This window comes from Pezoporus flaviventris, unplaced genomic scaffold, assembly GCF_033815535.1.
Source record: "Pezoporus flaviventris isolate CSIRO_AGI_PZ_B2104156 unplaced genomic scaffold, CSIRO_AGI_Pfla_v1 ptg000072l, whole genome shotgun sequence".
NCBI lineage: Eukaryota > Metazoa > Chordata > Aves > Psittaciformes > Psittacidae > Pezoporus > Pezoporus flaviventris.
The window spans coordinates 7,303,737-7,447,915 of record NW_026892620.1 but is presented as its reverse complement, the minus strand read 5'-3'; positions in this window follow the sequence as shown (position 1 = coordinate 7,447,915).

The window sequence follows — 144,179 nt, the reverse complement described above, 5'->3', positions numbered from 1 at the left end:
ACTTCTTTGCTTCAAACAAGAAAAAACTAGAGTTCAAAATATTTCCTTTCAGCAGCTACCTCAGCTTGCTACACCTCTGAGTCTGAATCTGAATAAGTGTAAATTTATTTCTGAAGTCTCATGCTCAGTAAGTAGAGGAACAGACTTGTAAGTTCCGTAGGGCTCAATCACATAGATGTTTCTTTTGCATAATTAATGTACATACCCCTCGCTGATTATAGCTCCTTATTGAGATGATTTTAGAGCAATCACCAAGAATTGGGGGAACGGCATTAATTTTGTCTCTGTGTTTCAGCTGGAATTCTGCCCTTCCAGAAGAGATTTCATCTGTGAAACTGCTATAGACAATGTGTTTTCTAGAAGGCTTGTATCTCCTTATTTTCTAGATTTAAAGTTGTCCTACAGAACAGCAAAGAATGGATAGTATTTCAGGGCAGACCAGGATGCAAAAGGATAGTGGGGAGACAGAAGAATCCTTATTTTCTCTATTTTTCTTTTTTTTTTAAATGTATTAAAAGAAATTGAATAAAAAGATAACAGAAATAAATCTCTCCCAAAAATATAAATAATTTTGGAAGCAGGATTCATGTATCTCAGTTGACTATTCAAACCATCAGGTTAAGAAATTTCATCCCCTGATAGACTAATAGTGTAGAGTGTGATGCTGTCTCTTTCTTGGATATAATTTTCTCTTTAAAAAGTGGTCTTTGTACTCTGTTGTGTACACATACAAAATTAAACTAAAAAATACAGGATTCTAGAACAGTTTTGAATCCTGAATAACACTAATCACTATAGAACTGAGAAGTGCTTTCTTCCCCTCTGCTTTAGGTGTTTTAACTGCCCCCTGCGCTCCCTCCCTCTCTGTCCCTGCACCAGAATCTTTACCTTTCTCATGTAAAACTGATATCAGGTTCAAAATAGTGATCTCATCCATAGTGATATGCAGTTTCCACTTTTAACACACAATAAAAGCCTGCGTCATGATTTGTTTGTGCTTCTACTAATTTACATTCCATGCAAATTGCTCTCATGTGCCAAAGTGATAGGAAAGGTTTTTTTTGTGGGTTTTGAGGGTGCACCGGGATAGCAAGCTTTTTTTCAGAAGAAATAATAGACCTTGATCAATTCTCTGATATTTATCATTTTGTTAACAATACTGAGAGGTCATAAAACAATGTGAGTTAAAGAACACTGTGCTCAAATCACACTTCTGAAAAATGTGGCATGACTCTTCTCCATGTAGTTATCATTTATTCACTGTTGGTGGTCAGTCAAATAAAAACTTTTGAGGTTGTCACATTCAGTGATTTTTTCCAAGAAATCTCCTTCCCACACTGAAAGACTAAACCTTTGTTTTAAAAATTAATTAGCAACAAGATTCACCCTAAAAATGTATTTGATTGACTTGAAATTGTAGAGGTTGAAATGTAAAAACAGGAATAATCAAAACAGGGAGACATTAGCAATTTGCTACCAGCAAGAGCACTTTTATCTATAAAATCAGTAAAAGGGGCCTGAAAGCAAAAGAAAGCTGTCAATATTGGAACTGCATATAATCTCACCATTCAATGGCTAGTGTTAACTGTGTAAGTTTGCAAAATGGAAGTACATTTGCAGCCTTGGGCACCAGAGGCTCAGTGAATTCATCCTGACCTGCGTGATGCATTAAAAATCACCCAGCTTGGGTAATTAAAAATTACCAGCTTGGGTAATTAAAAATTACCCACATGTAACTTTTTCCTACGACAGAGACACAAAATGTTGCAACCCAAATCAAGAAGTGGTAAGTAATTTTTTTGCACTTTGTGATATTCATATTTCACGTAATTTGTTCGATAATATTCAGACCATCAATGGAAAACACTGAAGGGAGACATTTGTTTCAGATATCTCTTCATTAAACCATAGTGGTCACTCACATTCATTGCTACTATAGTTTTCTTCATTATTCAACAGCACTTTCAATCCCCATGTGTGTGACTTTCATTATTATGGATCATTTTTCCTTAGGATTTGTGATTTAATTTTAATGCAGGAATCTAAATCAAAATCCTTTGCTATTTAGTGGCTTTCTAGTGTAATAAAAGAAAGTAAGGCTTAGCCCTCTGCTTTTGTGCTCAGGAGCATTTTGCAATGTATTTGAATTATGATAAAATCAATTGGAAAACACCAACAGTAAAAAGTAGGAAAAGAGCTTCCCTATATGAAGCTGGAGAATAATTACTGTTTTTCCCATCACAAAAATGCTGCAAGCAAATACGTTGTTAATTCAGCGTCTATCACCATTTAACCTTGTTTATCTTCTTGTTAATAGAATAACACAGTTAAAAGGCTTTCCCTTTGAATTATCAGTGTCTAAGTTAAAATGGTCGGTGTTTTATGAAAGCTGTGTTCTCTGTTAGTTCCATAAAGACACCTCTGAATTGTTTTCTGGGACTTGCTCAATGTTAGCATCTCTGGGACTGCAGCACCAATGAAAGCTTTCCTTTCATGGGCCCATAACCAAGGCAAGCTAAGATCTAATATGGCATTTTTTTTTTTTCTTTTACACTAGGAGCTACTGTGTTAAAAGTTAGCCTCCTTTCCCAGCTCCAGGAGAGTGAGACACAGGCAGGTGTAGCCCCTTTGATTGCATTGCCACCGTTCTCAAGGCCCTCCAGTCAACGTTTCAGTGCACAAGCATGAAGGAGAACAAGAGAATTTTTCCTTACTCCCCACTTTTAAACAATGGCCTAATCAGCAGCTTCACAAAGCTCTCTTGGCTTGTGCATATTTATTTTTCTCTGTCTGAATACAAAGCTGAATGCATGGGAAATCATGTCACTGAAAGAATCGTCATTTTTACCCAGGTGCAGTTTGCCAGTCCTGACAAGATCTTGAAGCTGAAATTCAAGAAATGTAAGTGATGCTAAAAAGAAAATTAAAAAAAAAAAAAAACAAAAACAACAAAACAACACCTGGCTTCTATACAGGTAATGTTAAGAAAAAAAGATTTTAGCAAGGACTTTTTGTCACAAAAGATCTGTATGGTCTCTGTACTTTGTTACCACCTCTCCCACCCCACCCAAACAAAGAGGGAAGAGATGTGGAAACAAGAAATTCACTCACTGAAAATACTGTAGGAATGGCGTGAAACCTGGAAAGAGTGTTACCTACAATGTGGAAAATACATTTTCTATTTTATTATATTTACCCCAGGTTTTCATGCCATCTTCACACCAGTTCAGCAGAAGACAGTGATTACAGCTGAGCAGATGATTCCCCCTTTCTGAAGGAAGTCCTGCTGCTGGTCCTGTTGCCATTCTAAATGATGATCAGCGCTTTTGCTGCAAAGATTTTCTCAGGATGCAATATGCGTGATGCTCGTTAGGGGCTTTTTTCCCTCTATACACTTAAATGATCCTCTGAGGCTTCTGCACCATATGCTACTCTACACTAGAAACCTGGCAACTCTTGGGAGATAAGTAAGGTTGACTGGATTCAGGAGGAGGCTGATCAGGATCATTCCTGTTCCACAGCAGGGGGACCTTGTTGTTGGATATTGGGGTCTATTCCTCTCACTGTGTCCCTAAGCCCTTGCACTGGTGATGCAGTGTTGGAGGTAACACAATTCTGAAGGGTAATGATAAAAGCCGTTGTTGATGATTTATGCCAGTTTTGTGCAGGAACAAATGACAACATGCAAGCAGATGCTATGAAAAATTATGTTCTGCTGTCTAACAGAAAAGATGCATAGCCAAGCTTTTTGCCAACTAAAGTGCTTCTTTCTGACAGTAGGGTTGAAAACTAGCTTTGGTAATCTTTGCTTTCTGCTCTCCCCGACAGTATGTTACTGCTCTCCATTCCTGAGGTCTGTTACCTCTCCACTGTCATGAGTGTGTTTCTGAAATAGATTGAGCTACAGGTTTTCCCACTGTGCCCTCCCTGAAGACTTTATTTACTCTCAGTCCTCCAATTAGTCAAGGTGCAGAGCTACACTGGTACCGCTCTCTGGATTTCAGAATCCAGTTTTTGTCCCTTCTTTGACCCCTAAAGCCCTCTGTTACTTCTGTCTCTAATTCTGGACTTACTCCCTTCCATCCACACCTTTCTGCATGATAGCGTGCTGGTTTTTAGTACTGATCACACTGAGAGCCCATTACTAAGCATTGCTTGGAACATGCAGCTGTAGCTAAGGAAGTGTGAGGGCTGTAGCTGTGCTGTTAACTTTCTTCCATGCAGGTATGTGAAGGGACTTCAGCAGAATTTCTAGAGGTCTCCAGGCTTAGTGAGCTGCTCTATACCTGCCTTTGTTAATGATAAGCAGCAATATATGGCTATGGACTGTATATGCTTTAACAACATGAAGTTTCAAAATAGTAAAGGGGTAAAGAAAGTTACAGTCTTTTGCAAAGGTGAAAATAAAATGGAAATGTCCTACAGTACTGCCATATTCATGCAGTCTGCAAATAAGGAGTGGTCAGGCCTCCACTTTGTTTTTATGATATCTTGCTTGAGTGCTAAGGTCCTACAGAGGATTCTGGTGGGGCTTTTAAATGAGTCTTTCGTGCGGTGGCTGGCATGAGACATTTTGCCCATCAGCCAGATGGTTCTTTTCTCTGACACATGATTTTTCCCATTCCCTTCTTCATTTTCAGCTTGGCTACACAAACAGTATTTTTGCCTTGTATAAATTGCCTGAAAAGTTCTCCCCCCCACCCTCCTCAATATTTCAGGCTGGAAACAAACTAATGAATTAAAATCAGGACATATATCTGACAACTAATTTGGTAATTGGAACGACAGAGGAGAGATTTTAAAAGTCTCATACAAAGCAGATTTATGCAGAGATTAAAAAATAATATATCTTTGGTATGTAAGATCAACTAGGCAAACAGTAGAATTCATATTCAGCTAACCGATAAATACAGTGCAAATATAGACATAATATTGGGTTATTATAATCTCTTTAGCTAAAATTTATTAACACTTTCTAAGTCTCATAATTTCTACTTAACAGGTATTTTATTTTACCCTGAGGGAAATATCTGCAGAAGTGAATTTTTCAAGTTGATTATTTTTTTCACCAAAAACCTGGTTGGTTGGTTGGTTATTTTTTTTTTTTGCTTTTAACTGGGGAATTTCAAATTGGAATTAATAGGGTAAGGCCTTCAGAAGGAACTTTTTAGAGGCCTTATTTTTGGGTATTCAGTCAGGAAACCAACCATGGGATGTGAGCTTCATCTTCAAGCAAAAAAATAATGCAATATGGAAAATTTCATGGCTCCCACTGATGGATCCCATGAGAAGAACAAAGACATTTTATTAAAACTATAAATAAAATTATAAATCTCATTTACAGCTTAAATTTTTTGTTTTTTATTTCTATTTCAGACGGAAGCAGATGCTTTTTAAGGAAAAAAATGTTGAGATCTAAGTTTCTATCAGATAATAAAGTCAATAGAAAATTATTTTTACTTAATTCCTGGTTTGTATTGATTCCTATCTTGCACTAGAGCTTCCATTTTATTTTCACCCTTTTAGGTCACTTCTGGAGCAAGTTCAAGATGAAAATGCATATTGCTAATCCCCAAGTTCTCAATCTTGTTAAGAAACGTAGTCCTGCTAACTCATGAGAATTTGGATTCTCTTTTCACATAATATTATTCCTTCTTGTCTTTTTAATTTATAACGCCTTGGAAATGGTGTCAAAGTTGATGTATTTATGGATGCTGATTGGTGGTAGGTGTTAGATCAGTAAATGCGTTTTCCGGGTTATGTCTACCACAGCACACTGTTCAAGACACCAACTCAGTGATACAGTTCTTGGTTCCATGTATAAGAAGCATCCAGAACAATAATAATTCATATATAGGATCTGTCATTTCTAGGAATGATTGCTCTTATCTAGATTTTTATGAAGTCCAGTAGTTACAAGGCTGATTTCCCTTTGAAAATAAATAAACTTTCAGAATTCATGTGAAGGGTTCAGAAATAGGGCACACAATATCCTCATACAATATCTATTTCTTTAAATTAAAAAAAAAAGAGACCTCTTTTCTTGTTTTCATTTTCTCAAGCCTTTGTCAGTGCTTTCAGAATGCATCAGCTCTGTAAGACAACACCCTGTCCTCATTTCTACACATTGTTTGTGTACCAGGCTCAGAACTGCCATTTCATATCACAGTACATTGATTTTTAATGTTCTTTTAATTTAGGCTAAAGATGCAGAAATCTTAGCTCACTTAGGCTGCATGGTGACCTGCATTTGAACTTCTTACCAGCTGCTCTTAGGTCTCTGACAACAATTCTGTTTTTTTTTTAAAGCACAATTAGAAAAAAAACAAATCATTAAGTTACACTATAGGCTGTTTTTAATTATGTTTTAACATTATTTTTGTTCAGTCAGTAACAAATATGTGCTTTCAAAATGATTGTAAGGGACACAGGATTTAAACAAATGCAATAATCTCACTTACTTCTGTCTCATTCACTCCTTAGATCTATTGCTGTTATATGATTTACTAAGACATAGCAGCTGGTATGCCCTTTTTGAGCTAGCTTTGCAAGATTATGTTCTGCCACCTTGACCGAGCATAAATATTGAGAAGCTGCACAGCCCATGTTCATCATGGGATCTGGTGCATGAAATTAATGCTGGAAAGTAGGATAACACAGTGACAGTGACATGGATGTGTTGGTCTGGGTAATTCTGGAGTTCTGTCAGAGGGAAAAAGTTCAGTAAAACAGCATTGTCCTACTGAGCAGTGCAAAAGAAAATAATGTATTCTCATATAAACTGTTAGGAGTAGAGTAGAATAGCAAGAGTAGGGTATTACCATATCTAGAAGTGATTGATACATTCTGAAATAGGACGCTTTCAAAGCTTCTGCAGTCCTCTTTACAGCCTGATGTTACAGTTTATAATTAATTCAGTTAGGAAAAGAATAGAAGTGCTCCTGAAAATGTTGGAGCAGCAAAACTGGGAGCTGGTCCTGCAATATCAATAAATGAAGTTCCTGTTGACTTTGCTATATATTTTAAGCAAGCATAAACTGCAGAAATAACTTTTTTTTTTTTTAATAGCAAGTATGACTAAAAATGAGGGTATTTTTAGTATACTTTTATTATTCTTGCAGAGCCAATTTTAGCTTAGCCTTTTCTTTCTGAGGCAAGATGAAAAACTGCAAAACCTGTTGTATTCTTGGTTTCATTCCCTACAGCATGCTGGCTTACTACTTGCACAAGACTGCCTTGAGCAGTATTCTGTAAACTAAATGATGATTATGCATATATGAGCACTGGGCCAATAAAGCATAGAATTTGCTACTCATTTATAACTGCTGTGTGGCATCTCTTTCTGTTAAGGCGGAGAAGGCTTCTTTTTATGTTAATACAATGAAGAATATACAAGTCAACTTGAAAACCTCTGTGTAGGAATATGCACACAGAGTTTAAATTAATCGTATCTCCTCTGGTGGATGCAAGCAAAAAGGGATTATTTGGCTGTTTCGGTCCTGTAAAACTTCAGGTAGAAATTTATTCCCAAATTGGAATTTGGCTGTTTGATCAAACTAGACATTGTAGCTCCTAATAAAATAATAATTTGGTCTGCAGTAAATGTCATTCTGAAGTACTGTTCAGAGTGCAGGCTTCTAAAGGGCAAAATCGACTCAATTTTTAAAAAGAAAATTTACAAAAATATCCACCTATAACAGATGCTCTAGCATATGGCTGGGTTTTAAGTGAGTGCATAGTTGAACACAGAAAATAAATAAGGGCATGACAAGACCCCCCCTTCTTTTTTTTGCCCCATAAACACTAATCACATGGTCACCAGATGGCATATACAGAACTTTGAATGCAATACAATATTTATAGCCACGAATTTGCGGCCTTAAAGTCTGAATATTAAAATGCTTATTTCATATGGCTGGAAAGAAGTACTTTCATGTTGTTTATTTTTGTTGTTATTACTACTTAGAGCACAGAAAAGAATTGGTTTTTGCAACTGAAGTGGGCAACTGTGCCTTGAAATTACCTCAACAATATTTAGGCCTTGGTGAAAGCTGGCTGTGAAATCCTTAGTCTGGATATCTGTACTGCCCTGCGTTGAAAAGCACGCTGACTTTTTGTCAGAAAGCTGAGGAAGGGCATACAGCTCTCTGCTGTGCTGCGGGATCTGCTAACTATTGCAAAGGTGGCTTTAACTCCGGACCCCACAGTCACCACGTCCCTCTCAGACATGTGTGACCACACCACAAAGACCACACCACCCCTCCAGTGCCAAGGAGGTGGCTGGATCCTATGGCGTCTTCGCCCAAAGTCTTGTTTTTCCCCCCAGTTACGGGAGCGATAGGCGTGCGGTACTTTGCGGCAGTACCTTGTATGCTCCTGCTATCCCAGGCCACAAGAGGGAGAAAAAGATAACGAAGCCATGGTATGTATGACTCCGTGCCCCCAAAGCTTCCTAACTCTGCTCTTCCAGTTTCCTGGGTTACAGTAAATAATCATTAAGCTTTGCAAAGCTGAACATCAGAATTTTGCAATTGAAAGGTAAATGAAAATGACACTAGAGCAAATTTTGCCTTTATGCTGTACCATGCGCTAATAAGGGTTGGATATTTGTAGAGGAAATAATATCAAGTGCCCATAGCTTTTTTGAGTTTTTATTAATTTAAATTTAAATTAATTTATTAATTAATTTAAAGATAAATATTCACCTTCATTTGTGGATGTTCTATATCTCAAGAAAATGAGAAGATAATTCATACTGTGACTATTTTAAGGAAATTAATTTGTATTACAGCACAAAATTCTGAGATGAACTTGTATTAAAAAAATATCATCATGAATATATAGATTTAAGAAAGCAAAATGTTGAAATATATAGTGTTTTTATGTCAGCCCTGTTTGCATTAAAATAGCTACCCTTATATAGGTGTATTATCATTTTTTAGAGTCTTTGTATAACTTTTCATGAGTTTACATGACACCCAGAGACTTTAGTCAATTTACTGTTTAACAACAATGCTGAAGCAAGTATGTGAAAAGGATGGGTAAAACAAAAAGGATGGGCTACAAAATACCCTTTCCGTTTGTTCCTTTTGCTTTATTATTTGAATGCTATACTGTTCACATAGTTTGAAGACCACCAAGGGACTGTGACAATTCATAATGTTGCAACATTGAAAATAATGTGTTTGATTTATTTTGAATGTGAATACAGTAGTGATTTTGTTTGCCAGAAGCCATGGGGAACAAAATTTGATATTATACCTTAGCAGCCTCCATTTAATGTAATAGGAAACGTAATTAGATCATAAACAGATACATGATTTAAAAATGCACTCTTTTATGCTTAATGAAGTGATATTAAAATGTTCTGCTGCTATAAACAGAATATGTGCATTTCTAGGAAAACTGTAGAGCTTATCTCATTAAAAAACAAAACAAAAAAAAAAACAAGAAAGAAAAAGGATTAAGAGGAGAGACGGACAATAGAAATTAGCAGAAGTATGCATTTTTTTTCACACTAAATTTCATCCTGTTTCCAAATTGATTTTTTAATTTTAATTAATTCATTCTCTCCAATTTCTTGTTTTGGAGCACAAAGAATAAACAGAAAAAAAAAAAAAGAAAAAAGGAAGAGAAAATAAATGGGTGGAACAGCTTAATGATTTCAAAGGTTGTGCCTAATTTTGTGCAAGTACTCATAAAAGACCAATTAAATTACATATGTAGAACTTTGTAACAGGAAGCCAAATCAGTTTAGCATTTAGTTGGGAATGACAGCATGTTCTCCAGCTATCCTTTTATTTCCTTTTATTTCCTTTTAGTTCTGCTTTGTTTTATCTTTGAAAAATTAATTTTAAGTTACACAGCCTGTTTATGCATTCCTACTGAAGACTAAATATATATTTTCATTTTAAAACTGTAGGTTGTTTTCATCTCTCACAGTGCCAGTTCCTTACTTTTCTTGTCATGTCTGCAGTGCAGATTGCTGAAAAGTAAGCCAGTCGACCTCAAGAAAATGAGATGAAAATAGCCTTGCTTTAATACAACCAGAGCAGTAATTTCATTTAAATTTACATGGACTTTGGTATTTTTTTCAAGTACATATTTATTATTTGTTCACTAGATGGAGACATCTTTTGTAGATCTAGGAATTAAAGCTTTCAATCTCAAAAATTATGTTCGAAAATTAGCAATAAAGAAATAGTCTTATTCCTTTCAGTTTACCCATTTAGAATCCGTAGTTCATTGTGCAGTTCACAGTTTTGCTATACTCTTTATTTCAGCTTTCTTATTTAGCATGTTAGCAAGTTTGTTCATGGTTAGATTTACTTAGGAACTATATGGAGCATCTGTACAGAATGTGTTTTTTCTGTTGTTTTGTTTTGTCTTGTTTTACTGCAGTGGGTTAGAAAATATGCTGGAAACTCTAAACCAGTCCTAAGCTACAACAAACAGTAAGAATCACTGCTTGCCGAATGACAGATGCTTTACTGTTATGACAGAAGTAGTTGTGTGGGCCACCTGGAAGACTAGAGACCACCACTTACTTGAAAGCCACTGTCATAAAATACTCTTTGATTTCCCATCTGCTTTTATGAAACGTCCCAAAATTAATTATCTTAATGAAAGTGCAGGATGGTGCGATACAGTGTGGTTAAATGTGAAACTTTTTCTGCTTTTGAGCTCAGTGAAGGAATAAACCACAGCTGTTTTTGTCTATCCATGTGATAACAGCTATGTCTTATTTCCCTCTGCAGTCCGGAATAGAATATTAAACTCATGATATGGCTACCTAGTATTATGGGTTGTTTGGTTTGGTTCGGTTTGGTTTGGTTTGGTTTTGGGGTGGTGTTGTTTTAGGGGTATTGGGTTGTTTTTTTAATTTTTTTTTCCCTTTTTCATCAACTAATCTATCTTGTTAAAAATAATTCCTATAATTGTAAAACTTAACAGGAAGTTTTTTTTTTTCTTAGTATTTTACGTTCTAGTCACTTTTGCAGGTAGAAATGCTTCTAATCTGTATCCTTCTTGACACCTCTTTAAGGAATAGATGGAGGGTTGTGTTCTTAAGGATGTCAGAACTAAGCCTGAAGCTGTCACTACTGCTGAATGCCATTCAGTGTAATTTTAAAACAGCAAGTGTGATGAGGTGAAACTATGTGGATGAATCTGTGTGAAAGAAGACAATAAAATATTGTCATTGCCAGCAAAAAAGGAACAAAAATCATTTTAGCTTATGGTTTCTCCAAAACAAGAAACAAGCATAAGTTATTCACAGCTACATCCTGGATTCCTGTGAAAATGGAAAGCCTTCTGTGGGATAAAAAACACCTGCTATAACATACATACAAACAGGCACAAGTACACACATTTAAAGCTATTTTGCTACAAACTTCCATCATTCAAACAAACCTGATTTAAAGACTATTCTTGGTTAAGATAGTGACATTTGTTAGCAGAGTTATGGTTACGGTATAAACTATATGAAGTGATATTTTAGTCCTGCCATAGAGACTGACCCTCAGTTTAAAACACAAGGAAAAAACCCACAGTGTTTTCCTTTTCCATTTTTGAATGAAAAGTTTCACATAAGACTAAGGCATCATTCCCTATATGTGAAAACAGCTTTTCTAGTTCAGAAAGAAACAGTCACCTGTGAGACCACTGTGGCCAAAAGTGCAACAGGGGTTATGAAGAGCATGAACTTATTAAGGGAGCAATAGCCTTGGTCTTCCTTTATTCTGTGGTCTTGGCATATTTGGTAAGCTTTGCAGTCCCATGACATGTAACATAGACACATATGCATATCTAATTAGATAGTTATTTAAAGCTGTCTTTGGGCTTGTCTTTGTAACCCCAAAGTACACAGGCGGTATTTCCTTCCCAGCTCACTTTGGTGACTCTCACCTAAAGGGCTTTTTTGTAGTGAGTCAACAGCCCTCGAACATCCACCTGAATGATGCGTATCCAGAAGGAATATTGATAAGATGGGCATAAACACCTGATGTAGAAATCAGACTGATCATTTTTCATTTCTTAAGTCATCTGCAAATATTAAAGGTCATTAAAATGAAATTAAAATAAGTTTGTCTTTATGTATTGTTCCTTTATGTCCCAGTATTGCAAAGAGCTTCTTGCAGGCAAGAGAATTCGCTTATCTGGTTTCCTGACTTCTTGTAAGACTATAGATTCCAACAATGTGAAAATGTCAATATGCAGGTGCCACTTTTGCCTTGGAAATTATTATTTTTTTTCTTTCAGTCAAAGAAATTATTTGCTTTCTTTAACAGAAGTCCCAGACTGAGATTTTTTGCTCATGAGTGAAATTGTGATGTTACGCTACTTACTTTGGTGAAACTTCTCCTTCACAAAGAAAATTACATATGAAAAAATCCTCAAGACAGGAGGGTAGTTTCTTTCTGATGAGCATTATGGGTGTAGTCAGAGGATACTGTACAGATCACTTTTTACCCTACAGTTTTTCAGTGAAAAAGGCAAATATAGTGACGGAAATAATTCACAACTTTTTGCTTTCAGCCAATTAGTTACTCAAGGAAGACAGTGGGGAAAGTGAAATCTTTTGTTACAGCATATTTAAGGGAACCTTTTATGATTTGAAATCACTTTTGTCCTTACAGGGGATTTTTTCATACCTCAGTTCAATGCCCATAATTTAAGGGAAACAGCTCATTCTGAATTAAACTTGTCAATTTGAAATTAAACAAATTTATTTCTTGAAACTGTCAAAATGATAAAAATAATGAAACAATATTTTCCAGCAAAACAAACCTTGCATTGTTCTAAGAAACTCCGTCAAAAAGGAAAACAGAAGCATTTTTCCAGCTTTGCTCTACAGCTTCAAATATTGCAGAAATGAGCTTATGCTAGCAGTCTGAACTCCTTGTACTTCACTGTGGTTTAGGGCTCTGAAATTTCCATAGTGTATGAATGACAGTATTAACTGACTTTCAAGTGACTTCCAAGAAAATATCATCCCGTATCGTACTATCTCTCCTGCGCTTTGACTAAGTGATCCATTGGATTACATTCTGTGCAGCATTTCTCAGTTGCTCACTTATAAGATTACAGGAACTACAAAATTGTCCTGGGTTCAGCAGTAGCAGTCATGTTTCTCCTCCTTGGTAGCTGGTGCAGTGCAGTGTTTTGACTTTTGGCTCGGGAACAGAGCTGATAGAGATGTTTTGGTTTGGCCAAGGACTTTGTGAGCCTCATGCTCTGCCAGGGAGGAGGGGAAGCCAGGAGGAAGCAGAAACAGGACACCTGACCCAAACTGACCAAAGAGCTATTCCATACCACAGCACGTCATGCCCAGGATGTAACTGGGAGTTAGCCGGAAGGGCTGAGAGACTGCAGGGTTGGAGGAGGTATCGGTCGGAGCTTGGTTGGGCTTGGGGGGCGAGTTATCGGTCGGCTGGTGCTGAGGTGTTGTATTCTCTTCCCTTGTTATTTCCTTTATCATTATTATCATTGGTGGTAGCAGTAGTGATTTGTGTTATACCTTAGTTACTAAACTGTTCTTATCTCAACCCGTAGGAGTTGCATTCTTTTCGATTCTCCTCTCCGTCCCTCCGAGAGCAGGGGGAGGGAAAGAAAGGGGGGAAAGTAAGCGAACGAGTTACCTGACTGGGTTTAAAACCACAACAAAAATTCACCTTAATTAAGTATTTAAAAATAAATGACAATCTTTTTTTTATATATAATTAAGAAAAAAAGAAGTATTTGATAGGTTTGTTGACAAAAGGTTCAGAAGAGACTATTCTAACCACACAGTTTGACTTCCGGTATAACTTAAATCATAGGATTTCCCCAGATTAATATGTAACTGATTTTGCATTTATATTTCAGCACAGTGACTCTTAGCCGTATTTATCTACTTCTTCCCTCTCCTGTCCCCACCTCTCTGACACTACCCTGTCCTCTGCTACTTCCTTCCCACTCCTCTGGGCACTGATGTTATCTTCCCGGCCCTTTTTTCTCTTACCCATGCTGTTGAGAGCATGAAGCAGCACAGTGATAACCTAGAAAAAATTGGCACTGTTGTAAAAAGCCATAATCCAGGTAAGATGAGAAAGCACCAGTGAGGCAGCAATTCACAATGAAGGCAGCAAAAATGGTACTTTAGCACCTCATTACTGTTGTCTCTTGAAAGCCTTGCTCCTGCTCACCTTAGCTCCCTGTGCCCATGGGTCTCTGAGCACAGCATGGAGGGGCAGCTATTACTGCCCATCTGCGATTGCAGGAGTTTGTGTAATACAATTTTGCCCATCTGAGATTATAGGAGTTTGTGTAATACACTTTTACCCATTTGAAAACTGAGTCTTCCAGAAAAAAAAAGTCTTGGATTAATATTTCCAGAACGTGCACTACACCTTATAGGACATTTTCTGTGGAAAGAAATTGTTCTTTCTGATGTTTAGAAACTAATGATGTTTTAGTGCTGCTGGCTTGAAAAGAACCAACAGATGTCATGTTCATCAAGGATCCACATAATAACGCTGGTTTGAAGTAGCTGAATATTTAAGAAGATTTGGTTAACCGAAAAACTTGTGGCTAAAATATTAATGGCAGTTTAATGAATTACTTGTTTCTTTCAGCCCTGATAATCTGTGATATTTATAATATTATATAGTCTAATAAACATTTTGATTCCATACCCTATATAGGCAAACGTATGACTGAAAAATCTCTAAATATAGTGTGTGTGTAATACAAAAGTGAATAAAAATGTTGAAAGGCAGAGTAAAATATAGAAACAAAAAAATATGGCTGAAATGATTTTAAAAAATCTGAAAGTTGCAGTATACTACCTAGTGTGTGCATTTAAATATGGAAAGTAAAAAAAAAAAGAGAACATGCAGAATGTAGGGTGGTGGCAGTCAGCCTGTGGAATGCAACAGGATTGTGTGATTACATGAGTTTGGCTGCAGAGAGCAAAACTAGACTAATTAGCTTGAAAGAAGCACTATAGCAGTATTATTTCTATTGTTCAAGCTGAATTACAGACCAGTCCCAGGGAATTACAGACCAGTCAGTCTCACCTCTGTGCCTGGCAAAATCTTGGAGCAGATTCTCCTGGATGGCATGCTAAGGCACATGAAAATCAACAAGGTGCTTGGTGACAGCCAGCATGGCTTCACTAAGGGGAAATCCTGCCTGACCAATTTGGCGGCCTTCTCTGATGGGGCTACAGAACTGATGGACAGGGGTAGAGCAGCTGATGTCATCTACCTGGACTTGTGTAAAGCGTTCGACACTGACCCACACAACATCCTTGTCTCTAAATTGGAGAGACATCAATTTGATGGATGGACCACTCGGTGGATAAAGAACTGGCTGGATGGCCTCAAGCAAAGAGTTGCGGTCAATGGCTCAATGTCCACCTGGAGACAAGTAACGAGTGGCATCCCTCAGGGATCGGTATTGGGACCGGTCTTGTTCAACATCTTTGTCGCTGACATGGACAGTGGGATTGAGTGTGCCCTCAGCAAGTTTGCTGATGACACCAAGCTGTGTGGTTTGGTTGATATCCTGCAGGTATCCAGAGGGATACCTGCCATCCAGAGGGACCTCGACATGCTTGTGAGGTGGGCTGATGCCAACCTCATGAAGTTTAACCATGCCAAGTGCAAGGTCCTACACCTGTGTCGGAGCAATCCCAGGCACAGCTACAGGTTGGGCAGAGAAGAGATTCAGAGCAGCCCTGCAGAGAAGGACTTGGGGGTGTTGGTCAACGAGAAAATGAACATAAGCTGGCAGTGTGTGCTTGCAGCCCAGAAAGCCAACCGTATCCTGGGTTGCATCAAAAGGAGCGTGACCAGCAGGTCGAAGGAGGTGATCCTGCCTCTCTACTCTGCTCTTGTGAGACCTCACCTGGAGTATTTTGTGCAGTTCTGGTGTCCTCAACATAAAAAAGGACATGGAACTGTTGGAACAAGTCCAGAGAAGGGCCACGAGGATGATCAGGGGACTGGAGCACCTCCCGTATAAAGACAGGCTGAGGAAGATGGGGCTGTTTAGCCTGGAGAAGAGAAGGCTGCGTGGAGACCTCATAGCTGCCTTCCAGTATCTGAAGGGGGCCTATGGGGATGCTGGAGAAGGACTCTTCATTAGAGACTGCAGTGACAGGACAAGGCATAAGGGGTTAAAACTTAAACAGGGGAAGTTTAGATTGGATATAAGAAGTAAATTCTTTCCTGTTAGGGTGGTGAGGCACTGGAATAGGTTGCCCAGGGAGGTTGTGAATGCTCCATCCCTGGCAGTGTTCAAGACCAGGTTGGACGAGGCCTTGGATGATATGATTTAGCGTAAGGTGTCCCTGCTCACTGCAGGGGGGATTGGAACTAGATGGTCTTAAGGTCCTTTCCAGCCCTAACTATTCCATGATTGCTGTAGTTAGAAAGTCAAACAACCAATTAAACAAATACAGAACTATTGCAGATAAGAAAGGCAACATTGGTTGTTTACATCCAATTATTACTCCAGGACTGCCAAGACCTCCATTAAAGGTGAAAGGCCCAGGTCAGTCAAAACACAATGTCAAATGAGGCTTTATATCATGATTTATTTTTTAATTTATTTTTAATTTCTTATTATTTCCAAGAAAATGTGGAACTAATGGTTAACCAGCCTTAATCCTTTTTACCAAATTACCAAAGGCTTTTAAACTCATTGCCTGATTAAAAAAGAAGAAAAATAAAAAAGAAAGGCAGAGAATCATTTAAGCCAGTGAAGTTTCAAGAAGGTAAGCAGCTGGGAAAAAGAAGGAACATGTTAAAAAAAGCCTGGAATACTATATAATTAGACTCTGAAGATTCCATAAAAGAGAGATTCCTTAAAAACACCTCAATTCAAAGTAAAGTTGGATTTCAAATCTGCAAACCAGTTACGCATAAGATATAGATCCATAACACTCCATGATCTCCCCAATTTCAGTAGTTACAGACCGCACAGAACAGATTTTTTTAGGGTTGGTAACTATACAGGATTGACATTTTCTTACCCACTGTCAACTGCCAATAAGAATTTGAAGAAGTGTCATAGAATTTCTTTTTACATATTTACCCAGCTATGAATGAAAAACAGATTATATAGTCAATACATATAATGAAAGGGATAAAGCTCACTGCTGCATTTACTTAAAGTCAGCTTTCCTTTTACTCAAATATTCTTATCCCAAGGAAAGTAAGGAAATATTCTTAGATGCTAGATGTTAGATGCTACTTATAATTTGTACATAGGTTTTTATGAAGCTAGTATAGAACGAGAGAGAATATACACTGAAATATTTTCTATGTAGGATATATCAGTTTGATTCACCAAAAAACTTTGCCTGTTAGTCTAAACAAGAAACACTCCAATTTTTTGTATGGCAAGGAATTTTACTTATCTGAATGGCAGGCACTCAAACTTATGCTGAATGGTGTGCACACCTGTACTTCCTCCCATTAGTAAATGTTGACATTTTTAATGGTTGTGTCCTGTCATTTCTGCGCAATAAGGAGCACTGCAGTGTCTCTTCCCCAGCATTAACAGCCCTCAGCAACTTCTTTTTACTTCCCAGGTGTTGAGCTGGTCTCTGTGTTCTTCCCACAAGCTGAAGGGAAAGCCAGAAACTGGGCCATATAAATTCTCCATTGTTTAGCATATCATCACCCATGATGGTGTAATCCTATATGCTAATTATATATAGTAAAATCTATTTAAAATCTGTTTACCAAATATCTTTAGATAATTTCAAATAGTGTTTATGATAATACTGCATACCTTTTGTTGTCAGGAAGCCCATAAGCATTACCTGTGTAATTTCCTTGCCTTCCTGACTGTAATGTTTAACAACTTTCTTTTGTTGTTCCTTTATTTTTTACAGAGCTGGCAGAGCATAGAAATACTTCAGATTAATCAAAGAAACTTAATGTATCTCTATGGCTTAAAAGAATGTTTAAGGCTCCAGCAGTTTCCTTCTTAGGTTTAGGAAATGAATCCTTGTATTTCTTTAAGAGTTAGATGAATTTCTTCAGCTTCTGGCTTGGTTTTGCATAGAGTTTTGTTTTTTTCTCTTTTCCATGTGAAAACTAGCCCTTAGGACATTTGTATCTTTCTCACAGTTTCTGAAGTACACAGTATACACAGTACATTTTGTTTTAAAAGTCTGACTTTAAGGTTACTCTCGTAAATATAGATTTAACTTGACATTCTTGATTGAATAAAAGGAGCTTAAAAGGCAATTGGTTTCAGTAATTCTATTTCTGGAAGAGATATAGAAAACTGTAATGACAATTTGAGTTACATATGTTCAATGAAGCTATGGTAGAATTATTTATTGTACAGCTGAGAAAGCTTTAGAAATGCACAAAGCAGGTAGCGTGTTTTCATCTTTACAAAGCTATTTTAATCCAATCAGCACTATCCACAAAATAGATTCTTTATAAATTTCAACTCTTAAAATCAAAATAATGCCCATTGTTGATACACACTTCCACAAGCTTTCCAAATTGAATCCTTTTATAGTTCTTAAACTATAATTAACTCTTTGTAGATATTCATGAGTATTTGAGGAAATAAATTCATACCATTCTTGGGACTCATCAAATTTTTTTTTTCTCTTTCACCGTCTTGGGTTCAAAATATGTTTTGGACTCATATGTCACATAATGTGCACTTCAGAATACATAGTACTCTTGTTTTCTACAGTTGCTATTTCTGAAGTAATTTATTCTGTAAGAATAAAGGGAATCAACCCAGTCAGTAGCCTGATCTAAAATTTTTTAAAACAGTAAAAACGTTTCTTCAGGCAGCTGTTAAACACACCAGAGGAACTGGAATGCTTTTGTCTCTTAAAGGTTAATTTAACTATAGGTGCTTCCTGTCTCCATTTAATTTCAACTGGACTATGCAGTTTTTATATGAAAAATAGAGGCAAATTATTTGAGCAAATTTCAGCAGTTGAGTGAGTAAGCCTTTCCAAAAAAAAAAACATTCTTGAGAATAAAATATTGTTATATAACACTAATGTTTAGAAATAAATAGCATCTTGTTGATGGTGCACGAAGATAAAGCATGCTATTGCATTCATTCCCATAATTGTAAGGGACAGTGAGGATACTGTCACTGAGAATAAGGACCAGTGATCCAAGCTGTTGTGCTATCCAGCTTCCTTCTGTGTTCAAGTGATTATTGAACTGTATATTAAACTATTTCTACATGAATATGCTATGTAAACTCAAATACTTCATATTTTTATTACATCTCATTCAAGTGATCTTTTGCACTTTGGTTTGAATTTGATAAGCCATGACTAGCAGGAAGATTTTTCACTACATTTAAAGACATTTTCCCCCTCTTAACATGATAAAGAAAAAGATATTTTCTCTTTGCCCTCTCCAAGTTGCTCTGGAAGCAGATGTTAATATTTTATATACAATTTTTCTTAACCCGTAATTGGCAATAAAGACAGAATAATATAATGTTTCAAGATTCTTCAGTATTAAATAATTAAACCAGCAGCAGGCCCTGAGCATGGGACAATGGCAAACTTTCAGATGAATTAATTTTATGGAAGACCAGCTGAGTAATTGGACTCCAATTACAGGCTGTTTAGCTCCCTCATCACCTTCACATATAATTAAATTCAATTGGTTGATACAGCTTCTATTTTTATGAGGGCACTTACAAGCTTTTTGAACCCCACTGTGACTTTGGATCTAGGCCAATCAATTATTACTCATTTCTCTTTCAAATGGAAATTCCTAGATTAGTCATATCTTCTATAATGCATTTCTCACAATTAAAAGATCTGTCTGTAGTACATTGCAGCTGAGACGCAAATAAAAAGAAATGTTATGGATATTTTTGTTCTACAAACAATATATAGGATGCAATTGTACGTTTGTCATGGGTATTGATGAATGGAGGCCACATACTTTTATGACCTGTCTTGAGAGACATGATTCTACATACAGTGGGTTTGATTCACTGTATCATTTTATTTTCAAATGCCAAGCTTGGTCATGTTACAAATGGTTACTGAAATTGCTCTTTAGACCTAAAATTGCCTTTATTGTCATGTAAAAAGTGAGTTGTTGAGTATAGCTAGCTGAGAATCCGTTAGTTACCTAGTTTTCCTTCTTTAATTTATTTTTAAATTAAATTAATCCATACTTACTAATTAGAAAACCCCAAGTAACTGCTTACTTAGACAAAAATTTAACAGCCCCTGACTTCTGAACAGGTCCATAGGTTGCTAAGTAGTTTGACTAAAAGAAAGGAAATATAGCTTTATTTTGAGAATACTAGGACAGTTACAATTTTAAAGCATTTGGCTCTGTATTAATGACGTATTTTCAAGTGCAAACAGAAAATTAATTAATAAGTAGGCTTTACAACACTTCACCCGTAACTAGCCTATAAGGATATTAAACAAACAAGTAGAATTGATATAGCACTTTTAACTGTTCTCAGTATATTGGTTCCAGTGTATTTATTTCCATACAGAGCAATATATTATCAGTCATAAAACAGGCAACAGAGAAACAATAGTGACATCAGTGATCTTTTCCAGCTCTACTGAGTGATCAATAAAGAAAGAGGCAGTATCACATATGAAATCTTACTTTTCTTTAGAATTTTTTAGTTATGGAAATATCAAACCTTCCTCCTTGCTCCTTACATTCTTGTATTTGATCAAGTATGTGAAAAATGACATTAAGACATACTAAATTATGCAAAGTTTTAATGCAAGTGTATTGCTACTGATTGATTGACTATCAAAACAGAGCTGTAATGATTAATGGTATTGTAATAAATACCAGAAAAGTATTCCCTTTTGAAACACCGGCATTATACAAATTCTGAATTGCATACATAAGAATGTGGCTACTTCAGTATTCACTGATAAACTTTGATATTTCCCTGATCAATCTGTAACTGAAAAAAATCCATACCCTAAACAAAAGCCTCACCTTGGCATCTGTTTAGGCATATGATATATAGGCAAAAAAATACAATAAAAAGATTTATGATGAAAATGCTTCCTACTATTTACAGAATAAGTGTGATGGCCATATTAGATGTTATCAAAGTATATTATTATTACTAGTCAGATTTATTATTTTAGAGTAAAACAAAGTTGATATATTAAAATCATGTCAAGTCCAGGTTTGGGTTTTCTTTGTTGGTTGTTTGGTTGTTTTTTTTCCTGAATATCTCAGCAACACCTTCAAAGCAAAAATAGGGAAATCATGGGTCAAATCTGTATTTTGAATAAGGATTTTTGAGTAAGGATTAAATTACTACCACTATTACTGTTGTAAGTAATGATAGGAAATGTTTTTTTTTCAAATATATGTCCTGGTTTAGTTCATAGATGCTTCCATTCAAATTAAACAGGCTCTGATGATATGGCTAGTTTCTCTCAGTCTAACATGTCTACCATCCTTTAGTCAACAACAGCTGGTCCTCTTGGTGTCGCCACATGTTTATTAATACTTTATTAGGAAGACAGAATATTTAGGCGATATACCTAATAAGGTAGTACAGAACCACTGCACTTCCAGGGGAGAGAAGAAAATTAGTAGTGCCATCACAGACCTAATATCAACCCACTTGAGGTGCAGTGGGGAAAGAAAACCCTCCAGGAATCCTTTTTTTTTGAAAAGGATAGATGCTTTAAATCACAGTGTTCATTAGACTTATTCGTCATGTCATCATTTTGTATCATGAAGCCTCTAGTGCCACATGTGTTTTGAAGTCTCTTTTTTCCTTCCTAGATAGGTTAACTGAGATCAGAATGCACAGTTGGCATTTCTTGTAGAGACATAGTCAGAACTCATTTAGTTTAGAAGGTAAACTGCACAGAGAGAATGCAAAGGAAGACCTCATTCAAGGTATAATTTTACAAGATTTGATATTTGTAAGTGAACAGCAACCTTTTCATCAATTACTTTGTGAATAATGACAAGAATAAAGGAGAGAGTAAGTTGGTTTTCTAGTATTACACATATTCATGAAATGTAAACAGGCGTTACAGGTTTAATGAAAATATCAGTACCCTAAAAAAAAAAAAAATAAAGATAGGAGAATTTCACATTATTTTTAGAGGTTAGTTTTCTGTCCTTTTGAAAAATGAAGCTCAAAATATTCATTATCATTTCTGGCACATATTGATCAAACAATGACTTTGTTATTTGCCCTCCTGCCAACCAGGATTTCTGTGTGTGTGTGTGTGTAAGTCCCTTCTTTTTTTCCCTTCTTGCATTGGCTCATTATTGAAGGCATATACTGCAGTTTAGGAAACTCCTTCAAATAAAGAAAAAAAAAAAAAAAGAATAAACAGAAAGGTAAATTCCTTGCCTCTACATCTGATTTCTCTGGTGGTCAATAAGTAGGTACTTTGTTATGTTAAGAGTGACCTTAAATATCGAGTCCCCTTCTGCACAGTTTTGAACAAAGGTAAATGAAGAAAACTATAAAGGATAAGAAAAGAAAATCAAAAAGTGACTGAAACATGTACAATCTGTGTATTCAGAAAAAAAGTAGTTTTACATTATTTAAATAAAATGCACCGAGTATGAAAAAAAATTACCTTTTGTATCTCGGAATAGAATAGTTTTTAAATCTAATCCCTGCAATACAATGGGTTGGCAATGCAGCATGTTTTTTCTGTGGCTTCTAAGACACTTTAACTTCTAATCGTTGATATCATCAGTGCTCCCCTCCAAAAACATTCCTTATATACAGTACAACAAAGAACAGTGTGTGCCCATGGCCTGAGCTTAACAAAGTGCATTGAGAAAGACGGCTTCCTGGGCAGAAAAGCACATCAATAACACAGTGGGAAGTGGCACCAACAGAAGGTAAACATGGGTCGGTCAGAGAAAGCTTAGTAGGTGGTGGGGCACAGCTCCTCAAATACAATGAAGGGAATGACATCAGAGAGATTCATCTTTCTCTGTGCTTGAATTCTGAGTTATTAACTAAGGCATAACATCATATGGGACAACAAAGGCACAGAATCAGCCAGTTTTTGGCTGCATCACAGATGGCACTTAAATGGCGATTTCACTGCTGCTGAGAGAGTGACTTTAGCAATTGTATTATATGAAGCATTCAGCTCAAGGTTAAAAAAAAAAAAAAAAAAAAGAGGAAGAGAATAAAAAAAGTGATGCATAAATGTTCTGGTTAAGTAAATATTATTCAGACATGTAAGCCACTAGGCTTACCCAGTTCTCTGTCATTATTTATTAGGTATATGTGAATGGTGTATAAGAGTTTCAAATTCCCAAGCATAATTTTTCTGTCAAGGGCTGGCAAAAAAATAATAAAAAATATCTGTTCCATATATGTAGCTGCTATATTTTATAGCTGAGCAGGAAGTAATGAGTTTTGCATCTTAGCTAGATTTAGCAAGAGATGAGTTTTCATTACAAAACAGGCTTTTCTTTTCCATGCTGCATTAAAGTGTATTTATCTCTAGCCCCTTTTTATCTCTAAACTTTTTCTGAAGAGGGAAATTTTTAAAGAATTTGGACAAATTTAAATGCCACTCATATCAAACAAGAAGATGAATTTTACATTTTTTTTTTATAATGGAGAGTGTTTATTTTTAGAACAATTCACAGATTTGTAACTTTTTTATTTTGATTACTGGTTTATATTTTATCGCAATCATTAATTTTGCTCATAGAATTTAGATGAGATTTCTGTACATGAAACATTCTCTACTTTTAAAAGCTAAAACTTATAGTGGTTTTGTAAATACCATGGATTCTTTACTGCAGTGGTCTCTAAACTTTTTTGATTATGCAAACCTGCCAGTAGAAAAGTTTTGAGTATACATCCCCAATATATGTACTTCTATGGATTTATGTATATACATATTCTACTGTATTAGTATGTTATGTACATTATAAAACATACATAAAAATAGTATTTAAAAAAGAATGAGACAAAGACAAAAAAACCCTACTTCTAAATGATTTTTAATATATACTTTATTTAATAATGGTAAAAAATTTTTACCTGCACCCCAATGAATTGCCCTGCACACTCCATTGGGTGCACACACACTACTTCAGAGACCACTGCCTTATTGAACATCTTTAAAATCTAAAGCTTACTGTTGAAGGAATATCTTAGAACAAAATATGTAAAAGCTTCATCAATTTTACCCACACTTAAGCATTTTTAAAACTTAAACAGGGGAAGTTTACATTAGATATACAGAAGAATTTCTTTACTGCAAGGGTGGTGAGGCACTAGAATGGGTTGGCCAGGGAGGTTGTGATTTCTCCATCCTTGGCGGTGTTCAAGGCCAGGCTGGACAGAGTCTTGGGTGGCATGGTTTAGTGGGAGGTGTCCCTGCCCATGGCAGGGGGGTTAGAATTAGATGACCTTAAGGTCCTTTCAAATCCTAACTATTCTATGATTCTATGATTTTTCCTATTTTTGAAATAATAGATTAGTGAAACTTTCTGCAGAACCTACTTGCTTTCCCAATGAAACCTTCATCCAGGTTAGATATCCATATCTGCAAAAGGTTATGATTTTATAAGAACGGAAGAATAATATGGGAGAAATGGGAAAGTACATGGAAAGTGTATGTTACTTAATTCTCAGCTTTGTTATAGTTCCAATAAAGTAGTAAGAAGAGAAGTTAGAGTAGATTTCCAGATCTGGATTGTAAATCTAAAATTAGGCCACCTGCATAAGAAATTGTAACTATTAGCAGTCACCCTTTTGCTCAGACAAACAATTCTGCCAAATGTATTCACTTACCAGAGTAAACTATTTTGATTATTCAAAAAAAGTCCAGGAAATTAACAAATTTACTTTATATGGATTTTCATATGATCACAACTCAGGCCTGGGACTAGAGACCAGGGGTGTATAACAAAGCAGAAATATGGGTAGAAATCTGCTTCTAATGATTTTCATGGAGGCAGTTACCACTGTAGCCTTTGACAAGTGAAAAAAGTCCATTATTCTGTGTGTTTGATAAAGACTTTCATTTATGAGGTTATCATAAAAAAATGAGGATACAATCCTGTTTGTATCTATACTTATTTTGTGTCTCTATTAACTGTGTGTGACTAATATGTGAACAAATGAAACAAATTACTCCATATAGAGAGGGTGCAATGAGGAACCTCTGCAAAGCTCCTGGTTGAATACATGGGCTTCTGAGAACCGAGACTTCTGTGGTTCACATCCATTAAGGTGTATATTGTTATGCTCTGGGAAGATATTATTACACAGATTATTCTTTTTTTTCATATTAAAACCACTTAAAAAGAAAAAGAAAAAAAGAAGGCAAGAACAAAAATTGTTGGATGAGAGAAAGCGTTTAAACAGCTAATAGGAGTGGCTGAATTAGGGAACCTATGTTGTTTATATAGTCAATGGGAATTTCCTAGAGTGGTTTGGAACACCTAAAGGTTACAAATCGATGTCTGGAGTCTCCATCAAATAAAGAGCCTAATTAAGACACCTACTCTGATATTGTTATCTCACACTACTCTGTTTCTCTTTTAGGTTAACCGTGATGAGTAGCTTTATAAAACCATTGATTTCTCATTTCTGAATGGCAGGTTGCCTTGAATATTTCATGATTCATGGATGTTGAGAAAAGCCAGCCAAGGGTGAGGAGGATCTGGGAGTAAAAATAATGTTTGAGGAAGGTTACTACAGCTAAAATGGTAATTAAAATGGTGTTTAAACCACGACAAATGGTAACAACTTTCCTGCACATATCTTGTTCTTGGTTTATTCTCTGAGAGCTTTATCAAAGTTCCCCTGTTGGTCCTTATATTTCCATGCCATCACATCCAGAAGATAATTCAAAACTGTTTTGCATTAGAAGGATTTTTTATATATACACATATAGCAATTGGTTCCATTTGTGAAAAAGATATATTTTGCCACATCTTAGTAGTAATGAATTCTAAAAAATGTAAAAAAAAAAAAAAAGAGGAAAACTTTATCTAACTCAGCCTCAGTAGTACGATACAGGATGGCTATTCAAACATACCAATATCTGTAATTTTTACTTGAAAAGTCTATGGCAACAACATGTAGGATACAGTGATTTAGCAAAGGCATGAAATGGAGACATGAAACTATCATCTTTATGCGGTTCTGCATAAACTGCAATAAGTCAGCAACAATAGGTCAAAGCTACAGCATATTCCTTTTGTCTATGCAAAGCTATACTTCTGTTGCTGTCACCTTAAACCGGTCTTCTCCACCTATGTATTTATTTTATTCCTATGTTGCATCTACTCATTATCATCGTTTGAGTTCTGCAGAATGGAGACAGCTTTTTTTTTTGCTACACATCTGGAAGCAACCCTGAGGACTGAATATGGCCACTGATAGTTCTTGTGATATAAGCAAAAAAGAATCAAAACCATGACATGTTTTCTCAAGACTAAGCTATAAGTTTCTATAGCCATAACCTGCACATATAGGTAGGGATGTTTTATAATCTAATGATTTTATAAGAATCAGAAATGACTGGGAAACACAGCTGCCATCTCTGGTTTCCATGCAGAAACACTGACACTATTAACAGCATGATTACCTTTCTGTCTTCTCAGGGAAGAACATCATATCAGTAGTATGTAAGGAAAATACAATGGGAAATACAACAACAAAGTTTCTTTTCTTTGTGATTGGGAATGCATCAAACTCTGAGAACTCTGTGAGTTTAGGACAATATAATGGCCTTCCTCCCAGGCCTGCACCAGGAACAGTGCACTTCTTGCACTTTTTGTTGACTTAGGAAGTCCTGCTGTATTGCAGTTTTAGCACTCTCTAGGACACAGTGTCTCTATGACAATAACCAAGAAGAAAGGGATGCCCATGTTAAGTCCTTTTTGCCCCACTTTTTCACATTCTGCAAAGCAGTAGGTCTGCTACCTGTTGCAGATTTGTAAAGGTTTCTGTTTGTAGTGGCTTTTTTGCTTGTCTTGATGGTCACTTAAAGATCACATCTGGGTAACACTGATATGAAAAACTACCTCCAAAATGGTTTCATTTTTCAGTATGATTTCTGCAAGTGTCTAATTAGAACAGTACATAGATACCTAGGGCTTTTATATTGTACCACAGCATGCATTTCACATTAAAGGGGTGATAACTGAAGTCCTTATTTTCCTTGGCAATTCACTTAAGAACTTAAAATTCAACAGTCACTGTGTGATTTAATGTTAAGTGTAATGAATACAGAGGGGGTGATGTTTTTAGCCCATTCTGTAATAAGCTGCCTTACCAGGTATGTGTTAAGAATAGACTAGACCAGTGAACACCAACATGCAGACAGTTAAAGTGAAGCTGAGCTGAACCCTGCTTGTCAAGGGAGCCATACAAGGTTCATACCAAAGCATAGAAAAATCACATTGGTTCCATAAAGTGCTATTAAATAAAATATCTTATTTCTATTAGGTGAAAGATATGGCTTTATGGAGGAACTAGCAGCTTGGTCCAAAAATAGGGCTGACTAAGGAAAAAGATGTTCATAGGGAGCAGAAATGAAGGAAAGCATAAGAAAGTGGTGCAGATAAGAGTAAGCTACTTGGAGAAAATTGTGAGGGTTTCATTTTTAATATCTTTTTTTCCTCTTTTCTTTTTCTCTCTTTCTTTCCCACCCCATCCTGAAAACTTACTTATAATGAGATTGCTCAGAAAAATTCTTAAAAAAATATGTTTACCTAGGAGTTTTGAAATTTTTATTTATTTAAAAAAGGCATTTTAAACCAGCAAATACCCTTTTTTAGTTTCCTCTGAGCTCTTGCTTTGCTACAAAGCTTTCCTCTTAATTTATGGGAAAAGGTAACAAAGCCTGCTAATTATTGAGAATAATTGAACCTAAATCTGACTGCAAATAGTTGTATAAGACAGTACTCAACTACAGTACTCAACGAAGAGGTGATCAAATGAAGAGGTGACAAAACTGGAGACGCAGCTACTTCCACATGAAATAATAAGGAAAAATAATGCTAACGATATATGCACAATAGGAGGCTCTGAGTTAGTTTTAATTACAGATCCAAAATGAGCTCTGCAAGTCATTGCAGATCTTTGATAATGTCAGCAGTGGGCAGAAAAAAAAAAAAAATTGTAGAAGTTATTTAGAAGAATGGCAAGCTTGATCAGCTATTTTAAGAAAGACAAAACAAATTAGGAGTTTGCTCAGGCAAGAAGAACTGAAGAAAGGAAGCAATGCATTAATGGCTGTTTAAAAAAAATTATACGAATCTTTTTTTATCAGATGCAGAACTGAGTTCTAGAAATGATTGCCACAAATGATGCAGGGGACATTAAGTATAGGTAGATAGAGGCACAGTAAGATGGAGTAGATAGGTCTACTTATCTGTCCATTAAAATAGTGTGATCCATACAAGATATCCAGTAAATTATTTTAATCTGCTGCATGTCAGAGGCTGAAAGATCCTGCCAAGGGAGGGATCATCCTATTGCTTTTTCTTTCTCTCTTTCAGTTTTCTGTTTGGTTGGTTGGTGGCATTTTTTGTTTTGCAATTCTTTTCTTAAGTATCTGTTACTGACCACTGACATCAGAGATAGGATGAGTGGCTAGGTGAACCCTTGCTCTTATCCAGCATGTCTGTTCTTATTGAGATCTTTGTACATTTAATTTTGGATTTCTAGACATTTACAAAGCTCACAAATTATTGCTGGTTTACCATTTTGTAAATCTAATATTGTACAAAATGTTGCAGATCCTGTTGGGGGAGAAGTAGTTTCTGCAGACCAGTGTATTTTAATATTACACTTTGTGGACTTATCATAGCTCATCCTAGTTAGTCTCTGGAATCTGAAACATGGTTTGACTCTAATATGTACTGTTAGCATTTAAAATTTAGTGTTTGGGAAACGTCGAAACTACTTTTGTCTTTTAGTGCACAACACACTTGCTTCTGAGCCTTAGCATCCCAGAAATATCACTCTCTTCAACAGTGGTTCTTTAAAATTTCAAAGAATGCAATTGTCAAAATGCTAATGCACTAATATTGTAGCTTTTCAGGAAGTGCTTTCTTTTTAAAGTGATATTTCTGGACCTCCTACAGTATTTTATTGCAGTAGATTGCATGGTAAGACTGTGAAAAGAGGAGGAGAAATACCCATTAGAGAGATAATATTTCACTAACGAAAAAAATACAACAATATCTTTTCCCCAAAAAAATTACCACAGGTGCATTTTCTGTAAAAGAATATACACTTTCAAATTAAAAACATACTATTTTCTTAAATCCATAAAATTATACTTGTTAGTCTTGGCATTTATAATCTAAAAGAAAATATGCTTCTCAGAAATACTGTAGAATAGCTAGTTGTTCTGGAAAAAGTAAAACATCAAGGGAACTTTTAACTTAATATATATTGGCACTTCATGACATTTTAGTCAGTACTACTTATTCAAGGAGGTAAGGAGATTTTTAAAAGACCATTTAACAAAAATCAGTCTGGTGGTGGATTTATAAACACAATACATTATAACTGTCTGACAGAAAGATAGAAATAATATCCCACTTGCCATCAAAGCTGCTCCAAGAAACAGAAAAGGAACAATTCTGTCTGGGCATGGCCAGTTTAAATTTGACAAATTCTCAGAGCTCATCAGGTTGCCAAATGACATTGAGAAAGAACAGATATTTGTGCTCTGTACCCCTCCTTTCTTTTCTTAGTTCCTTAACATATTGGACCTTTTCCATCAGTCAATTACACCACCAAACACTGTTGTTGTTGGCAATGCTCTCAAAGGGAAGGGTTAAACAATTTGAGTTCAGAAGCACGTTGCACTGTAAAAATCATGCATCCATGAAGTACTGTGTCTTTCAATATTTAGGGTCCTCAAAGACCACTGGTGATTGAGCTCAAACATTTCATTCTTTAATGAGTGTATACGTAGTCAGAGCTAACTGGGTAGACATCTATTGCAGCATCAATTTGTATTTCTTTACTCAAGGGAAATAAAAATAATTCTTTGGGATCTAAAAGCTCAAATAACTACATCTGGGCTCTGTCTTCTCTTTAGAGGCTAAGTTTATCTAACATGTTATTTTTTTACTTTCTGTACTTTTCCCCATGAACTTTGATTGCCATGGAGATGGCAAAACTATCAGCTGGAATAAAAACCTAGCATTAACATTTTACCAGGTATTGAATTACTAGTTAGTAAATAAAAATGCATTTTTATTTCATCAAAACAGTGGTATTTAGAGAAAGGCCCAATGTTCATGTAACGTTTATTTCTTAATTTCCTTTTTCCTGGAAGATGATTTATTTTATCAGTTCATTTTAACTTGTTTTGTAGGAATCCTCTTCTTACTGCTTTCACAGAAATAGGAAAAAAAAAAAAAATCCTTGAAAACACATTTGGAGTTTAGACAAATATTGTAAAAGATTTAGCTAGAGCTGGGTTTGTTTTTTTTTTTTTTAGATTTTAGAAAACTATAAATAACAGCTCCATGTACTAGTATTAGAAATATCAGGTATTAAGAGTTACATTTCCACAGACATCTTCACAGAGCTGATTTTGTGACTTCTGTTAATCATGTATTTTACAACAGTAATTTCCATAACTCTTATTCAGAATCACCCTCAAAGTTTTGGTTCATGATTTTTAATCGTGAGGAATGAAAGACATGAAAGAACTTAAGTCAGAGTTGAAACCTGGGAGAAGCTGTATGTTTGGAGCAGACTTTCAAGAGACAGTCTCCTCTGGTTATGCCTAGAATTCCTCTTCTAGCAGTGGATTGATTATGCCCTGCTGAATAAAAAGTGTCTCTCTTTACTGTCAGGTCCATGAGAAGCAGCAACAGCATTTCAAAACTAGGGGGAAAAGAAATAAAAAAAAAAGGAGAAAAAAGAAAGAAGAGCCTATGCCAACCTTAACATCCAATATTTTCGTTACTTTTTCTTTCATCATGCATTTCAAAATTAGGTTATTTAAATTTATTTTCAGGATTTTTTAAAAGGAATAAATGCTAAGGGGTAATGGCAATAGCTGCCAACAATTGAAAATCCAGGTTATAAAATGCTGTAGTGTCTAGAATGGTAACGCCAAGTGAATCACATTTCCATTTTGCCCTGATAATATAAGAAACTAATCTGTGTCCTAAAAGAATCTTTGCAAACTATGAACAAGACAAATAAGAAAATAGAGGAAGGATGTAGAGATGGTCACTGAAATTACTTCTATGTTGAGTAGTAAAAATTTTGTAGGTAATGTCATCCTTTGAGAAATTGAAGTATTGCTTTTTATTTATCTGTATTGGGTTGGGGATATTTTGCTTTTGTCTGCTTGGTTGGTTTGGGTTTTGTTTGTTTGTTTCCCTTACAAAACACCTTTCTGAACTGTTCTTCCATTGATTTTAAGAACCTCTGTTTTCTGGATGGTTAGTCTGAGATGATTCAGCATCTCTCTTCAGAAACTTGATGTGGCAGCTTCTAAAATTTTCTCATGTATGATAGAGGATAAAGAAGATAAATGGGGAGAGGTTTGGTAAGACAACATTGGCACAAGTTTTTCACCATAACTTGCAGATTACTGCTAACTTTTGCCTTAAATAACTGAGAAGGGCAAAGGTTTGAAATGTGGCACTTTTTTTATTTCTTATCAGATCAGCTCATATAATTATAAAAAAATACAGTACTTCTTGGCCACATAATCCCTTGTTCAGGGAATCAGACAAATATAATAGGCAATGGAACAAAAAAGATAATGGAATTTCAACCACTAATGGATAGTCAGAGACCATATTTTGTACTTGGCTGCAGAATGTTATTACAATAAATCAGGATCAATGTCCAATGGGATGTGATCTCCATTTAAAATCATTTTTCTGATGTTATGCTTGTGTTATTACACTGAGCATGCTACCTTTCTAAGCAATGCTGGTCTGAAGACCCATAGTTGCATATGCTGAAAAACAGTACAAAGGCTAGATGGTAATCAATGTTACAGAGCAGTTAGATTTGTGGAGATGGATTTCTTTCTTTAATTTTCCCAGCAATTTGATTCTGCTCCTCTAGGTTTTAGTAATTTTTATTCTAGTTTTGCCGCTTACTTACTAAAGGGCTGTTTCCTCAGGTCAGCTTTAAGACATAGATGAAAATATTGAGTCAAATTCATTTCTGAGGAAGCTCCATTAATTTCAAGAGATAAATTGCAAGTGAGGTTTTCTTAGGAAGATTTGTTTAACATCAATGAACAAAACTGAAATATTTCCATACTGAAAGGTGCTGTTACCTTTGAAAAATTATCCTGAATGCAAGGAAGAATCATTATATATTTGGAAGAAGAAACACTTATGAAAGTAAGACATGTAAAAATAACATATGCACACATCCTTTCCAAAGCCCCTATATTCTTCAATTTTTACTTACATTAAGTGGCATCCCACTTTAGTATTAGTCTTGTAGGTGATACCAACGTTACTCACAAACCAGGATAAGAGCATGTCCCATGAGCGCTGGACCATAAGCTTCTCTTCTACTTTGCTCTTCTTTACTTTCTGTCTGTTTTAGCCTGTGCCATATGGGAGAGAGCATGGTCAGGCACTGTCCACCACAGTCTGTGTGGGCAAGACCAATCCACTCTGAAAGTAGAAAAGAGTCTGACTTCAGGACCATTAGTCCATTTTATATAGCAAATGGACTTAGTCCATTTTATATAGCAAAACATGACTTTTGTGACCACTGATAAACAAGCTGGTGAAAAGCCTGTTAATTATTGGCTAGGGGCAGTTTACTGCTGTCATGATGTTAAATAAGCCTAAATTTATAATGAATTAAGTTGGAATTTTACTCTGGATGAGACTGGCTGCAGGAATGTCCACAAAAATTTCCCCTCTGTAATCAGACAGACTGTCCCATAGCACTTCTTACAAACAGCAGTGGTGAAAGAAGATGGCCTCCAGGACTCAGCACATAAATAAATTTTCATACTGCATTTGTGAAATTTGAAACATAAACAGAAAATCTAAAGATGATTTTAGCATGTCTTCTTAATTTGATAAAACTCATTCATTTCAGCAAACATATTCATTGAGTGCTACCTACTGCTTTTGACATTTGTTATTGTATTGTATTTTGGATATGCAGCATTTTTTATCACAATGTTCTATTACATTGTTCCCTTGTGTGCCTGTTTACTTATATTTTGCATGATTTTCCCATTCTTTTTCCTCTCTTTTGCTGGAGACAATTTTTTTTTTTTAATTTTTAATTTTTATTTTTCATAGAAAAGTTTGGGTTGGAATGGACCTTTAGAGATCTTCTAGCTCCAACCACCTGCTGTGGATACCCCAATTTGTTTTAACTATTATATTTAAGATAGGATGCCAGAACTAGGGAACTGAAACACAGAATAAAATAAAATACAAGAAATTTGCTCTTCTGTATATTTTTTTCTACAATCTTGCTAAAACAGATATGGGCTGTCATGCTTCCACACTAGATTCTTATAATAAAACCCATGTATATGAAACTTTCAGATGAACTGGTTACAGAAAAATGAACTTTTTCATCACTTCAGCAGACTCAGACAAAAGAACATTTTATTATTATAATTCTCATTCTTATTTTTCAATGCTGGAAATAGCTGTAATAATTTGAAACATATTTAAATAGGGTATTTGATTGCTGTGAAATTCTGCTATAAGAAAACAACATACCCAAAATAATTAGAAAAAAAAGAAATATTCTATCATGTTCAGTGATGGAGGTCATGAAAACTCATTTAGATTTTCCAGTTTGCCTTCTTTTTGCATTCTCTTACAGAATTTTGATCAGCTAATAGCAAAGTTTAAACTCACAGTTATTTATTTGGCTTTCCAAGAGCGATTGCCCTTTGTTTAAAAGGGAATCTTAACTGAGGATAAAATATATACCTACAATATGTTCTCAGTCTGTTCACCCATAACAGCATGTGTGTTCTGGAGAAATGTAAATTGCAGAACTTTTGTTTCAGTGAAATAATTACTATTTTTACAGAGAATGGTAAATATAAAGCTCTGTACTAATGATACTAGTTATTGCTATCATTATTTGCTTCCAAAGCACTCTGAATTGTCTGATCATATGGTCTGAATTGTCTGATCATATGGTAACAGTGCTTATGTACTAGAAAGAAACTTATACTATGTGTTCAGATTAAGAAGCAAAAATTCCTTTTGCCTCCCTATTGACTATCCTTATATTCAAACATGCAATAGTGGATATTTGCTCTTTATTTATGTGCTGGTTAAAGGGTAAAGATGGGCAGGAACATGGGTGGAATTAAGATTCTATTTCTTGGCTGATATAACTGAGATGGTTTTGATCAGTAAATCACTGTCTTCACTTAAAAAGAAATTAGAAAAATGTCTCAGAAAAGTACCTTCCTCTTTAATTTGATCTATCACTTAGGTTGTTCATGAACTTTTCCTAAGGAAGCTTGTTTTGCTGTTTCGAAAAAAGAATGTGAGCTTTGGTGAATGCACTTTATCTTTTTCTCTTATCTTCTGTACAACTTCATAGTTATTTTGATAATCTAATAATTTGTCCAAATTGGTTATCTAGTTGGGAGTGGAACTGCACATAACTAATGTTCGTCAGCATTATATTTCTACTATACTACTCTTTCTCTCAGATCTGGTCAATGAGGTGTAAAGCTTTATTAAAAATAACTGGTTGTCACTGTATACCAAAACACCTTCCCTGTCTCTGCTTTGTTGTGCTGTTCCCTCTAATTTTGTGACACTGATCTCAGAGGTGCATGGTCTTTTTCATAGAAATGTAGGATCACAGGTAGGAAAAGACTCTTAATATCACTGAGTCTAAATGTAAACCTAACACTGCCAAGTGCACCACTAAGAGATTTCCCTCATTTTCATATATTTTGTCTCATTGCCTTTCCATGAGGAAACTTCTAGGACTGTTGTCATTGACTTGTGCAATACTGTCATGTATGCAAAACAATGAACTCAAAGCTTCCACTAAAGTTGTAGTTCTATGGAATAAAATCTAGCAATAGCAATACTTCAATAATAAAATATGTTTAATCTTCAGCATTATCTATGAATTCATACTTTAAATTCCTCTCTGGAGAAAGCCTCGTAATAGTTTTATAATGGTACCACTGGCAACCTCTCTCTCTCCTTTTAATAATAATGATGGCTAAAGTTAGGTATAAGAACTGCTGTAGAGATTCTGTAGAATGTAATCAGATTTGACAAAAAACTCTATTGTTTTACTGTAGAAAATGAAACTTCAGAAATGATGGTTTCAGCATGATCGTGACATAGAGCTTTATACCTCTATCTCACCCTAAATAAAAATCTGTCAAATATTTTCCTATGTCTGGGCGAGTCTCAGACACAGATGAGAACAAGCTGGCTAAGTCTCATGCAGCTCAGACTTAAATGATTACTGTGGGATGTGGAGAGCTACAGGAGGCTTTGGATGAGGTTATAGCATCTTCTTTGCTTTGAGTGTATGTGCCTGGTTTTTGTTCATAAAGTTTTCAACATAGGGATCTGATTAGATTTGCAGTTGCTTCTAGATGATCAAACAGTACAATAGTACTAAGCCTTCTTGCTCCACCTGCATCTGGTTAAGAGCTTGTGTGATTTCCTTTCTGAGCAGAGTCCTCCTCTGGTGGCTTATGATTTTATTATATTCATGGTGGAGTTGAACAAAAAATAAGGCACCTTGAACGGATGCTGAGGATATAAGTGACAGAATACAGCTGCACATTTGATAGAATGGAAGAATTTATAGTTAGCAGAATGATGTTTGCATGTAGGGATGCATACTGATGGCCATTTGGCTTCTTTGTGGAATTCCGAGGTCCACTTTGACTCAGAAAATATCCAGGTAACGTGGTAATGATCCATATGGGAGATATTCTCTCACAGTTCAGTGTGCAACCAAGATGAAAGACAGAAGTACAGTCTGGAATACAAGGATATTTGTCCCTAGATTTCCTCTAAATAATCTGAATTTGTTCTTTTCAGTTTTGCAATAATAAGGTTTTCAATATATATTAATAATCTAAAGCACTTGTACTGATTTCAGCTGGGATTTTTTTTTTTCCTAGGAGCTTCTATGGGGCCATGTTTTGGGTTTGTGACAGAAGCTGCTGATAACACAGGGATGTTTTAGCTGTTGCTGAGCAATACTTACACAATGCCAAGGCCTTTTCTGCCTTTCACCCCACTCCATCAGCAAGCAGGCTGGGGGGTGCACAAGGAGCTGGCAGGGGACACAACTGGCACAGCTGACTCCAACTGACCAAAAGGATATTTCATGCCATACGATGTCATGCTCAGCAATAAAAGCTACAGGGAAGGGGGGGGGGGGGGGGAAGTGTGTTTGAAATTCTGGCATTTATTTTCCCAAGTAAACCATCACATGTGAGGGAGCCCTGCTGTCCTTGCGATGACTGAACACCTGCTTGACCATGGGAAGTGGTGAATGAATTCCTTCTTTTGCTTTGCTTGTGCACACAGCTTTTGCTTTACCTGTTAAACTGTCTTTATCTCAACCCATAGGTTTTCTCACTTTACCCTTCCAATTCTCTTCCCATCTCCCACCTTGTGGGAGTCAGCGAGTGGCTGTGAAGGGCTGGGCTGTCACCTGGCCTTAAATCGTGTTAGTGCTCTATGTATGAGAGTAAATATGTCACCTTTTTTTGTTTCTAAAGTATATTTTGTAATGTTTTAGTAACTTATACACAACCAAAAAAATACTGATAGTAAATGTAGCAGAATACAATAAAGTAGCTTTTTTGTAATTTCTTTTTTGTAATTTCATTTGTTTTTATCTCTGAGTAAAAACATGATAATGTCTTTTTCTAGTTACCTCTATATATGTTTAAGACTGGAATATGATACATTTCTTGTTGATACATATGCTGATGTCATCAAATACCTATCTGATATTAGCAGATGAACCTACATTTGAGTGAGGGGATAGAAGGGGGTAAAAGAGGACAAGGGGATAAAAGGGCAGAGGTAGGTCCATCAAATGGTCCAAAACGCTGTCAAATTTACCCATATCTTCCCCCACTATTGTGAATTTTACATTGTATAATTGCAGGCTTAAGAAAATAGACTATCCTTAATGGAGAGTTGACTGAATTCAAAAATGTTCCTCAGGAGACCTCCCTAAACACTTGCATACAGAATAGTGCTTCTTTTGTGCTAATTCTCTATACTAACTTTGACTTTATTTCTCATGTTGCCCAGTCTTAGAAAAGTAATGTGCACTTTTGTGTAGTCTGAAGTCCAGTGACTCTGGCATGCCACAGTGGATTGTGATTTTGAATCACCTTTGGCTAAGGGTCAGATAAAATAAGAACCTGAGGTTTTCCGCACTATCATTTTAATCATTTGATCACTGTATTATAGCTAAACTGTGAATCTATCTAATCCTTTGTCTATTTCTAAAAGATAAAGCCTCTTCAAACTACAGGCTTGGAGCATACCAGTACCTGCAGCTTGCTGTGCACCCATCAAATTAGGTTCTTCTTGGAAATTACATTATCCCAAATGCTTGCTCTATGTCAGCCTTCCTTATATCGGAGCCAAGTATGGATCTTCTATGCTCAATCTAATTCAGCAAGGAAACTGCAGACACATAGAGAGATTTCAAGCACCTGGAAATGTTCAAAGTGAGGGCCACCTGTGCCTTATCTATCAGTCTTCTTTTGAATATGGCCTTAGATGATTTGTATTTACTTTTTTTTTTCATAATTTCAATACAGTTTTAAGTGCATCACATTTTGAGTTCTTGACTTCAGTTCTGTATTCGTCTCACTAACAGGCATGATGTTAAGATTGTCCTGAGATGATATAATTTCTTTTTTTTTAAACAGATTATTTAAGACTCTTCAGAGCTTTATTTTTTATTTTAATTGACAATTTCATACAGTAAGCTAAATCAAACTTTTCTGCTTAATAGAGCATAAAATTTGTGTCATTCTGCCATTCTCCCACTGGTTATCAGATACGCAGCCAATAAGTGAGTTTGATTATGCTACCTTAGCACTGAAAATTAGTAGTTGGTATAAAAAAAATAATCATTGAAGGGTTTTGAGAGTACTGTGTTTGGTAACAAACTACTTCCAAGAAGTTTTAAATAAATAGGCAGCAATATAATGATGCGGTCTTTATAGGAAGTACCAGAACCTTGCCATTCAAACCAGCAATTAATGCAGTAGGTTTTTCTGTTTGTTTGGTTTTATTTTGTTTTTGCTTGGTTATTGTTTCCTGGAAGTAACAGACACCTGAGAGCCGGCTGCTGAACTATTTGATTGAAAGAATAGCAATCATCATGTGTCAGGTTCCTTGTTTTGCAGCAAGAAATATGGAGGTTTGTGTATTGCTACTTACACGGAGGGTTTTCTTTGCATTGGATAGAAGATGGCTTTGTGTTCATAATTTCTTGGCAAGATTATCATGTGGGTGGTCTCAGGTGAGTCCAAAACAGGCAGCCTTCAAACAGTGCTTTAGTATTCTGACCTTCTCATTGGGAAAATTCCGTTTATAAGCCCTATAAGAAATTGCTTTCCACAACTGATATATTGGGGAAAGAAAAAAACTTGTTTCGAATGCTAGTCAATTAGTAAGACTAGAATTACTCAGGTCATCTCAATAGTCCTAAACTTCATCCATGTATGCTATACTGAAATATTTAGGGTTATTTACAGAAAATATTTTCTAATTACCTTCATCTGTCTGGCATAGCTATAGAGCAGAAATTTCAGCAATCTCCTTAATGCCTTCCACAGTGAATTGATACCAGTTCAAAAACATCACATCCTTTATATCTTGTTAACATAGGCAACTTTGATTCTTAAACTCATGGAATAGCTATGCTTTCACATGAAAAAGGCCAGTCTCAAATTATTTTAGGGAACATAAGTTTCAAATGTAGTAAAACAACATTACCGACACACTTGAGCTACTCAGATGTGTAACCAGCTGCCTAGCTACAGAGACATTATGGATTCTTCTACACTAAATCACAGTACCAAGCTCAGAATCTAGTTCTTGATAATAGCTGGTGGATTTGTGACCTCCCTGGAATGGATGGAGCTGTAAACTATTGAATAGATAAATTATGCATAACTGAAGTTTCCTCATCTGTGACAGATTCAGTAATGATCTGGACATATTTTTCAGGTAATTCAAGTGAAAACTTTGCCCATTCTTCTTATTCCATAAGTCTTGCTTTTTGGATTTCTGTGCTAGAAAAAGTATGTAGGGTCTGCTTTTAAAAAACAATTATATTAGATCATGAGATTAAAATCCCTTCAGAAATTTCTCTAGGACAATTCTTCTTTTCAAAGTTTACAATATTTGCTATGTTAACATAGGATCTTATTTATAGCTTCACAGATAATTTATGAAAGACATATGAAGCCTTTTATCTGGGGCTGGAACATTTTCTGCCACTGTGAAAATAGTTATTTGCATTGCGAAGTTTGGAATTAGGAGTCAAGCAGAACAGAATCATAGAATAACAGTTTGGAAGGGACCTCAAGGATCATGTCTTCCAACCCTTCTTGGCAAAAGCACAGGCTTTTCAGTTTTCGTTGTTTTTTTTGAGTTGTTTTCATATGGTATTTCTCTTGAAATTATCAAAACTTCAAAATTGTTTGCCAGGTCATTTTGTAGAATACTGTAGTCTGATTTAAAGAAAAACAAACAACAAAACCAACCAAATAAAAAAAAACAAACCAAGCAACACCTTCCCCCAACCCATCTTCCCAGCCCCAAACATTATATCAACGATTGAAGGGATTTCATTTCTTTAGGCAACCTAGAAGGTGTTCTCAGTTGCCAGATGTAAATTCATGCCTGCGTGCATTCTAATTCTGTAAAGGGGCAAGTGCTTGAAGTGCAAAGATTTCTTCCCCACTCCAAGGGAAAGGAAAGCCAGGGAAAGGATCTGGACAGATGTAAGCAGAATCTTGGCTGTCATGGCATCCTTATTCAATGGTCCTAATCCTTGCAGTTAAGTTTGACAAGAGCACATTATAATATTTGTTTTAAAATTGACTGTTTCCTGTTACTGACCTTGCTGTTATGTGTGGTACACACTGTAAGAACAAAACATAGCTAAAATTTTGTTTAACTTTAAATGCCTGTTGATAATAAAGCCTGTCACACAGGGACTCTTTTATAGGCAGGCAATATGAACAGGAACTTTTAGAGTATAATCCCAAGATGTTTTCCCTCCCTTGCCTATGTGTAGAGACTAGCTTAGTTGGTGATGATTATAATACAGTCAAAGAAACCTTACCTACTCAATAATTTAAAACTCTTATTTTAAAATGTATTTTTTCTGCATATCTGTCTATTCCAATCAAATTCAATGTTCAGTATATTTTATGTATATTTTAAATGATTTTAAGAATACATTTTTATTTGGGCCTTTCAAAAAGAAAAAAAGTAAATTTATCATGAAAAATGGATACTTACTTTTAGAGAATGCTAAAGTACTGTAAATACTAAAGTAATATCGTCTGCTACTCTCTGTATTCAGGTAATGCCTAGGAAACCAAATAATGAATTGTGACCCTTCTCTGCTATGAGGTGTGAAGTAGAGACTTAAGTATTTACCTGTCCCAGTTTCGACTACAGTCTAATTAAAGAATGTGGGATGCAAACAGAGAACTGCAAAGAAGTCATAAGGCAAACGTTGTCGAGCAATATAGGCTGCGGTTTAGTGCACCGCTTGCTTAAGGATTTTGGTTTCTTTTATGCATCATGGCCAATAACATGGCCAATAATATTTAGGAAGAGTTGTTGGATTACAAGACAGCTCTAGGGAGCTTTTAAAGGAGATCCTCCCAGTCATGAAAGGCAGTATGAGAGTAAGCCTGAAATTGCTTGCTGCAAATTGTAAAAAGAGTGATGAAGGTAGGCAGGCTGGGGCTCATAGAAAACAGAAGTGTAGGTACATAACGTGAGGATTGGCCATTAGGGTACCTGTTAATAAAGACAAATAGTATCTATTTGATGAGATAGAAAAATCAGTGCAAGAACATAAAGGGAGAAGAAGTGAGCTAGGAAAATATTCTTTACAGTAGCATGCTGAATAGATTGAAGTGAGGCAAAATCATTTCTCAAGTCTGAAAAGTAAGACATTCCAATAAGCAAGGTATGAGATGATGGGGATCTAGGGAGAGATTTAACTGCATAGTCAGAGAGAAGTATGGTATCTTATAGCTATTATGCAGAATGAATCAACAAAAATTGCATGGAGTTGGGCTATGAGGCTCTGCAGAGCAGGCTGAGTCAAAGATGACACCTAGATTGTGGTCCTTGCCTGATAAGCTCTTTAAATTAAATTTGTGCTTAATCATAACTTTTAGAGTAGTGGCGTAAGAATATTTCAGTAGAATACAAAAAGAAGTAAAAAGGGCAAATAGCCTGCAGGCGTGGAGGGAGTGAGAGAAAATCTCCTGATATATCTGCCCTACATAACAGGTATAGAATCAGTTTTCATCATCTGTGACAATGGAGTTCTGGGAAAATCTACGTAAAGGAACAACACAAACAGTAATGCAACTTTACAGTCTCAGCTCATCAGTAGAGGGCAGATAGGAGATCTTTGCTCTCTGTCACGTTCACTTACAGGAACTTTTATTAACTTGGTGCTGACTGTATACCTATCTATCCCAAGCTGGGAAGCAACTTAAAACACCATTTCACCTGGTTTAATAAGTCTCCTAGATCCTGAAAAATGCAGTATCATACAGAAACTTTTGTACTTGCTTTTTGTACTGACATTTTAGAAAAGCCTATCTATAATATGGTCTATAAAGGTTACTTTACTGGAAAGCTGATAAAAGTCTGTCATCTGTGAGGGTACAACATTTCCCTGGACAAAAATTAATAGTTATTTTTAAATATGAGCAAACTACCTTCTCTTTCTTTTTTTTTTTTCCCTTTCCAATTCTTTTCCTTAATAGCTTCATTTCTTGCTTTTTCTTAACTGTGAAAGTTCATTTTTTGTGTTATCTATAAGTCTTATTCTTCATGAATTTGGGTTATCCCACTAACATGTAGCTTTGCATTTGAATGCATGATTCCTCTTTCTCAGTGTGCAGAAATTAAAAAGGAATTTTATTTTTTTTTATATATAAATCTAGCAATGTCTACACCTACTTTTCAATTTGGGCTACTGTAAAATCCTTTTATCCCTTGATATTACATTAAATAACTTCAAGTAAATTCAGAGATAAAATGGCTGAGTAGTACTTCCATAGACATTTTATTTATTTATTTGTAGAACATTTCTAGGGAGAAAATACCTAGCAATAATTCTGAAAGGATAGGTCCTTAGTATGAACCAGGTAAAGTTCCTTAGTCAAAAAGGGATTTTGAGTCAATAAGATAATTCTTGTCAGTAGATACCAACCAGTGGGCTAATAACTTTGACTTTATATGGCCTTTCTGCAAAAAAAAAAAATCCCAAACCAGCAGATATCCAGATATGTACTTCTTGATTTGTTCTGTAACATTTTTTTTAATTTTATTTTTTTATAGCAAATTATTTATCTGGTGCCATAGTCAGGGTTTTGGGCATTTAGAACATGGGACTCAGTCTGGGAGGCCAGGTCTACTGGAGGCTGGTGGAGCTGGTGTAGTAGAGCTGCTTTGGTTAGAGGCTTGCCAGACTGGTCAAGAAAACTTTAAACTAGATGTGTTGGGGGAGGGGGGCATCATTCCATCCCAACACACCCAGTCAGTTGCCAGCACCTATAATAAATGCTCGGAGCAATATAGAGATATTCCAGCCACTCCAGCCAATGAGCCGGCTTCATTTGGAGCTCAGCTCAGATGCCTCTATACAAACACCTGTAGCATGGGGAACAAACAAGAGGAATTAGAGATGTCTGCAGGTCTACGGGGGTATGATATAATAGGCATCACAGAAACATGGTGGGATGACTGCTACGACTGGAGTGTTGGAATGGAAGGTTACAGACTCTTTAGAAAAGACAGGCCCAGCAGACAGGGAGGGGAGTTGCTATTTATGTTAGGGATAGGCTGGAGAGTATGGAACTCTGTCTGGGGACAGGTGATCAGTCCACAGAGAGTTTGTGGGTCAGGGTTAAAGGGAGAACAGCAATGGGGAACATTACTGTAGGGATATCTTACAGACCATCTGATCAGGAGGACTCTGTGGATGAAGCAATCTATGGACAGATAGGAACAGCCTCATGCTCGCAGGCCCTTGTTCTCATGGGTGACTTCAACCACCCTGATATCTGTTGGAGGGATGGTACGACCTGGCACAAGCAATCCAGGAGGTTCCTCGATTGTGTGGAAGACTTCATCCTGCAAGTAATAGAGGAGTTAACAAGGAGAGGTGCCATGCTTGACCTTGTGCGCACCAACAGGGAAGGGCTGATGGGAAACGTGACACTCCAAGGCAGCCTTGGTTTCAACAATCATGAGATGGTCAAATTCGAGATCCTCAGGACAGTGAGAAGAGCGTGCAGCAAGGTCTCTGCTTGGGACTTCAAGAGAGCAGACTATGGCGTCTTCAGGAGCCTGCTTAGTAAGGTTCCATGGGAAATAGCCCTAGAGGGCAGGGGCGGGCCAAGACTGCTGGTCGATATGCAAGGATCACCTACTATGAGCTCAGGAGTGTTGCATCCTGACCAGAAGGAAGTGCGGCAGGAGGGCCGGGAGATCTCCATGGATGGATAAGGAGCTGCTGAGGAAACTTGGAGGGAAAAAAGAGACTTATAAAAGGTGGAAGCAAGGACAGGTGGCCTGGGAAGAATACAGTGATGCTGTCCGGGAAGCTAGGGACGAGGTTAGGAAAGTTAAAGCCCAGTTAGAATTAAACTTGTCTAGGGATGTGAAAGATAATAGGAAGGGATTCTATAGGTACGTAGCAAATAAAAGACAGACTAGGGACAACGTGGGTCTGGAGACCTGTAACGAGTGGTGTTCCTCAGGGATCCCTGTTGGGACCAGTCTTGTTCAACATTTCATTGGTGACATGGACAGTGGGATTGAGTGCTCCTTCAGCAATTTTGCTGATAACACCAAGCTGTGTGGTTTGGTTCATATGCTGGAGGGAAGGAATGCCATCCAGAGGGACCTTGACATGCTTGTGAGGTGGGCTGATGCCAACCTTATGAAGTTTAATCATTCTAAGTGCAGGTCGGAGCAGCCCCAGGCACAGCTACAGGTTGGGCAGAGATTCAGAGCACCTTGCGGAGAAGGACTTGGGGATGTTGGTTGATGAGAAAATGAACATGAGCAGGCAGTGTGCTCTCACAGCCCAGAAAGCCAACTGTATCCTGTGCTGCATCAAAAGGAGCGTGACCAGCAGGTCGAAGGAGGTGATCCTGCCGCTCTACTCTGCTCTTGTGAGACCTCACTTGGAGTATTGTGTGCAATTCTGGTGTCCTCAACATAAAAAGGACATGGAACTGTTGGAACAAGTCCAGAGGAGGGCCACGAGAATGATCAGGGGACTGGAGCACCTCCTGTATAAAGACAGGCTGAGAATGTTGGGGCTGTTCAGCCTGGAGAAGAGAAGACTGCGTAGAGACCTCATAGTAGCTTTCCAGTATCTGAAGGGGGCCTCTAAGCATGCTGGGACTGTAGTGATAGGACAAGAGGTAACAAGGGAAGCTTGGATATAAGGAGGAAGTTCTTTACTGTAAGGGTAGTGAGGCACTGGAACAGATTGCCCAGAGAAGATGTGAGTGCTTCATCCCTGGCGGTGTTCAAGGCCAGTTTCGATAAAGCCTTGGGTGACATGGTTTAGTGTGAAGTATCCCTTCCCATGGCAGGGGGGTTGGAACTAGATGATCTTAAGGTCCTTTTCAACCCTAACTATTCTATGATTCTATGATTCTTTGATTCTCCTTCTTTCTTTGTGGTAGAAACCAGCCTAAGAAAGCTCACATGTGAAAAAGTTTTCTATTAAGTCAGCCAAAACATAGAAAAATATTCATTAAAAATACAAATCTTTTCAGATATATTAGGACTAGTGTGCATTGGTTTCTATTATCGCTGCTTATTTAAAATATTCTCACAATGCTGCTTGTACTCACTCCTGAAAATAATGAACTGTTACTGGCATTTTACATGTTGGCCCTCCCATGAGGGCTTTTAGCAAACTCTACCTTTTGAGCAGCTTGTATAGCTTTAATGGAGATTGAGGCAGCGTAGAGAGGAAACCTACAGAAAAAGGTTAGAAAAAAAGGCTGTGATTAACTAGCTTGACATTCATCACCACTTCGTACAAGGTGGGAAAAAAATGCTTCCTGTGAAATAGCTGCAGCATTTAGAACAGTTTACATTTTTTGTAAGCTACAGTTCAGTATTTATCTATCTTCGAGCTTTATTTCTATCTACTATTTTTATAATTGATGGCAAATATAATTCATAAAGTTTGACTAATATTTTAAATAAGCAATTAGATTTTTTTTAAACTTCCTTGAGAGCATTTTCTTCAGCTTTTTGCATCCTGTTTATCACTAATCCAAGTCTATATTCACTCAGAATAAATTTTACAAGGGATAACTTCGTTTTTGCATATTTTGGATAGAAAAAAAATGAGTTACTGATAAATGCTAAGCTAGTTGTTGTGGTATAGGCTAATGAGAAGGGTGTGTTTTAAGTCATGTAGTTTAAATAGACCTAACCTCAGTCTGTAGGGAGGAACTGCAGTTTATTATTGTGAATCTAAATTTGTAATTTTAATTGGCCATACTTTACACCCAGCCGTTGAAGAAACTCTGAACAAAATTAAGTCTTTCACTAGTTTTCAAGAGGAAAATTTAGGGACACTAAATTTTTCCATTGCTGAGAGTATTCATTAACCACTACTCCCTACATCATAGAGGATGGTACCTTCTCATTTTACCTGATAACTCTTGAGACAAAAATATTAACAGAAGGTAGAGCTAAAACTGTTCTTTCTTTTATCTTAAGTGTGTTCCTGTAATTTATTTCTTCCTGTTCTCCTTTCTGTCTGTCCAATGAATTTTTACATATTCATTACTCATGCTTATACAACCCACAAAAATCTAAGATGATCTTCATAGGACATATGAGCATTCTATAAATTACACTATCCCTCTTAAAGACCTCTTTCCTGTCAGTTGAAGCATTATCTTTTCCCTTATTCTTGCTAAGCAAAGAAATTATTTCTTCTTCAGAAACCTGAAAATACATATTGTTTGTATGGTAGTGACTCCAGAAAGCAGCTAAACATCACACAGCTGGTTGTTTGCTCCTCCTTCTCTAGCAATTCAAGGTAGAAAGCAGGAAGACTAAAAGTGAGAAAGTTTTTGCTTTTCAAGTTAAGATGAAAACAGTTTTAAAAGTGGAGGAAAGAGGGAAAAACAAACAAACAAAAAACAATCACCACCTTCCAAAAGCAGACCAATGCCCATTTAGTAATGTCTGAGTAATGCCTACCTCCCCACAGTTTTTATCGCTGAGCATGATATTATGTTGCTTGGAATATCCTTTTGGTCACTCTGAGTCAACTGACAAGGTTGTGCTCCATCTCAGCTTCTTTCACATCTTCAGCCTGCTCACTGGTGGGGAGCAGAGTGGAGAAACAAAAAATAACCAATATGCAAAAGCAAAGCAAACAATCTTGAGGTTGTACAAGCAGTGCTCAGCAATAGCCAAATCAAATGTAAATACTTTGCCCTCTTTCACCTTTGGGAGATAATGTAAAGCAAGTACTAGGAAGATGGGTCATGTGTGTCATGATACATGGCAGTGTATTAAAATTTTCAGTTTTTCTGTCTATCAGGAAAGGATAATCTTTAGGTGTTATAAAATAATCATAAAAACATCATCCTGAAGAACTGGATCTCAGTGCTTCTCTAATGCCATTCCACCTATCATTTCTGTTCAGCTGAAAGCATTTCCTGCAGTAAAATAAACTGCAATACGGTGAACACTGACATTTGCTAACAGTATTAAGTAGTCAAACAAAGGTTGAGACTATAACAGACCCAAAAGAAGAGTACCCACAGATTAGAAGAGCAAGAATACCAAGAGCTGTTAATTGTTCATGCAGCCTACTAATCCTGTATTAAAAAATAAAAGTGAAAATTGGTTTATTATGTTTTTCTTTTGAAGATAGCAGCTCTGGGCAAAAAAAAAAAAAAAAGCAGAAGAAGAGTGTCAGAAGTAGCTTGGGTATTGTAAGACAAAGAGAAGAATACAAGGCTGAGACGTAGGGAACAGCAACAAGAACGACTGCTCGGTTTTAAGAAGTCCTTAATATGTTACAGTTTTAAAACTTAAACCATGCACAAACTAAAAATATTAAATTGTAAAGCAAACCAAATTCTCAATATATGTGGAAAAAAAAAAATCATTCCTTTTTGTCCTGATTTTACCAGTAGCAGTCATTTTTCTTCTTAGTAGCTGGTGCAGTGCTGTGGTTTTGACTTTCAGCCTGGGAACAACGTTGATAACACCGATGTTTTTAGTTGCTGCTCAGTAATGTTTACTCTGACCAAGGACTTTCTGAGTCTCATGCTCTGCCAGGGAGGAGGGGAAGCCAGGAGGAAGCAGAGACAGGACACCTGACCCAAGCTAGCCAAAGAGGTATTCCATACCACAGCACGTCATGCTCACTATATAAACTGGGGGCACTTACCCAGAAGGGCTAGATTGCTGCTCAGTCGTGGGGGGGGGAGGGGAGTGGGTATCGGTCAACAGGTGGTGAGCGATTCCTTTGTTATTTTCCTTATCATTATTATTATTGGTGGTAGCAGTAGTGGTTTGTGTTATACCTGAGTTAATGGGCCGTCCTTATCTGAGCCCATGGGAGTTACATTCTTTCAATTCTCCTCCCCATCCTTTCACAGCTAGGGAAGGAAGAATGGGCGGGGAGTGAGCGAGCAGCTGCATGGTTCTGAGTTACTGGCTGAGCTTAAACAATGGCACTTTTAAATTAAAAGATTGGAGATAATTTTCCTGATCTATTCAGAATCCTTATTTTTTGGTCTGTTACCAAAATATGAATAGAGGATTTAGTTGAGCTGTGTAATAAACTTGGTATCAGCTATTAATATACATATGCTCTTTTAGGTCTCAGGTTTGTTTCGTATTCAGAAATTTCAGCATTCCTTGGCACCAATTTAAAGCTAAAAATATGGCTTCTGTATGCCACTTTATAGGTAAACTTTATTTTTTTCAGCAACTAATAGATGCTAACTCTATTAGGAATATGTTGCCAAAAAAATTGTGTGTGTCCATAGGTAAGTACAGTGGAAACAAAACACATTTGTGGGAATTGAATACTTTCTTTGAAATGTCAATTTTACTTTTTTTTTTTTTTAATGTAAAAGCATGTGTAAAATACTTGTGTGTCAAGCACCTAAAATGAATAAATGGATGCATCCAAAAGGAAGGTTCTACAGATACAAGTATCTGTTGTAGGGAGACAAAGAAAAAAATGTTATGGTGTGTTTTAAGTTTACATTCTTCTGGTCTCTCAAACTCAGCTCTCAATTTTCTCTATTATGATATTATACACTCGGGTGAAACTCTATTCAAGGTGGGATACTCTTAAGTTTTATCTTTTTATAGAAGTATTTCATGTGGTTTCCAGATTTCTGCACAAGTAGAAATAAATGTGTACACAAAAACATTTCCCCTATTACTTTGTTTACAACATGTTTAGCTGTCAACAGTCTGAAAAAACTAACAAATGGAAAAATTTTAATCTGAACTGAAGCTCTACTGCTGTAGAGATAATTGTCTGAAAATACTCCGTGGTGTAGAAGACTAGGCTAGACTATGCTGAACTATAGGTATCATAAGGAAGAGCATGTGAAAGAAAGTACACAAAAGAAGCTAGAGATAAAGCTAGAAGAAGCAAGGGAGGTGTGACAATATGTCTATGTGATGGAAAAGTTGGAAAAGAAAACCAATAACTGGAAAGACAAAAGACCAGTTGGTCCAGAGCTTGCAGTCCCAAGCTCCCTCCAACACCAGTGAAGAGAGGATTGTCATTGCCTGAGTTAGGCAGGCCCCTTACTGAACCTACTGCTGCCTAATGTGAGACTGCAGCTACTTCTCTCTGTTGCCTGTTGGGAGATGAAGAGCAATGCATACCTTGGAGTATAGAAAAGTGATGCATAGCCTGTTATACATAGCCACTGAATGGTATGGAATTCAATTTGTCTCTCAGCTTCAGTGGTCCTGGTCACATAGGAGACACACTAATATGGCATGAGTCTCATAACTTGTGTAGGAAAAAATGGATATTAATTTTGCCATACATTATTTCCAAATATACCACCTTCATTATTCAGATAATAAATATTCACAGAAGAAGTTGGAAAAAACCCTTTTTATATTGTATGACTCTTTGGAAGACTTTTACATCAGATATGTTCATCTAAGGTTTTTCTGGAATGTACTCTGAATGTAGATCTTAGGGGGTAATTATTTAGTTAAGAATACTACTGATCTTTTGCAGTGGAAGATGGAAGTGTATTTCTAATTTAATAATTTCAAGTACTTTGAAAAGCAGTACTTGAAGAAGAGGAGACTGAGGGGTGACCTTATAAGTGTCTATAAATATATAAAGGGGGAGTGTCACGAGGATGGAGCCAGGCTCTACTCAGTGGCAAACAATGATAGGACAAGGGGTAATGGGTACAAACTGGAACACAAGAGGTTCCACTTAAACTTGAGAAGAAACTTCTTCTCAGTGAGGGTGATGGAACACTGGAACAGGCTGCCCAGGGAGGTTGTGGAGTCTCCTTCCCTGGAGACATTCAAAACCCGCCTGGACGCATTCCTGTGTAACATTATCTAGGTGTTCCTGCTCTGGCAGGGGGATTGGACTAGATGATCTTTCGAGGTCCCTTCCAATCTCTAGCATACTGTGATACTGTGATACTGTGATACATTACCCTGACTGACTGTTCCATGATTACAACTTTCTGATCAGTTAAACTTAGTAGTCAATTACATTTCATCAGAAGGCACTAGTACGGTATGTTCTTTTCGTCTTTTGTCTTTAATCTTTTGTCTTTTATTTTTCATCTATTCTAGAAAAAAGGAAGTAATTGTCTAGTTGTTACAGTATCCCAGTTAGGATTGGATTGGGATCCTGGTTTTCTCTTACAATAATTCATAATTAAGCCTTCAGGATTCAGTGCATTACTTACTGGACTTCATAAGGAATTCACTTGCATATACCCTAACACAGTCTTATTTCTTTGTGAAAATAGATGGAATATTTAAAGCAAAGCACAGTTCCCTCTTACAGCCATGTTTCTGTACGTCTCCTTCACCTCATGGCCTGGTCATTCCTTATTGAAAACAAAAACAGTACTTCATCGATGACAAACATTTTTATGTAATTACTGGTGCTCAATACTTCACTGCTTAATTTGTAATGTTCCCTAAAATGTGCACTTACATAAGCAGTACCTACGTATAATTATTAGCAGTATTTCCACTCTCAAATTCTGCTAAGGTATTCAGAAGACAGTTCATACAATTAAAAGGAGTACAAATTGCTGTAGAAGGATTGTTGTATCAAATTTGCACCTTATTTATGCATTCAACTGTAGAACTGTGATAGAAGATTTGTCATCACTTTGCAACTTGTCCCTCATGCACAACATCATGATCATAAGCTTTCTGTGATTTCAATTTCCAGTGAAAATCCTATCATTTCTGCCACATAAACAAGTCTTTAATGTGTAGAAGGTCTTTCCCTCCCCCTACCACTGTGATTATAAGTTCATATGTTGTAAATGCTGATTTGGTCTAATATTTTCCATTGTTAGATACCTGTGCATTTCAGAAAATGAGTGGAAGTCATTTGGGTTAAGTAAACCACATCCTTTTGTCTGCTGTTTTGCTTCTGTTCTCACAGCTAAGGAGCAGTAACGCACGTCATAATGGAGTGAGGAGACCCTGAAGAGCCATGCCATTAAACAGTGCATTAAGCAAAGCCTCTTCAGACAGTACATTCTGAGGAGAGGTCTGCTCCATACAAACAAAACTCTTGAGATGCACTTTGTTGTGTTCTCACTATTCAGAAAAAGCACTATTACGCTGTATCTGTGACTATGTGCCCAATATTTCAATTTGTTCCATTTCATTGGTTTTACAGGGAACAATAAAAGAGGCCTCTTGTTCCTGGCCATCCAGCATGAGAATAGATCACGCTGGATCTCTATCATCAAACATTTAAAAGCCTTGCAAAATATTTCATGTATTCATACCTTTTAGAAGTCATAGACAAACAACCTTCATGAAACCAACTTTTTTTTTTTTATTACAATAGTACTGATCATTTATTACAAACCAAAATGAAAGGTTTTAGAAATTAATGCTCTTAAACTTACATATAAAGCAGCAGAACAAAATCTCTGTGATATTTCCTAGAAGTTGTTTGTGTTGAAAGTGTGAACAGCTGCTTTCTGACTAACATGAGAAAAACAGAAAACGAGTCCCTTAACCCCTTTTCAAAGAAAGCTCCATTTATAATATGGAAAAGCTCTATGCTGTAGTGTTAGCACTCTCGCTACTTGCAGCTGCAATTGGAAAAGCAAATTATTCTAATGAAAGTGATAAAAAAACATACAAAATAAGGTTTTATTTTATAATTCCAGTAATTTTCAGATTTCTTTCTTATCATTGGGGTAACAATCACCAGCTATGTAGCAGCCACTTCAGAGAGAGATGCCAAGGGAAAACTCAGGTGATGAGGTCTGGTTTTGGTACCCAAAATGTCTTCAGTGCAGTGTGGTGTGGGGGTATACAAACGTGCATTTGCATCCCGGTGTCATGGGGCAATACTTACCTGATGAGTCAGTGCTGACTTGCTTCCTTTCACAGCTGGAGGCTGAGATTTCTCAACAGCTTTCCTGCTGGACACATACATGGTACATTCCCGGCATTGTGAGACGCCGGAACTGCTTAAGAGCCACTTGCTGCTCAAAAGACATTTGTTGACCATCTTGCTTCAATGATAATCTATATTTAGCTTCAGATGTAATGTGTCCTGTCAGGATGAAGGCTCTCAGTTTTGTTTTTGTTTTCTAGACTTTTCTGCCTTTTAGTGAGAAAAGAAAGTATGTCTTTAAGGATAAGTATTCCCTTAAAAAAAAAAAAAAAAAGAAAAAAGGAAGAAAACAGTTCTGTGCCTTCTTCTTCTAAGTATTCTCTCTCTAAAACTGTTATGCATTAGAAGAGGTTGCCTTGGCTGTGTGGGTTTATTTTATTCAGTCATTAGTAATATTGTCAGTGCTTTTAAATTATGGTACATGCATATCAAATACATTCTCTAGTTTCATGTAATTATTTTGTAACTATTATACTGTTACAGAACACATAATTATTTTTGGCTCTCAATGAAAGCACAGGCTGGGCATCTTCACTGAGGTCTGCTAAAAGCGGCAGCTAAGTTAAAGGCCTGAACTTGTTGTAATTATTGCATTGAATCAATTTTTTTTGTAAACGTGTGGGGTTATTAACTGTAGAAGAAGCCTTGGGTAACTGGCTGAGACTTAGAGATTTTCACTGTGATTTATAAGGCCCAAAGTTACATCAGTAGAATAGATATGTATTCTCTTCCCATGCAGCAGAATCATTACTTGTTGCTGACTTTGGAAACACAAGGACATTATATACATGTGAAATACTGTTGACAGTAATACTCTTACCCAGAGTTCATATGGAACTGAGCTAAAATCCTGGTTCCTTTTTTTACTGTGACTTTTCCGAAACTATTGGCCAGACATCCCACCATCTCAATTCTCCCTCTGCCCCACAGAAAACCCCAACTAAATAAAAGCCCATAACATGAAAAGAAAGCAACTGAGTGAATTTTGTGTTACAACAATAATGTTGACAGAATAAATAAAACCAGTTTTTTGAGTATGTTAAAAATGAACTTTGATTTCCTCATCAGAAGATCATACCCTAAGGCATCTCCATTTTCAGTGATTATGGTATAGAAACAAATTGAACCAGCCTAAGCTTTCAAGTGAGTAAGCTTTCAAGTCAAGTAAGTGACTTTTTGTGCAACTGGAAAGACTAATCCCAAAGATAAGCAAGAACTTGAGAATAGTTGCTTGAAAAAAATAGGGTTTATTTTTACTTACAAAGAAATGTGTTTCAGAGTTTTTTTATGTATGTCTACACCTATCTATATGCATAATTTGGTTGATTACATATAAAGATAACTATGCTGGTTTAAAAATATGCTTTTAAAGTCATAGTGCCACTGGTTTTATACCACAAGTTAACTTTAACCTTTACATGACAAAGGCATGTGGTACCCCAAAACAAGATCATTATCACCACTTTCACTGTAAAGAGTATTTTACATAATAATCAACCCATAACAAGCAAAGGCCATCTTGTAACTTCATTATGCTAAACACACAGTGGGTGCCCAGACACTCATTGCTACCATGAGAATAGATTTTTTTTCCATTTTAAAAGCACAGATAAATTCTCCACTCCTTAAAAATAAAATAAAGAATAAAATAAAATAAAATAAAATAAAATAAAATAATAAAATAAAATCTTTTGACATTGTAGAGCTGTAAATAGTTAAAAGTTTTCTACCATTTTCTTTGCTGTAACAATTAGTTGTCAGTTCCAGGTACATAAAAAAAAAAGTAATTATATATACGTATTATCTGGTTTCACAAAATAATTTTATATGTATAACTACAGTAGTTATGTCTGGAATATTTCATGGATACATCTAGTAGGCCAAAAAAAGACTCAGCTTGTTGACAGTTCTGAAGGATTGTTCTGTTCTGGGAAAAAAAAACAACAGTTAGATAACCACATTATGCCCTATTTGTTATTTTGCACTGCTTCACTAAAAGGACTTTTAATTAATTCTGAGGAAAAAAAAAAAGAAAAAAAGACTTTTATACTGAATTATGTGACACACATACCATGGTTACCATTTGCTCTTCTGACTCAGAGAATGTAGTACAGCTAACTCCAGAGACATACAAAGATAGTCTCTTCTTCCTGACACAGACCAGAAATGCTTCAAGCAGGGCTTGAGGTACAGCTGGAAATATTCAAGGTGAATTGGCAGCTTTTTAATCATTCTGTGAATGCCTGAAGCAGGTCACCTTCCTTTCCTGAGCTGTGAAGTGCTTAAGGCAAGGTGACACTTCTGGATTCAAAGAGGGCATGGCAGCATAGATGAAAATCTGAGTACCCAGTTTAGATTTACTCAGAGAATGCTATCGTCTTTAACAGGTGAAAAAAAATAAGACCAGCATGTAAACAGAACCCAACAGCAAAAGAACAGATATGGTTGTAAAAGGAAAAGCCAGTGTTTCTCATGGAAGGAAGTAGTGTGCTGTTTTTTAGTTAAGGTCTAATCAAAACCTCTGGAAGGCAAGGATTTAGCACAGGCAATGAGAGATTATGATATCTCTATAATGTGCTGCGTATACAGTACATAAATCCTTGAGAAATACATGAGGAATGATTCACCTAAAGGCTTTGAACTGCATCTGTATCTAACTCCTTAATAAAAGCAAGCCCGTCAGCTTGTTGGTCTGTCTGTCCTGTTCTTCTCATTATGTTACCTGGCCTGTAAACTAAATTTCTGAAGTCCTGAACAGTGATGTGTAAAGATGTGTATCTAATCTAAGGGATATCAGGTACAGACCAGATTCACCAGGATGTTTTTTCTGCTTTGTGTCAGGATGGCAGCAGAAAGCAGCTGCAAAGCCAAGCAGCGCAGAGAACTTACAGCTGCTTTGTGGTGCCAGAGATGCAAAGCAGCTACAGTTTACTGATGAATCTGTTGTGTAATCTCCAAATGCAATTTGTTATCATAAATATAATGTATTCAATTAATCTTTGGAATAATTACATGGCCTCAAGAAAAAAAATATAGAAATAGGGTTGTTGTTTCTGTTATGACCATTTAACACACAAATATTCTATGGAGAATATTAAATAATAAAAAATGCTATATAGAAAAGTCAGTCTTCTAGCCAATTTAGAGCTGCACTACGGTTCATAGGTGAAATAAGACTAATTTTCATTTAAATGAAGTTTTATGGACATAATTTCTGACAGAATAAAGTTAAAAAGGGAAAGGTGGGGGGCGAAGTCATAACTATTATTCTAGCAGATAGAAATATATTAAATTTTAAAAGTTTTTCTTTATAATTGTAATTTTTGTGTTATAATTAGCATCAAACCCCCCAAAAAAACCCATGATTTACAGAGGAAAAAAAAATACAAGAAATATTTTTAAAGCTCATGAAATGGCATTTCTACTGAAATACATTTTTATTTACAAATCATAGATGCACATTAATGCTGTCTTTCCTCCTCCTTACATTTTAAGTAATAATTTGCATTTACATTTTTGAAACACGAATTTTTCTGTCACTTCCGGAATTTCTTATAAGTATACATTCTCATAAATTAGAAGGTAGTACCTCATGACTAGGTTCAGATTTCGCAGTTATGTGTGACATCAAAAAGTCATTAGTTCAGAAGAAGGTACTGGTTTTGATATCTTATTTCTCATTACACATTGAAACCATTTTATTACTTACATATAAATATTTTTGTTTATAATTCTGAGATAACTTAGTTAACAAAGTTTCCATTATAACTTAAAATTCTTAGAAAAACCTTTAAAGACAGAAAAAGTAGATATATCTTTATGGTATGAAACTGTGTTCAAGAGTATCTAGTAAACCATTCTAGTCCTCATTTGCGTTAACTTTTCCCAACTTAAAGACTGTATGCTTTTAGCTGTTATGCTAAAAAATGCATTTTTAGTGCAAATGATTTACTGGTCAATTTTTCAATCTCAGTGCAATAACACGTGATATAGATATATACAACCAAAAAAAAAAAAACCCCACAAAACAACAAAAATCCAAAACACAGCTTTTTAAAGAGTTAAAACATTTTTTTTCATCTCATTCCATTCATGTCCAGTCTTAGGTGTGATAACACAATAAAGAGAATTACAAATTTTAACATTGTCTTAAAGGAAAAAAATGTTGTTTTCTTGACTGAGTTGTCAAAATAACCACACTTTAACAAAGCTTTGACACAAGGATACATGGAACAATTCCAGGAGAGAATACAGGAGTGTGTTTCTCTGCAAAAGCTGACCTTAGGTATTCTTCATCTCAGCTTGCTATGTCTATTAGTCTGAACAAAGAGGTTATGCTGAACCACAAGCCACTGGGAGTCACTGAAATGCTTAATTTCTTTGCAACCTGTGAAGCCAGGCTATATATTCATGGAAACTACTGTATAGGCCCAAATCTCATCCATGTACGGAGTCAGGATGGGGATATGACATACCTGAAGATCCAAATGATGCAAAGTGCTTCTAGATCCCACAGTACAGATTCGGAAATGATCCTTACCTCAATTTATACACACCAGCTTCAAACCTGACGGTCAAGCTTAAACAGTGATGTAGAGGTATCACCACAGATCTTCATATCTCTTTCTTTTAACTCAGTATACTCCAGTTCTTGAGATAATTAAGATAACAGAGAATTACTGAAATTTGGATTTTTCTGTACACTACAGCCTCTGGCTAGTGAGGCACCAGGATCTGGTCCAGGCATACCTACATAAGCTGGAAATAAAGCAGATGTTCCAGTTATTTTCTCCTCACCCTCCTTATGTGCTCCAGAAGAGAAGAGGTGTGGCTCTGCTGCATAATTTTACAACTACAAATAAAATAGGGAGGCATTTTAGCAGTTTGTTTGACTTTCACTCTAATTTTAGTCTTCCTTTTACAGTGAGTGGTTGTTTTTCTAATCTATGTTCTTGATTTTGCATAAGTTTATAATCTGCTTATCAGTTGAAAGAAAGCTGTGCAGCAGTTTTTGGTGGAAATCTGCCAGCTGAAGCAACAGAATTCCTTCATTTTTTCCTCTTACTAACATGAAAGCCACCTCTAACATTTCTTGAGAAAAGAGTGTTCCAGTTGATATAATTCTAGATTACACTCAACATGTTTCCATCTGCCAACAGAAAAATATAATGAAAATATAACGAATCTTGCTATTTTACAAATATTTTCAAGAAAAGAAGAAATTAAAAAAAAACAAACCAAAAAGCATCACAGAAGCTGAATGATGTTAACAAAGCAGAGACGTTATATTTTAAAACTCAAACAAATATTCCAGAACATCTGGGTAAATTCATGAACATCTGATCTGCAGTGAAGTCTGTGCTTCTGTTGCTGTATCGAAAATACCTCAGCTACCTACTTTGAAGTGAGCTGTAGTTCCTCCTTCCGTGTGAGAAGGATTTAGTTTAGTGAGAATGATACTTCCAAATAAGTCATGCAAGATATACAGAAAACTAAACCCCACTTCTCCAGAGTAAGCACTGTGATGATCAAAGCAGTATACCTTATAGTAATTTTTTAACTCCATTCTCCCTAGCTAAGCATATGAATATTTGAAGGATTGAATCTGTAAGATTTGCCTCCAGGTATTTTTTTTTATTGCAAGATATAAAATAGCTGAGTGCAAAACAACACACACCTTTATTGATGATAAACATGTGCAAGTTAATTGGTTTTGTACAGCTGGTACATACATTGAAAGTGGTTAGCTTGATAGAAGATTTTGTGTGTTCATTGTCTTAATTGTGCTGGAGTTTCTGTAAGAACATGGTAATACTAGTGGTTAAGCAACATTAAAAAAATGAAATGAAAAAAGACAACTATTTTATAAAGATATTAAAAATGCAGACACATTCGTAGCTTAATTTTGTTAAATACAGCTGGACTATAAAAAAATATTCCACATTAGCATCCAGCTGTCAGTGATAAAAATGCCTGAATAATCATTCCCTGGACTCAGTTTCATAATGTTAAAATAATTAATACAGAAGAACTTCAAAACAAATACAACTTTGTTACACTTATTAACAGGAGGCCATTATGTGTATTCTCAGGAGTTTTATTTGAATAATATTAGTGTATCTGTATTAATGATGGCTTTCACTGAGATAAAAAATTCTCTCTCTCTGTAAGCACTTATGAAGAAAGGACTCAGATGCTATTTTAAAATGTGCTTTAAATTAGCTAAAGATCTCAGAGAATTAAGCCCCACTCAAATGACAGTCTGTCTAGTGCTCTGTCTCCAGAAGTTCACAATGTATCCTTATGATTTCTTCAAGTTTTTATGTTACCTTCTTTATGTGGTTGAATATTTTACTGTACTCCTGACAAGTTTTAAGAAATATTCTCTCTGACATTTACATAGGGAAAATGTGGATGACGGACTTTGTGAAAAATTTAGATAACTGTTTAATACAACCTTGAATATTTCTTGTAGGTTTAGTTAGTAACACAATTAAAGCTTGGAGATGGACAAGATGAAAAAAAACAATATTTAACTACATTGAAAAATAATATTATGTATTAGAATTACTGACAATACATCTTAAGGTAAGTATTGCCGATAATGAAAACCAACTTTTGCATGAATAAATCCGGCATCTCTATATGGTTGACAAACATCTCTAAAGCAGTATTCTGTGTTATGTATGTCAATCTATTTTGAGATTAATAAGTGGTTTTAAATTTATTGTAACAGTAAATATTTTTAAATCTTTAAAAGCAAAGCCCTCACTGTTCCTAATTATCTGGCATAATAACTGCCAATGACAATGAGTTTTATTATGAAGGGCTAAACAGGTGTCATTTATTATTAATGTGAATAAGTGGAAATTACTTTAGTACTGCTAGAAACTTATTATGCTCAGTTTTATAGTGGGAGTCAAATGTTTATGTAAGTCATTAAGGCTGCTATAGTTATGTTGTAACCTGCTTCCTGCATCCAACTTGAATTTCTATTTTTCAACCATAACATTAAACTTTCTTTCCTACAAATGAGCTTTTTCTGCCATTAGTGCACCAATGCTACCTTACCTGTCACATAGAAGTGGTGCAATTTGATTGTCAATGAGGTATTTCATATGGCCTGAGGCTAAAACATCAAACTACTGCAGAAACAAGTCTGTCTAAGAGAAGATTCCTGAAAAAGACAAAACATATATTTGTTTGCATTTGTTAGATCACTGACTGTTAAATAAACAGTGATCGTGAATAACAGAGCCAGTACATTTCCACAACAATAGGTTGAAATATTGAGTTCAGAAAGATTTTTTTCACCTGTTTGTATGGGGTTTCTTTTAATGAATGGAAGAACACTCATAGGATGCATTTTCAGTAGAGCTAAATGTAGCTGCCTGATTCTTTTTTTGATTCAAGGGACACCCTCAAGGTTAGTAGTATGAAATGCTGGTAACCTGTGTTTTCAAAGTTCATGCAGTGAGCAATACAACAGAAGCCTTAAAAACATGATATCTAGGGCACTGAAGTTGTTACAGCATGATGAGTTGCATGAGGGTGGTTTTTTTTATAATAGCCTTCAATGGAGTTGTAGACTGGAGCATAATAGCTTTGTGCTGGAAGGAGGCATAAAATAGAACGGTTCTCTGAAAGAGTATTGTATTTGCCATGTCAGCTAATATGTCACCATTAGCTTGCTTTATTGATGGTAAGGATAGATTTTTTTTTTCCTTGCGGTTTAAGTGTTTGAAAAATTGAGATTGCCAGGTAATCCACCAGGTCAGCATGGAACAAAAGGCATATGCTATAGCCAATGTCTTTATAATCTCAAACTGCTAAATACAAATTTAATCTTTTTTATTTTATTTGTCAAGGCAGATGATTTTAGTGAAAAATGTACTCAATTACCAATGTAGGTAGGCAGGTGGGATCACGTGGAAACAAAATTCCTGTGAAGCTGGTAGCTCTAAATGGAGATGCAGGAACACAATGCTGTCTTGTTTCCAGTTGACCACTGTACCTAAAATGCGAGATTAACAGAGTCAGGCTCTTGGCTCAGGACTTTCAAGTCTATGGTTTTGTGCTAATGGGAACTTTGTTATCTTCCTCTTTTCAATAGCTTTCTGTATCTTTGTAACTGAAAATGCAGTCTTTGTTCAAGTCACCGTGGATATATGCCTGAATGGTGACGCCATTTCCATTTCTACTTCCTGTGGTAGCCTGGAACATTTCAGCTGGGACATAGGGATTTGTCTGAGTGGTTGAATCCTTTCACTAGAGAAAAGCATCCCCTTCAGGGCTACACCTGCAGCAGTCCAGTCTATCTGAACAAGCAGCCTTCACGAGGAAAACCTCAGATCTTGTGGAAGCAGATGCATGTTTTTAACCATGTTGCAGACCAGCTGCCTCTTCCTATTTTTCCTTCAGCCGCCCTCTTGCAGTGCCTGACAGGTTGCTGAGTGAGAAGGTAAGAAAGCAGACCAGAGTGGACCAAGGCACGGCTGCTGTGCCCACCCACAACAGATACCCTATGGGTGCTGCAGGTGACAAATGCGGAAGTGGCAACTGCAGCTGTCCCCCTCCCTTCTCACCCTGCTGCCAGTCACATCAGATGGTTAAATACATACCTTCAAATCTTCCTCTTTTTCCTCTCTCTTCAAAACTGATTCCATGGGTGAAGTTTGGCACCTACTTTCAAGCAAAAACATTTCCTGTGGTAATACCTAAGTTTATGGTACATGGTCCAGAATAAGCCGCTATTTTTCATTTCATTGGCAGGACAAAATTGAAAGCAGTTTAGCCCTGGGTCCACAAAGGAATGTAAATACCTAATACCTACTTAATTTGCTTGAAGTTAGGTACTTAAGTGCCTTTTGGGGTCTGCGTCTTAGTATTTGCTTTCTTCTGAGTATGTGTGATTTTCTATAATTGCATTACAGGGAAAATGGTGTTTCAAGATCTTTAGACATCAGAATGAGACATTTCATGGCTGGCTTTGAATGCTGATATACTATACTAGTGCAGGGAGTCTTATTCATATGATTAAGAATTCAGAGGTTTATCTCATATCTCTGGAGTCTGAATATACACAATATAATCACAGATACAGTAAACTAAATAAAAACCTTAACTGCCAGTTTACTGGTGAGACTTTACCATAAAATTGATTAATGCTTGCATTTGATGTGAAGTTTTGGTTCTTACTATTAAATTGGTTGTGGATGGTTTGAAGTTCTGATTAGCTCAACGAAAAACTATTTCCATAGAAATGTTAGTCTTGCCTTAGAAGTCTGAAAAGGCAAACATTTATATGCTGTGATATGTGAGTTTAATAACTAAACAGATCACCAGTGAACTGCTGAGATTAGTTAAACAGGATCAGATGAATGTTACCAGAGCAGCATCTTTTTATTCAATTGAGTCTTCACATTTTTGAGACAATCAATTAATTTTAGATTGTTTAGGTATTTCACAAGACACTGATTTTTACCATTAAATAACAACTGTTTCAGTTTTTGACTGATTCTGCTGAATTACATGACTGCAGAAGAGTCTGATGTCTTGAGCATCAATGACAATAAGGTAAATAAATCAATAATACAAGATATATTTTAGAATAGATACAGTGTGATACCAGTTTTATGAAACTAGTCCTCCTCTGGTTTCTCTAATTGAAGATTTCATACACCTCTCAAAAGAAGAGTGGGAGATAAACAACATAGATCTTTTTTTCAGGTCATCCTCCTCTCTGTCTTGTGACTCCTATCTGCACACTGGTCAGAATGAAAGATTTATTGATTCTGATACAGTTTTCTTTGTTCACAGGTTTTGCAATTTTAGAGATTACTAAGGCTCAACAAAACTTGGTGTAAACTCTTATTTTTAGCTATAACAATCATAGAATTCAGATATTTCTGCTTAAATCTGAACTTACGATTTTTGTTTCCGAGTTGTTACTTTGGAGAGATATCTAATGTAGGTTTTAGAATAAGCACACAGAAAATTAAAATTAGGCAAGGACTGTCCCTGTGATTGAAGATGTGGAATACACAAAAAAAAGACTGAAACTCTAATGGTAGATCAACCAAGAGATGGAAAGTTTGCTATGGCTGTGGTATATGGTAGCATATGAATTCAATATTCTGTTGACCCGTTTGAATTAAACCTTTATGTTTTTTCTTTTTTGTTTTACTTGCAATTACAATAGGCTGAATGTGATACTCCAGTTATCCTTTTCCAATCTTTTGATCCATTTACATATGTGGAAAACACCTGCTTTCTATAGAAGGAAAAAAAAACCACACCAACACGGTTTGTTTTTTTTTTTGTATTTTTTTAATTGATATTTGGGGATTGCTTTAGTTTTAGTTTATTTTTAGTCCAGGATACTGTCATGGCCATTAAGAGCAGATAAGGAATTTCAGACCACAAAATTTTCTCTCCCAGGTGATCTGGGCAATGAGGTACTGGAAATAATATTTGCCTTTTAGATGGGTGATAAATAAGTATGCAATTAACTCCATTCCAGTTTAATTTCAGGTGACTTTGGGAAAAAAGCCAGTAATTGGATTTACATGCATTCCGGTGTGTATTTGGCCCCAAACCAGACATCTACATTAGTAAAATACAGCAACTTCACAAGAGGCACTTTTCTGCTTTTATCAGTTGAAGACAGATACTGAAAAGATGCAACCTTTTCTTTTTTTTTGACTCCATTGATTGGGCTACTTTAAGTTCTTCATATCCTAATTATTTATTTGATAGATCTGATGAATGGAGGAATATGCTGATCTTCATGAAGTCAATTTGGAAAATGGTTAAGTATGATACTTCATAAGCAGCCATGGTTTAATCTGCTTAGTTATGCTGAGGAGTATGGTGGGAAGTCAAAACTGAGTCGAGAAGACCTATATGAGTTTTCTGGGCCTCCGCTGGGAAAAGGCAGATTCTTGTCATATGTGTAAATACCAAGCATCATCAAAGAGTTGGAATGGTGCTGGAAAGCCCTCATGAGATACAGAAGCCATGACTAAGTTTGAGGTGGCTAGCCAGGGCTTGGGGTAGACAAGTAACTGGCCCAAACTGAGTTGTGGTAGGAAAGGGAAGCACTCAGACCATGTCAACAATATGAGAGTATGGATTGTGGATGAAACAACATTATGTCAAAGCAGACAGCAGTCACAGTCGCTTTGGTTTTCCAGGAAGGCTTGCACTGATACTGCTCAGGAACAGTCTTCTCCATTTTTTATCAGTCATATCCACTCAAAAAAAGGACTTGATTGCTCTTTTTTCTTAGATTCAGCAGTGTGTAGCATTAGGACATAGCGGTTAGTGTTTTTTGTAAGATTTATTTATTTATTGTGGTTTAGCACCCCCCCCGAACCCCCCCTCCGCCCACCTTTTTTTTTTTTTTTCTTCCTCTTTTCAATGATTGGTAAAATTACATTTGGGCAAAACAGCAATTTCACAGCATGGGTATGGTGTTCAGGGTATGTTTTGCCTGCTGTAGTTCATGGTGTGATGGTATATGAGGGTGCCCACCAATCTTACTCTATAAAAAACCTGATGATACACATTTGCCATTAACTTTCAAAGGACCAGATAGAGGAGTACATCAGTGTCCCTGACATTACTTGTGTTTTCCTCCTCAAAAGAAAAGCACATGAAGCATATAAATGCCATTTCTGGACACAATACATTAAATAATGTGATTTTCATCTCTTTCTCATTTTCAAAAAGTGATTGAGGAAGCTTAAACAGCTGACCCTGAATTTTACCATTTAATTTAATTTTGACTTTTCAGGGAAGAATAAAGACATTCTTTATTATCGTTATTATTTCTTAACAAATGCACATGGTAATGTTTTTTAAAATGAATATGATGTTCTCAAGCAAAACTTACTATTTTAGAAAAATTGTAATGTTCTAAAAGATTCATCAGTATTTTCATATTACCTATTGGGGAAAGTATTTAAGGGTGAAATGTTCCTGTCTAGGCAATAAAGGGACTTGGGTATATTTCCTTACTGATATAATTATAGGAAGAAGGATTTTAGAATACAGTAGATTTATGCTGTAGATGGAGGATGCAGTGTAGCAATATGGCAGTTACAACAGTAAACTTGTTTAAGCCAGTTCCTTGCACAGCTGTTTCTGGGTTGGTAAAGCCAAATTTGATTTTAAGGCTCAGTTCAAGCTAAAGAGTTATGTTTTTTTCTGTCAGGTTAAGACTTGCTTGATTTAGAGAAAGAATGTGGAAGAATCTCTGTAGGCAGATTCTTGGCAAGGATCTCAGACAGATACCTTATAGGAAGGAAATAAGAGCCTGTATAAATACTTCCTGGCTGCACAGGATTAAGAGTACAATTAATCATATGTGTGTATATATATATATGTATATATATGTAGATATGTATATATATTTGTTAATTTAATAACAAGAAAAAAGGACAAAAACACTATTTCTTTTTTCAGAGATAAAAACTGTAAAATTCAGTTTAAAACCTGAGATATTACAAGCTGGGATCTTTACTTCAGTGTTTCATGATGCCAGAAGTGCTCTTACATAATGAAGTTATTCATTCATGAAGCACTACGTTACCTTTTCAGGGGAGGATTGACTCAGATGAGTGTGGTAGAGCCTGAAATGCATTCTAACCAGGATCTTCAACCCATAGGGACAAGAAGTAGTACATGGGATCACTGAGCTGACAACAGTTGCTCTCATAGCATGTTTTTTTTTTTTGTTTCAGCTTTTCCCAAAGCAATTTTTTCATAAAAGCATCTCATTTACTGACCAGAATGACCTGACAGGTGGTACATTCAGGTGGTCTTTTTAGAAGAAACAAGAAAGTAGATTAATTTTCATTATCTTATGATAATTTTGGGGAGGATATATCAGAGTAATGTTTGGTCTAGTTTAGAAGACACTGTAGTTTTTTAATCTCTCTTGAATCAGATTAAAATAAAAGCAAACAAATGTGAGCAATTTCTCTTTAAGCCTGTTCCAAGATTTTACCATTGCAATGATTCACTTCTAGCACTAAACAAGACATAGAAACGCTTTGATGTCTCAATTTATTTTTAATTAAAGTTCAATTATCTACCATTCATTTGTTAAGATGAAAGTACATATGTAGTTTTTTTAGGATGTTCATATGCAAAGGTTTGAAGAGAGTGTGTGCCCACATGTAAATAAACAGAAAACACTCAGAAAGCTGGAAAGCAAGCAGAAAAACAGGTGGTGGTGACCAGTTTGAGGATGCAGACAGAACACAAAAAATGAGCATGTAAGAAAAACAAAAATGACCAGCAAATAGTCAACTCTTTAAGGAGAGCACAAGCAATGTAATTCTGATGCTATGTTGCTGTAGACAAGTGTAAAATGCCCTCCAGAAAGAGAGGACGAATATTTTTGAACTAACAGAAGAAAAGATTTTTTTGGCTGCTATCTTTGAAATAAAGAATTTGAAAGCAGTACATGAAAGCACAAGAAAAGGCTAAGAATTTAACAAAAATATGTCCATTCTTAGTGCTATTTCCTCTATTTTTTTTATCTTACTTCCTTATTTTTCCAGTCTTATGGAGGAAAATCTACTAGATTTGACTAAGGTCTACATATCCAGGGGATGAAACCGTAAAACTTTATTTAAGTAAACATATTTTTAATATAAAAATAAATTACTGGGACCTTATAGCCTGGCAAACATAACTTCATGACTTTGTAAACTAAGGCAGTAAATAACAAAAGAGAGGAAACAACAATATGCATGTTAAACTAAAGAGTAAGCAGCAAGAAAATATAGAGCATAGGTATTTTTGTATTCTGTTTGTTTTGTTGATTTTTTTTTTTTTTGCTATAGTATAAATACAAGCATGTTCAATAATAGTTTATGGATATAGCATGTCGACTGGGGGAATGTGGAATGGATATTGCAGTGTATTTATGGCCTGTTTTAAATTTTTAAAATAAAGTGAGTTAATTGTCCTGAAGATTGTATCACAGACAAAACAGTTAACAAGTAACAGTCAAAAGGAAAAAAAAAAAACAAAATAAGTGACTGATAGCAACTATGTCTGCTAGAAACTGCATTCTGATTAGCTAAGACAGAAAGCAAAAATGCTAGTACATCGACTGTTAATTGCAGAAAAAATTGCAGAGCCAAAGTCTGCAGTTAAAGTACTTCTAGTAATGATAGGGGAATTTTAACAAACAAGACAGGAAAATTCCTAAGCTAAAACATGGACAGTTTAGCCATCCATGTCTAGAAATATTTATTCAAAGTGAAACAGAAGTAGAGTAAGGATATGGGCCTATGTGGCCCAGACCAGGATCATGAGCCTTCCTGAATAATCCAGGCATTCTTGCGAGCATGACAGCAGGCTAGAGCTGATCAGTCCTGCTTCTTAATCCAGCAGTAAGTTAGGGCAGAGCACCGCACAACAAAACTAAAGCACTACCTGCTCCAGAGGAGGCCTTCTGATGCAAATTTTTGGTTCTTTACTGTGTACTGTAACACAGACTAGATGGACCTTGAGAGAGGGTGGTATGGCTAGCAAAGCCAAGTAGAGTCTGGATCAGGAAACAGCTGCACTCTACAAAGACATCCTCTGCATAAACAGCCAGGAAGGAAAAGAACTGCATTAGCAGGCAGTGCTGCTATAGTAAGGAATGCATTTACTGACCATGGAAAACTCACTCTGGAGCCTGGGAGGACATTTCTAGTACTGAAGGACTTTGAATCCTGAAACAGCTTCCAGACAGAGTTGGAGAAGCAAGAATCGCAACTAACATTTTCAGGAAAATTTCTTATTGTGAAAAGACAAAGTCTTTTCTGTCCTCTAAGTGTCTATATCATTTTTTCCTAAAAAATCTTGAGTAAAATCTTGACTGAAATACCTTCTTGTCATTTCATTTCCTTTGCTTCTATTCCTACTCCTAAAATCCCAGTCTTTACCACTGCCTGTTTCCATAATGCTTTCTTCACGATCTTGTACAAAGCAGTTTCAGGAACTGCTTTACACAAGGAAAAATTTACATTGGGAGTCAGATTTAGACCCCAGTAAAGAAGAATTAACATTGTGTATAGAAAAAGAAAGTAGAAGGCAAACTTCTATTCAGTATCAGGGCACAAATTACTGAATGCCTAAATACTCAGTAATGTGATTTTGAGAACAAATAGGATTGTTGACACAAGTGGGCTAGAGAATGAAACTAATTAAAGAGGAAACTCAGAGATTTGGAAATTTCAGCTATCACATTTGCCACTAATCTTTGGCAAAAGTTCAGATTAAATCAAATTATGCCATTCCATTCAAAAGAAGTTTATTTACTTTCCAAACCATAGTTAGAAACTGTTTTCCTGTTGATACTATCATCCACCTAGTGTGTACGCAAAAGCATTGTGCTGTTTGACTTCAGAAATTTTGGTCAGTGAAGTAAAGCTATGACACTTGTCTAAACAAAGCAACTGTCAGCTCATATCAAAAGCTCCCTCTAAATAAAGAGCTGCAGTGCTCTAAATTTGTTTTTCTTTAATGAACCCAAGCCTTTCCACTGTCATTATTCATTCCTTCTAAAAACACTAGAAAATGCAATACATTACTCAGCTGTGACCTAGCATGTCCTAAGGTGCATATTTTATTGATATAAATAAATGAGATTCTAGTCTGCCTAAATGCTGGTGTTTTGATTTTATAGAAATACTGTTTACTTTAAAAGTTGTCATTAATGCAATGATTATTTTCCCTGGAGGCTTTGATGATAATCTGGACATCCACTACTAGCAGCCTGCTTAGTATCAGTAGATTCACAGGGCAGTTAAAGTATTGGATTCTGGAACTTAAGGAGGAAAAAGTTAAAGTATTAGCTATTTTCTGTGGTTTACTCCAGTATATTCTTTTCCTTCCATTGGAAGAAGGAGGTTCGAAAGTGCACTAGTTTCATGCTTGCATAAATGCAAAACTCGATAAAATTACAGTGTTAAATGTATTACTGTCCATTATTACTGAGTACGAAATTAAAATGAACCAGACACAGGGACTTTGCTATTATTACAAACTAAAACCAAATAAGAATGTACATTTTACAGTGCTCAGAGCTAGAAGAAATGATGTAGATACTTTCCTGTGCTTTTGGCATAAGCTGTCCCTCTAGTTTTCTTCCTGGATATCAGTCTTGGAAACCAATACACATGTAAATTCTATTTCGTGTATTTCTGCCTCTAAGTGGCATCCACTTTTATTTTATCAACAGGAATTCATTTTAAAAAGGTCACTGACTTAATGAAATAGTTTTCTATGTTTATGCCCATACCTTTTTTGGAAAATAGATTTACCTTAACTAGGTACTCATCAGCACAAATTAAGTAGAAATATTAAATGCCGTATCATTACATGACAAAAAGAAATTAAAAATGCGCTGTTACTGCTCTGGGGAAAAAAAGGTAATGTTCTGAATCAGTGAGGAGGTAAACCCAAAAATATGGCTTGGACATCCAAGGAACCTAAGTAAATCCTAGTGATTGATCATCCCTGCAGTTGTTGGAAGCCAAACAGAGTAGACTTTATAAAAGTTCCATTACTCTTTAAAATAAATTCGTCACATGCATTTTAAAGATAAAAATGCTGGGGTATTTGAGTTAAATAAAAATGTCAATACCAGAATCAGTTTTCCCCGCAGTTAAAGCCATTTTTTTTTTGAAAGAATTGCTGGTAACACTGGTCTTCTAGCAAAGGCAGATAATAGGAGATAAAAGAGGGTTTGTTTCTGAACTTGTTATTCATTCAGAACAGGAAATTAGTTATTATAAGCCTACAGTCCATGATTGTTTCACTGGGTTTTTTTTATGTTTTTTATATAGGAAATAAACGCATAGAGCATTCAGAGTACCTGCTATTAAGGAAGAAAATGAAATAAAATAGTAAAAAAGGTATTGGCCACACTAGAGTTTCTTCCACAAAGAAACTCATTTAGTATAGAAGCATTATAGAAGAGAATATAACCCTGATGGTTAAGATCACACCCAGCCTGGAACCATGTCCATACAGCTTTTGAATATCTCTATAGATAGAAGCTCCACAACATCCCTGGGCAACCTGTGCCAGTGCTTAATCAATCATGGAAGTGTTATCTGATGTTCAGGAGAAAGCTCCTGTGTTTCCATTTGTGCTCATTGCCTTTTGTCCTGTTATTGGGCACCACTGAAAAAGGATCATTGCATCTGCCTTTCACTTATTTATGTACATTAAAAAGATCCCCTTAAGTCTTCTCTTCTCTAGACTAGACAGTCCCTACTCTCTGCATCACCCTCCTAGGGACTGACTTGAGGCTGATTGGTCTGTAATTCCCTAGGCCTATAATTCTTCTTGCCTCTCTTAAAAATGTTAGTTGCTTTCCTCCAGTCTTTGGGCACTTTTCCCCACTGTCATGATATTCTAAGATTATTAAGAATGGCCTTGCAATGACATCTGCCAATTCCCTCACCACTTATGGAAGCATCCCATCAGGGCCCATGGATTTACGTATGTCCACTTTGCTTAAATATTCCCTGATCTTATCATCTTCCACCAACAGTACATCTTCCTTACTCAAGCCTTTCTCTCTGCCCTCTGGCACTTGTGATTCCTGAAGGCCAGTCTTGCTAGTAAAGACTGAGGCAAAGAAGGCATTCAGTGCTTCAGCCTGTTCCATATCCTGTGTAACCACATTCCCTATTTCGTTGAGCAGCGGGCCTATATTTTCCTCAGTCTTCCTTTTGTTGCCTATATCCTTACAGAAGCCCTTCTTATTGTTTTTGATATCCCTCGCCATATACAATTGTGTTTGGGCTTAAGTTTCCCTGAGTTTGTCTCTGGATGCTTAGGTAATGTCTCTATATTCCTCCCAGGTTACTTATCCTTACTTCCACCTTTTATGTGCTTTCTTTTTTGTGTTCGAGTTTGGCTAGGAGATAATTGTTCATCTATGCATGCCTCCTGGCTTCTAGTCCATCCCCTGGCAGAGCCCTGTGCACTCACACTGATCACTTACAAAAAGGGCAAGTACCCCTTATTGTCTTCCCACCTTGTCTTGTGTCCCTCCATTGCAGCACCCCAGTCAGTGTAAGCAATCCCACCTCAACTCCATGTTCCTGACAAGGAGCCTTGCAATTGCGTGGTTCTCTAACTCTTTGTGTTTATTCCCAAAACTGTGTGTGTTAGTGTATAGGCACTTTAGAAGGTCACCCCAAACATTCCATTATTGTTCTCTATTATACATTCACTGACACAGCCACTAGGAAGGAATACATGGCTTGAGGCTGGCTTATGCCCATTGCTCTCTCCAAACTTGATTAGTTATTTAGTTTTCATACTCTATGAACTGAACCACATATTCACATCCTCCTCCCCCATGCTGGCCTGGGTACCTCAGACATTCATGCTCTTTTAATGAACTCAGGGAGAAACATTAATATTACTAGCTGATCCGCTGAACTGACATAACTGTTTATCTAAATCAAAAGCTAACCTCCTATTCCCTTTGTGTTGAGATGAAGTCAGCTTCTTTGCAACAGCTGTGGTCAGTCACACCTGGAATTATTCTCTCAGCTTCATGGAAACGTTCAGCTTTGCCCATCTGCACTAAGCCTTCTTCCATTTTAGGGGTTTCTTGGTCAGTCACACAAGAATGAAACATTTTATATGCATTTTTAATAAAAAAGAAATCTTTCTTACACTGCAGGTTTAAAAATTGCCAGAATGCATACTTAAAAAAAAAAAAAAAAGTGTCGGAAATTGCTAATACAGGCTCTGACACTTTGAAACTTTATACTTTCAGAATAGAAGCTGCTTCTCCTCTTTGAAAATTCTTTATTTCACTAGTATAATTAAAGTACTGAGAATTAGTTACCAATGTAGCAGAACAAGACAACAGACCCTTCTGCTGGCTTGTATTAAAATGTGAAATCATTGCTATTGCACAGCCGTTGCTGAGAAATAAAACACATCTAATCTGCAGGTGATACAAAATGCTTTCAACAAATTTAGTACTGTGAAGTTTATGGTGCAAGTTAGATATGTAGCTCAAGTGAGAGAAATGAATGAAAATATGTACAGATTAGATGTATGCTGTTTATTTAATTGAGCCATCATCACAAGAAAACGCACAGAATAAACAAACTTAATTGAGAAAGCAATTCCTATGCATGTAGGGTCTCATCACAGAAGTAAGTAGAGACATAACTAAGCAGGAGACATGGCATTCTGTGACATTCAAACTGCACAAATTTGCTAAAGCTCCTTAGATGATTTTAATTATTTTGACCCTAGATCAAGAAAGAGAACTAGATAATTAGTCTTGTGTTCATTTGCAGCTTGAGTAGTCTACTGAATAAAGCTGCTGTAGAGCTGTGCATCACCATAAGGCTGGGATTGCTAACTGTTATAGTGGTCGGTATTAAGAGAGAAGCTAAACTTGACAAAGTAAGCATAATATGACCTCTTGAGATAATTAAGCAAGTAGATGTAAGTGTATCATATAGTTGAAGTCATGATCTTTTTCTTCCATATTATTTTTACACCTGACTTCAGAATAATTACCTTCAATTCACTCTGGTATGGAAGCAGAATCCAGTCTAAATTGATTTGGGTTTAGAAAAATTATCATCCTGCAGGACACTGTTAGCTTTAACTTTCTTTTGCTAGAAATATTGTCATGTTTGTCAACCCATTTTGCACAGTTAAATTTCAGTTTTCACTTGGTCATACAGCTAAGACTTTGGAACAAACAATTGACATTAAGTCTCACTTTTGGTTTTGAGTCTACCAGCTCAAACAGAGTTTGTTTTTTAACTCATGCCATCTATAACAATTGGTTTTGGAAGGTCTAAAAGGCAACTGAAACACATGAAGTTTGGATGCCAAAGCTGTTGAAGGACTGTAAAAGCTGTGGTTGATTAATCAGTCTGTTCTTGCAACAGGCTTAAAATTCAACTGGAGTTTTCGTATTAGAATGTTGTAAACAACATAAATTGATACAACGTTTTTAATCCTTCCTTAGGAATTGCCAAAACTATTTTGTATTTCTGACTAAATTCCAACTTCAATTACCTCTTCTTTACAATACGTTTCTGAGTCCAGGGCAAAATTTAAGCCATTTCCAGGTCACAAGAGGCCAAAGCTGATTGATAGTTAAAGATCAGAAAAAAAATTATTATAATGGCAAAATAAATCCATATTTACTTAGGCATAGCAAACTTCATCTAGTATGAAAAGGAAACAAATTATTATGCTACAGAAATATTTTTTTTTTCTGCTTAGCTAGCTCTGTGTCAGTTCATTACCTGTAAAATATATGTTCTAATGCTAGAAAGATGCCTACGTGGGACTAAACTTTGTGCACCTGCATAACTAACATCACCGGGACACGTCTTTTTAGAGTAAAATATGCACAAAAATATTCTAGGTTTCAGTTTAGTTAAAGATGTGAGAAAGTAATACTCTCCTGTGTGTAATGAAATGGGAGAATTTTGAATAATAAGTTAGTTGATGAAAAATTGAATAGCTAGGTGAAGATTGATTGGATGATTTAATTTTTCAAAAATTCAATTAAAAAAAATAAAATTCTGTTAACTTCCACAGACTAATGTAGACATATGTTTCCTCACAGAGTTATATTACATATGTACAAATTATAAAAAGGAATTTCAGAAATATATTTTTTAATATAAATATTCTTCTTGCTGCCTTTCATATGAGAGTCATGTTTGATTCTCAACTTGTGAGCATGTATGCATTGGTAAAGCAGGGTTGATTAGTACCATCTTAGTGGCTTTAAGGAATTTTGCCAGACTTCTAGTTGCTTGTCCAGGACAGCACTTGTTTCCCCAAGGTTTTACATCATATATCACAGTCTGAGGCAGGTATCTCAGATAATCAGGAGTCTCAGATGGCACTAACTGCCTCTGTTTAGGCCCTTGAAATCTCACCTGACAAATCTCAACAGATGAAACATTAGTTGCAGGTATGTGAGTTCAGGGTTGTTCTTTGGTTGGTTGGTTTGTTGGGGTGTTTTTTTGTTTTGTTTTGTTTTGCTTTGTTTTTAATTTCTTAACAGGAGTTCTCCTATGTTGTTACATTCCATTTTTTTCTATATGTCTATTGAGATAATAGTTCATATTTTTATATGTGCTGTAAGAGTTATTTCACATAGGCTGTTATTATTTACTGAGTCTCAACCGTGTGTTTTGCACAGTTTCTGCCCAGAGGAGTCTAGAGTCTAGCTAGGCTCAAACAAAACAATTTGGAGATCAAAGTAAAAGACCTAATTGAGGTAGAAGCCTGGGGCTCTAGAAGAATTTGCCTGCATCAGTAATGCTAATGTCGAGGGGCTTGTTTGAAAACAAGGCAGAAAAAGGTTTATAAAGAGGTAGATGGAAGTTTACTTAACAACAACAAAACAAAATAAAACAAAAAAAAGAAAGGGGGGGGGGTATGAACGTACCTTAAACTGTGCCAGCCTTACTGATTATTTCACATTTGCAACAAGCACATTGATTCCTGAAAGTCTTCCATCAGTTGTAGTGTTTAACTGCATGCTTGTTGAATTTTTAACCATTACATAAACTTTATAGAAACTTTGACCACCTGTAGGTAAAGGTGTGATAATGATTAATGTAGTGCTCAGATCATGGCCCCTCTACTGCTTATGATATTCTTGCTATCATTGTGTGGACTGCACATCTGGTTTCAGTAGCTACAGGTTGGCTTTGGCTCTTCAAGGCAACAATTCATCATCTTTGTTTAAAAAAAAGTTCATTAATTCTTGACATGGACTTCTGGGTTTTCTACCCTACCAAAAATGAGTAATAATAATCAAAACAGAAACTAAAAGCAAAATATTTTGGATATGGAATATTGCCCAAAAGAGGAAGTAACAGGTTGTGTTAAAGAAAAAAAAAACACACCCTAGCAATATCAACAATTTAAAAGTTGTTTTTTGTTTTTTTTTTTAAGAACAGAAGTATACCTGAAAAATAACAGTATTTCACAATACAGAGAACTCAAGCATGCTCTTGGATAGCTGCACACTGTCTTAGTGGTACATCATTCCTATTTGATATATTCCTAGTTCCTGTGTATACGAATAGGATGTAACAGAACTTTAATATAAACATTGTCTAAATTGTCCATGTGGAATATTTGAGGGGCAGGGACAATTTTACAGGGAAAATACAGGATTTAAAAAGTTACACATATTGTTTCCCACGGCATAAAAGATTCCTGTAGCAAAGATGAATCACAGTTGCATGATTTGCCTTTCCTGTGACTTAAAAGAAAAAAAAAAATTCAATGCAGAACCTGTTTGAGTAATACAGTAGCAAACAACGTAAAAAATAGGGCTTTTCTGACTAGAAATTGCAGTAAATGAAATAAGTGATGTCTTTAGATGTATCTTTTCTTGCTGTTGTTATAACATCATGCAGATTAGATTAAACCACAGTTAATAAAATCAAACAGAATATGTGAAACAATGGAGTACATGGAAGTGAGCATTATTAGCTCTACTTCTATGTATCAATTTTGGACCAGGCATGTCAAAGCTATTTAAGAAGCAGAAAAATGTAAAAAAAAAATAATTTTACATACTGCAGTTTGAGTTTCAGTGCAGGGAAGTAATTTGCCTGAGATCAGTTTTTAATCCAATAGACAAATGGCAAGTGAAACTCATGTCTCTCAATACTGCCTGTAAAATCATCCTGTGCCAACTAGTGCTTTCTAAGGGCTGATCTGTTGTCTGATCCCTTTTTGGGAAAAGATCATGCCAGATAACTTTGTATAATTAACCAATGTAAATCTATTTCAAAGTAGCTGCACAAGATGCTTTGTATTTTGCCACTGCTGTTTAATGAGTACATTCTCTGAAAGCACTTACAGGAGAATAGCTTAAACAAGCAAACAAACAAGCTGACTTCCACAGGAAATTGAACTGGTGGAACCCTAGTCAATTTTTTAAAAATAATTTTACAAAAGCCCTGTTACAGGTTAAACATGTCCTCAGACAAATTCAAGATACAGAAATTAAATGGTACTGTGCATGAGAGAGGTCATAACACAATATTTTTCAAGGTTTTAAATCAAGAAACCCATCCCTAAAACATACTGAAGTATAGCTATACTGGCCTGCAGTTTTATAGTTACTATCTGAAGCACCTGCATGCCAGAATAGTAAGTTTATTTGTACAGAGTCTTGCATATCACTGTGGGTGTATTAATTCTTTCTGCTGGGAAACCAGTGCTGCTAAGTGGTAACCCAATAGTTTACTCCTTGTAAACCCCAAGTTTACTCCTTGTCAATTTATAAATTTGTTTAACAGTAGTTCCAAGATGTTCACACATTATGCAAAAAATTAATTCTGGATCCAACTAAAAGAAAAACTGTTGTTTAAAGGTAGTGGATTTATACAAAAATATTATTGGCAACATGCCTACAAATAATTTGGATAAAATTCTCCTTTTAGTTATTGCATTGCAATTCTGATTCTATTACATCAGCACAATTGACATATCAGAATTGACTGTTAGACTCAGTCTCACACCTTGTTAAAATCTGTTTACACCCTTTAATGTATTACCATGAAATTGCCACTAGAAGTCTAAGGCCTTGTAATTTATAAACCGAAATGTTAGAAAAGAGAAGCTTAAAAGTCAAAGCAACTAAAAAAAGGCAGTATGAATATTTAAATGGAAAAGAGAAGTACTTGTAATTTAATTGCACTTCCCTCTAAAAGATCAGTATGTACCTGACCAACGTAGATTCCATTATATTCATGCTGTCGGTAAGGAGGTCAAAGTGAGTCTGCATCTGATGAAGACTAAGTGAATGTAATGGTGGTTAATTATTCACCTTTTCAGAACCTCTCAGCAGAATTTTGTGGTATTTTCGTTTTGTCTAATGCACGAGGTATAAAGTGCAGATGTGTTTACATTTCCTTTGAAGTGCTGCTTTATGCAGCAAAGAGGGATATTTTTTGCCTTTTTACACACTGCTTACTTACATTTACGATAACCAATCCACCCATGCTCTCAACCCTTGCTCTTCCCTCAGTTGTCACATGGCACAGTTGTTCAGTGGTCCAGAAAATCCACTGCTATGTGTTATACAAAAGAAATGTTAATGGGGACAACCAAAGGTTTTAAAGTAACCATATGCCTGTTTGGAAAATGGAATTATTTCAGAAGAATGGGAAATTCAAAATTCTGCAGTTGGCTTCTCTGCACTATGAGACCATGAAAAAGCTGCACAAGAGCAGTGCTGGAGCCTTCTATTTTACTTGTAGTGAACAGAGCATATGACCTTTGTTTTTAAGAAAATGTCATTTCTGTGATGTGCTGCTAGCTACTATCACACATCTCCAAGGTGACTTTTAATGCAGTCTCTCACAAAGCCAGGTTACTCTCTGAAAAGAGCAGTTACTTACAATATGCTTAATGATTGGGGAAGTAATTTGCCTGCTGACAGGGGGCTACACACCACTGTGTTTAATCTACAGCCATAAACTGAGGAATCTTCAAGAAAGAAAACTCATGGCATGTGTGAATCTGGTTAGCAGAAACACTTTTCTCTCTTACATTTGCACTCAAGATGAAAAGTGAAATGTGAGCTAATAAAACCTAGTGGTAGCTCAGCTGGAAAGTCTGAGGGCTGATTTAGGTCAGGAATCAGGATTCATCACCCCAGAGTTTGCAGTTCATCAGGGTTTGAACTTTTGATTCAGATACAGGTTTAGCCATGTTTTTGTGTTGCTTTGATAAACGTGTAATAGCTGAAAAGACTAAGTAATGGATGTGGGTTTATTTTTTGTTGTCTATTCTTGTGATTGTATATAGCACTTTAGAAATAAAAGATACACCTGAAGTGTATGCATTCCACTTAGACATAATATTGAAAAAAAAATCCACTATAAAATAATATCATGCTGTACGGGTAAGCTCTCATATTTTTTTATTGATAATTTCTTCTAGATGCAGAGCATTAGGGCTTTTGTATGTATGTTGTAATATTATGAATCATTTTCACAGTAGTATACGAATATAAGCCACATTCTGGGTGGTCTGAGGCAGATTATTAAGAAAAGGGTGTTTCGGTGAAGCAAGTAAATAGAAGTGTAGACTTAGTCAGTATGTGAAGCCTCAAATGTCTTCTCATTTTCACTGGAATTCCTAACCATTTCCTCCACCGCACCCTTCTATTTTTCCCTCCAACACCTGACTGCTTTTTGAGATTATCGAGGGACAATATGGGTGCATGAAGTTGTGGGTATGCTAATAACAGCTCATTGACTTATTATGAAAGAGTCAGGGGGGTGAGGAGAAAAGTAAGGACTACTTGACTCATTTCTTGTGGGCTTTGTCATTAGTAGACAAGCAAAAGAGAGCAGAAGGGGTTTGTTTTTTTTTAAGAGCTAAACATGCCAATTTTACTATTAGTCATATATACAATGTTTATATGCCTTAATTCCTGGTAACAGTGCCTTCCAATCACTAGGAGGAACTGACTGCTTAGGACTCCCTTTTGACCTCAGTGGACAACAAAATACACAGTTAAGCTAATATGATTCAAATTCATCACAGAGATACCAAAGACAAAGAGATCCCCGAAAACTATGGCAGCATTGAAAGATTCTCCAAGTAGTATAGCTTCTTCTATGAATTAAGAAATAAGAACAACTGCCAGTTAGCAAAACAGTGTGAGATTCATGGCATGTATTGGTAAAACAAGCTATAAAGCTGCTGTATCTTTACTGTAAACCATAGAAAGCTGCTAGCCTATAGCCTAGCCTATAGCCTAGCTGCTACCCTATAGCCTAAAGAAAGCTGCTTTTAGGTTACTCTTAAAAGGTTTTTTAGGTACCTAGTTAGCAGTGAAATACAGAATCATAGAATCGTTAGGGTTGGAAAGGACCTTAAGATCATCTAGTTCCAACACCCCTGCAGTGGGCAGGGACACCTTATGCTAAATCATATCATCCAAGGCCTTGTCCAACCTGGCCTTGAACACTGCCAGGGATGGAGCATTCACAACCTCCCTGGGCAACCTATTCCAGTGCCTCACCACCCTAACAGGAAGGAATTTCCTCCTTATATCCAACCTAAACTTCCCCTGTTTAAGTTTTAACCCATTACCCCTTGTTCCTGTCACTACAGTCTCTAATGAAGAGTCCCTCTCCAGCATCCCTATAGGCCCCCTTCAGATACTGGAAGGCTGCTATGAGGTCTCCATGCAACCTTCTCTTCTCCAGGCTGAACAGCCCCAACTTTCTCAGCCTGTCTTCATAAAGGAGGTGCTCCAGTCCCCTGATCATCCTCGTGGCCCTTCTCTGGACTTGTTCCAACAGTTCCATGTCCTTTTTATGTTGAGGACACCAGAATTGCACACAATATTCCAGGTGAGGTCTCACAAGAGCAGAGTAGTGGGGCAGGATCACCTCCTTCGACCTGCTGGTCACGCTCCTTTTGATGCAGCCCAGTTGGCTTTCTGGGCTGCAAACGCACACTGAAGCCGGCTCATGTTCATTTTCTCATCAGCCAACACCCCCAAGTCCTTCTCCACAGGGCTGCTCTGAATCTCTTCTCTGCCCAACCTGTAACTGTGCCTGGGATTGCTCCTACGCTGGTGTAGGACCTTGCACTTATCATGGTTAAACCTCATGAGGTTGGCATCAGCCCACCTCACAAGCGTGTAGAGGTCCCTCTGGATGGCATTCCTTCCCTCCAGGGTATCAACCGAACCACACAGCTTGGTGTCATCGGCAAACTTGCTGAGGGCACACTCAATCCCACTGACCATGTCAGCAATGAAGATGTTGAACAAGACCGGTCCCAACACCGATCCCTGAGGGACACCACTCGTTACTGGTCTCCAGACGGACATTGAGACATTGACCACAACTCTTTGTGTGTGGCCATCCAGCCAGTTCTTTATCCACCATAAAGAGAAAAAAATATTACTTTCTTTAATACACTAACCATTTTGTACTGGTATCTTTTTCTTCAGGAAAAGATAGGAAGAGTATTTTTTTCCCCTCAGTCATATAATCTGAAATTTTATATTATGTTTTCTGAGGTTATTAGGTATATTTATGGATAACGCATGTAAGTACTCAGACTTTCTCTCAGTTCCTTCACTTGGATTTTTGTCTGCTGTCTATCAAGCTGTCTCAGTGTTTCATCTTGATAACTCTCACCCTGCAGAATAAAATAATAATAATAAAAAAAAACCAAAAATCAAAATCAACCAAATAACAAAACCCAAGTCTTTTACATATGCAATTAAAGATAAGAGATTTAAAAACTTGAAAAATATTTTAAAGAAGTAGTCTTCTTTAGTTGGGTAATAGTAATGGATGTTTTTTCAATTCTTAATGGCTCTGCGTTAAGGTATAACTTACTTTAGTGGAAAAAGGAAAAGAACTGTGGAAAAGGAGTTTAGCTTAGATGAATTACCCCAGTTTTAATAGTAAACTAGGTAGTTTGGGTATATGTATCAAATTAGCCATGAAAACAAAAAGCTCCATTTAGACTAATGTTCTTTGCTTCTTGGTAACCCTGTAGAACACATGATTTTGAGATACGGAACCATTTTACAGTTCTGTGTTTGCACAGAAAACCAGGAGTTTGGCTCAAGATTGGTGTTAAGACAGTGCAAATCAGAAGTCCTGCAGTTATTACTGTATCATGTATTTACTCTGAACACTGAAATTATTTCATGCTGTTAGCTCAGAACTTCTAAGAAGGCAAACAAAGTTGAATTTTGCTGTCTGTGGAAAATGGGAGATTGAGTGCTAGAAAGAAAGAGTTCTGGGAAAATGATGCTGTATGGATAGAGGGAAACTGCTGCTTGGTAGCCTGACCCCAAAAATGTATCAGTAGCTTAAACTGTTTTCTTTGATAATACAGGACTTTGCAGACCTCTGATACAAGGGGTGAGAGTGGGGTGGGGGAGGGAAGTACCACGGTTGTCTTGGTGTCTTTAAGCATCTGCTTTTTCAATAACTTCCCACTGTGCCTGCTGTCATGTCAGACCCGATTGATCATCCAGGTGCCTGTGGATAATAGAGAAATGTATTAGAAAAATCTTCAGTTTCTCTGGCTTCCTCTGAAGGTAGCCTTCTAAGAGTTTACGTAAACTGTAAAAATGCTTATTGCTTCCTCAAGAATCAGCCTAAATGTCTGACGCCTTTCATAGCACAGGTTGAAATCTGCACCAGTAGTTTCTTAGATCTGCTAAAAGCTGGGTTTGTGCAAAATTTTTCACACAACAGTTTTAAAGAATCTTTCTAAAACAGTCTGTGAGTTTTCTGTATTTGATTTTCTTTTGAGTGCAATCGAAATCTATAATTTTCAATGTTCACTCTGAAAATTTGCTTGCAGCACATAGACTAAGAACAGAAAGATACCTTGTGGCTTGTACATCCAAACAAAACTTCCACAGTTTGAATACTTGAAATGAATGGTGAGTAACAAGACAGGAGTTTCAGGAAGAAGGGCTTTCTTAATCTATTTTTTTTGGTGATGCAATGGCAATAAAAACTTGCTTTCCAAGATGAAGAAAAACAGATTTACTGGCATGGAGACATTATGTAATAATGTCTTGTGATAACTAACTACTGATAGATGTAAGCAAATTATTAAAGACTGTGACAGAGCCTTGGGGAAACAGTAGGCTCAATGGTTCAACTCTTACATTAGTAGAGGAAAGGTGGCTTCATACCTAGTAGAACACGCATGCAACCAAGGTACAAGTACTTCTTAACTGATGCAATCTTAAATCACAGACATTTTTTAGTTTGTCAAGCAAAAACAGTAAATTCCCCCTCATCTGTACTTACCACAAGCATCTCTGGTTCTGTGCATTGAAGACAATCTTGATGAGTCTGTATCTGTTTCATGAAAATATTTGTGCAGGGATTTTATTTGGAGAGAGGCTTCAGGATGTAGCTTTCTACAAAATGTAGAAAGATGTCATTCCAGCCCAGAGTCTTTTTTTTTTTTTTTTGGTCAGATCAGATTAGACTAAATAAGACAATTACTACATTTTACCTTTTCTAGTGTCCTGGGTTCAGCAGTAGCAGTCATATTTCTTCTTCTTGGTAGCTGGTGCAGTAATGTGTTTTGACTTTCGGCCTGGGAACAGAACTGATAGAGATGTTTTGGTTTGGCCAAGGACTTTGTGAGGCTCATGCTCTGCCAGGGAGGAGGGGAAGTCGGGAGGAAGCAGAAACAGGACACCTGACCCAAACTGACCAAAGAGGTATTCCATACTACAGCACGTCATGCCCAGGATGTAACGGAGAGTTAGCCGGAAGGGCTGGGAGACTGCAGGGTTGGAGGAGGTATCGGTCGGTGCTTGGTCAGGCTGAGGGGGGGCAAGTTATCAGTCGGCTGGTGCTGAGGTGTTGTACTCTCTTCCCTTGTTATTTCCTTTATCATTATTATCATTGGTGGTAGCAGTAGTGATTTGTGTTATACCTTAGTTACTAAACTGTTCTTATCTCAACCCGTGGGAGTTGCATTCTTTTCAATTCTCCTCTCCGTCCCTCCGGGAGTAGGGGGAGGGCAAGAAAGGGGGGGGAAGTGGGTGAACGAGTTACCTGACTGGGTTTAAACCACGACAGTTCTTTTGGCACCCAACGTGGGGCACGAAGGGTTGAGATAACGACAGATTTGACTGGATTAATAGTCACTCGTCACAATGCTGATTTATTGGCTCTCAGAGTTGTTCTTGTTGATCTCACAGCTTCAGAATGTTGTAACTTACTTAGAGCCGGTATTTGCTGTGTTAGTGTTTATCAAGTGTGGGGCTTGGGCTAAGGTTCTTGTCTCACTGAGCTTTATGGCAATGGCTTGTAATACGGGCGGGCCCCAGCAGCAGGGCGGGACGGACGTGGCCGTGGACTTGTACCTGGCCGTCCGGCTGCTCTTCACCGGCCTGGCCCTCGCCCTACTCTCCATCTTCGTGAGGCTGCGGGGAGCTGAGGGGGAGCGGCCCCGGGAGCCGGCGGCAGCCGAACCGGCCCGGGAGAGCGGCCCCGGGGACCGAGCGGCGGCGGGAGCGGGGCCGGAGGCCGCGAGGGGACGGCTGCCGGTGGAGGAGATCGGGGCGGTCGAGGAGCAGAAGGAAGCGGCTGCCGAGCAGCGGGAGAAGGCGGCGGAGGAGCCGAGCCCCGCGGAGGAGCCCAGCTCCGCGACGGCCGAGAGCATGCCCCGGAAGCCGCCTGCCGAGCCCCAGGAGGATGCAGGAGACCAGGCAGCATTTCCCAGCAAGGCAGAGGAGGAAGAGCTGGACTCAGGAACAGAGAAGCTGGCGGTGGGAGAGCCGGCAAGCACAGCAGCTACACCAGCCCCAGTGACAAGTACAGCAGCATCGTTTGAGAGTTCTGAAGGTTTTGAATGGCCTTTGGGTATCCTTGGGACCTGCCTGCTGACTGTGATGGGGATCGGCATGTTGGCACACACACAGACTGTGTTCTACCCACAACCATTTTGTCTGATCTCAGAAGTTAAGCAGAGTCAGGTTTGGGTCTTGTCTGGGGTTAGACAACAATATAGGAAGACCAAGAGATTTTCCCCAAGGCTGGACAGTCATGAGTGGCAGGGCGTGTGGGACAGTATGGGCAAGTATCTAGTCCACTGGGCCCCTCCAGTGCTTTGGAAGCATTGGAGATGGAAGGCAGCTGTGTGGAGTCCCCAGCAACAAGCTGCAGAAACTGCTGAAGGGGACAGTGAATTATTTTGAGCCTGGTGGGCCCATGGCACTTCAGGCCATCAGAGCAGAGATGCAACATACAGATGGACTCATGATCGAGGGGTGGATTTCGCAATGGACACTATTGCCCAGGTTATTCACGAGTGTGAACACTGCACACAGTCTCTCCTGCTCTGAAAGACTGTTACAAGAGATGGAGCCTGACATCATGGACCAGATGGACTCAGCAGCTTTATAGCTACTGGTCCATGCACTAAGATAAGAGTGATGGTATATTGTAAATGTGGGATCTGGGCATGACGTGAATGGTATGGAATAAGGGGTGGATAATGTCCTGGGTTCAGCAGTAGCAGTCATGTTTCCCCTCCTTGGGAGCTGGTGCAGTGCAGTGTTTTGACTTTTGGCCTGGGAACAGAACTGATAGAGATGTTTTGGTTTGGCCAAGGACTTTGTGAGGCTCTTGCTCTGCCAGGGAGGAGGGGAAGCCGGGAGGAAGCAGAGACAGGACACCTGACCCAAACTGACCAAAGAGGTATTCCATAACACAGCACGTCATGCCCAGGATGTAACGGGGAGTTAGTCGGAAGGGCTGGGAGACTGCAGGGTTGGAGGAGGTATGGGTCGGTGCTTGGTTGGGCTGAGGGGGGGGGCAAGTTATCGGTCGGCTGGTGCTGAGGTGTTGTACTCTCTTCCTTTGTTATTTCCTTTATCATTATTATCATCGGTGGTAGCAGTAGTGATTTGTGTTATACCTTAGTTACTAAACTGTTCTTATCTCAACCCGTGGGAGTTGCATTCTTTTCGATTCTCCTCTCCGTCCCTCCGGGAGTAGGGGGAGGGCAAGAAAGGGGGGGGAAGTGGATGAACGAGTTACCTGACTGGGTTTAATCCACAACATCTAGGTATATAGGAACTCATGCTAAAATTGCTGCCCAATGTAATGAATTTTCTTAGGCAAAAATTAAAACAAATTAAAGATCTTTGTTGTTAAACTTAATGTTTATCTTTAATGTTGCTTGACAGAAAGAGTGTGCCATAGTGTCCATTAGCAAGATTTTTCAGGAAAGCTCAAAGGAACTACTTTTAGAATGTTTCCTTATTCCTCTTTTATTTATTTTGTCAGTTTATTTTCTAAAGGTTTCCCAGCTTTATGCATTAAGGCTTAATTTCTGTGGCTTGCAGGAAGAAAATTTCTTAAACTTATGTTAGAATTTACCATTTTACCAAGCTTGCATAAACTATAACATTGCTAGTTATGTTTTATTTTGATACAGTTTTGCAGTGCATTACCAATAAAAACAATAACAAGCATTAAAAAAATTCTAATTTAAAATAATATGATAATGTAATTTTTATTCCAATTTAACAAATAAGATCTCTATAATTTTTTCTGAAGGATATCAATATATCAACACAGTTCAATTCAGTAAAGTCAAGTTTAATTTCTCTACCCTTCAAATTTCTGAATGAATTTCTGAAGAACTAAATTATTTCACGTCAATACTGTATTTTCAAAAAGTATAGCTCCTGCGTCTGCTAAAAAAAGAAAAAGTCTAAATCCCACAAGGCTCCTAAATACTCTATTTTAGGGTCTTGTCCCTCCATTTAAACATCTAAGTGAATGATCTTTCCAACATATCTTGCATGAGAATGTCTTGCTATTATTTTCAAAATTAGTCTACTATTTATTGCCTATTATGCAAAATCCGTGAAGAAAAGGTCTGTCATGAGATATTACTCCTTTTTAACTACCCTATCTCCTCTTTTCTGTGAACCTGTTTGTATGTGATATTAACCATCTAGGTACCTCTGGGGCTACAAAGGTACATATTTCATTGCTGTAAATGCCTGTTAATAACACGCTTGGTTGGTGACCTTTCAATTATCATGGAGATAAATAAAATGTCTGAAAATTTTTTTGTGGAGTTCTTTCATTATATGATCTGTACACCCACAATTGTATCTTTAGTGCATATTTTTAGCATTGGTAGGCGCATCGTAACTGCTGATAGTAATGTTTTACTGCCGAGTGACTTAACTTTATGAAAATAAACCAAAGGCAAGCCTCAGCTTTACATAAAGCAGACTAATGGTTTTGAAGAGGAAGATATTCTAGCAGAAGAATTTTAATAAGTCATTGTAAATCCTTTGGAGTTCTGTAGGAAGTTGCAGTGAATTAGCTGGCACTTAGTTTATGCTTCATGATTTGCATCATGAAAGATGAAAATGTGGGAAACATTGACACATTTTGTCTTTCCTTGACTCATTTTTCATCCAACTTATTCATAGTTCTGGATACATTAGGGAGGCACACTTCACCATGCCACTTGGACAAGGTACAGCTGCATGATAAGCTTTTCTTTCCTTTTGTTTATAAGGAAGTTTATATACACAGAAAGAAACATTCATCCACTTGGGAAGTTCCTTCAAAGACTAGGGCCTTGTGCCTTACCAAGGCCTCAAATCTTGTAGTAGAATATTTCCAGCACAAGTTTGCCCTCCCATGATTTTGTGTAGTTTTTAATATAAATCTCACTGTTGTATTTTTAAGAAGCGTATAAGATGGTAAAGGTTGCAATTTAAGTTTACTATTACTAGTTTCTATATTCCAGAAAGATAGACCCAGACTTAGCCTATAAAAATGTGCTTAAAAATAAGTGTGGGGTTAATTTTACTAAAGGTAATGGGAAGATTGACATACTTGGGTAAGAAATACCATGCAGTTTACAAATGTAAAAGAGCAAATATATGCATAGTTACCCCATATGTCAGCTTTGTGTATAAGATGGCTTATGAAGGGAGTTCCTGTCTCCACTCATACCAGATCTATGACTTGACTTCCTTTCAATTCCCTGACAAAATTCTTTGTCAAGGTGCACTGTAAACAGTAACAAATTTCTGGTTTTAAAATTTACGTTTAACAATCTAAAATACTGTTTCAGTGATAGAATAATTTTAAACTTGCATAATTTTTATAAGAATTTTTCAGGGTGGCTCCTCAAAGAGCTTTAGCACCACAAGAGGTAAGGTCAGGGGCATTCATTTGCATTGCAGAGGCAGGAACAAATGGCTGGGTTGTGCAGATAGAAGTGTGTTCAGCTGGCTTTGCCACCAAAACAAACATAATATACTACTCGCAGAAGAAGAGAGAGTGAATTTAACATTAAGTCCAGGTTATCAGCTGAGGTTAGAGCTGACATTCATCTCTCTTTCTGAGTTTTTATTCTAGATTTATCTACAGCAAGTGAATTTACCTGCTGTGAGTTGTTCTCAGTGCCAATGAAAAAAAAGGAAATGCAAAGACTACTATTACTTATTAATCTAATCAAATACAGCTTCTCATGTCCACATCCATGGTGGGTATTTTTTAAAATATGCAAATTTCATGTTTTCTTTCATCCCTTTTTCTTGTTGGCTGCATCCTTATAGCCCATCACTCTGAATACTGAAGTGAAGTGAACAATGTCCTCTATTTATCTTATTACATCACTGTAGGACGTAGTCAATCATACCACATAGGAAAAAGAAGTAAGGCAACTTCATAAAGTTACTGTGTGACCACACAACTTCAAATATTTGCAACATCAACATTACTTAGTGCTTTCTGTGCCCTAAACCTTGAACTAAAATGCACTACTAATGAAAACAACGTGTGATGCGGCTGAAGTAGGAGTTGAAACTCTCTGCCCATATTTTCAAATTCAGTTGTGGGGGGAGTGTACAAAGTTGGAAGATGGCTGCTCACATAAAAAAGGCAAAAAGTTTTTTAAGATGAAAATGAAATCAATGAAGGTGGTTTGTAATTGTATGACTACAATGACAGATTGAATTTTTTTTACATTTCCACATAGTTATTTAATAATGGTTAAAAACATGTTAAGCATTGATTATTTATCTTTATTCTACCCCTTGTTAAGGGTGCCTTTAAGAGAAGCTGTACAAATACAAGGTCACTTTTCTATGGAAGGGGAATATAGAAAAAAGATTAACCTAAGCCTAATATGTGTGGTTTGCATATTAGTAAAAAGCATTTTCAGACATATGAATTGATCAGATATTAATAGCTTTGACAGAGATGTATTTTCTTCATTATATATAAAAGACTTGAGAAATTACATTCTGGAACCTGAAACAGCACTTACCTACTTTGAATTTTGAGTTATGTATGGTTTAGATAAGCTAAGGATAAGGCTTATGGTTTCACCATCATTTGTAGAGGAAGTGAGTTGAACTTCAGTGTTTTGAAAACTGTAGCACATTTTAAAGATATTTCAAGAGCCACAACTCTGTTTTCTGAGCTTATAATATAGCTTAAACCACTAATTTCTCTGCTCTTACAGTGAAAGTTCAGAAAGCAACTAAACAATGGAAGATGTTATGAAGTATGGTCATGTATTGCACAAATAAAACAATATGTGACTGGAGGAAAATGATTAGGAAGAAAAGAAGCCATAGACCAGCTGCAGTGGCTGATGTGTTGATATGCATACTAAATGAGGGGCAACATATGGCACAGGTTGTGCTGCTTTTATGATCTGCAGAAGTACTCTATTCCCTAGTTCGTGTTTCTTTTTTTTTCAAAAGAAACTTCAAAACCCAAAGCTTAATGAACTGCCTTACCTTTTCAACATAAAAGAAATTTGTTGAACGGGAGTTTAAGTAAAACTGAAAAGCTGTAACAGTTGTTTATTGTTATAATAACTTGCTCAATTCTTCTAACGTAATGTGTCGTATGAATTGTGGTTAAATAACCATAGCTTATTTTGAAACATAAATTAATTATCTATTACAAGCATGTTATTGCTTATCTCTTTCAAAGTCTCATTAGTATGCAAATGACTCTAATTAGGTCACTGTCAGACAATATTTGTGTAGAGTCACTTTCCAAGGTTTAATTTGATGGTTTTGGTCCCTAAATATTTATAAACAGTGCTCCTAAAGTCAGCTTTACTTAATAGGGATCATTCTGAAAATCTTATTAGTTCAGTGGAATCAATCTTAAATGACAAAGAGGAAAAAAGTATGATATTCGTTTTCTTTTTTTTTTTTCCCAGAAGATGGTATCTTCCAATTTCCACATACAGTATTAACAGATTAGAGAAACAGTATTATATTTTTAATAGGAATTATAGTTTAAATGTCTTGCCATATAAAACTGGATATGTTGCCTTTGATCTCTCATTTTTAATATATGCCTTGATAAAGAAGTGAAAAGAGGAAATAGAAAACTTTATACATCATGAAGAAAGTCTGACACAGTGAAAAATAGGTACTGCAGACAAGAATTGTCATGTACTGTTGTCAATATGTATTTATTTGTTGTGTTAACGTATATAACCCTTAGGGCATGGCACCTTGATAAATTTAAAATCTTGTACAAAAATGTCAGAAAACAAAAAATATTTATGAATCAGATTAAAAATAAACCAACACCCTGACAATAGAATTTTGAAATGTAAAACTGTGTGATAAAACCTTTTAGAAATGCAAAGCCGGCATTTTTCCTGTCCTTTTGAGGAGTGGGATGAAGGCAAAGGAGAGGGAAATATAGACTTCACTTGATTTACAGGACCATTTTCTGGGCATACCCTGATTTAGAATAAAGAGGAAACTATTTTAGAAAAACATCAAGTAAATGATTATTTTTCACCATCTGTAGAATTTCAATCTAATGCTCTGCATGCTTGCATTATAAGTATTTTTCAAACTGATCAAACTGATATATCAATATCAGAATGTTTATTTAAAAAGAAGAAAACAAATAAACAATAACCATAAATTCACTGCTATTATGTGAAGCCTACTTAAAGGTCTTAGTTCAGATTCATTCTCCAACTATTTTTTGATTCAATATCATATGGGGAAAAAAAACTTTTTTCCTACCCATTGTACAGGCAGTCTCTTCCATCCTTACACAGCTCATGATAGGTTTCGGAGCACAGATAGAGTATTTGTATTCAGATAGTACAGTATGCAACTTCTCTTAATATTTTTAGATAATTTGAAGAAGTTTGTTTAAAATGACCTTTGAAGGTAAGTGTCATGGTAAAACAAAGCATGCAAAATACTATTTGAATGTGAATATTTTTTTGCACGGAAAGTTGCAAACCCTTTAAGTTATATGAAAGACCTTCATCATAATATTTTCTATTTTATCCATCATGGTATTTGCTGTTGAGATAAGAGTTATGAAAACACAAGATAGTTCCATTTGTGTCATAAATTGCATGATAATGTCTTGTCCCTCAATAATTTTTTTATTCCTTTTTATGTATAGATAGAAAAATAAAAACTTCAGGACCTCCTGGTGAGCAATTGGGTGGTTTCATTAACACCAGGCAAACAAATGGCATTTTTCACCTTCCTTGCACATCATAATCCACACCAGATCAGTGGTCATACCTAACACCCTATGTAACTTGGCCTGGTAGAAAGAAGTTGAAGACAAACTGGTTGGCAAAGGCCAGGGGCTGACCAAACCCAACAGTAAGGGTTAAAGTGAGAGATAGGCTGCCTTTATTAACATCAGGGAAACACATATGAACAATTAGCCATCTTATTAGATGACAAGTCAAATGTCACCTAACATATCAGGTAAAAAAGTATGTTAGCTCTGAGGTGTTACATAAAATGGTAGAAAGTCTTGGAAACTATTATTTACTGTTTTACTCTTAGGTTTGCTGCTGATTATTAATCACAGTGACAACATGCTGCATAGCTTATTCACAGTCACGTAACTGAGAAGGCTCATATCTCTCTCAATAAGTAATGTTTGGGTGTTTCCCTAGGGATGGATCTTTCTCTTTGAAAATAAAATCAATATTTAGACAGCTAAGTGACAATTTAGCAGCACTACATTAGTTCCTTATTCTTAAAAGAATTTTCGACACTGTGAATGAACAGTCTGACATTGAACTTGGGAGTCCAAAGGGAAAAGCTTAAAGGATTAACACAGAAAGAAATTTAATCTTAAAACTCTTCTTGAAATCTTCCATCAAGTCCCAAAAGAGAGTTTGAAAGACAGAGGCAAAGAAACCATGAAGGAGACGTGGACAATGGAATAATTAACTTCACTGTTGTGTTGTGTTTTTTTTAACTAGACTGTAACATGTTTTGGTTCTTATGCCAAGAAAGTGATTACTTTTTAGTACCTCATGTGTCCATGAATTCTAGGATTCAGCAGCCCCCAATACTCTAACATTTAGAAACATCTACATGATACTTCTGTAAAATCCATCACCAGGATTTTCCCATAAAGTTAAAAGGAAAATTGCAAAAAAACAAAAACAAAAACAAAAGCCCTGCAGCTTTTGTTTGGTCCATCTGTTAGACTACTTTACATTTCTCTATACTGAAAAGATTCTACAACCATGTTTTTTCTAGATCCAGCGTTTCTAAATGTTAAAGGTACACACACACTGAATAGGTTACCTGTTACTTCCTTATTAACACCATATTTGAGAGGACCTTCTAATTATTCATACCATTCATTCAATATTTTATGCTTTTGTGACATTTTACCTTATGTGAAATCTTCCTTAGGTTATGTGGTTTGAATTCAGATTTTACTTTCCATGTTCTCTTTGCTTTCTAAATTATCCCGGTTTTCCTGGCGACTCAGGTTAGAAGCCCTCCAGTATTTTTATTTTCTTTAAGCTAAAAATAAGGAACTTTGCAGAAAATTTCTATGATTGAATCTTCAAAGGTGTAAGCTTCATACAAGTTCATACAGTAACTTAATTCAAGATAGAATAGATTTATCCTACCTTTTTTTTTTTGACTTTTTTTTTTTCCCCCATGATCACATCTGTTTTAGACTGTGTTCCAGTCTAAACGGTCCAAGCATTATTGTGGGAGAGAACAGTAATCTATCTATCCAGCTTTTTTAGGTCAAAAATGGGATTTGGAAAGATTATTAATCATTATTATAAACACAAGCAATTAAGTTGGGGAGACTTTAACGTTCCACAACACTCCATTTTTGCTTTGGCATGAAACTATGAAATATTTCTGTCTCATCTGAATGAAATGAGTCTATAACCAGAAATCTCATGTCATACTTGCAGGAGTGATTGCAGAAATAAATTTGCCTGAATTGCCTTCCTTTCTTCCAGTTTCCCTTTCCTTCTTTTCTACTTTCTTTCTTGAGATGCTTACATAGTACACACTGTTTTTGCTTCAGGACTTATGAAAAAGCCTTAGGAATGAAATACTTCCCAGCTTTTTCTAAACAGAATTTTAATATGGCATTCTCACAGTCCAGTGCTTACTGAATAGTACCTTTACAAAATAAATAGTTTTGATATTGACTTTGAAATGTTCAGGATCCACACACATGTGCCTTCTTGGAAATTTTGATGATACTTGACATCGTAATATTGCTCCTCTTAGAAATCACAATATTGTGGATTTAACTGAATTAACCCTAACTGTATGTTAGTTATATGTATTACCAGTTAATTATTAAAGGTTTTCTTTCAGAAAAAATATTTACCATATGAGAATTCTCTAAAAAGTCATAAGTCACCTTAAATTTTTTTTTTTTTTCAAATAATTTCAGCATTTAGTGCAAATGCAGTTAATCGAGGCAACTGGATGAAAAAAGTTCAAAAGGCATAAAGGACAGTTTGTTTAGTTGAGAAATCCTCTATAATTTTTGTTTCTAATCATATTAGGATAGTATTTCTTAATATATAGATTTGTAATATGTAGTAATTATTGCTGTAGGTTAGTATATTTCCAAATTCTTATTTAGTTTAAAATAATAAATATTTGTTCGATATGTCTAATGTAAAAGACTACTATGAAGCTATAGATTGGTTTCTGTCTTTGAAACAAGGATTCTTATTCCTCTGAAATTTACTTACAAAGACTTTTTTATCCTTGTAGCTAATTGACTCATCTGTTCAGACTTCCTTACTAGTTCTTTCAAAAATAACTAACACTCCTCACTTTCTCTAAAAACTGTTTTTCTATATACTTGCCTGACTACTTTGTAGTAGTTAATGAACTCACCATAAGATATCAATATACTTTTGAACTGGTCCACTGTTCACATGTGTTACACAGATCCCATGTGTCAATATCAATAACTTGCTGCCTGCCCATTAGGTGTGTAGCTCAGAGTTGTTACACAACAAAAGACAGGTGTAGATACATCTTATATAAACAATAGGATAATAGACAAGCAAAAATACACCATTTCACTTTCAAAAAAGATTTTTATTGGCGCAAATTGAATTACCACAGACAAGTTCTTAGTTGTGGAGAAAAATACATGGCCTGGTAGGTGCAAACATTCCTGTGCACATGAAAAACAGACCTGAAAATTGATTACAAATGGAAAAAAAAGCAGCAGCAGTGTTTTATATATTAGCCATGAAAATATTTTGGTTTTATTTTTTGTAAGCATTTTTATTGTGTTTTTAATAATTTTATATTTAAATTCATATTTAAAGAAAACATATTCCTTTCTAAGATTCTTAATATATGTAGAGTACAAGAGTGTGATGTGGCATACAAGTCCACAGTATAGGCTACCAATTTTAGAACATAAGATGTACTTAGATTTTAGTTAGCTGTTGAGAGACTGCTTGCTTGCATCCAATTGTTAGTGAAGAACAGTAGAAGCCACAGAAAGCTTTCAAGTAACAAGTGAGAAGATATAACAGCGTCAAACTGTGCCAGGGGAGGTTTAGAATGTATATTAGGAGAGACTTCTTCACCAAAAGTGTGATCAGGTATTGGAACAGGGCACTCAGGGAAGTGGTGGAATCATCTTCTCTGGAAGTGTTCAAAAACCATGCAGATGAGGCCCTTAGTGACATGGTTTAGTGGTAGACTTTGTATTCGTGGGGTCACGGTTGGACTTGATGATCTTAAAGGCTTTTTCCAGCGTAGCTGATTCTATAATTCAGCAGGAGACAGTGTCCTTGTAACTAAGATCTCTTCATAACAGCTAAGCTTGAAGCATTTTCATTAGCTTGCTCAGACTACTTGACTAAGCTGTTACAAAACCATGTCTTTCCTCCAGTATTCATCATTGTCACTGCTCTTTTCACCAGAAGAAAAGTTGGCTTGGCTTTGCACTTGGCTTTGCTTGGACTGCTCCACATTTTCTTTCCTTGCCTGCTTATCTTGGATTCTTAAATGCTTCCTGAAAAAGCTGTTTTGGTGATGCTATGTCAGAGAAGAGGAAAAATCCCTTTTCGTAGTACCTATTTTATCTGGTAAGAGAGGGTAAACACTTCACATCCATACACAAAGCAAAAAAAAAAACAAAGCAAGATACAATGCTGATATTGCTACAGTGTGTTTCATGCAATAGAGAACAGGATTAAAAAAAAAAAAAAAGAAAAAAGTGAATACTTTATATCACACATACTACACAAGCCTTTTACCTGGAACTGCTTTATATTTGTGTGTGATACTAAATGCCTTACCTGCTTTGAGCTTCATGGAAGAGGATTTAAAGAGAACCATAAAAATCTGTAAAAATTATAGTTATCTTTCCAGTACATAAAAATGTCATACCTTTAAAGTTCATTATCTTTAGTCCTCTAGGGCTATAAATAAGAACTCACTCCTATTTGGAATATGTTTTTCCTGCTATAGTCATACAGCACGCTGTAGCTGAGAAAATTTAAAATGCCCTCTTGAAGATACTGTACCTATACTTTTATAGGACTTCTGAAAAAATTAAGTACCCCAAACAAACAACAGTAAAATAGTTTACATGCACTTTTAAAGCCTAAATAAATTATGGGTTGCAGTGATCTGTTTCTGTGCAAAGTGTCATAAAACTCCACCATTAGGATTTTGTTGTCTTTTTACAGCTATTTTTCATTCTTGCAACAATACATGAGCGCGCACAGAGCAGTGTACAAGTACTACTGTCTGGACAGGAAAATTTAAGATCAGATCCAGATTTTGTGGAAGTTAAGAAATGCTATTCTGGAAAAAAAACAACAAAAGAAACCCCCAAAAAGCAATCAAACAAAAAAAAACCACCAAACTCCCCCAAAAGAAACAAAATAACCAAACAACCAAAACCCAACAAAACAAGACAAAGCTAAACATTAGGTAAAATAAACTCAGGATTAGATCTATTTCTCAGAGGGATAAAATTTCAGTGATAATTCATGAACACATCCAAATCAAGTGTGCATGATAGGTATATCTAAGTTATTGATTGCTTCTTCAATAACAGTAAAATGACTCAATGGCTTAATAGATAATTTCCATCACCAATTTTTATACTATGAAAAATCAGTTAAGTAACGGAATAATTTTTCATCATGAAATAATCTTTAAGTTACTTTATTCAGTGCTGTCTTGGAGAAATAGTCTTTGTGGTCTGTTAGAACGGTTGATGGCGTGCAGTAGAATAACACATATCTTGTGTCTTACAAAAAATTATTAATTTAATACAAAAATATTAAATATCAGAACTCATGTGCTTGAGTCTTTTTTCTGTTCACCTCCTGCCTTCTGTAGTTGCCTTGATATTTTTAAACGTTTTGTATCGAAGACAGGCTTTCCTACTATTTGCTGTGTTTTATTCAGCTGGCTTTTGAAAGGTGGCCCTCCCACTGAACATGGAAACTGTACCATCTGTCTGAGAAAAGGCAAAGACTTTAGATCTCTAAGAGGAACCACTGAAGCTCTAAAACCAATCAAACCCAAAGAACTAACACAAATAAAAATAGCATTGCAGAGTTAAGCATTAATCATGAACTATGCAGTTATAAAATCAGTGATAATTGATGAAAGGAAAACAAAACAGCATTAAATTCAATAACCCAGAATAATCCATGACCAATAACAAATTCTGAAAATTTTAATTTATACTATTTTCTGTAAAGATTTATTATGACATGGTTTTAAAAATCTTGCATTACGGCTAACAATTTTAAGTTTTTATTTTAAATGAACTCAACAGGAGGAGAACAATTGTAATGAAATTGCATTTTGGCAGAGATTTGTTAGTGAAGAAAGATTAAATATTTTGTATAAATAACTCTGATTTTAACAAATACATACACTAAGGAGTATGGGTTTGAGTTAGGAAAATAGTAGAGGTTGGCATTCTTAATGTTATTCTTCATAAAATTTCTAGGCAGACTTTATATATAAAGCTTCATGTGTACAGCTACAGATATTTGACATGTTATTTAGTGTGTGAATATAGGCACACTAAAAATCATAAAATCAAAGAATGGTTAGGGCTGTAAAGGACCTTAAGATGATCTAGTTCCAACCCAGTTTTTAATGGAAAATCCTGTTTTTACTGTCACAAAGTTCTTTAGGAGTTTCGTGGACGACATTAAAGCGGAAAAGAGTTGTATTATGTCAATAGGAACCACTCTTCAAAAACTATCTGCAAATAACTGGGTATGGTTAGCACTTCCTTCATCATTACTCTTCACAAATACTGTCCATAGGCTCTACTTTGACTCCTGAATTTGTTTAGAAATGCTTTGTTTTACTAGCTTTACTAGACTATGTAGGGTTATACTTTAGCTGTGTAAATCTACAAAATGCTTTTCTCACCCCACAACTTCTGTAAAGGGAGTACTATTTACAGAAGCTGCGTACAGAAGTTCAGAGTTGTTACGTCTCACCCTTTGAGAAGTATTTATATTTTATGAATGCAAATAGATACAGAGTTTTGTGGGAGTTTTGAAGAAGAGTTATGAAAGTCTGAGAAACAAAAGCTTAAGTGAATCAGCTGTTATTTGTTTTCAAAATATGACTGTACACATTTACCCCAAATTTTACAGACATAGACTATAAACTACTAACTCAATGTATAATCATCATAAATCTTTCCACTTGAATGTGTCTTTCACCACAGCTAATACAGTTAGCTAAAGTGGTCGTACTTCCTTCCTGAAACAGAGTAGTCAGATCTGAACCAGTTTTAAACAAATTTGACCTTGAAAAATATAAATCTCATTTATTCTAGGGAGTGAATGAAGTACCTTTAGTTTAAGTTAGTTGACAGATCCGTATTGGTTATCTTTAGAGACAAAAATCCTGGCTATGCTGGAGTAAATGTAAAATTCAATGACTTCAGTGGAATAAGGATTTTGTCGATAATGTTGCAAGAAACTGGGTTAGTGACAGCCACGTCTCTGGCGTACTTGTGTGGATTTGCAAGTGTGTTTGATTTCAGTTGCCCTTGTAGAGCCATAAATAATCTTCATCTACTCAGTTAACATTCTTTTGATAAATGTTGTCTACAGCAATAATTATAAAAAAGCCTCTTCAACATGGAGAATAGTGCTCAAAGTATACACAGACAGCTAATTGGACACCTCTTTTTTATTTCCTTTTTATTTTTCCCCCTTTTTTTTTTTTCCATTTTTTTTGGTTGGTTGGGTTGGGTTTTTTGGTTTTGTGCAGAAAATAACAGGGAGATATGATTCAGTTCAACTCGTCAAGCTACAGCTTTTAATGATGGGCAGATTGTCCTGGGGTTTCTTTCGTGTGTGGTGTAACAGCAAAATATACTTTAGCAGTAATTTCTAACTGAGAACAAGATTCTGCTGTGTCTGACATCCAACCAGACATGAAGGGAGCTAAGTACAGTGGCTGCCCTGGAAAGAATCCAGCAGCCACCCCACATGAGAGCAGTATATAACAGATGGGACTAGGATGACTGATTTAATTAGAATATTTTAATGGAAGAATGGAGAAACATTGCACAGCTCTATCAGTTAGTGAAAAACTCCATTAAATTCCCTAAATTAATTGTTCTGTAGGGAGAATATGTCAAATAAAGCATATCTCACTGTAATCTCTCTTTCTTTCCTCCCTTTCTCCCTTCCCCCCTCCCCCTCCCTCCACTCCCCCTCCCCCTTTTTTTTTTTCTCTCTTGGGAAATTCCAAATTATCATCATGATAAAGAATCTGTTGCATTCCATTTTTTAAACACCTAAAACTCTAAAAAAGAAGCATTTAGATATACTATTTAACTATATCTAGTAATTCAAAAGCTGAATAACTTAAAGTATTTGAATTAATCTGATACCTTCAGTTCCAAAGATTTCTTATTGTAGATATATCTTTCCTAATTATAAATTCAGAAAAAAAAAGAAAGCCAAAACAAATAAAAACATACGCCAGTGACAAATTATTTGTTATATTTTATATAACCTTTGTCTAAAAGAGGATTAATTGTGTGGCTGTGTTTGTTCAGCTTTTTTTTTTTTTTGAAATTAGAAGAATTGTATGTGAAAGCCTTTAAATGCTCCCAGTAATATCTTCTCATATTATCACAGGATGGAAAATTTTGTAAACTGTCTTTCCTGTTCATAATAGAATCTGTATTAAATAATTTTTGCCATATAATAATTTCATGTTTAGGTTAGAAAAAATGTTATATTTTAGGAACTATAGCAAGCCTACTAATGATAATGAAAGAATAACATACCAAAACTCTTAGCAATAGAGTGCTTAATAGTAATTCAGTTGTTGGAATAATGAAATCTAATATCAATTAAGCATGAAAGAATCTCCCATTCAGTAACTGTTCAAGTGCCAGAAAGAAGAACAAATAGTCTAGCTAACAACACAAGAAAAGAATCTCAGTATTATATTGTAGGACCTTCCATTACGTCAAATTATAAAGGGCTGGAAACTTATTGAAAGAATATTTAAAGAAGACAAAGAGAATACTTAATCATCATCATCATTGTCAGAAGTGAGGGCAGAGTTTTTTGTTGACAGTGGTTCATCTATACAGGTCAGATTTTTATCTTTCATCTTGCAAAATGAGAGTGTTACATTACTTGAATGTGAAATGTAACCAATGAAAATTAAAAAAAAAAATATGGATGGCATCGTTCTTTCTGCATGTGGTACTGAGACATTTTCATTTTCATGGTGACTTCACTGACACAACTGTCTTCAATTCTTTTATTTTTTCTGTTGGATATTTATACAGAAATTTGATTTCATAGTTTTGCAGATTTTTAGTCTACATTATTCACAAAAACACATACAGTCACTCCCCATTTGGGTATAGCTCATAACTGATGTTGAATTTGCTGGTTTCTACAGAATATTTGGAAGGATGCTTATTAAAAAAAAAAAGGAAAAGACCTACATTTCTTCCTATATATGTGTTCTGTCAATTGGACCGCCTACAATTTTCTTTGTTGAACGATTCAATGTGACATATATTACTATACCTTCCCTTATTCATAGTCACTAAATATTTCAGCAGCAGCCTAGATCAGAATCCTAAAGAGCTTAAAACTTGCACCTCTGCAATGTCATCCTGACATTGAGAGTGCCCCAATAAAGAAATTAATATAACATGAAGAATATAATTATGGTACAATTAATACCTCAGTCAGAGCAGTTCATTTTAAAATTTACAGCTTTTAATGAAAAATGAAGTCAAAGTGTTCCTTAAATTCTCAAAGTTTTAGAAAGGAATTAACTTTACCTTAGTTATATATTAGTAACACCGTGTTCTGTATTTTACTGTGCATACTCAAACACAGCAGTAACATCTCTGATCTTGTTTCAGTTAGGTTGCTTGTTAAAATTGCTAAAATCACTGAACACAGGTCCTTTACTGCTTTGGGGTATATTGTTGGCTTTGGGAGAGAGAATTTCCTCTTCATACAACTATTACTTTAGGGTGATATTGGTTGATCAACAAGTTAACTTCTTGTTTGGAATTAATTTTCAATTAACACTTCAAATTCATCTTTTAATGTAGTGTGTAGGAATATTTAAAAGCTAAAAAATGCAGACTAAACAATGAAAGATGTGTATTTCATCACAGATTTAAAACTACATCCATCATGTGATTATGAAAATATCCATGAAGTCTTCTACAAACATTGACCATCTGTGGTCTAGCTGATGTTCCTTCTCTAATCTTCCATCGCTTTAAAAATCTTACAGTCTGAAGATTTGATGGGAGAGAAAAAGGGCTTGTTTTATGTTTGGTTTGGAGGTTTTTAATGTTTATAAAGAATATATACTCAGCACTGATTAGGGCACACCTTAAATAATGTGTTCAGTTCTGGGACCCTCTCTACAAGAGAGATATTGAGATGCTGGGGCACGTCCGGAAAAGGGCAAAGAAGCTGGTGAAGGGTCTGGAGAGGAAGGGCTGAGGGAGCTGGGGTTGTTTAGTCTTGAGAAGAGAAGGCTCAAGGGAGACCTCATCACTCTCTACAACTACCTTAAAGGGCGTTGTAGGGAGGTGGGGATGGGTCCCTTCTCCTAGGTAACAAGTGATAGGACAAGAGGAAATGGCCTCCAGCTGCACCAAGAGAGATTTAGAATGGATATTAGGAAAAAATTCTTCACTGAAATGGTGATCACATCTTGGAATATGCTGCCAAGGGAAGTGGCGGTATCATCATCTCTGGAAGTGTTCAAACAAAGTGTAGATGAGGCCCTTAGTGACACGGTTTATTGGTAGACTTAGCAGTCATGGGGTAATGTGTGGACTTGATGATCTCAAAGACTTTTCCAACCTAGTTGATTCTATGAATCTATGTTTATAAATTTTGGATGTCTAAAAATGAAAATTAATTGCAAATTTATGATAAAACTAAAATTTTGCTACAATGTGCATATAATTTTACTAATTGCTCTGTTATCAATGACAATGCGTCAGTCAGGCTCATTGACAATCACAGACAATGACAATCTCGGTCAGACTATGGTATTTATGAACTTTTTTGTCTTTGTGTATTGAAATAGATTTGCATTAGAATGTTTTTTAAATGCTTGAATTCATGTATTTGTAATGCATAATAATTTTTTTTTAGTAGTCAGCATTATTGCAAAGGTAGTTGAAGTGTGACAATTGTAGGTATTAAACAATATGAATTTTATGAAACAAATGCAGAGATTGTAGTTTTCTTTCAACTCCTAATTGTCTTTTTTTTGTGATTTTTCAGTTGTTATTCTGATTGAGATTAGGAAGAAATCTAAAATATATAATTAATATTTTGCTCAAATTGTACAAAGACACCTGGGTTCATTGTTGTTTGTTTTTTTTTTAAGTAAAATAAGTTGTATTTAATATATAGGACTATCTTTACATTGAATATATAAGTGAACCTACACTAAGTATTTAAAATATCTTTTTTTGTTTACAATAATTAGTCACTGGTGAACAGGTACCAGTAACTTACAATAATTAGTCACTGGTAACCAATGAATGGAACAACATTCACTAAAGTTTTATATTTGACATTAACATAAAATCACAGGATCATTCAGGTGATAAGGAATCTTGGGATGTCTTCACTCCAACCTTGAGCATAAACAGGATCAGGTCTGAGACCAAACCGGGTTGCTCAGAGATCTTTTGAGACATATAATGAGAAACTAGAGATAAAGAGTGACCAACATTTATGGAGAAATCTGTTCCACTGCCTTACTTTCCTCATGTTGACAAAACTTTTCCTCACATTGTCTGAATCTCTCTTGCTTCAGCTTATGTTCATTGTCTTTTGTGTAGTCTCCCTTGACCAGCTTCATACTTCACTGTGGAAAGCATAGCTCTGGTCTATTTGTTCTAAGGCTTTTAGGTGCCCCCGAATCCATTTTTGCCCCAGGTTGAACCAGTCCCTCTCCCCCAGTTTCTCAAGGCACAATTGCTCCAGTTCTCACTCTTTGTGATGTCTGCTGAAATTAGTGTTTATCAATGTTCTTGCAACATTTTAAGACATGATTTTAACAAGCAGAGTAGAAGGAGATAATCAGTCCTTTGATCTCCTGCTAATACAATCCCAGATGCTGTTGGTGTCCTTTGCTACTAGGGCATGTTTCTGGCTCATGTTCAGTTTGCTGCCAACCAAAATTTCCAACTCATTTTCCACATAACTGCACTCCAGTCAGTGTATTCCCTATCCCCTGCTGGTATTGCTGAAAGGGGTTTTTGCTTCCCGAGTGCAGGTCTTTGTTGAGTTTCATAAGGTTCCTGTTGGTCCATTCCTTCAGTCTGCTTAAGTGCCACTGGATGATAGCCCTGTCCTCAAGCATATTGATTTATATCCCCAGTTTAGTGTCATTCACAAATTTGATAGGTGTACTCTGTTCAGCTCCTTCAAGTCATTGATAAGGATAATGTATTGTACAGGTTCTAACATAGACCTTTGTTGTATGCTACTTGTGAATGGCCTCTAAGTACAAGGAAATTGATTAACTATGGTCACCTGACTCTATCCATGCAAACATGCTTCCTATGTAGTTTTCCACTCATCCAGAAAGCAATGTCCCAACTTAGCTACAAGAATATTGTGGGATACAGTGTCAGAGTCCTTTCCCCATCCTTCTCCCCCACCCCCACCCCCACCCCCCGCTTTTCTTACACTGGACCCAGTTTCCTGATACATCTGTTTTTCTGAGTATCAAGATGCACTTGTCCTTAGGTACCCACAAACTTTGCTAAGCAACTTTGCTCTTCAGAGCTGATTATCATGTTCCCAGATGTGATAATTTTCTTGTTTATGAATATATGAATAGGAAATCCAACTGTGTTTGAACTCTAGTCCAAGCAGTATCAACCATTTAACCTTGGCAAGCTCCAGTTACTTCTCAAATTGCTGGCAACCCTTCCTGTTTTTCTTCCAATAGCTGTCAGAAAGTTTAACTTTCCTTATGAGAATTAAGGTCTGTGATCCCTAAAGACTTCTTTCTGTTGTTTAAAGAAGACTTCATCTGCTTTCTTATCCTATTCAGGTGGTCTGCAACACACTCCCATCATGATGTCACTCTTATTGGTCTCTCTGGTTGTGTTCTACAAGCTCTAAACCACCTTGTCATCTATTATAGAAGAACTCCATACATTCGGTCTGCTTCTTAACATAGAGGGCAAAGTCTTCATTATCTTCACTGCCTGCTTTTCCTAAAAAGCTTGTATCTACTCATGAAAGCACTCCAACTGTATGAGCTGTCCTCTCAACATCTCACTTATTCCAATGATGTCACAGGTCTGACACTACTCGTGGACCTCTGTTTCACCCTGCTTATTTCCCAGGTTATGTGCATTTGAACATGTACATTTGACATGCTCCCCCTTGAATTCCTGTTTATTGTTCCAGAGGTCTACCTTGTTCCCCTCACCCTAAACCCATAAAATCCAAACCTCTCTGTAAATGCCTACTAGCAGTGGGATAGTTTTTGACCTGAGGATCTTTCTGTTCTTCCTCAGACCTTTGACTTTACCACAGGGATAGAGAATATAATCTCTGTCCTGGTTTTGGTGGAATAAAGTTAATTTTCTCCTTAGTAACTGGTACAGTGCTACATTTTGGATTTAGTATGATAATAATGTTGATAACACACCAATGTTTCAGTTGTTGCTAAGTAGTGCTTACCCTAATCAAGGACTTTTCAGTTTCTCATGCTGCTCTGCCGGTAAGGAGGTGCATAAGAAGACAGGAGGGAGCACCACCAGGACAACTGACCTGAATTAACCAAAGGGATATTCCATACCACAGAGCATCATGGCCAGTATGTAAACTGGGGGGAGTTAGCCAGAAGGGGCCTTGCTGCTTGAGGATGAACTAGGTATCTATCAACAGGTGCTGAGCAATTGTACTGTACATCACTTGTTTATTCCTTCGTCTCTCTTTCACATTGTTGTTATTATTCTTTTTACCATTATCATGCCTATTATTATTGCTGCGAAATAACTATCACCTTGCATCATTATATTTTACCTTTATTTCAATTATTAAAATGCTCTTAACCCACTATATTTAACATTTTTTCTGATTTTTCTCTCCATCCCACTGGTGAGTTGTGGGGCAGTGAGCGAGCAGCTGAATTATACTTAGTTACTGGCTGGACTTAAGCTATGGCATCTTCCCTTACCACTTCTCATTGTCTGGTTATTTCTGTCAGCTTTGAATGTGTGACCATGATAGGTCGTCCACATGGAGACTAATTTGAATTGGTAATCTACCCATTCAAACAGGTATGTCACTTAATGGAATACATACTTAGGAATGGCAATGTTGGCACAATCTTCCAGATTGTAAATGAGTTCTGGGATTGTAAGGCTATGAGTATGGCTTGTGATTCAGCAAGAGGTTCGGAAAGACCTTTAAGTTTATTAAGTCCAATTGCTACCCCAGGACTGCCAAATTCACCTCTAAAACATGTCATAATTTTATGTTAGTTTAACACTTTTCCTTCATTTTGACTAATATAGGTTAGCTGAAATTGAAGGTAGGCATGATTAGTACTGATTTAAGAGTTTCTATGTAATATGCAGAGGGTTGCAGTTTCACTGTGTTTATAAATATACAAAAAAACAAACAAAACTAAGAACATGATAAAGCAGAAGGTGTCAAAATACATAAAATTTGCTTCCAGGAGTTGTTAGGGTAGTACTGTAAAACTCAGAAAAAAATCCTCTGGCTATCCTATTAACAAAGATAAGATTTACTAAGGGAAAAAAAGACAACTGTTAATGAAAAGCTTGATTAACACATTTCAAGTGATCCTATCCAACATATAAATGGTAATGTCTCATGTGAAACAGCATATTTAGCTGGATTAAAGTTTTAAATAAGAGATACAGATTCAGCAAAAGCTATGCATGTAACGCTACCTTGGTGTAAGAGCTCTTGTTAAACTTGCAGGTAACTCTCATAACGCGTGATATTCTATTATTTTGCATCACATGACATATTCATCTTCCCATGAAGACATATGATAGAGGTAAGGTTTAGGTGTTCATTAAAGTAATAATAATACAGGCAATTTATTATTCACCATATTTAAAATTTTGTAACAAGTGCAACAATTGCATGCAGATCTACTTAACTATACTATGCTGAGTAGCAATAAAGATAATTAAACAAAAGCAGAAACAAAGAAAGAACCTTAAATGTCTGACTCTAATTTTCAGTGTACCCCTTACTACTCTACATATCATCCCAGTAACTAGATGGCAGTCTTAATTTTAATATTTGCCAGTTGAAGGGCTCATAATTTTATTCTTGGCTTCTATGCAACACAGAAAAATAAATCAGTCAAGACCAGTTCCAGAAGTATGGAAATTGCTGAATGCCATATCAGCAAATACTTTCTTCTGTTCTTTTTTTGAGATTGATTGTTCATTTAAACACACTATTTCTTCATTTTCAGTGAAACACACAGACAGTGAATTCACTGTCAGGATATGCCCAAGTGTGTTTAATCTGAGGCACTGGAAAAAGTTGAAGTCCATAGTATTCTGTAAAAACCTTCTTCCTCTTCTATTAATCAAAAGACAAATAACTTTACCAGCAATATGTGGCAAGAGGAAATGCACACTTTAAACAATACCTCTCTTGCTATCTTTCTTTATTGTCTTGCTAATATACTCTTTAAATTTACCACACAAACCTTCTACTACTGATCACTCCATACAGTGTATGTCTCTATATGTCTAATGAAAAGAAAAACATAGCACCCTATTTTTTTTTTACTCCAACTGTATCACAAATTCAATTTAATGTCATGTTTTATGTATTCAAATGAAAAATATCTCATAATTCAAATTATGAACACTTTAATGCTGGGCCCCGATTTCCATGTCTCCTCAAAATAAATGAGAAATGTTTACCTTTTTTGCAACAAGGTCAGACAATTCAAAAAGGAAAATCTATACAGTGACCTAATTTGCAGTTTAAACTTTTCAAGGGTCATAATGTTTAGTGTAGTCATGACTGCAGAAATCTAGAGAATAAAAAGTTTATTGTGTCTGTGTAGACTGTGAAATGCTTGCATACTTATGAGCAGGGAATGCTGAATTATTATAACTAATTGATTCATCTGGTGATTTATAATTTAACCTTTGCTCTCATTTTGAATTATGCATAAGCTCATGACAATTATTCTTTTAATTGTTTATTTCTGCCTTTTCTAATTTTTAACAGTTAGCTGCATTTGCCTATCCCTGATTATGAAGTGGAAAAATAGGGTATTTTTTGTTTAGATAGGAAAAGTTTAACAATGCTTTTTAGTCTTATTTTCCCTAGTTTAGAAGGTTTGGTTTGTTCCGGTTTGTTTGTTTGTTTTTTTGAAATAATGGTTTTACATTGTCAGTGCTGTTCAATGACAATGGAATTATTAAATGACAGTGACAATCTTGGTTTCATATAATACAGGGCTTTTAAAATTCCTAACAAGAAACAGCTTCCTTCATTATTTAGTATTTTAAATCTCCAAAATGACTTTGTACAATTAATGCAGAAGATACTGCCTTTAGGGGATAAAATGAAACATTCCTGACCACCCTGTGGCTTATAATATTTCTCTCATTTACTCTGTGATATCCTGTATTGCTAACTTCTGAAGTCTTTTTTTTCTTGGTCCACAAAGTTAATAACATCTAACAAGAACAGTCACAAAGTAGAATTTCTTTAAAAATCAGAAATATTTTTGTGCTGGTTTTAAGAACTACTTTAAATTTGAATACTTCTGTATCTCACCACAATATAATACAAAAATATAAGTGCTTGAAAAGTGTGAATTTATGGTTTTATGGAGGCTTTTTTAATTATACATCTCATGTAACACCCCTACTCAGCAGCATGCTTAAGTCTGGGTTTACAACTAAATATTTAGTAAATCTCACTCAAATCAATCCTAAATTTGTTTTAGTTTTTCACTAATTATACCTTAGACATCAAAGCAAGTATGTCAGTTTGACAAGTGCTGTTTGATATTATGAGCTGCTAAAATTCCTATAAAACACTTCATTTAAAAATAAGTGTTTTCTTAATGAATAAAATTAGGTCCCTCAGCTTTCTCACCTAAATGATCAGGTAAGGGATGTGAATAGTGAAATGACAATGTTTGGCACTGTTACAAACTAACAAAGATGGTTCAATAGAGCAAGACTAATCACGATAAAGTTTCACTGTACTAAGTGACCAGGCAAAAATTCTAGAAGAAATTTAAGGCTGATAAAAACAAAACAATCTACATAATGGAACACACTGATATTTTATACAGAATGAGGGCATTTAAACTTATTATTGCTGCTCAGAAAATAAACCTTAGTAACACTGTGAACACAAGGATGAAAATAACATATTAGAATTTACCAGGGGAGCAGTAGAAAACAAACCAGTAAATTCATAATGCCAATGAATGAATCCACAATAACCTATATCCTAATTACTGCATAAAGTTTGATCCCTTCATCTTTAATACTTTACTGTGGAACTAGAAAATATGTGTTAGAGGACTGCCAGAGTGTTCAGAAGTATATCTTCCTTACAAGGGGAGGCTCAAAAGAGAATTATTAAGTTCAGAAATTTGGGAAACATCAACAGTGATATCGCTGGCTTTATTGTCTTTTCTTAAACATCTTCTTTTGCTTTATTGCTAAGTTCTTTACAACTCAGTACAAGTCTAATTTCAATTAAAAAAAAAACAACAACAAAAAAAACACCTCCAGTGTACATCTAATAATGTTACAAGCAGCTGACAGCTGTCTGAAAGAAAGAATTGAAACTCATCATATGTGTTTAGCTCAATTCCACAGGAGTTAAGCTGGAGATCCTTTCTACAGTGGAATTATTAGCGTACTTCTCCTTTTATGCACAAGAATAATTCAGGGCAGGCTGTTTTGAATCAGAGTAAATCTGGTTCATAAACTGAACAAGGAAGTCAGTTAATAGAAAAAAATACCAGTACCACAAGAGGATGGAAAATTTCAGTGATTGACTGACAGCTCCTATAAAGCATTTTTTTGAGTTTTCAGACATTTTTTTATTCCCTGATTTTAGGTAAAATACCCAAATATGCCAAAGCTGCCAGTCATAGATTTAAATGTGGGATATTACAATAAAACATTTTTAATAGATTAAAATGTGCACAAAAATTCTATATAGGTATGAAATCTAACTACTAGCATGTTCTCTGTTGAGAACTCTGTTGCTTAAATAGCTACTATTACTTGTTCAATCTCACAAATTAAGGAAATTAATCAGGTACAAGCCTTATTTTATGGTCCTATGCATTGTTGTCACCGTTATAGAGTCATAGAATAGTTAGGGTTGGAAAGGACCTTAAGATCACCCAGTTCCAACACCCCTGCCATGGACAGGGACACCTCACACTAAACCATGTTACTCAAGGCTCTGTCCAACCTGGCCTAGAGCACCACCAGGGATGGAGCATTCACAACCTCCCTGGGCAACCCATTCCAGTGCCTCACCGCCCTAACAGGAAAGAATTTCCTCCTTATATCCAACCTAAACTTCCCCTGTTTAAGTTTTAACCCATTACCCCTTGTTCCTGTCACTACAGTCTCTAATGAAGAGTCCCTCTCCAGCATCCCTATAAGCCCCCCTTCAGATACTGGAAGGCTGCTATGAGGTCTCCACGCAGCCTTCTCTTCTCCAGGCTGAACAGCCTCAACTTCCTAAGCCTATCTTCATACGGGAGGTGCTCCAGTCCCCTGATCATCCTCGTGAGCCTCCTCTGGACTTGTTCCAACAGTTCCATGTCCTTTTTATGTTGAGGACACCAGAACTGCACACAATACTCCAGGTGAGGTCTCACAAGAGCAGAGCAGAGGGGCAGGATCACCTCCTTCGACATGCTGGTCACGCTCCTTTTGATGCAGCCCAGGATACAGTTGGCTTTCTGGGCTGCAAGCGCACACTGCCAGCTCATGTTCATTTTCTCAACGACCAACACCCCCAAGTCCTTCTCCACAGGGCTGCTCTGAATCTCTTCTCTGCCCAACCTGTAGCTGTGCCTGGGATTGCTCCGACCCAGGTGTAGGACCTTGAACTTGTCATGGTTAAACTTCATGAGATTGGCATCAGCCCACCTCACAAGCGTGTCAAGGTCCCTCTGGATGGCATTCCTTCCCTCCAGCGTATCAACTGAACCACACAGCCTGGTGTCATCGGCAAACTTGCTGAGGGCACACTCCATCCCACTGTCCATGTCACTGATAAAGATGTCAAACAAGACCGGTCCCAACACCAGTCCCTGAGGGAACTGGTGTATTGTTATCTTATCTACTGTTAGCTTTTTAGAGTTATAGAATCATCTGAATATATCACAAGACAAATGTTATGTAGTCTCAATTTCCTCTTCAAAAAGAGAATGAAAGCAAACAGAAAACTTAACATGTGGAAGTACACACTACCCATTGGAAAAAGAGCTCACAGACCATTTAAACAGAAGTTTTCGTAAGACACTCTTCTCTGTAGTTAAACAGTTTAATGGATTTTGGCAACTTAACAAAAAATCCATTTCTTTCTAACAGCCGTTATTTGGAGGTTTTAATCTTTTTAACTACATGATGTAGCTCTCACTCTTCTCACATAGAGGGCAGCTTGTACCTCTCTGTAGCATATCCATATGCCATATGAATCATCTTTTCCCCAGACAGACAAAAAGTGACTAATGTCCAAAACATTATAATAATATTTGTATCTGTAGTTGAGGAGGGCCAGCACATATTAATTTGTCATTTGGTGCATATTTGTCAACCAGATTGCACACTGTTGTCATGCTTAGACTGTTAAAAGCCTTTATGAAATCTAGTGCTGCAGAAAGCAGATTTCCTTCATTATTTTTGTTCTACAAAATACATATTTTTATAAAAAGTTTGTTATATATACTATAGCATGAATGTTTCTAAAGGACAGCAGGTTTTGAAAGAATAATAAAAAATCCAGCACTGTGTGAGCAAGAAGTATTTTGTTTTCTTTTGTTTCATTGCAGCTCTAGCACATTCTTAATGAAATTGTATCACTTGTAGGAATGGGAAAAAGCAGCTGGTAGTTACCATGACAGTAATAATTTTAAAATAACAATAAATTAATTAATAAATATTTTCATGTTTCTTTGCAATGGACTCCATCTAGAAAAAAAAGGAGAAAACATGCATATTGGATTGTCTTCATCTTTGTGACAATTCTTACTTGTTGAGAACGAATTTTACCCATTCATAGAATAAATGTTTGTGCCTATGGTGAAAAAAGGAATATAAATATCAAAGAGCCTAGTATGCTAGAGCTAGATGAAAGATGTCCTTACTGCATTTATTACACTTGGTTTTACGTACTATTAAGGTACCTCCTCTTGAAAGTATATTTAGTGAATGCATACAAATTTTTGAAAGGTGAACAAAAATGTTATATATATATATATATGTATCAGATTATTGAATATGAATTTCTATTTCCAGCACACTGTAATCCTTCATTGTACTTCTCGTAAAATAGTTCCATTTAAACTACAGTTTTAATAAATATTAAGAAAGGTTTATTTACAAATCAGACAAGGTCTTTTCTGTCATTTCCTGTTGCTCTTTATTAATATAAGTGTTAAAGCATTGACAGAAACATATTTTAGTGTAGAAAAAAAATGAAGCTATCAGTGTTCTCATTTTCCCAAATATTTTCAGTGAAGGTTCTAGTGGAATGAATTGTGGTTTTTTTTCTATTTAAATTAACAGTGTGTATTGAATACAAATCCCTGATTCAATCAGTGGTGGTCAATGAATCACAGACCATCACATTCTTGTGCATGCTTTTGTTCATTATGTATACAGTCAGTATTACAGGTAGCTGCAATTCTATTATTTTTCTCCCTACAAATAAGAAAATCCCTATAATTTTTTAATTATAAGAAATAATATAAGAATATAAGAATAATAAGAATATAAGAATATAAGAATAATAATAAGGAAAGAAAGAAAGGAAGGAAGGAAGGAAGGAAGGAAGGAAGGAAGGAAGGAAGGAAGGAAGGAAGGAAGGAAGGAAGGAAGGAAGGAAGGAAGGAGAGAGGAGAGGAGAGGAGAGGAGAGGAGAGGAGAGGAGAGGAGAGGAGAGGAGAGGAGAGGAGAGGAGAGGAGAGGAGAGGAGGAAAAGGGAAGGGAAGGGAAGGGAAGGGAAGGGAAGGGAAGGGAAGGGAAGGGAAGGGAAGGGAAGGGAAGGGAAGGGAAGGGAAGGGAAGGGAAGGGAAGGGAAGGGAAGGGAAGGGAAGGGAAGGGAAGGGAAGGGAGGGGAGGGGAGGGGAGGGGAGAGGAGAGGAGAGGAGAGGAGAGGAGAGGAGAGGAGAGGAGAGGAGAGGAGAGGAGAGGAGAAAAGAGGAGAAAAGAGAGAAAAGAGAAAGAGAAAAAGAGAAGAGAGAAGAAAAGAAAGAAAGAAAGAAACATATGGCTTATATTTCTTTAATTCTTTTTACCTGTATGGCAGAAATATTTTTTTAAATATCAGGCAGTTATTTTGGGATTACAGTAGCATGAGTATTCAAATATTGCTTGAGAAACTGTCATCTTAGATTACTCCTTTTCCTGCCTTCAGGTTTTTCAGATGTGGGTCTGAGTAATGAGATTGTGACTACATTCTAGCATCTGACATAAAATGTACACTGTAGCTAGAAACCTCTAACTTTAGGCTGATGTGTAGTTTTTTTGATTTTCTTTTTAGTATAGCCGAAATATTCTTCATGGAAACAGCTAGGTAGTGCATCATACGCTGCAAAATAGTGAAGATTTCATTTTTGTCTGATCTGGGACACAAGACCCGAAGATCTCAATCAGTACCCAGAAATATCTGATGAACTTCTGTTAAAAAAAAAGAAAAAAGACTCTTTAAACATAAACCAACACCTTATGAAATATGTGTAAAGATTAATAATAGAATTCAAAATTAAAATAGCAGTTTTCATGTTCATGGCATAAGAAAAAGCATTCACAATGTGAAGTTGGATAAGCACCGGAACAGTTTAAGCCAGAGAGGTTATGGAGTCTTCATCCTTGGAGATAATAAAAGCTCATTTGGTTATGGCCCTAAGCAACATGTTTGAGTTTAAGCAGAGGGAGTTGGACTAGATGGTCTTTAGAGATGCCTTCCAACCTCAACCATTCTGTTATTCTGTGCAGTAAAAATAAAATACAAACACCATAAAGAACAACAATAATAAAAAGATTCAATAGCTAGCAATATAAATTTGAAGCTTTACAATTCAAGGCTTATTTTTTAGTAATAATGATACTAAGTACAGGAAAAGAAAATGTCTATCTGTTTGTCCTGGGTTTAGCTGTTAACAGTTATCTTGCTCCAAAGTAGCTGGTGCAGTGCCGTGTTTTGGCTTTAGTCTGGAAACAACGTTGATAACACATCAATGTTTTCAGTTGTTGCTAAGTGCTTACTCTGATCAGGGACTTTTCAGTCTCCCAGTCTCTGCCAGTGAGGAGGGGCACAAGAAGCTAGGAGGAAGCAGAGACAGGACACCTGAACCAAACTAGCCAAAGAGGTATTCCATAGCACAGCACCTCACGGCCAGTATATAAACTGGGGGCAGTTACCCAGAAGGCCCAGATGGCTGCTCAGGTCGGGCTGGGTATCAGTAGACTGGTGGAGACCAGCTGAATTCTCTCACCCTTGTTATTTCCCTTATCATTATTACTATTGGTGGTATCAGTAGTGGTTTTGTGTTATACCTTAGTTACTGGACTGTTCTTATCTCAACCTCTGGGAGCTACACTCTTTTGTCTTTCCTCTCCATCCCTCCGGGAGCAAAGAGGGGGAGCAAAGGACGATGTGAGCTAGCAGCTGCGTGGTTCTGAGTTACCGTCTGGGCTTAAACCTCGACACTGGTAGAACTATGAAATCTCAAGAAGTATATAGACCTACCAACATGTAAACAAAATAATCTTGACTGTACTGCACAGAAGAAATAGGAAAATTTAGCAACTGCTTATATTCTGTACAAATAAATTTTATTTTGTTTAATTTTTTTCTTTCATCATTTTGTATTTCATTTTTTTTTATATCAGTTCATCTGCCTTGCGATTCTTTTGCTTTCATCTTTAGTGAATAAGGATGATAGTAACATCTATTACACTTTTTTTAATGACCTAGTTTATATAATCATTCTTATAAGCATGACTCAAAATCAGTGTTGGTGATAACTTGGGCTTTTGGGAGATAAGTTGGATGGGAAGATGTATGGACTATTGAGAATACTGTGGAATACCATAATACTGCTAAGGGAATAATGCATGAAAAAAAAAAAATAATTTAAGGTATATGAGAATCTTTCCATTTGTTTTCTTCTGTGGAAGAAACTTCAAATTAACCATTTGTCTATTAAACAAAGGAAGCATGTATTAAAATTTTGGAGAGTGGCAGTGGGAAGTATTTTTAGTTTTCCACCCTACAGCACTTGCACACTTAGGAATTTTTTTTCTGGAATATTTTTCATGAATGTGCATTCAACTATATTAATTCTTTCAGTTCTTGGTCAAGCATTTCACAGAATCTATTTTGATGCATCCACCTCTGTACACTGTCATAATTTCAAGTAACTTCATAGCGAGAAACTCTTGAAAAAATTCTATTTGAGATCATAGTATCTGAAGGGTGCCTATAGGGATGCTGGAGAGGGACTCTTCATTAGGGACTGCAGTAACAGGACAAGGGGTAACGGGTTAAAACTTAAACAGGGGAAGTTTAGATTGGATATAAGGAGGAACTTCTTTTCTGTTAGGGTGGTGAGGCACTGGAATGGGTTGCCCAGGGAGGTTGTGAATGCTCCATCCCTGGCAGTGTTCAAGGCCAGATTGGACAGAGAGCCTTGGGTGATATGGTTTAGTGTGAGGTGTCCCTGCCCACGGCAGGGGTGCTGGAACTGGATGATCTTAAGGTCCTTTCCAACTTTAACTATTCTGTGATTCTATGATTGTATAGAAGATTTTTTTTAAGACAGTGAAAACTTCCTATTTTGCAACTAGGCTGCTACTGCTCATTTCCCCTATATATTTTTGAACGTACAGAATATTTTTGTATGTACAAAATATTTTTGTAGGTACAGAAATTTCCCATCACCTGCAATGATGAATGTTTCATAAATACAACTTAGCCAATCTGCGGGCTTCATAGCTTGCTATATACACTACACTGCCATCACTGAATTGTTTGATTATTTCTGAGCACCGCAGACATAGAATCTTCTATGTCTCAGGAAAAAAAAAAACACAACAAAAAACAAACAAAAAAGTGGGAAGAAAAGAATAAATAAATAAAAACCTTCCTAAAGCAAAGTTTTTTTTTGTTTTTGTTTATTTTATTTTATTTTAATCTTACAGAAATAATGAGTCCAGTGGCTTCTCAAGTGAGAAAAGTTAAGCCTAACATAGAGTTCTGTTAAACTGAGAAAGAATCCTTTCTCAGTTTAGTACATTGTTTCAAAATGACCAGTGAAGAAATCCTTTAGTGGACTCCTAACTCAGCTAATCAAACCAGCTTTTACAACAGTCACTTAGCATGGGGGGGATGGCAGTCAGTCCTTGAACTGAAGTTACCAAGATCTTAAATCTGCAACCTACAGCCTATATCTTTAGATGCACAGATGTTAGACACTACAGAAAGCATCACGATCTTTTCATGCATATTGACCCAAAATTGTGGCTTGGGCTCCACAATTGTTTCCAGCAGAAGCTGAAATCTACGTTCCTCTGGAAAACTTTGGTTTTATTAAGATTACACTTTCTGACATTGTATGTGCAACACACTAGCTAAATAATTAGTGAGAAGGATCATAGTAAAACACTGTCTGGAAACAGTGGAATAATTGGTTATTAGATGACTGCTGTAGTGTTTCCTAATCCATATACTAGTCTATCTGCTCTTATTGCCTAATTTTTTATATGTAATGTATAGAAAGTTAAATAGTGTGTATTTCTTGTAGATCATGAGCAGCCACCTAGTGGTATTTCAGCAAGATTTTTGCAGCATAAATAAGTGCCTCTTATAGCTAAGATTACAATAGGCTTTTGCATCACTTTCATCTTCAGCATATTTTTTTTGAGTACAAAGGAATTCTAATATAAAATGACCCTTCAGTGTAAGTTGCACAACGCAGAATAATGCCAAGAGTTTTTAAGTTGCTGATGGGCACCCGTACTTATCTCCAAAGCTGTTTGTACTACCAGGGGAGTCTTTAGTATTTATCCTTAGAGAGGTTTTCAGTATTCAGTGGAGGTTATGGCTGGTTCAGAAATTTAGAGGATAAGCCTATATATGGATCATATCGTCTCTTATTTGTCAAAGCCAAATTTGTTTCTACTCCACGTTTCAATTTCAGGCATGTTAAATAGCTTTCTGTTATGTAGAAATCAAACGCAAAAGATCAGAGATATTTGCTTTGTGTTCTGAGAGGTCAGTGTATCATTTTCTTTTTGAGAGAGAATGAGAGGATGAAGACATATAATGCTTTACTGAGTCTGCTTTTATGTGCAATATACACAACCTCCCTTATGACTGTGTTTTTGAACAGTTATGAAATAATCAGAACAGACTTCAGAAGTCATTTGTGTTTGAGTTCCCAGTGAGACTCTCCATAGAGAAAATGCTGCAAAAAAGCATCATGTGGCCTAATGTATCGAGTCCTTGTTTTGCTAAGTAGATGCCTTTGTTAACAGTCAATAGCAGTTGAACTGGTGAACCAGACATCAGTTAAACCCCATGCTCATAGATTTGGACTTGTATTTCTGTGTGAATTTTGCATCTTCCGTGACTACAAAATTTTCAGTAATTATTTCCAGATAAATACAGGAGATAATTTTCTGTTTGGTGAGCATGTGGCATTGATGTTATACTCCATCTTAATATTCTGAAATGCATTCTGCATAACAGTATTACCAAAAACTTGATGAACAACAAATTTAATTATCCAAATAATGAAATTGATAAATCGAGTAAAAGCATTTCCTAATGATTTGTCTATGAACTGTAATAATAGAATGTTCTCTTTTTATTTACTCAAGAGAACAGAGGATCAAGTTAAAGATTTTCTTAAACAGTTGTAAGAATCATTAAATAAAAGTATTTTTATTGTGTTTGTGATTATGTAGGGTTTTTTAATAAAAGAATAAGCATATTTTTGGTTGGAATGATTAATGTTAAATTAAGTTTAAAACATTTAAATGTTCTTGTATTAGGAAGTTGATGCTAAATGTTACTTCGAGCTTAACAGGCTGTTAACCATACAGGATGACTTATTCCTCCAATCAAACCAGATTGAATTCCAAATGTGAAATGCTTATTATGAAAGCATAGAAGCTCCAAATCATAACAGTTTAACTTAATGTTGTAGTAAATGAAAATAAAAGAATTTTTAAAGTTCCATTTATTGACAATATGTAACTAAATATGCTTTTTTGTTCTAAATTATTCCTACAATTTTAATCTACGGTTTATTAAATGCATTTCATATTCAGCAGGATAAATTAAAGGTTTTACTTTATGGAACAACCTGGGTACTTGCAGCTGCACTCAAGGAGGAAAATGATTTTTTCACTTGCTGTGATTTCCTTGCAAACATCTGAAAAGAAATGTTTCATATATCACTGAATTAACATGATTATACTTAAACTGTGTGTCCTGGCTTTAATTGACATTTTGCTTTACTTTAGTACTCCCGCAGCTACCATGTAGATCTTAGAATTACATTAAATGCAGGCATATGGATCTACTTAACATGGTTTCACACTAAATTTGTACAGTGCTTGATCTTCCCACTATATAATGGCACCTTTTTGTTGCCAACACATTCATGGCCTACAGCTGACTGCTTTTATAGCTTTTAATTAAAATCTGAAGTGGAAAGTGTCTATTAGTCAGTGTGTGAAACCAGTCATAAAGAAGAGGTTGTAGAACCTGCATAAGATGGATAGCAGTTACATCACTTTTCCCACCTTTGTCTCCGTGATGAAGAGAAGCTCATTCAAGTTAATTATATCAAAGTGGGAGGTCTGGGAGACAGAGCTTATTTTGATAAGTGCCCTCAATTATTAAGGACCTACAAATAAATTTGCAAGCCAGGAGTTTTATCAATATTTTATTGGCTTTTACAGACATGTTAGAGAATTTATCTTACATTTTGTGGGCTCATTTTTACTCGTGGGTTTTTTCTATTAGATTGGCAGTTGACCTTGTATGTCATGTTGCAGCTTTGGACACTAAGTTTGTCTCTAAAATATCTGTTTTCAAAATGCCTGGAATCTATACAGAATGCCTGGAATCTGCACACAGATTTCCACTTGTGAATTTAAAGAATTTTAATTTGTCACACAGTCTTTAATACATTTCCATGTGTTTCTTTACCTCGTATATATGTTTGACCATTACAAAAATGGATTCAGAACCTCCTCTCATGATCAGAAATGCTGCTTCATTGCCTCAGTAAATGAGACTGAAATTTGTCTCGTTCTCTTGTAGACATCTCCTCTTCTAATGTATAAGAACAGCACTAAAACACCCACAACAGTTTTAAAGTAATTTAAGACAAACCATAATGTACCTTAACTTCTTATGTTAAATAATTTTTCAGTTCCTTTTTTTTGGAAAACAAAACAATACTAGCAAAAACAAAATCTATTGCACATTGTCATATTGCTTTTACTGTCAGATTCATATTATTCTCTTTCTTTCCTTCTCCTTCTTATGAAAATAACTTTCTGCATTCGAAATGCTTTTCTCCTTTTTTCCCACATTATTTCTTGCCACCTTCCCTCTATGTTACATTGCTTCCCCTGCATGTCCCTTCACCACTGACAATATTTTGTAGCTTTTCTTCTCCTTCTCTGAAATATATTCCTCATGAAGATGGTTGCTGTTCTTGGTATCCCTTACAATAGACTGAGGGGTTTTATGCTTTTTGATCTATTTTGGAATCAAGAATATTTTTTGTAGCAAAAATGGCTGTCAAGAAAGAAATTAATGTCATGTGGAAAACTCCTTATAATTGTTGGAAAATCCTAATTTAAAAAAAAAACTTCAAAACCAGGGTCATATAAAATTAAATGCTATCATTGCAGTTCTCACAATTTTGGATCTCCTCATAGTTAAATCAAAATCTTGATCATAATATGTTAAGTCAGTGTAAAAATAGGTACATATTAATGAGATCATTTAATCTCACTATGAATTTATAAATATGTATATGGCAATATTTTAATTCTTTTTAATTGAATGAATCAAAAGTCAGGTTTTTTTTCTTTATTCCAATAAAAAGCATATCTTAAATCTTTTATAGTTATCAATGAAGACCCCAACTTAAGAATTTCAGGCAATAAATGCTAGTAGCATAGCCTGTGGTAGTGAGAACAGAAGGTCTGATAAAATAAGATGTATAGAGATTATTACACTAAAATGTTACATGGTATTTAACTTGGTGTTTTTTCAGCTTGGCATAGAAGATGAACTCTCTATTACTTAAGTATGCAGAGCTTGTAAAGGTTTGGTAATTGCAGAAAATGATATAAATTCCAGCAACTTTGTTATGTAAACAACTTTTGGTATTTATTAGTGTCATTCTGTGTTCTTGTAGTCACTGGCATGCATCTAAATCCTAAGTGACCAAGTCCAGCCCAGTGAGGGGTTTTCATATTTTTGATTAAAGGCGGCAGTTTTTCTGATTTTGCTTTGTACTGTGAAGGAAGAGAGATTGATTAGCTGTGGTTTGTAATGCATTTGCTAGAGGCCTGCAAAGAATTCAGTCACATGGTACCAACCTTCCTTTTGCTCAGCCATTTCTTTCATGGCAAAAAAAAAAAAAAAGAAAAAAATCCAACCCAACAATAAACAGATGCATCTTAACGTTGACTTGACTTAATTTATGGTCACATTTGCATGAACATATAACTCCAAAGAAGGGAATGTCTTCCTTAATAATTTTGAGTAGATATTTTAAATTTACTCTGTTTTTTTAAATTGAAAAATAAAAGTAAGAATATATATTTGGGGGAAAAAAGGTACATCTGGTAAGTATGTTAATTTTCATGAGGATTCAAACCACAGTGTTCCTGCAGACAAAAGTATGCAATAGTATGTACACAATATGTAATTCTGCGTTAGTAGCCATTAATTTATCAGGCAAAGAAATAATTTGCATCAAACATCAGTGAATGAGTTATAGACATTTCTGTATTGGAAAACCTTAGGGCATTTGTCAACATCTAAGCACCTCCCTCCAAAAAAAAACCAACTTCTTTCAGTTGTATCTGGTTTGGACTTTCAGAACCTTTACAGCTATTTGAAGGTTTGAAGACCCAATTATTTAACAAATGCAGAATTTAAAACTTCATTATGCTAAAAATGTCTGAACTTCAAATTTGTAAAAAAATTAATTTCACAGAAATATATTTTGCAAGTACTGAATTTCAATGACTAAGAAATGTTTTTTTTCAGGTGTGAAAGGAATATTGTTTTAATTAGACACCATGAAAGATGAAAGTTTGTTCAACAATATATAAGACAGGTGGTAATTTTATTAGCTATTTCTTGATCAAGGGATTTTAGGAAGCTAATAGTAAGAAATATTCAATTATACATTTCTCTGACAAGTAGGCTATGTCAAGTCTTCACATTATTCAAAGCTACTATATCTTGGAGTCTCCTTATCATTTCCTTCAAGGGGAACTTGTGCAGCCTGTATAAAAAGGATATTTTTTTTCAGAATGAACTTGTGCAGGTGGGATTAATTTACCTAACATTCCTTATAAAAATACCCCCAAAACCATAAACTGACAAAACAACAACAAAAAAAACACAACAAAACCTCCCCCAAAACCCTAAAACAAACAAAAAAACCAACCCCTTACCAACTTTATTCACTTCAGTAATAGAAAAAATTTGAGTTCTAGAACTTTAAAATCTGAACTGATATTTAATTTCAGATTATTTTTTCTACTTGTATTCCTATGATTTTGATTGTTTCCCATCTTCAAGAGGGGAATAAATAAAAGAATATGATGGAAATATATAAGCCTCCTCACTGTTCTTCATCTATGCAGCGTCAGGAATGAGGTTATATTTATAGCAGGGGTTTAGTCCATCTAAGAGAACTTGGATGTTTGTGAAATATCTCAAAGACTGAAGATTCAGCACAGAACAGGACTGTCATGGAAGGTTATTATCAAGATAAGTCTGTTGTGTTTGCGAGTACAAAGAGGCTACTGGACTGGTAACTCAAGAGGGATTTGAGGATTGCACCTTTTCAAATAGCCATGTTTTTTATTAACTGCCTTCTATACACTGTATATTTCAAAGGAGTGTGTTTTGTAGAAGGTGCTACAATGACTGATAAGTGAATACTTCGTCCATTCTCACAGAATGCCTTAAAACAAGCAGTTGCTGCCATGCAGACATTCCATGAATTGCAGACTATCACCAGTAATTGTGTCAGAAAAGTCCAGAGAAGAAAAAGGATGTTAACAATGTGTGTTTCACAAAAAAAGGAGTCAGGGACAGTCTTTCATACAGAAAATAAGCTATGCTTTGTTATCTACAGATATTTTCTGTTAAACTTAATAGGATGGTACAAGAGCAAATATTTTTTTAAATGACTTACTGAAATGTGTTATCTGCTACAGACAGCATTTTCTGTTGTTTTTTTTTTCCTAATGTGCTTCCCAGATGATGTTTTTAACCAATTCCAGGAGTAGTTTTATTAGAGAAAAACTGAAATCTGCTATGTTGTCACATGCACAGACTTCATTCTGAAAAAATAAGGGAAGACATTTATTTCCTGTTAATGCCTTTCAGTTGTAGCCTTTGCAGTTAGTGTATGTGGTATACTAAACTCCATATTTTCAGACAGAAGCATAACATAAGTTGACTGTGTCCCTTTATATTTTAAAGTGAGAACCACAGGGAAAGGGCAAAAGAAAACAGTTTTTGTGGAACAGACAGACCAGCAATATCTTTCATTTTATATATTCCATGTATGACCTATTGTGGAAAATCACTTTGTTCTCTGAAATATGTGTGGTGTATTGCTGTGAGGAAAGATGGATTATTGTGTTACATGTTGGGTTGTTGTTGGTTTGTTTTTTTTGGTTGGTTGTTTGTTTTTAATCTTATGTGAGTTTGGTGCCAAACAGCAACATTTAGGAACATACATGGGAGAAATCCAGTCCTTATGACTCTATTTTCTACTCCTCCATCCTCCCAGAGAATATCATCCAGTACAAAATTAGCAGTATACTTTCCTTCACATTGAACCATTACTTTTTTTTAAGAGAACATAGCAAAGAGCAAGTTGCAGAAAAATAAATAGAACAAATTCTCCATTTGCTATACCTCATTACACGATAGCTTTATTCCCATTTGTATTAAATACTTCTAGGCCGCTGGTGACAAACAGGTATCAATGGGCTTGCCACCAGGGTAGCAATGCTAGAGATTCTGGGATTTATCATACACTAGGGCTGAGAAAACAGCCATCATTTTGCTTCACTTTATGAAGTGTCACTGTGAGCCCTAGAGCTGAATAGAACCTGAGTATATTTTCTATTTGTCACCTTCCAGCAGTAGACAACTGCAGGTTAAATGATGTGGGCAAATCTGTCATGCAGCAGGAATGCCCAGTGATCTCAGGAAGGCCTGAGAAGGGGCCGCTGACTGGGGCACTTGTGGCAGCAGATCATCCAGAGCCTTTGTTGAATTTGGCCTGGGATCAGTGCTGAATGTAGCAGATCTAGTGCAAATGGAACTGGCATGTGTCCAACAGGCTGACTGATATGCCAGCTACTATTTCTATGGGATTACTTGGGTGGGTTTTTTTTGTGGTGCAGAGATATTTGTGGTTTGGGCTTTTTTTTTTAATTCCTCTAACAACCGTTGCTTTTTTACCAGTCTTCGCTGAAAGGCAGATTGACTGGTTTAGTGTTCTCATTACCTGGCATGAAAACTTAAGCTTGTCATTTTAATTACAAATCTATGGGGCACCCTTATACAAAGCAAATTGATTCTGAAACTGCCTGGAGCACTTTATTATCCATGGGTAATGCATATTTCACTTAGCCACTGGTGCTTATTATTAATGGAAATGGAAATTAAATGCAATTGGTTGTTTGGTCATTTAAGCATTGTTCTCATATTGTCATGTAAGCCTTACTATTGGCAGAAAATAAATGATAATTTAAATCAACATATATGTCATGGCAACATTTACATAAAGATTATTTATGGGTTCAGATGGTCATTTGACAGTTGCACCCTGAATAATTATGTCTTTTAATAAACCAGTGCCCTTTTCATGCCATAAACAGTATTTGCAATTGCAGGTTCTGTGTATGTATGAAGCATTCCTGGTCGACCATCAGGTTTTTAAAACAGTGTGTAACTCAGGTCTGCATATCATATTTAATGATGAAGATATAAAATGCTTTTCTTTCTTTCAAAAGTACATATACAATTGCAGGATCTTAATCTATGCAAATGTTATCCATAAGTAGTAGTCAAAGTTCTGTCATTCTCTTTCACGCCGGTGTCATTGAAAGTGTGATAAAAAATATATGGCATCTGCACTTTCCCAATTCCAGATTCTGCCACCAAATTAGTATTCAACTTAATGTTTAGGGGTTTAGCCATTGTAATTAATCATGTTGTATCTGTAGAAAGATACCTAATATCCCATCCCTATGCATTATTTAGAGTTTGCCTTAGTGAAAGGCACAGGCAAGAGATTAATTAAATCAAACACTTTGGAGTCTGTTTTCTCACTGATGAACAGAGGTCTTACATGCAAAATTCAGGTTTAAGCATTGATAGGAACAGTAACATTTTTAGTGATTTCATGATATTTTAAAGACAAGTACCATTCTTTGATGAAAATGCACAAATGAGAGATCATAAGCTATTAAACCAAAAGTGATTATTATGTAAAATGAAACAAATGACGTAGTATTGGAGGCGCTCGGTTTTGAATCTTGAATTGCTTGGGGAGTTGTAGGAATGCAGCAATGAATGCAAATTGTGGAAGCCACAAAAAAGCTAGCATTTTTGAAAGATGGATGACAGTAATTACAATGAGCAATGACTGACTATGGGTCTCCACTTTGTCTCTCCACATTTTTTCTGTTTTTTTTTTCTTCTTTTGAAACATTAACTCCAGACACCCAGTAGCAAAATGAGAGCATCTTTTAATAGTTTCAAAGACACAAATGTCACTAACACTTCCTAAAACTTGGTTTATAACTTCTGCATACCAGAGAATACCTATGAATGCTAGTTTATAATATCTATGTACTCTATAACACTGGTAATACCTTAAACTTTAGTTGCCACCTGCTAAAAAATAATTTACAGTAATTTTTTCTCCTAGATTAGAACTGTTTTAAGTATTAGCGTTGATGAGTTCTATTGCTTATTCAAAAGAAACATTTGCATAAACATAAAGTGTTGAACAACTTTGTCCATAAACAACTATCTACATTCCTGTGTTTGTTCTTTTCATGTTATCCTCCTTCTACTCACATTTACAAAAACAAGAAATGTTGAAATTTGTGTTTTAGTAAAGAAACGAGTTAAAAAGGTGAATTTGAACAGAAGAATGTGTCATGGAAATATCTGTAAGTGAGACATGCATGGGAAAACTCTAGCAATAACTGTTTCAGAAACTTGCCAGCAAAAGCGCTAACTTCTCTTAACCAGCCATGCTTTTTAATGAGAGGGGTTGGGCATAGAAAAAATATGGTGCTGAGAAGACACAATGCGATGACAAGAACCACTGATCAGAGAAAGACTATGTGGAGGAGGGATAACTTAAACAAAAAAAACCCCACCAAACATAAACAATCTCAAACCCAAACAGCAAACCCCAACAAAACATAAGAAGCAAACAAACAAAAAAATACACCTTGTTCTGAATGGATTCCAAAAGAAAAGCCAGGGAGAGCAGCCAAGATAGTAGGAGTAATAGCAAAAATATATATGTGAATCCATGAGAAAGAACCTCAACAAAACAAAAAGGGCAAGAAAAGGAAGGGAAATGGAGGAATAACACCAGAATTACATACAGAGACGTGTTACAGTGAAAACAGATAAACTTGGAAGAAATGAATCACCTTCCAACCCTGAGACAGTTTTTGTAGAGGAGCATTTTCAGGCCATTAGAGTAGAAACATTGCTTTCTTTAGAAAAATATATATGCTAACTGGAAGAAAAGTAGAAGGCTGTGTCAGGAGCCTGAGAGAAAAAATAACTAAGTGCAGAAAATACTTTGCTGTAATATAGAAGACTGGGTGGGAAGACATGAAGAGGGGAAAACTGATATGAAATACAAGAGTAAGGTGTTTAGCAAGACAGAGTAAGTGAAGAAAGAAATAAACAAATTAAAGTAAAATGGCATTTTCCAGGAGGGAGAAAACTAAATGAAGAGAAGACAGTTAGGAAAAACATTTAAAATAATTCAAAGAATCAGAAGGAAAATTATAAAAATATAAAGTCAGTAGGAGAAAGAAAGTAATCTAAAAAAATGAAAAACTGAGAAAAAGAATGAAAATATACCCTCACATAGAGCTTCATCTCATCTGATCTTTCACGAATATGGCATAACCATAACATTCTCTGTTGGGCTCAGAAATGCGCAATTTAATTGAAGGTTAGAGAGGGTTAATACTTTTGTTCTGGCTATCCCCCAACTGCAGAGATTAGCCTGGCTAGGGAAGTTACTGTGAATTAAACAATTCCCCTGTCATCTGTAGCATATATTGGAGCAGGGAGCTGCGAGTAAGTAGCTAATGCTGGCAACCAGTCCCTCTAGTGAGCAGTGGAAGGGAATTTTAGCTGGAAGCTGCTTTTTTTGTTCAGTGTTCACATCTTGGGAGGGAATAGCTTGCTATGTTTCCTTTGAAGCACTGAACACATTCTGAGTGCTGTAAAGGTATTAATGATTATATATTAAAAGGCTGCAGTTGAATTCCATTTGTGGATGTCTATAAGCTATGTATTAAAATCAATCCTTGAATATTTTTGAATCTACTTAAAAGAAGCATCCTAGCTTCTCAAGTTGTCATTGGTTATATTTATTAGACTAACTTCTAAAAATAAGGAAGCAGCTTTCAAGAGCTGCATTCACTTCATCAACCCATGAGGGCAGAATGAAAATACAGTAAATAATACAGTGGCAAGTTATCAATTCAGATCATATAATTTAATTAATTCCAACAAGAAACAGGCAAATGCAGAAGTTTGATACAGAAATTTTTGGTTTCTTTTTTTTTTTTCTTTCCCCTAATCTTAGCTGCCATGGGAGCTTAATGTAATTCAGATTTTGAAATAGCATGAGATAGTATCTGTGCAGATAGTTTACTAGTTACCTCACCAGAGTTTCTAATAGTCTCTATCTATACCTAAGATTATGAAAGAGTAGTTATGCTTAGAAAGACAATGTGGCATATCTTCTAGTTGAAAATTATTAGTGTTTCTCTTCATGGCTCCTTTTGTCAGCTATAAACAAGAAACATGTTACAGACTGCTTATAAGGATGTCTCTAGTTTTTCTTTAGATTTAGCATTACTTTATGTTTAACAGCTCCCACAAATTATAGAGCATGTATTTTAGAAATTTTTAAGAGTTTTAAGAATCAAACACATTGTATTGGGTCTGACTGGGATGAAGTTTATTTTCTTCATAGCGGTTTATATGGTGCTATGTTTCAGTTTGGTGAGTAAAACAGTGTTGATAGCACAACACTGTTTTAACTGTTACAGAACATTTTACGCAGCATTAAGCCCTTCTCTGTTTATCATTCTCAGTGAATAGATTCATTTTTGATGGATAGAAAAAGAGAAGGGGGTTTAAGAATTTAGCCAACTTTTGCTTGAGAACTGGCTGGACATCAGGCTACTTGTGACAGGTGGTGAGTGATTGCCATTGCAACACTTGCTTTCTTTTTTTCCTTTTCCTCTTCTTCCACTTCTTCACTTATCACAAACTGCAATTTGAATTCTTCTTGATCAAATAGACTTCTTTCGCCTTTTCCTTTTCAGTCTTAATGCTTGGCTTACTGAGCTGCATTAATCTACATCATTAGAGTCTTTTCTTGCACTTTGGTAAGTCATTTAACTACTTTCTGAAACACTGAGTGAGCTGAGTTGTGCTGAATGTGCACAACTGGAGTAGATAACGTTGTAGTCTTCTTGGAGAAGAGACAAATATGCTTTTTTCATAGCAGGTTTAATTGATATCCTGTTCAAACTAGAATTTTTGTGGCTTCACTGAGGTTTTACTTTTCCCAAACTTACACATCCAGACTCATTGCTATCTTCCTTAATACTTGTGGAGCACTATATATATGTATGTTCACATACCTTCTTGCATAGATCTAACTTGCATGTGCCTGCTCCTTGAATACAGTGAAAGATCAGTCTACTGGAAAAACAAAATACTGTGCAGAAATACTCATAGCCGTCTATCAGCAGAAGTGTGTACGAACGAAACAAGACAGAATTAATTTAGAAACAGATTAACAAATTACATAATCTGGCATTATAATCTAGTTCCTAGATTTACCAGTTATGCACAGCCAGTCTCCTATGACTATAGGATTAAATATTATTAAAAAAAATAAATGTATTTTTTAAATTAAGGCTCTTATATAAACATTGTTTTTAAAAGGCTGTAAAACATGCAGAAAAATATCCTGAAACATGTACATTTGGTGGCTTCAGTAGCTGCAATGTTTGCATATCGCTGGACAAATACTGTTAAAAGAAATCTTGCCTTTTGGTGCAGCTGTATTGGTGGATTTTCCTATGGTGCAACCAGTTCTTAGAGCTGGAAATAAAATGCTGAATGTCAGACACTAGACTTGAATTAAATAATCAGTTTAAATATTGACATGTGTTTATAATTTCTCCATTATGAATAACTTCTTAATTTTTTGATCCCTAATTAAACTATGAAACACTAAAAAAAATACTCTCAGTATTCCATGTGATGGTGAAAAAAATCTATATGCTTTTATTCCATTCTTTCTCTCCCCTTCCCCTCACTTCAGGCAGACCAAGAATCTCTTCTTCAAAGAAAGATATGGTTGCTCTCCTCCAGTGGATTTTGAGTGTTTAATCAATTTTAGCTTCTTTTTTCCTTTGGTACTTCCATATCTAAGATATGTTCTTCCGTATCTAAGATACCTCTTCGTACCTCTGAAGTTGTAATGTTCTCTAATTTATTGTTAATTTTTATTTCCAACACATTAAATTTTGAATACAGAATAGTGGGAGAATTAATGCTAACTTCTGTGACAATTTATTTGCCTACTTATCTGAGGAAGTAAGGAACTTACTTACCCCGAACTTACTTACCCCAAACAGTTCCTGTTTCCTCTGAAACAGGGGGGAGGGGGGAGAGGGAAGGGAAAAGGGAAAGAGGAAGGTGTCTATCAATGATACTCTAAACACATCCTGAAGGAAGTAGTAGCCTCGCACCTTTACTCTCAAATTCTCTAACGCTTTGCAGGTTTTTTCAGTATGAGCAAATGCTAAGGCTTTCTACAGTCTTTCAAAGAGTTTCACAGGAGTAGCAGAGAGAGTAAGGCAAGCAGTCTTGCAACAGCTAATAAAGTTGTAAATTTTCTACAGCTAATAAAATATGTTTGGGCAGTTCCTTACAGTAAGCTAATATAACAGAGAATTAGCCATGTAAGTGATTAATGTGGGAACGATCATATATGAATTATACAATTTTCTGTCAGTGTGAGCAGCAAACCTGAGGCTTCATATGTAACTCGAAGTTGATGCCTGAGTCTAAATATTGACTGACTATAGATTTGTGATCTGTAACTTCATTGGTGCTGGAAACAACGCACGTGTGCATGCCAATCTCAGCTCAGTGTTTTTAACTACAATAGAATGTCCCACCTAAATGTCATAAAATTGCAAGAAGATGACTCAATTCAATGGAATTTTTTAATATTATTTTTAACCATTATAGAAACTGGATCTTAAGTGAAGGGACTTAAGCACTAGCTGCTATTCCCATTATCATTCTTAACAATGAAAGCAGTGGTGGGATTTTAGGAAAATAGTCTTACACAGGTCTACCACTGAAACATCTGAAAATTTTAAGAGAGCACTTTCCCCAGAATGAGGTTTTGATCTGAGCACTCAGTAGGTGTGAATCAGCACAGTTCATTGAAAAGGAAAGCACAGCTCCAAGGTCTTTGAAGTTTTCCCTTTACCTGGTTAGAGTTACAGGTTAGACTGCCTCTATGAATGGAAAGTCATGTGGGTTACTTACTGCAGGGATGAAATGCTTTTTAACAGTGAGTTGTACAGTTAGCAGATCTGTCTGTAGGAAATGAAAGGAAATGAAAGAAGAAGCAGTTACATGAAACTACTTGTGACCAACTCTCGTTTCTACTAGTGAATCAGTTTACACACACTCAGAAACTACTGTGCTCATAGCTCACACCTATTCCTATGCCAGGAACCTCACCGTGATTTCTCCAGACAAATAATAGGGATGTTAGGTAGTTCTTGAAAGTTATTACAACTCTGTCTAGACAAGTGCTTAGCCATGAAGTAATAAACTGCCACTTTAAAGTCAAAGAGATTCCTTATCTCTTTAAGGTTAAGCAGGTATTGAGGTGCCTGTGACATCCAAAGCATTATGATTTCTTGTTCTCAGCACTTAAACTGCCTTTTCAGATTGAGGCACCTTTGCAGAATTTCCTTCGAGCACATACAATTTAAGATGTATGTATTCCTGAAATCAAGACCTGGTGATGATATATTTCTCTTCTTCCAAAATGAAACCCTTTTAAACTAAAAGAAAGAGCTTTTAAATTTTTCATTGGCCTTCTATTTGGCATTTGGTGTTACTTATCTTATTACTGGAGTACAGAAAAAAATATATATCCAAGCAAAAATGAGTTGTAACAATAGAGTCCATAGTAGTTTTTTTGGTTTCTATCCCTTCAATTCAGAAGAGTGGAAAAGTGCATGGGGTTATGCTTTGCTCAACAAATTGTTCTGTTTTGAATTCATTTTATTATGAACATAGTGCCACAAGAAAAAGTAAGTTTCAGCTGATTAGCCATCCATATCTGATTGTGTATATTTCCTGTCTAGTCAATGGGAAGACATAAATACATTTACAGGGATATATTTCCGACTCCTTCTAACACAGAGGTCTAAAATCAGCAGATTAAATATTATCTAAGACTATCCTCCTTTCCTCTTATTAACTTCATAGCAGATATCTGATGTAAGCTGAGAGAAATCCAAACTAAGATATCAATATTCTAGTGTCAGGTCTTAATTTTTTTTAATACAAAATAGAGTACATATAATCAGTTTAGATTATATGTATCCCAAATATTAAAATGGGTCATTTTAAAACTAAATTGATTTCTTCCAAGCACATTGTATGCCAGAAAGTGGACCACTGTGCTGTGGTTTAAACTCATTCAGCTCGCTCACTCCCCTCCCTTCCTCCCCCCCCTACTCCAGGAGGGATGGAGAGGAGAATCGAAAGAATGCAACTCCCACGGGTTGAGATAAGAGCAGCCCAGTAACAAAGGTATAGCACAAACCACTACTGCTACCACCAATAATAATAATAATAAGGGAAATAACAAGGGAAGAGACTACAATACCACCCGCCGACTGATACCTAGCCCGACCCAGCAGTGAACTAATCCTTCCAGGTAACTGCCCCCAGTTTATATACTGGGTATGACGTGCTGTGGTATGGAATACCTCTTTGGTTAGTTTGGGTCAGGTTCCTGTCTCTGCTTCCTCCTGGCTTCCCCTTCTCCCTGGCAGAGCATGAGACTCACAAAGTCCTTGGTCAGACTAAACATTTGGGTAGCAACTAAAAACATTGGTGCCATCAGCACTGTTCCCAGGCCAAAAGTCAAAAACACAGCACTGCACCAGCTACTAAGAAGGAGAAAAATGACTGCTACTGCTGAATCCAGGACACACTGATATGTGCTAATTCGTTCCCTATAGTGTTAGTATGGGGTCGGTTGCTCTGACATGATAAGTTGGCTTAATAATTTGTATTTATCTTTCATGCTTCTCCATGAAAAAAACATTTAAATAAAGCTTGGAATTTTTGTGCTGGAAATTCTATAAAAAAATATTTTGTGTTTTACTTTTAGTCTGAATTCAACTACTGGATCAAATTCCCCCATCAGCAAATGAATCCTTCATTACCATTTTATAAGGCTTTGTAGAGTGCCCTGGATATAATTATTTATACTTTTTATAGAATAGCAAAACTGTGCTGCTGTAGACAGCTAAATATCTGTTACACGTGTCCTTGATATATCAGGAGTTTTGTATTTTGCATTTATTGTTAGATATTTATACATGTAGTCCTTTATAAGAACTGAACTTGAAGATTGGTTTGGTTCAGATGAGAAAAACAAATAAATATGATGAGACTTTGTTAATTAATCCTTGAAAGGCTATATTTTCTGTCGAAGTTATGTGAGTTTTGAATCATGTCCATCATTAATTAGGAAAAATGCAGTCCCAAGTATAAATATTATAGACAAACCTGTGGTAATCATGTGGCTGAGTTTAAAACTTCTGAATCAGCATTTTAATGGAAAACTTATTTCAATCTAAGCCATAGAAAAATTAGTTTCTTCTATAGCTATTTAAATCAAATAACTATTTAAGTTAAATGAATGCTAAGCATCAGCTTCCAGAGCTTTTCACAAAGGACCAGTAAAGGCAGTGACTGAAATACAGTGTTGCAGAAAGTCCCAGTGATGAATGTAAATCTCAGCTTCACCCCCAGTCACACATGAACATGTGCTTACACACATGGTCCCCAGCATTAGTTACTGCACTTACATTCTGAAAAACTGTAAGCCTCTCTAAAGCTATTGATCTGCAGACTTTCTGAAATTAAACTGCCAGGTATCACTGTGTTCTTGATATGTTACTGATTGTCTTTGGAAAGTTTTGGGGAAAAAATGTGACAGAGCTGTAGGGCAAATGGAAGGTCTCGTTTTTATTTAGTAGACAATTTGGTTATGCAGCAGCTGACCACAACATTTTTGTTTCTTTCCCCAGCTTTCCTTTGAGAATTCCTCCTAAAACGATGGTCTCTTTAGGGGGTTAAAGTGGACTCCTGAGCCATGAAATTTTTATTGATCTTATTCATGGAGGTTCTGAGCTCCTCAGGTGTCAGGACACTCACCTGCTGCTTTAAGGCAGTTTAACTGCTTTACATCCTTCAGAGACTGGTGTGTGTGTGGAAAGAACACCCAACACACCATAGGCCTGCCTCTCGTTTATGGGCATTTCTCAATTCACAGCCATGATACTGAATCAAATTTCACTCATCTGCTGTGTTCAGGGTTACCTTTATAAAAAGATCATTTTTTTTCACAACCACTTTACTGATGCAGCATCAGTGATTGAGAATGGTTTGCATATTCATAGTAGTTGATATGGGGCTATGTCTTGGATTTGTGGTGCAAACAGTGTTGATAATACGGGGATGGTTTAACTGTTGCTGTGCAGTACTTGCACAGAACCAAGGTCTTTCCTGACTCCCACCCTACTAGCAAGCAGGCCAGGGGTGCACAAGAAGTTGTGAAGGGACACAGCCAGGACAGCTGACCCCAAATCATGTGATGTCATGTTCAGCAATAAAAGTTGGGGAAGAAGAAGGAAGGGAGGATGTTCAGGATGTTGGAGTTCTGTCTTCCCAAGTAACCATTAAGTGTGGTGGAGCCCTGCAGTTTGGTGACCACTGAACACCTGCCTGCTGATGGGAAGTAGTGAACTCCTTGTCTTGCTTTGCTCATGCACACAGCTTTTGCTTTACCTATTAAACTGTCTTTATCTCAAAGCATGGATTTTTTCATTTTTCTGATTCTCTCCCTGTTCCACTACAGGGGAGTGAGAAAATGGCTCTAGGAAGCTGAGCTGCCTGATGGGGTTAAACTACCACAGCTTGTTAAACTGTCTATAAATCACTTATTTTTTCAAACTGCTTACTGCGATTAGAGTAAAGGTTTTGTTGCTTTTTCATTTTCTTTTTCTTTTTTCTTTTTTTTTCCAGTTTATTTGCAATTTTATATCCTTTATTATTTGATTTGTGAATTTCTTTATTCCAGGTTAAGCTTTAGCAACCATAGCTTTTTTCCTGCTGAAAGCATGTCTTTCTTCTTGACTTATTATCCTGCTTAGAGTTATCTGTGGTAACATTCATTTTGTTTATCTTCATCCTTTTGAAACTTTGGTGTCAACAAGGAGAAAGATTTCACCAGTGAGTAATAAAACTTATGCTGTGGTAGGTTTTATATCATCTGGGTAAACCTCTTTTTGGAAATACTTTTCTCCCCATCAGTTACCAGGAAAGCTCAGAGTGACTGTTTAATTTAAGATAGATGAAATATCTAAGATTTTGGTAGCAAGATAAGACAGGTAAGACGGTGACCACTGACAATATCCAGAGGACACTGGTTTTATCTCCTTCTAAACAACTTCTTTTTACTTTTTCAAAGTTCCACTCTCAAGCTGACTTTGTTGGCAATGTGGCACAAAGGATACTGAGTGTAATTCTACTACAAATCCTGCCTTAATTGCCAAGTTCTGCTGAATGTAATACAATTTACCTCACCTAGTTTTTGCTATCTAAAATTAAGAATTGGGAAGGAAAACAAGTCTCACTAAATTGGCTCAAGCTCTCTGCAACCATAAACCGCTTACAGTTCTGACCTTGATAAAGAAACTTCAGGTTGAAATTAGATGGCTAAGGTGACCATTATGTACAACATCTATATTTTAGATATAACATATCGTTTAAGAATACCTGCCTCTGTTCTTTTCCTTGAGTATAAAATTGCTTAGCAGGTTCAGAGTCTTTGAATGGTGTTGCAGTACAAGCATACTAAAATATGTATCACTAGGAAAAGGCTATTTCAATTCCTTTGCAAGTACTATAAAAATTCCTAGACTCGTGCCACATAAACTCTTATATAAAAGATCTACATCTACACCTTCATCATTTACCTTGCTATGTATGCATGTTACTTTAAAATATTTTTTATAAAAAATCTGGACCAAAACAATTTGATTCTTTCCTAGATAAGAAAAACATTTTTATGTTTGATAAATAATTATGATTCCATAATTATTAAGTGAGTGTTCGGGAGAACCCAGCTGAACCCAGGACACTGTCCTATGAAATAACTTATGCTGCTACTGTGCTTATGCAGAGAGACCTCTAACTGGATTATTTGGTAAAAATGTAAGAAAATGTACACTTAATATAATAAGGATTAGGTAAAAGGAAAAGAAAAAGTAAATGCAAAGCTTTTATTGCAACTTAGAAGTTCTAAGAGTTACATGGATAGTAGCATCTTTTGAAAGGTGATGTAACTTTTTAGTTTCTTTCTGTAAGCATGTCTCTTTTAAGGCACTTTATTGTCTTAATTAATGGTTAGTGCTTCAAAAGTCTTTCAGTGAATTATCACCATGTAAATAATTTTGTCACAATTTGGAACGTACTGTGCATATTCCTTAGTTTAAAGAATTCTGACATAGTTGAATATATTACTGTACTTTGATGGGGAAAAAAATGAGATCCACATGGTTAATACTTAAAATACTTCAAAAGACGGCATTATTTTGAGAATAAATAACAGCTGTATCTGTTTTATAAGCATTCATTTGGTATCACTGCTCACAGAAATGCTTTTACTTTCCAGACCAATTTTGAGTTTAGTCGAAACCACAATTTCTTTTTGGTCATTGGATAAGTCATTGGTTGTGGACACAGCCATGGAGTACTATACTTTCAAACTGAAGAGCTGTACGCAACAGTGGAATGCAGCAGAATCATCAGATTCAGGCAGCAGAAGCAGAGATAGTGCTACCCCTATAGTAAAATCTTGGAAATTTTAGTTTCTGGCAGTGGTGAAAACTATATTGCTTTCAGTATTTGCTGTCAGTATTTGACAGAGGTTCATACTTTCTGGTGGCTTGCAGTGATAGAAACAGCTAATGGAAAGTTTCTAAATGGCAAAAATTGCCTTAAGTCTGTCTAAACTGCTCTCGTGTTTTCCACAGGAACAGCAAATCATTACATCTTGAAATTCTTCACCTACAGATCCCCACATAAAGATCTAGGAAATTTTAAAGTGATAGCAGAGTTGTGGTCAAGAAGAGGTTTAAGCTCCCTGAAGCAAAGCTTAATCTTTGCCTTTGTAACTGCCACAACACACATCTGAATACATATGAAAAACATAGTGCACAAAAATCATGGAAGAATTTGAATCAGCATAGTAGAATCCTGGAAAAGAACTTGAAGTAGTGCATGTGGTCATAAACTTTTTTTCACCCTTGTATGCTGAAACTCTTTGTTCTGTATATTTGTTCTTGTGTATAGAGAGGCAATTTTTTTCTTTGTTATTTGGCTGTGCCTCTTACTGTCATGGTAGGGACTTACACACTGTGCTATCTCCTGGAGGCTATTTTATTTTTTTAATTTTAATTAGTTTAAAGTGACTGATCAATCTGTCTTACTAGCCCAAGTTTTCCTCATTGTAAACAGTGGTTTCTGAAGACAAATCAAAAATGCTAAGCAGCTATAGTGAAATCACCTAGCAAATAAGACAGGAATGTCTTAGTCAAAATGCTATCTCTAAATATGGTATGTAAAGATTCTGAATATTTTTACAAATTGAATTCCAAGTTGGATTTTTATGGATTTAAAGACCTAGTTTCTCACATATTTCTATACCTTGCATATGGAGATAATACCTTTCCACCTTTCTTACAAATTAAATGTGTAATAGATTACTTACCTTGGCCTAGTTTTCCTTTTGCTTTCCACTCTACACAGTACACTTTTATCAGGCAATGCCAGATAAAACTATTTTCACATATATATTTAGATGTGACAAAGCACCTGGTAGAACCAGAACCAGTTTTAGGACTTTAGGGGATCATTGAAATTATTTCATCTTTCAAACCAAATAGTCATTGTATGTTTTAATTCTTTTCTGTGATGGATGTCACTGATAATATTTTTATAATATTAGAAATGTGGACCATATTAAGAATATACAATGTCACTTTTGAAGCTATAGCTTATTCTGTAAATAGCTGTCCTACAACAAGGCTACAGTTATTTACATAATAAAAAGATGCCTCATGGTCCATCTGCGTTAGTGTTGAAATTGATTGTCACTTAGCTGTATTACACTTAGTTTTCATACATACAGTTAATTTGTAACAGCTAAAACATTTCCTGTTTCAATCCCTTCCATTGTTGGGCATGTTATATATGATATCAGCCATTCAGTCTCTCTCACCCAAACTCATGTCTTGCTACAGGGCAATTAATCCCTATCACACATTTTTTAAAGGTCAGTTTTTTTCTTTCTTTCTTTCTTCCCTTCTTTCCTCTTTCCTTCCTTCCTTCCTTCCTTCCTTCCTTCCTTCCTTCCTTCCTTCCTTCCTTCCTTCCTTCCTTCCTTCCTTCCTTCCTTCCTTCCTTCCTTCCTTCCTTCCTTCCTTCCTTTCTCTCTTTCTTTCTTTCTTTCTTTCTCTCTCTCTCTACTTTCTTTCTTTCTCTCTCTCTCTCTACTTTCTTTCTCTTTCTTCATTGGCAAAAAAAAAGACACTTACTGGTTTAGAATTGCACATATAGTTGACTAACTTATACATGATTGTGCCGAAGGCATTCCATTTTCTGATTACTCAAGTCTTCAAAGAAAATCACTATTAAAAAAAAAAAGAAAAAAGCTGTCTTTCATCTATCATTGAGTTGCTCATGCTAGCAGAAGCAGGAAGTACAATATGAAGGCAAAACCTGCAAATGTAAATATTGAAACACAAAAGTAATATGATTCTTTTACCTTTTAACATTTGAATTACGGAAATCTAAATCATCATTCAATATCCTGACATGCAACCTTTTATTTTTATTCTTTTTCCTTCTGATGCTTGAACTGTTTCTAAAAGAGGAGAATAAGTTCTTCTGACACAATGTGCTTGGTGTATGCAACTAATTCAAGGGTTTTGAAAGGACTGCAGTATTTCTTTAAAAAACAAGAAGATCAAAGAGAGATGGGCTATGGAGAGTACAAGAATTTTTATCTTGGTGGTCAAGCTGTTAACAAAAACAACATTGTGAAGAAATGAAGTCTAAAATGTATGCAATGAAGATGCATTCTACTTAAAAAAAAATGAATGCAGCTACCATTTATGACTCTTACAAAAGGCCACATAAAAAAAAAAATCTAATACTTAAACTAAAATCTGAAATTTAAACCAAACCCTAATCAATGTGTCTTCCAAATGGTCTCCTTCCCCTCTAAAAGAAAACTGTAAGGGAGCATTGGCTTGCAAAGGCAAACACAAGTATAGTTGATTTAAATATATTTAGCAAGCACTGAAGTGAAAAAGACATTAAAGATGAAGATTGCTGATGACAGAAAACATTTATTGCAGATTAATAATCTTCCATTGATTGGGTTATTGATGCTATTCCCAAGATGTAAACATTGCAATTTACAGTAAAATGAATATTTCTTTCCTTCTACTTTTAAAAAGTTACTAAAAAAAGAAGTTGATATGCCAGCTAGGTAATTTAGTTGCACCTCCATTCCTATGAATCATGGCCAAGTAATTAATCTTTTACTTAGGAAACAGTGTTAGTGATATTAACAAAATACGGCAACAATAATCATTTTTATATAAAGAAAAATAATTATTTTAACTTATTTTAGAGGATATTAATACTTTGGCAGAAATACAGAGAAGCATAATTTTGCTATCAGTGTAACCAATGTTTCATTAATGGCTATTGCTACTGTACAACAGATGCTCGGATGCAGGAATTGAACCTGGATGAAACTATACAGAATTTATCATTGTTGCAAACAATAAGATTTGTAGAAAGTTTGCTACTTTGTATGCAGCAGGTACTGCATTCAGTCTAATTGGTTTTTCATGGTTTTGGAGACACATTTCACAGATAGGAGTGCATCTGTTTTCCTCAAAACAGACATTATTCAGATTAAATATTTAGAATTAAGACGGAGTGATTTCATGTGTTAGTTTTGATTATGATGGTTGGTTCAATGAAAAAAATTTGCAATCTCTTATAAGTATTTAAAAAAATCTGAAGTGGCATGACTTTGTGATTAAAATTGTTTAATTAGCATTTCCTGAAATACTGGGAATTAACCAAAAAAAAACCAGAATTACTGTAAGAGTCATTGGAAAGTTTTATACTGAAAAATAATGGGGATTTACATTTGTAGTTTGTTTTTTTTTTGTTTTTTTTTTCTTTTCTATATACCTCTGTCAGTGGGGGACCAAAGTAGTTAATTCCGTCTCTAAAAGTGAGGTAAATTTTCTTGTTAATTTGTAACGTGTTCTGATGCCTAAAATGTGGCCTTGTATTCTTTACTGCCACTCTGTCTGAGAGATTTTGTTTATACAATATTTGCTGACTGGCTACTACAGGATCTATTAAAAAAATGGCAATGCAGAAAAAACTCAAATTCTTCTACTTTCAGAAATAGAATTATACAATCATAGAATAATTTGGGTTGGAAGGGATCTTCAAAGATCACCTAGTCCAGCCCTGCCCTCCAAAGACCAGGGACATCTTCAGCTAGATCAGGTTGCTCAGAACCCTATACAGACAGACCTTGAATATTTCCAAGGATGAGGCATCTACCACCTCTCTGGGCAACCTAGTCCAATATTTCACCACCATATTTCTTCCTTTTATCTAGTCTGAATCTACCTTCTTTTAGTTCAAAACAACCACCACTTGTCTCTCCAGATTGCTTGTAGGCCCCTTTTAAATATTGAAAGGTCACAATAAGGTCTCCCTTAGAGACCTCTCCAGGCTGAACAGCCCTAATTCTCTCAGCCTTTCCCAATGGGAGATTTTTTTCATTCCCCTGATCATTTTTGTGGCCCTCCTCTGAATTCACTTCAGCAGGTCCATGTCCCTCTTGTGCTGGGTGCCCAAGAGCTGGATGCAGTACTCCAGGTAGGGTCTCACCAGAGCAGTGCAGAGGGGGATGATCGCCTCTCTTGACCTGCTGGCCACATAGAGTTAGGAAAAAAAAATAAATTGTTATGTCTATTAGAAAAATCAATTAAAAAAAATATATTACTGACCTTTACATTAGGCAGTTCTAGAAACCCCATACTTGAAAGCAGGAATTTGACATTTTCCAATTATTATTATTTTTACACTGGGAACATGTTTTACTGCCCTTATCAGAATCCACAAAATACTGGCCAAATAAGAAAATGTTGAGAAATGAGTTTTCTGGTGTTTGCTGAAGGCTTCTTAAACTTTTGCATCAAATATCTCCAAAGGCTGCAATGGGATTAACTGCATTTCTCCTGACTATTCCCAGGTGATTCAAGATACATAGCATAAAAACATGGAAAACAAGAGAAGGAAATTGTATTACTTGTGTTCTCTGTTATCTGCAGAGTCCAAGAAGCATAAAGTAGTTTGAATATAAAGAGAGAAGTGAGAGATGGAATAATGCATGTAGTAGAAGGCCTAAGTGTCCTGGTTTCAGCTGGAACAGAGTTATTTTTTTTCCTAGTAGTTGGTGCAGTGCTGTGTTTTGGATTTAGCCTGAGAACAATGATGGTAATGCACCAATGTTTTAGTTGTTGTTAAGTAGCTTTTACCCTTATCATGGACTTTTAAGTCTCTCAAGCTCTGCCACTGAGGTGGGGCACAAGAAACCGTGAGGGAGCAGAGCCAGGATACCGGAGCCAAAGTAACCAAATGGGTATTCCGTATCACAGCATGTCATGCCCAGGATATAAACTGTGGAGAGTTACCAAGAAGGGATCAGTTGCTGCTCAGGTCAGGCTGCATATCAGTCAGAGGGTGGCAAGCAGTTGTATTGTGCTTCACTTGTGTTTTCTGATTTTTCATTTCTTCCCTCTTTTTCAAGTGCAGGAAGATAGAGGAAAATGCTTGGAAAATTAAATTCAGAAGTAAAAAAAGAAACTGAATAAGGAAATAACTGAAAACAGATGGATATTGAGAAGAAAGAAATATATGGCACTGGACATTCAACCGATGGTAGGAATGAAGGTAGATTTATGAGAAGTAAAACACTCGTCCTTTCCCACCATGTCCTTTAGACAGTCAAGTCATAGAATCATAGAATCATAGAATCATAGAATCATAGAATAGTTAGGGTTGAAAAGGACCTTAAGAGCATCAAGTTCCAATTCCCCTGCCATGGGCAGGGACACCTCACACTAAACCATATCACCCAAGGCCTCGGCACGTTAGGGAAAGTCGTATTAGGTGAAGACCTCTGTTTCTGTGTCTGTGATGGAGATTTCTAAACTTTTATTAGCTAATATGGTCTGCTGCTAAGTTGGCACATAATGGCATTTGAAAACAAACCTTTTTTCTTCTCATCAGAGAAAATTCGTATGTGTTATTTTGAATAATTTTCTCATTAAATACTTGGGTGATTTAATGCACATTTGCAATACTGCTTCACATGGAAAAATAAAAATGGTGCAGTGAAATATTTTGGAAAAAGTAGATGAGTTTTGAAAATTCAAACCTTGTGGAAGATCAGAAGAATTTTTTCCTTGCTTTCTACATATACATAGTCTTGGAAGGCAGATGCAGGGACTGTGAGAACGAAGACCTTGTGCCCACTGTAGGAGAGGAACTGGCTCTAGACCATCTTAAAAATCAGAACGTGCACAAGTCCATGGGTCCTGATGAAATCCATCCGCAGGTCCTGAAGGAGCTGGCAAATGAAGTTGCGAAGCCGCTGGCCTTCGTATTTGGGAAATCATGGCAGTCAGGTGAAGTTCCCGACGACTGGAAAAAGGGAAATATAACCTCCATTTTCAAGAAGGGGAAAATTGATGACTCAGGGAATTACAGACCAGTCAGTCTCACCTGTGTGTCTGGCAAAATCTTGGAGCAGATTCTCCTGGAAGGCACGCTAAGGCACATGAAAATCAACAAGGTGCTTGGTGACAGCCAGCATGGCTTCACTAAGGGCAAATCCTGCCTGACCAACTTGGTGGCCTTCTCTGATGGGGCTACAGAACTGATGGACAGGGGTAGAGCAGCTGATGTCATCTACCTAGACTTGTCTCTAAATTGGAGAAACATCAATTTGATGGGTGGACCACTCGGTGGATAAAGAACTGGCTGGATGGCCACACACAAAGAGTTGTGGTCAATGGCTCAGTGTCCAGCAGGACACCAGTAAGGAGTGGCGTCCCTCAGGGATCGGTGTTGGGACCGGTCTTGTTTAACAGCTTTGTTGCTGACATGGACAATGGAATTGAGTGCACCCTCAGTAATTTGCTGATAACACCAAGCTGTGTGGTTCGGTTGGTACGCTGGAGGGAAGGAATGCCATCCAGAGAGACCTCAACATGGTTCTGAGATGGGCTGATGCCAACCTCATGAGGTTTAACCATGACAAGTGCAAGGTCCTACACCTGGGTCAGAGCAATCCCAGGCACAGCTACAGGTTGGGCAGAGAAGAGATTCAGAGCAGCCCTGTGGAGAAGGACTTAGGGGTTCTGGTTGATGAGAAAATGAACATGAACCGGCAGTGTGTGTTTGCAGCCCAGAAAGCCAACTGTATCCTGGACTGCATCAAAAGGAGAGTGACCAGCAAGTTGAAGGAGGTGATCCTGCCCCTTTGCTCTTGTGAGGCCTCACCTGGAGTATTGTGTGCAGTTCTGGTGTCCTCAACATAAAAAGGACATGGAACTGTTGGAACAAGTCCAAAGAAGGGCCACGAGGATGATCAGGGGACTGGAGCACCTCCCATATGAAGATAGGCTGAGGAAGTTGGAGCTGTTCAGCCTGGAGAAGAGAAGACTGCGTGGAGACCCCATAGCAGCCTTCCAGTACCTGAAGGGGGCCTATGGGGATGCTGGGGAGGGACTCTTCATTAGGGACTGCAGTAACAGGACAAGGGGTAACGGGTTCAAACTTAAACAGGGGAAGTTTAGATTGGATATAAGGAGGAAATTCTTTGCTGTTAGGGTGGTGAGGGACTGGAATGGGTTGCCCAGGGAGGTTGTGAATGCTCCATCCCTGGCAGTGCTCAAGGCCAGGTTGGACAGAGAGCCTTGGGTGATATGGTTTAGTGCAAGATGTTCCTGCCCATGGCAGGGGTGTTGGAACTAGATGATCATGAGGTCCTTTCCAACCCTAACTATTCTATGATTCTTTATATGATACTCTTTATGTTTTGGGTAGGAAATCTGACAAAAGAAGAAAAAGCAACCAGAAACAAACAAACGAAGCCAAAGAAACTCAACCTATTGACCTGTTATATTACCTGTTTAATATTTCAGCTTACATCAGAATTAGGCTGTTGAGATTCCATAGTATATTCTGACTTGTTTAGATTTCTGTGTAGTATTGAACTTTACTAAATTGTGATCTTTTCTGAGACTGGAGGAAGCTATTAATATAAAGGAAAGATACATGTCACATAACTTTAACCGCTTAAAAAATAAGATCATTTTCTGATCTTTCTTTAGTTAATGGAAAGAAATTAGTGTATTCCCATAGCAAATTCTTCCATTCAAAGGCAATTATTCACTCTATTCTAAAATTACATGAATGAGTACTCCGATGTGATTTGAACATTTCCTTCTCCATTACCATGAGAATCAGCATAAACTGCATTAGCACAGTAGTAGTAAAATATTAGTAAAGTATTAGGAAAGACACATTTACCACTAGCTGTGCCATTTCTGTAAGAAAATACACTTTGAAAGAGGCTGTTCTGCTGATTAGAATACAGCATTGTCCTGGGTTCAGCAGTAGCAGCCTTTTTTTTCCTTATTAGTAGCTGGTGCAATGCTGTGTTTTTCACTTTCAGCCTGGGAACAGCACTGATAACACCGATGTTTTTAGTTGCTGGTCAGAATATTTACTCTGATTTAGGATTTTCTGAGTCTCACACTCTGACAGGGAGGAGGGGAAGCCGGGAGGAAGTAGAGACAGGTCACCTGACCCAAACTAGCTAAAGAGGTATTCCATACCACAGCACGTCATGCCCAGTATGTAAAATAGGGGCCACTATCTGGAAGGGCTAGATCACTGCTGGGTCGGGCTGGATGTCGGTCAGCAGGTGGTGAGTGGTTGTATTCTCTTCCCTTTTTATTTCCCTTATCACTATTATTATTGGTGGTAGCAGTAGTGGTTTTGTGTTATACCTTAGTTACTGGATTCTTCTTATCTAGACCTGTGTGAGTTGCAATCTTTTGATTCTCCTCTCCATCCCTCTGGTAGCAGGGGGAGAAGAAGAGGGGGGTGAGAGACACACTGCATGGTTCTGAATTACCGGCTGGGCTTAAACCATGACAAACATATCTGAAAGTATCAATATTTTTATGGAAATAGTTATTGTTTACATGTTATATCTGTTTAACAAAATGCTTGGGGTCTAGAGATGAAGACTAACCTTCCGTAAACTCAGAAGGCAAAATCTCTTTGACTAACAGAAGGGGAGACACATTGCTGGACCATTTTATAGCATATCAGTAGAAATATTTTTAAATGAGAAGCCTATCTACTTATATATAATGGGTTAAAAAAAATGTTATTTAGCATATTTTAGTAGATGTTTAACTGAACAATGTCTACATTTAGATACAATATTCTTCAAAGAGGAAATAATCTTACTATTTTTTGTCCTTGCAATCAGCAGTTGCCGTAAACAATCATATTATTCATTCATGTCTTTTGAATTATTTTCATTGCACCTATTGCCTTTCCATCCATGTTTGGTTTTTTTTAGGAAAAATTAATATTCATTAAGACTATTGCTTGCTATTGGCAGCACAGAGTCTACCAGAAGTCTTGAAACCAGCAACTAACGGATCAACGCATCATCAAATTGTCAGTGATGAAACAGTAACAAAATTTGGGACAATATTTTTGCTGTTAACAAATTTTCCCTTAAAGTTTACAGATTCTGAACTAAAAAGAATGTTCAAGTGAATGGAAGATACAAATCTGGGGTTATTTCTGTTTTGAGAGCTACTTCACCCATCTTTTGCGCCTTTGAAATTAGCATTAGAAGAAGTACTAGAAGCTAGAAGAATGTACCAGTCAGGAATAACTGATGCACTGCCGAACCATGTCTTTTTGTATACTTAAATTATTCTTTTCCTTTTTTTTATTCTTTTTATTTTCTCATTACTTTTTTTTTTTTGTCTAGTATCCAAGCATTGATATTTCTCTTCATGAACTACACATACAAGTATACCACCAGGCTGTAGGAAGGATACAAATTCAAACGTCTTACAGCAATAGTAAAAGTACTAATGTCTACTACATTGAACATACTACACAAAAAAAAAAACATTTCAAACACTACACTAGGTATAAATAGGTGCTTCTGCTCTAGAAGTTGTTTTATTATTAGTCATTAGTTGTAATATCTTCTCCAGTGGGAGACAAAGTCAAGAGTCATGCCCTTCATCTGTAGTTATGTGAAAAACAAAACTGCTGCAGATATTTTGTTTGCTGTTTGATGTTTGGTTGTTGTTTTGGGTGTTTTTTTGTTTTTGTTTTTTTTTTTGATCATTATGAAAAATAGAACCAACACAGTAGGTCAAGCCATTCCATTCATAAGTTTGAGTTATTTTGTTGAAAGAGATAAAGGAATTTGAAAAAAAAAAATTAGAACTGTATTTTTTCATTATACACAATAATTTTAAAATTAAGTAATCATTACGTTTCTTTTGCAAATAAAGAGATAATGTAAGGCGATAATGGCTTCTTACAAGTTCCTAGTTGATCATCTGTCATAATTAAAACCTTGTTATTTGAGTGTGATGATGGGGATTATTTAGAATTTAAATATTTGCCTACCTAGAGCTTTAACAATAATAATAAAAAAAAATCCTAAAAAGTCCTAATAATTTTATTGTTTATATCTGATGCTAATGTCATGTTATTGTACCATAAATTGAAAAAGCCATCATCCTTTAAAAATATTAACTGTGTAAAATTCCAGCTTCACATTTCATGAAGGCATTCTGTCAAAAGTATCTTATTTTCTACTTCCCATCTATTTTCTGCTTTGTCTAATTTGGAATAAGTAATTAACTGGAAGTCAATGAATGTGGTGTTAAACAGGTGATGCAGGTGTCAGCATAGGTGGAAAGGGAAGGAAAGACGAAATGTTGGAATATGCAAGGCACCTGGAACATCCAGACACTGACAGCTAACAAAACTCTGATTTTTAGGATTAAAAACCAAAAAGTTAAAAAGGTATGAGCTTGGCAGTACAGTTGTTAAATTCATATCTTAATTAAGATTTGTATAGTTATATTTCTTTCAAAAAATCATATTCTTGTCTTTTGTTATCTATGATTTTAATACAGAATTTCTATCCAAAGTTATCTAAGACTTTTTTTTTTAAATTCTTTCTGTGAACCAGAATATCCTCAGACAGAGAAACTAATTCATAGCAGAAGAACTCACAAAAACATTAATTTCTTAGAAAATGTCTGTGGATTTTCAGGATTTATATGCCACTAGACAGCCCTACAATGAGGACTGCTGAAGAGACATAACAGTTTCAGTTAATGATTCAGCAGCAGGGAACTCACATGTCCTAGGAGTCCTGGCAAAAATAAGCTGTGAAGGTGTTCAGGGAACTAATTTCACAGTCTGGTAGTGTAATAACCTGTTGACCACAGCTGGGTTGAACTGAGCATCCCGGTGGATTACAGCTAGCTGGTGCTGGGAAGTTCTGACTCTTAGACAGATCTGTCAAGGGGAAATCTCAAGTCCTGGGAACCACAAATTTGAGGTTTCCATTATATTTTGCTGGATAGTTGGGGGAACCAGCTTGAGCTTATGATTAATCGCTTCTGCCTCTCAGTCTTCAGTGTCACAATTGTGTTTTCATTTGTCTTGCTGAATGATCAGTTCTTTTTTTTCTCTTGACTTGTTTTTTTCTACTCAGGACCAAGATGGGTTCAGTCAAGAGCAAGCAGAATGGGGTCAGTTTTAGTTATTTGTGATAACTACCCAGCCAAACATAAAAATATCATTCCTCTTTACATTTTATAGAACAATATATATAAAAGCAGAATGAATCTATCCTGGACTTCCTTGCCTTCCTAGCTTTTCCCCCTTTGTGTCCCTGAAAATAAAAATAAGGAACTAAACCCTTGGCTTTATACAAGTTACAGAGAATGTAGGCATTACACTTTAAATGTAAATGGTTTTAAAGTATGTCTTTGTACATTCCTGTTCATAGCTATCCCACTGGAACACATGGAGGTCAGTTCTCATTTATGTCAAGCTCCTGTGGTCACAAAAACTGAAAAATAAACCCCAGCATTTATTGGTAACAGGAAAGGCTTTTCTTTACTTTTATATTAAAAAAAAAAAAAAAAGAGTGTTGTGAGAGTCTTTGTTGGAGTTCTATGCACTGAATATTTATTCTTGATCTAGGATGATCTTCCTTAGCTACCTAATGTCCATCTAAATTTAATATGTTTGTCAGTCTTCAAAATATGTTTCTACTAAACCTGAAACTCTCTCTCTAACTGAGCAAATAATAAATAGTTTGAAAATTGCTTTCTATAATACACATCACAGAAGAAATAATATCCTGTCCCCTACATATTAAATTGGACTCTCAATTGTGTCAGGAGAGAGACATGATGACAGTAATTCACAGAGAGACCAGCTGACAGAAAATTTTGTGTAAGGTAGGGAAT